The 144,179-nt window shown below is 43.8% G+C and overlaps 1 protein-coding gene and 1 long non-coding RNA gene across 5 annotated transcripts; one reads left to right on the top strand and one right to left on the bottom strand.

The window, feature by feature from the left end:
• Positions 1-61,037: 61,037 nt before the first annotated feature.
• wt1 (WT1 transcription factor) lies at positions 61,038-138,425 on the bottom strand. Of its 4 annotated transcripts, none has more exons than XM_033038769.1 (8): positions 137,641-138,425; positions 119,232-119,354; positions 107,535-107,637; positions 86,683-86,779; positions 83,655-83,805; positions 72,868-72,957; positions 70,771-70,863; positions 61,038-62,289 (listed from the first exon to the last, which is right to left on the bottom strand). In XM_033038769.1, the coding sequence occupies exons 1-8, from the start codon at positions 138,035-138,037 to the stop codon at positions 62,168-62,170; spliced, it is 1,176 nt and encodes a 391-aa protein (XP_032894660.1). In that variant the 5' UTR covers positions 138,038-138,425; the 3' UTR covers positions 61,038-62,167. The 4 variants fall into 4 exon arrangements, with proteins under 4 accessions (XP_032894660.1, XP_032894661.1, XP_032894662.1 ...); XM_033038770.1 differs by having other exon boundaries at positions 70,780-70,863; positions 137,641-138,376; XM_033038771.1 differs by lacking the exon at positions 61,038-62,289 and adding an exon at positions 68,126-70,540 and having other exon boundaries at positions 137,641-138,376.
• A 176-nt stretch (positions 138,426-138,601) lies between these two features.
• Positions 138,602-141,200, top strand: LOC116984436. The gene is made up of 2 exons (XR_004415016.1): positions 138,602-138,703; positions 141,151-141,200. It is a non-coding gene; the product is annotated as an uncharacterized LOC116984436 (long non-coding RNA).
• The last annotated feature ends 2,979 nt before the right edge of the window (positions 141,201-144,179 follow it).

The raw sequence follows: 144,179 nt of genomic DNA, 5'->3' as shown, positions 1-144,179 counted from the left end.
GCCATTTAAATATGTTTGACCATTTTTTTGGACAAGTGGAAAATATTGCATCCATTGTTTTAGCAGCAAGCTCCCAAAGCTGTGGTACTGAGTCAAAGACCTGTTTAAATCAGGGCCCAGGTGACAGAAGGCCAGATCAGTGATGATGGGTGTAGGCAGTGGGGGTAGTGCACTGCACATGAAGATGGAGACATTGGATCCAGAGCCCCCCCCCCCCCCCCATTCATTCTGATCTCCACCATGGGAATCAGGTCACACCTTGCTGTGATGTTCCATCGTCATTCCGTGCTGCCAGAGAACTCATTCAGTAGCAAGACATTATTCACCTTTTTGAGGACTGCACTGCACGCCTCTTGTTTAGTATCCATATTTAGAGTGGTAAAGAAAGCGTATGGTATGTTTGCCTTCATGGGTATCTCTTTTTCTCCCCCCTCCCTCTTTCGCTGTCTCTCATTCTATCTCTCTTCTGTTGGTACAGTCAGGGTGGTGTGTGACTAGATACAGTCAGAATAGCGTGTGATTGTGAGTGCAGTTAGAATGGTGTGTGAGACTTGGATGGAAACCTACAGGGTGTCATTTCCACCATTCCCACATTTGACAGCGCATCAGAACACCTTCATTGGTGGTAAGCGCTCCGTAACACCTTGCCGCTGTGAAAATTGCTAAATAAATCCAAACCTTCCTCACATTTGGTTGATCATTTAAACATATAACAGTCGCCATCTAGAAATTTCAAGCCTGCGGTCTTAGCTCAGTTCATTACCGTCCACCTCCAAGTATCAGTTGCGCTGCATTGGGTGATTTTACCTGAATCCCCACATTTAATTATCAGTGTACATTTAATCCTGTTGATCAACTACACTCTGAATAAGGCGTAGAATGGCTCAAATTACTGCAGCAGGTGAGAAATTTCCAATCCAGGTTCCACTGGTCACATTCACCTGTTAATCCACCCAGAAATGCTTTGCATTCTGCACTTCCTCCTCGAGGCCCATTTAATCTTTTATCAGTCAACTTGTCTTCCACAGCTGATAATTATAAGTGACTGTGTACTCCCCGTCCCCCCACAACTAATACGGCCTCATAATGTCAGACAGCACAGAAACAGGAGCTTTAACCTACCTCATCCATGCCAAATGAATTGGCAAACTGGTCACATGTCATTAGACTGCAAACCCTTCCTATCCATATATCTGTCCATAAATAAAGGTTGGCGGCATGGTGGCACAGTGGTAGACTTGCAGCCCTACAGGGAGCAGGGAGGTTCTACTGCAGTTGTACAGGGTCTTGGTGAGACCACACCTGGAGTATTGCGTACAGTTTTGCTCTCCTAATCTGAGGAAAGACATTCTTGCCATAGAGGGAGAACAGAGAAGGTTCACCAGACTGATTCCTGGGATGTCAGGACTTTCATATGAAGAAAGACAGGATAGACTCGGCTTGTACTCTCTAGAATTTAGAAGATTGAGGGGGGATCTTATAGAAACGTACAAAATTCTTAAGGGGTTGGACAGGCTAGACGCAGGAAGATTGTTCCCGATGTTGGGGAAGTCCAGAACAAGGGGGTCACAGTTTAAGGATAAGGGGGAAATCTTTTAGGACCGAGATGAGAAAAACATTTTTCACACAGAGAGTGGTGAATCTCAGGAATTCTCTGCCACAGAAGGTAGTTGAGGCCAGTTCATTGGCTATATTTAAGAGCGAGTTAGATGTGGCCCTTGTGGCTAAAGGGATCAGGGGTTATGGAGAGAAGGCAGGTACAGGATACTGAGTTGGATGATCAGCCATGATCATATTGAATGGCGGTGCAGGCTCGAAGGGCCGAATGGCCTACTCCTGCACCTATTTTCTATGTTTCTATGTTAATGCTAAAGATCCTGACTACAGGTGCAGAGTTTGTACGTTCTTCCCATGACCTGTGTGGGTTTGCTCTGGTTTCCTCCCACACTACAAAGACGTGCAAGGTTGAGGGCTAATTGGCTTTGGTAAAAATTGTAAATTGGCCCTAGTGTGTGTAGGGTAGTGTTAATGTGCGGGGATCGCCGGTCGTTGTGGACTCGGTGGGGTGAAGGGGCCTGTTTCTGCGCTGTAACTCTACACTAATTACAACTAAAATAAGGAACACTGAATTTATATTTGAGGTAAAAAATCCAACCTTTCCATATTTTGTTTTAATTGAAGTGGACACAGAAATAATGTACAGGCACAACAAAGGGAGATCAGGGCCAAATCATTGACTTGAGATATTAACTCTAGTTTCTCCCTCCTCAGGTGCTGCCTGATTAGTTCAACATTCCATTCCTGACAACCAATTTAAATAAGGCAGGCGCAAGGAACTGGACTTTAGACATTAGACATTAGAGATACAGTTCGGAAACTGGCTCTTCGGCCCATGGAGCCTGCACCGACCAGCAATCCCCGTACATTAATGCCCCTGTCCCACTTGGGAAACCTGAACGGAAACCTCTGGAGACTTTGCTCCCCACCCAAGGTTTCCGTGCAGTTCCCGGGGGTTGCAGGTGGTTGCCGGAGGTTGCAGGTGGTGGAAGCAGGTAGGGACACTGACAAAAACCTCCGGGAACCGCACGGAAACCTTGGGTGGGGCGCAAAGTCTCCGTTCCGGGAGGATTCCGTTCAGGTTTCCTAAGTGGGACAGGGGCATTAACACTATCTTACACACTATCTTAGGGATAATCTTCAATTTTTACCAAAGCTACTTAACCTACAGACCTGTACATCTTTAGAGTGTGAGAGGAGACCGGAACACCGTGAGAAAACCCACGAGGTCACAGGAAGAACGTGCAAACTCCATACAGACAGCACCCGTAGTCAGGATCGAACCCGGGTCTCTGGCGCTTGTAAGGCAGCAACTCTAACGATGAGCCATTGTGCCACCCCAAAGTGGAGATAGAGTAGAATGTGGCAGTACCGTCAACATTGCTGAAGGAGTATAGTAAGGGGCTGAGAACACAGCCTTGTGAATTATCATGGAGGATATTTTGTCACCTTCAATTAGCTGTCAGCTGAAGTACCACTGATCAAGAGCCCAGAAGTGAAACACCTATTTTTGATCAGGAGGGGCATAGTGGGCCAAAAGGCCACATTCTGTGCCATAAATTACTGATTAAACCTCTCAGATCCTGTTTTCCGGTTTATAATTGGGGATAGTTAGCGCATGGTGCCGCAGCAGTAGAGTTGCTGCCTTAAAGCGCCGGAGACCCGGGTTTGATCCTGACTACAGGTGCCGTCTGTACGGAGTTTGTACGTTCTCCCCGTGACCGCCTGGGTTTTCTCCGGGTTTCCTCCCACACTCCAAAGACGTTTAGGTTTGCCGGTTAATTGACTTTGGTAAAAAACTGTAAATTGTCCCTAGTGTGTTGTGTGTGCTAGTGTAATGGGGATCGCTGGTCGGCCCAGACTCGGTGGACCGAACGGCCTGTTTCCGCCACTGTATCTCTAAACAAAACAAAACTAAACGGAGATCGGCATCCAATCCAATCTTAACTGTGGCTGAGGCTCTGCCTCTGTTAAATACTGTAGGCGGGAGGAAGAGCTCTCCCTGGCTGACATGTCATATTTATTAGCCTGGGGGTCAGGTTTTACTGGATTGCGTCCGAAGCTCATGTATTAGTGTACTCTCCTGCGAACAGTACGACAGTTGTAATGCTCACTCAAAGGTAATGACCTGCTTCTTCTTGCGTTTTTGAAGGTGCTCCACTCTGCAAACTGTATTATATATCAATTACCACATCTCACAGAAGCAACCACATGGCTAACCTTGTTAATGTTGCATCATTTACTTTACATTCGATGTTTCTGAGTACAGCTTTTACCAACGGTTTGGGGGCATGGGCAGGGCTTGGAGCCTAATTATTGGTTATGAACAGACAGCGTTTGTGTTCGTAAGGATTAAATTAAGGCCTGAACCCCTTCCTTATCCTGCATCGGAAGGAACTACAGACACTGGTTTAAACACAAAATGCTGAGGTAAACTCAGCGGGACAGGCAGCATCTCTGGAGAGAAGGAATGGGTGAAATTTCGGGACGAGACCCTTCCTTGTCCAGTTACCCTTGGAGAGTGGTCTCAGGGAACAGTGCACTGAGAGAGCAGGGTGAGGTGATATTAACACTGGAACATCCTTAATCAGACTTTAACGTACCATTAAACTATTAAACAGTGTGTGACGCATTCCTTTTCACATCAACCAATTTGCTCATCCTTTCACATATGAATAATAAAGCAGCGATTTTTAAACCCCTCACAAGCCCTCCCCTCATCCCAGGTAGACAAAAGTGCTGGAGAAACTCAGCGGATGCAGCAGCATCTACGGAGTGAAGGAAATAGGCAACGTTTCGGCACGAAACGTTGCCTATTTCCTTCGCTCCATAGATGCTGCTGCACCCGCTGAGTTTCTCCAGCACTTTTGTCTTCCTTCGATTTTCCAGCATCTGCAGTTCCTTCTTAAACACTCCCCTCATCCCATGTCCCTCCTGCCCCTCACCATTCATGCAGCCCAGCCCCATCCAATGTGACAAAGTAACCTTTTACAGAAAAATTGGACAAATTGCAAGTGTTCGATGGGGACTTCAATCTAAAGGCAGTTCAGAACCTGCAACATTATTTTTTTTTCTCGCATCCTCAGCACTAATCCTTCCCACCTTCAATCTATAAATTTAACATGAACTGTGCTAGCTCGACAATCATGACAGTCCTTTACGTGTAATATCCATTGCCCAAAACTGAGAGCAGCCAAATAACATCTTCCCTACTCCCTCCTCAATTACTCTAACCTGATACCAGGTACATTATTCTAGATAGGAATAAAGTGCTGAAGTATCTCAGTGGGTCAGGCAGCATCTCTAGAGAAAAAGGATAGGTGATGTTTCGGGTCGGGACCCCTCATCAAAGTCCTGACCCGAAACGTCTCCTATCTTTTTTCTTCAGAGATGCTGCCTGACCCGCTGAGTTACTCCAGCACTTTGTGTCTATCTTCGATATAAACCGGCCGATGAGCAAAGTGCAGGAAAGAGACTGAGATCCTTGCATCATGGCACCAGAATAAAAACTCCGGGTCCATGTCACCAGCAACCTAACCTGGTCCCTTCACACTGACGCAGGGATCAAGAAAGAACACCGACGTATTTACTTTCTTTGACGTCTGAGAAGATTCAGCATGTTCACGAGGATTCTCTTCAATTTCTGAGTTGCAACCATGGACGGGATGTATCTCAGGCTGGTGTGGACATAGTACTGCACTGCTCTTGCCTGCCTGAACTTGCAGAGAGTGGTGAACGCAGCCAAGGCCATCCCTGGCTTGTCACTGCCTTCCATTCAGCCCTTCTTCACGGTTTGTTGCAAAAGGAAGGCTGGAAGTATCATCAAGGATACCTTCCATCCTTTCTCTCTTCCACCTTCTGGGAGAAGATACAGGAGCCTGAAGGACCAGTCTTCCACAGAGAAGCAAAGGTACTTCCCCACTGCTACCAGACTCCTGAATCAATCACCTCTTTCATACATCCTTCCTGGAGATACTATACTAACAGGTACATTCACTCAAAACTTATTGTACCGTAGTATTTTATTTTTGCACCTCTTCAAATTGCACTACAATCTTGCACCATTATGCAGACTTTCTTAATAATAATAATAATAATAATACTAATAATAATACTAATAAAAATAATAATAATAATAATAATAATATATTTTATTGTCATTGCACATAGGTGCAACAAGATTTGGTATGCAGCTTCCATCCGATGTCATAACTTAAACAACTAAAATTTAGATACCCAGAGAAACATGATTTATAAAAAAGAACAGTAAAACAGTAAAGGTACACAAAATTACTGGGGAAACTCAGCGGGTGCAGCAGCATCTATGGAGCGAAGGAAATAGGCGACATTTTGGGCCGAAACCCTTCTTCAGACTGATGGGGGGTGGGGGGTGGGGGGGGGGGGGGGGGGAGAAGGAAGGAAAAGGGATCTCCTCAAAGTAAAACAGTAAAACTGTCTTAGTTTAGTTTAGAGATACAATGCGGAGTGAGGCCCTTCGGCCCAGCGAGTCCGTACCGACCAGCTAACCCCACACATTAACACTACTCCGAACACAAGGGACAATTTACATTTACATTTATACCAAGCCAATTTAGATCTCGGAGAAAACCCACGCAGGCCACTGAGAGAACGTACAAACTCTGAACAAGCAAACACCCGTAGTCAGGATCGAACCCGGGTCCCGATTATATTGTGTCATTGTATTTATTATCATATTTATCATTGCTATGCATAGTGTTCATTCTATGAGCTTCACATGAACAAGCAACTTCATGAACCACAACCTATACCCCTCAGCCAACAATTGAGATCACTGAGGCCTTGTAAAATTTGGTCTTGTAAAATTTACAGTAGCCAATTAATCTACCACTTCTTACAATCTATTTTCTCTCAAAAGCCCATCAATTGCACCCAGTTCTCTTCCTCTCTCCTGCACTCTGGGCAATTTACAGAAGCCATTTACCAAACTTTGGGATGTGGGAGGAAATCGATGCATCCGGGGTAAACTCCTGCAGTCACAGTGAGAACATGCAGACTTCACATGGGCAGCACCCAAGATCGAGATTGAACCCATATCACAATGGCACAGTGTCGTCCAATGACTAAGTGTAAGAAAGAACTGCAGATGCTGGTTTAAATTCGAAGGTAGACACAAAATGCTGGAGTAACTCAGCGGGTGAGGCAGCATCTCTGGAGAGAAGGAATGTGTGACGTTTCGGGTCGAGATCCTTCTTCAGGCTGATGTCAGGGGAGGGGGCGGGACAAAGATAGAATGTTGGCAGAGACATTAAGTCTATTGGGAGAACTGGGAAGGGGAAGGGGATGGAGAGAGAAAGCAAGGGCTATCTGAAGTTAGAGAAGTCAGTGTTCGTACCACTGGGGTGTAAGCTACCCAAGCGAAATATGAGGTGCTGTTCCTCCAATTTGCACTGGGCTTCACTCTGACAATGGAGGAGGCCCAGGACAGAAAGGTCAGATTGGGAATGTGAGGGGGAGTTGAAGTGCTGAGCCACCGGGAGATCAGGTAGGTTAAGAATGACTCGTACACTGCCATAAAAGGCACGCGGCCCTGTTTGGGGTATTCTGCTTTGCGATGCACATTAAGCCATGAGCTATTGTAAACATATATTAGTTTTCCTCAGAGAAAAGGAGTCAACATAATTGCAAATGTCCTAAAAATAATCATCACTGAATTATTTTTTAATTTTACTTATTTTCCATATCAGCTTGTTCTTCGGAAAAATCCATCCCTAATAACTGACTTACAATCCTCGGATTGCTGGCTTTAATTACTGCTCTCACATTTCATCCTAATGTTGTAAATTGTGTTTACTTGTGCCAAATTGCATTCATCTTTGTGTTTAATAGCCTCTGTGTATATTTTCAAATTGAGTGTTTTGCTCCTTAACTGCATTAGTGTAATTAAATTATTTTTCTTTTAATTGAAGTGCTTAATGTATCCACGGTACCTTTTCTTTCTGTTCATTTTTTAATGAGGTCAGATGGGAGAAGGTGGTGGTGTCCAATCAGAACCAGTGTGGAGATCAGCATTATCACAATTTAACACGTACAGGAGGTTAGTTTAATTGGGCATCGTGGCCAGCACGGACATTGTGGGCTGAAGGGTCTGCTCCTGTGCTGTGCTGCTCTATGTCCCATCGTGAAGGGTTTGGAAAAGGGTGGGAAAACTCTTTTGAGGAAGCAGATGTTGAGGGAATACTGAGGAGGATGGAGGGAGGGCATAAAGTGTCTAGATGTCAAGTTAAGAAACATTTAGACTGGTACATGGATAGGACAGGTTTAGTGGGATATGGGCCAAACGCAGGCATGTGGGACTAGTGTAAATGGGACATGTTGACCCGTGTGGGCAGGTTGGGCCAAAGGGCTTGTTTCCACGCTGTATGGCTCAATGACTCTAAGTCCGTTGAAAGGAAGCACATTGAATCTGCTTAAGATTGGGCGAAAGTGGGGAAAGGCCGAATGGAGATTTACGGAAATTGTTTCCAGGCATTCCAGCATGAAATTCCAGATCTGGACTCCAGCAACATGCTGACATAAACCACATCATTCCCAAAAAATACACTCTATTTCCCCTGAAAGATAGAAGGTCACAGACCTAATGTGAATAAACAGGTTTATTGTACTGCAAGAATATGGTGGGCCGAATGGCTGCAGGACTCTTTGACTCTAAGGTAGCAACGTTCTCAGTGAGGAAGTACAGAGGTTTTCTCCCCAGTGCACTGTCCAATATCTTCTGCTCCACCACAAACAAAGTTCCCCATGTCAATATCCCATTACTTGCTCTGCACAGATCTGCTGCCATCTGCAGGAAAGAACTGGAGATGCTGGTTTACACCAAAGATAGACACAAAATGCTGGAGTAATTCAGTGGGACAGGCAGCATCTCTGGAGAGAAGGAATGGGTGACGCTTTGGGTTTGAAGAAGGGCCTCGACCCGAAACGTCATCCATAAATAATCTCCAGAGATGCTGCCTGTCTTGCAGAGTTACTCTAGCATTTTGGCTATCTTCGGCTGCCATGTTCTTGATTCACACAGAGATTTCAACATAGAATTAAAACAGTACAGCATAGGAAGAGGCCCTTCGGCCCTCAATGTCCATGCCGGACATGATGCCAAGTGCCCGTGATCCCTCTCACTCAATTCTCTGAATATCCATGTGGCTATCTGAAAGCCATTTAAATCCCACTATTGCATATGCCTCCACCACCATCCCTGGCAGATCATCTTTAAACATTACCCCTCTCACCTTAAAGCTATTTCCAGTTCAAACATTGCCTGTAATAAGCGATGCATCATAAAAGCTTTGTTGTGCTGAAGAAAAATACTACCACATAAAGGTATTTTTCTGCTGATTATCACGGTTTTTATCTGAATGTATTAGAAAGCAATTGGGGGAGTGGGAGAGACTTAAATGATAATGCAAAGTTCTGCCTTGTAAGATTAGAGAATTAAGAAAAAGATATTTTAAAAATTCAAGTTCAAAGGTGAAATATTTAGATATTCAAACACTTATCCAATGAAGAGAAAGAAATGTGATCAATGGCTCGATTTGGCAGGTCAAAGGTCGTGGCACAAATGACAGGCACACAAAAGAATTTGTAAGATGAGTTAACAGAGCATCCTGCAAGAGTTAGCAAGCTGTGCAAAAGCGATTGTGTGTGAAACCTATTGAGCAATATGTGGGGGCAGCGGGAAACAAGCAGGTTGCAAATGGAGGGAATACAAATTGCACAGGAGAGTGTCCAGGGCAGTGGGCCTCGCTGCATAAATCTGCACCCCCTCAGACCACAATTAAGATCACTCAGCTGCAGCCTTGTAAAATTAGTCAGACAGCACCACCTGCAGGGCATGGTGTGAAATGCAAACGTAAAACTGATTCGATAACCAGGGACAACAAAGACATAATACTGTGGGCGCATGGAACTGCAGATGCTGGTTTACCACAAAAAAAAAAGACCCCCAAAGAGCTGTAGTGACTCAGTATAGAAGCAGAAAACAGGATAGCTGTGAATTGGGGAAGTGGGCCAAGAAATGACGGATGGAATTTAACAGAGCGGCACGGTGGTGCACAGCGGTAGAGTAGCAGAATGGTGAAGAGGGCGTTTTCCATGCTTGCCTTCTTCAGTTAGCATTAAGTACAGAGGTTTTGGACAGCATCTTGCAATTGTACAAGTCGTTGGTGAGACCATATGGAGTACAGTGTACAGTTCTGGGTGCAAAAAGATGCCATTCAGCTGGAAATGGCGGAGTTAAGGTTCACAAGGATGTTATCTGGTTAGAGGGCTTGAGTTATAAGGTGAGGCTGAATAGAGTGGGTCATTCTTCCTAGAGCTCAGGAGGTTGAGGTATGACCTTTTGAAGATATATACAGTTTTGAGGGGGTGTAGATAAGATGTATTGTCACGGTCTTTTTCACAGGGTAGGGGAGAGTAACACTAGATGGCATAGATTTAAGGTGAGAGGGTAAAGATTTAATAGTAAGATTAAACGATCTTACCAGTTTGAAGTTTGATCTGTATTTTATGAGGAGTTACGATGAGGGATTACGTGAAGAAGCCCGCCAGGACGCATGCGTGTCATTCTTCAAAGCAGCGGTGTGAAATCACAGATAACTGTAATGACTAAACATAGTAAGATTAGAGAAGAGGTACCAGTTAATTATATGATCTGGGTGGGAGCGGAGGGCACGTAATCCCTCATCGTAACTCCTCATAAAATACAGATCAAACTTCAAACTGGTAAGTTCTCGTTTAATCTTACTATTTTACTTCGGAGTCACGTGAGTGACTACGTGAAGATTTTAAAGCTCTGTGATTTCATGCCGTGGAATGAGTCCATGCATCACGTCTCCCTTGACTGTTGGGAGGATTGTGTTAACATAATTTGGACATGAATTCGACATTGAAATCATAAAATTTTTAACACAAGTTTATAACCCCTTTATATGGGTTTAAATTAATTTACAGAACTTAAATTGTTTCTGCAAATGTTCCAGGTTTCATTACTGGTTTTACAAATAATTGGAATGTTTTTTCCCCTCCAGACCATCCTGCTGCCTTGAGGATTTGGTCCATTGGTACATCCAACTGTATCGCTGCCGATGTAGCTGCAGCCCTGGTGGAAAGAGATTTTTAAAATTTAATATCCACCCCAGCCTGTGTTTAGCAACTGTTTCAGCCATCTTGAGATGGTCTGGACCGTCACTCTTGGTGTGGTTGCTAGTGGTAGCAATGTTACAAAATTTTGAGATTTTAAAAATCAAGTCTGTAATTTATCCCATCAGATAAAGCATAAAAATAAGTTTAATTTGACACCTAATTCACTTTCATATCTCAAGTATTTAAAAAGTTATGGCCATTTTCATACTCGGAAATGAGCATCTTGTCCCCTATTGATTTTCTATGGACATAACAAAAAAGTTGTGATCGTGAACAGTCAAAAGCCCATAACTTTCTTAAAAATTAAGAGAACTGAATGAAATTTTCAGTTATCATAGATTGAAGCATTCTGAAACAAATATAAAATAATCTTACTTGGATGACCTGAAATTAAAGCATATAATTAGTTAGTTACCTAATTGTAGCTAATTTCAGACTTCAATTACTAGATCTAAACATCTATCCATTTCTTAATAAATGATTAACATTTTTAAATAGCCTAAATGTCCAAATAATATTCACAAATAATTCACAATAAAACATGATTTTTAAATCTCATTTACATTAATTTATAGGCCAAATGGAAGGAATTTAGTGCTCAATTGCTGTAAATAAATGTCCATTTAAATCAGCTTTCCAGTGGGTCTCTGTGGAACGCGCTGGTTTAGAACGTTCACATTGCGGTAGATTTGTGCCCCAAATGCCCAGAAAAATACTGCGCGATATAATGGGCCCAAAATGAGCTACTCGCAATATTAAACTTTGTATAAAGGGATCTTTAGAAGCCCTTTTTAATGTAAAAATATACAGCATACCTTCAGCTGTCTGCTTTATGAGACCCTGCGGTTGCTGGCGGTCGCGGGTTTAGAGGTTGATTTTTAAACTACTATAACTATTATTCAAGGCCTTTAAACCTAATAATAGCTTTTGCGACGGGGTCTTCCAGCGATTTTTCGTTAATAATTAACTAGGCTGAACATCTTCGATTTGAACAGCCTAGAGAAAATCGCGTTTTAAACCCGCCCCCTCTAAACGGCGCCAAAATCGCGCACACCCGCAGCGGCAGATTTTCAAAGACGCTTCAGGTAGGCTTTGCAACATACCTACTAGTGGCTGATAAAAAATGTGCCTTTTCATTGCCTCTTAGGATATTCGTTTTCTCCATGTGTAGCGACAGATGTTTTATTATACACAGACGGTCATCTGTTGGGTATGACCTAATTGTATATAGAGGCCTGCTGATCCCTTTTTCTGTTCTGCTTACTATCTCATAAATATGAAACGTAATATTTTCCGTTGAAAAGTCATGTTGTCCAGTCTTGTTTTGCAGTGACTGTATCCTCTGTGCCGTGACCAATACCATTAGCATGACCGTTTTAATGTCAGTCTGTGTAAAGACAGAACTGTTGCTGGAGACCACTCCTGAGCATCTTCAGGATTATACTCACATCCCATATATGGGAGTATCTGGTACTCCTCATAGGCTTTGTACCAGTGGGTCAGTACCAACAGTGTAATGGTCTGTCCCCTGCCATAGGTAAGTCGATAGGGCACTTCTGGCGCAGTTGATGGCACTGTAACTGAGCCCCTCATCGTAGTGGAGGCCTGCCAGATATTCCAGAACAGATGGGATGTTCATGTCTCTGATTCCATGTTTGATACCACTGGGAACCATGGTTGTGTAGGCCAATCGGGTACTACCAATTCCAGATGCAGAGTCTGTTGTATTTCCTTAATACCCGACTGATGAGGCAGGAAAGGAGGGAATGTGTAAATAAACAATTTCCCCTCCCCTCCAATGCAGCGAAAATGCATCTGTCGCCGCTGCCCCAGGGTCTGGTTCCTGTGTAACATAACTTGATTACTGGGACCTGGTGTCTGCCACTGAATTTAGTCTTTCTGGTAGATAAGTGGTTGATATCCAAATATCTTTCTGGAGACACCATTGCCAATTTGTATGGCCAGATTTTCACATGATGTCGATTTGTTTCCACCCTGTGGTTAATGTATGCTACCACGGTGGTATTGATATTGGTGGCTCCGCACCAATTGTACTGGCATCAGTTTGTAGTACCATGGAAAAGGTTACTGACAATGCTTGGATAGGAACAAGGCTAGAGTTATCTATCCACCATTTTAGTTCCATTTTAGCCTGATTGGTAGTTTCACAGATCTGTTAAAGTGACCTGCATAATTTAGAGTGCTTGTTTTTGCTCTCTGTATGTTTTGGTAATGTAGAGGTCCAAATTGTGTGGCTGGAAAGGCAGCCATCATTATGCCAATTACTTTGGCTACCAATTTGATGGATGGTTTGCTGATGTCAGTGAGGTTTTTATAAGCCTCTATTAAATCTGTAGCCTTTCCCTTAGGCAGAGTCACCGACATGTGAACTGAGTCAATGGTGAAACCCCAGGTAGTCCATAGTAGTGGAAGACGTTAGTTTAGATTTAACTGGATGAAATCCCAGTTCCCCAAATAACTTTTTTGTGGCTGTTACAGTTTGTTTGGCCAATTCCAAAGTTTTTGCACATAATGAGTATGTCATCTAAATATGCCATGACCATGTGTATACGTTTCCGTAGAAACACTTGGGCTGGTTTCAAAAAAAATTGTGAACAGCCTGGGCTGATGATAACCCATTTGGAAGTGCTTTATACTGCTAGAGTTGTCCCATCCAGTTGAATTTAAGTAACATCTGTGGTCACCTCGTATAGGCACTGAATAGTAAGCATCTTTTAAAATGATGCTGGCCATTGAAGTAACCTTTGGGAATTAATTGATAAGCAGTAACAAAGGTATCTATTTTGTTAGATCTATGATGATGCGATGACCATCATCTTTTTGTTTATATCTCGGACACGAATTTTAATGGTTCGTGTTGAGTTTTCTCAATTACACCTTTTATGTAAAGCCGCTTCAGTTCAGCTTGTGCTTTTGATTTCTTTCATCAGAAAGCACGAACATTCGGTTCAGTATATGTTGAACTGGAGGGCTGTACCTGTGTATAAACTCTATTGTATATCCCTGGATACTGCTTAAGATGTAGATATCGGTTGTTATCATCTCCGTGCCCACTGTTTGTAGGGAACCAGACCCACCTACCTCCATAGTTAGCAGTGGCAGGTTTACCATTTTGTAGGTTCTTCGCTTGTTGTAGCGCTGGGGTCTGGATTTACGGTTGGTTTGCGTTGGAGGTCCCGCATCTTCCGAGAAGGCCGGTCTGGGCCATGGCCTAAAAGACTCATGTTTTTGAGTACCGGTCCTTCGAGCTTTCACCAGTTTTGCTGGTGGGTGCGTGGGGGTGCTAGGTTCCAGTAGGTTCTCTTGTTCCTGCACCCCTTGCACACTTTCTTCTGCGGACCCCTCTTCCAGGTCAGCCCAGAACTGACCCGCAGTGTTCCCCTCTGATGAGGTAGAAGCACTGTGCAGCCCTTAAAGAGGTACTGCTGTGGGTTATCATAGGGCCCACAGTGACCCGACTCCATGTCCCGGAGTCTGTCACGTTGGAGCAAAGCTCCATACGCCGCTTCTTCCCGCTCCAGCGCTCTCGGGCGCTGGCCGCCGGCGGTGATTCAAAGTCGGACTCCTCCGAGTCCACGACCTTGTTTGTTTTGTGTCTAGCCTTTCCGCCCGGCCGCGTGGATCTGGCCGGTGCGGAGGCGACATTGGGCACAGCTGATCCCACTATGGGTGATCCAAGTGCCGATGGCTGCTGCTGGCTGCCCGCTGCTCCACGGTCCTCCTTCTCCAGCTTTGTCCTTACTGTCCTTCCGTGGAGTGGATCTGGCCGGTGTGGAGGACATCTGGCACAGCTGATTCCATCTAGCCCACCAGCTTTGTCGCAGCCCGTTGTTTCTGCACCTGCAATCAGCATGGAAATGCAAAAAAGACAGCAGCTCTTACCTGCAGGTCCAAGTTTAAATTGTTGCTACGGGTGAGCGTCGTTCTACCCCGTCTGCTGCCGTTAATGACTGGTCAAGTCAACGGCCCCATTTGAATGGTCTCCCGCCCGGCCGTGGTGTTCTGGCCGGCGCGGGACCAAAAGTCGGCACTGCTCTCCTTATAACGGGAGATAAACGTGCCTTTGGCTGCTGCTGCCGGCTGCCTGCGACTCCGCTGTCTTCCCCAGCCAGCTTCACTAGCAGCACTGTGGACACTACTTTGTCCAGCTTCCCCACCTGTACAGACCCAGCGCGGGGAAAACATTAGTTTTGCTCCCTCTCCCGCCCGGCCCGGTGCGGGAGCGAGTCGGGAGCGAAAGTCGGGTACAGTTATTCCCATTACGGGTGCCGATTCCGGCCGCAACTGTTGTCCCCTGTTGCGCTTACTCCACCTGGCTTAGCCACGGCAGGAGCGCAATCTCCTTTTGTCCCCTAATTTTAAAAAAGGGGACAGAGCACAAATACAACCCACTGTCTTTGTGGGTTGTTGGCTCCCATTTCCTCCACCCGTTTGGGGTGAAGTTTGGCACTCGCTCCCGTTATGGGAGATAGTGGTGCCGACGTCCGTTGCTGGTTGCCTGTTGCTTTTCAGCGGCAGCTCGGCAGCCTTCCTGCAATGAAGAAAAAGGTAAGGAAATCTCTTACCTGTGTTGCTGGTTCTCAACCTGCCGTTTCGGGAGGAACGTCCTTCCTCCCGCTGTGATTTCCGCAGCTCCACGGACCCATGTAGCGTCCTCGGGGCTGTTGTCCGAGTTTGTCGGACTGACGGCTCCGGAGTCGGAGCTGAAGACGCACGGACTCCCGCTAAGGGAGACTGTCGTGCCACTGGCCGTTGCTGGCTGCCTGCTGCTTGCAGACTCCTCCCCCGCCAGCTTTCAACAGCCTTCTGTAGAAAAAAAGGTAAGTATGGAACGTAGTTCCCTTACCTTACTGTTGCAGGTTCGAAATCCTGCCGTTCGGGAGGAACGTCCTTCCTCCCGACAATGACGAGTTGCAATGCGTGTAGCGCAATGGCACGCATGCGCCTGGCGGGGTTCTTCACGTAGTCACTCACGTGACTCCAAAGTAAAACAGAGAGTTAAGAGGAACTTCTTCACAAAGTTGGGTGAAGTGGGTATAGGGATCGGGCTACCAGAATAAGCAGGAAAGGTGGGTTGGATCGCAATGTTAAAAATACTTTAAAATGTATTTTTTAAATACATTTGGACAGGTACAAGGATAGGTATGGACCATTTGCAGCCAATGAGGTTAGCTCAAGTAGACATCTTTGTCAGCAGGGGTGAGTTGGGTCAAAGGGCCTGCTACCGTGCTGTATAACTCAGTGGCACAGCGGTAGATTTGCTGCCTTACAGCGGCAGAAACATGGGTTCAATCCTGATCATGGGTGCTGTCTGTACGGAGTTTATATGTTTAAGAAAGAATTGCATATACTGGTAAAATCGAAGGTAGACACAAAATGCTGGAGAAACTCAGCGGGTGAGGCAGCATCTATGGAGAAAAGGAATTGTCAACGTTTCGGGTCGAGACCCTTCTTCAACTGTGTGTGTTTATATGGAGTTTGTATGAAGTTTATACGTTCTCCCCGTGATCTACGTAGGTTTTCTCCAGGAGCTCCGGTTTCCTCCCACACTCCAAAGACTTACAGGTTGGTAGACTAATTGGCTTGGTAAAATTGTAAATTGTCCCTGGTGTGTGTAGCATAGTGTTAGTGTACGGGGATCGCTGGTCGACGCAGTCTCAGTAGGCCGAAGGGCCTGTTTCAGCGCGGTACTTCGAAATTAAAACTAAACGCTGTGACTGACTAAACTTTAACTGGTTTCTTCAACAGATGATGTAATTAGTTTGGTGCTGAAAAACTAACTCCTTTCCCTTAACCTTTACACCTTCCACCTACAGGCAGATCCTCTTCCTCATGTGAAAACTTGTCTTGCTCACTAAAGGGCCTGTCCCACGAGCATGCGACTCCATGCGGCAAGCGCGACTTAAAGTGGTCGCTTGAGCCGTACGGCCTCGCGGGGTCATTCCCGTATGGAGTTGTGCGGAGCTTGTCCTGACATAGCGCGGGGCTCCGAAAAACTGACATTGTTTTAAAATTTCGCGCGGCAATGGCCTACCGGCCCGCAGCCGCCTCGGCACCTTACGCACCACCTCGACGGGGCGTGCGCAGCGCCTCGAGGCAGTACGCAGCGTCTTGATGCCGTACGCAGTGTCTTGACTCCGTACGTCATGTGCGAACTTCCCGCGGACTTCGCTCGAACTTCACGTCACTCACTCGACCTCCGCGCGGCCCCCGCTTCCGGTTTGGTCGCGCTCGCCACATGCAGGTCGCATGCTCGTGGGACCGGCCCTTAAGTAGCAATGTTACAAAATTTTGAGATTTAAAAATTCAAGTCTGTAATTTATCCCATCAGATAAAGCATAAAAAGAAGTTTAATTTGACACCTAATTCACTTTCATATCTCAAGTATTTAAAAAGTTATGGCCATTTTCATACTCGGAAATTAGCATCTTGTTCCCTATAGGGTGATTTCACCAAAGGTCACTGGAGCGTAGATCCCCACTCACGTGACCGCAAAATTTAACTGGAGGACATATGTCACTTCCGGTACATGTTAGTGAATGGGAAAACACGCACTTTCACACCCGTTAAAAACATGGAAAACGGCCGATTATTGAGCTTGAATTTTCTGTGCTAGTCGGGGTGACCGTGAAGCACAGCGACCTAAATTTTCCGTCCAAAAAAAAGATAGAAAGTAAGGTAAATTCAAGAGGGAGTTGAAGGTGCAAAAAGAGCGGAAGTGCTTAGCGGACATTTGCCGTAGAGATTTAAAGATCCAAAATATCGGGAATTATCGCGTTTGCTCACTGCATTTCATCAAAAGTGGCATTATTGACTTTTTATCTTTATTCATTTGTTATATGAAAAGTTTTAAAAGTGAAAAGTCTGTCGTTAAAATTGCTAAATCGAGGAGAATGCCCTGCTATTGATTTGCACTAATTATGCTGATATCTCGGTTTGGTGGCGTGTCTGATTGAAAGTCCAGGAACCTGAGTTTGGAGTTGCCTGGCCGCCTGTTACCGAGCCCTGGGGCGGTGTCATCTCCCTGTCATCTCTACACCTCTAATGTGTGTGTGACCAGCCTTGCTCGCCCGACTCCCCCGCTGGGAATTCTGCGTGTGTGGAATAAACCCTAGACTGTGTCAGTGAGGGGTTGTTTACATTGGCATTGGGGACGGAGGGAAGATGCCAGACAGACAGTCCCACTGCAGAGTACATACAGCCCTGTAGTCTGAGTCCGGCCACCGCCGCGGCTCTCACTCAACTCACGCTGAAAGATCTCGCCAGCCCTTTGGCTCGCTTCCACCGCCCTCGCTGCAACAACCAACTCACTCTGGGCGTTTTTGTCCAGTGCTCTGGTATCACCCGCCCGGCAGCCTCACATACAGAGCGACAACTGACATTCTTCACCATCCCTCAGGTTCCTGGACTTTCAATCAGACACGCCACCCAACCGAGATATCAGCATAATTAGTGCAAATCAATAGCAGGAAATTCTCCTCGATTTAGCAATTTTAACGACAGATTTTTCACTTTTAAAACTTTTCATATAACAAATGAATAAAGATAAAAAGTCAATAATGCCACTTTTGATGAAATGCAGCGAGCAAACGCGATAATTCCCGATATTTTGGATCTTTAAATCTCCACGGCAAATGTCTACTAAGCACTTCCGCTCATTTTGCACCTTCAACTCCCTCTTGAATTTACCTTACTTTCTATCTTTTTTTTGGACTGAAAATTTATGTCGCTGTGCTTCACGGTCACCCCGACTAGCACAGAAAATTTCAGCTCAATAATCGGCCGTTTTCCATGTTTTTAACGGGTGTGAAAATGCGTGTTTTCCCATTCACTAACATGTACCGGAAGTGACATATGTCCTCCAGTTAAATTTTGCGGTCACGTGGGTGCGGATCTACGCTCCAGTGACCTTTGGTGAAATCACCCTATTGATTTTCTATGGACATAACAAAAAAGCTGTGATCATGTGCAGTCAAAAGCCCATAACCTTCTTAAAAATTAAGAGAACTGAATGAAATTTTCAGTTATCGTAGATTGAACCATTCTGAAACAAATATAAAATAATCTTACTTGGATGACCTGAAATTAAAGCATATAATTAGTTAGTTACCCAAGTGTAGCTAATTTCAAACTTCAATTACTAGATCTAAACATCTATCCATTTCTTAATAAATGATTAACATTTTTAAATAGCCTAAGTGTCCAAATTATATTCATAAATAATTCACAATAAAACATGATTTTAAAATCTCATTTACATTAATTTATAGGCCAAATGGAAGGAATTTAGTGTTCAATTGCTGCAAATTAAAGTCCATTTTAAATCAGCTTTCTAATGGGTTCCTGTGAACGCGCTGGTTTAGAACGTTCACATTGCGGTAGATTTGTGCCCCCAAATGCCCAGAAAAATACTGCGGGATATAATGGGCCCAAAATGAGCTACTCGCAACATTAAACTTTGTATAAAGGGATCTTAAGAAGCCCTTTTTAATGTAAAAATAAGCAGCCTACCTTCAATTGTTTGCTCTATGAGACCCTGACAGCTGCCCGTGGTCGCGGGTTTAGAGATTGATTTTTAAACTATTATAACTATTATACAAGGCCTTTAAAACTAATAATAGCTTTTGCGACGGGGTCTTCCAGCGATTTTTCGTTAATAATTATCTAGGCTGAACATCTTCGATTGGAACAGCCTAGAGAAAATCGCGTTTTAAACCCGCCCCCCTCTAAACGGCGCCAAAATCGCGCACACCCGCAGCGACAGATTTTCAGCGACGCTTCAGGTAGGCTTTGCAACATACCTACCTTAAGTCCCAGCCGAAACTACCTACACTTTATGCTCAGTCCGTTTGTTAAAGGTTGCTTTATGTTAATGTTTACCCCAACTATTGGTATATATTTTTTTTAAAAGAACTCCAAACAAATAATTAGGCCCAAGTTCAAATGTAACATCAGCAGCCACCATACTCTGATAAGATGATTAATGTGATATCACAATCTGAGCTGGCTGTTCCCATTTTTCTCACAAGATCCATTACTTTGCCCCCGACATTCTCACAGGAGGCAGGACCTCAGTCTTTCAAGGCGCAATGATGGAATATAGAAGCGGTGGGGTCTGAAACCTAGTGTCATCAATCTGAAGCCTGGGTTAACCAGGGGTCCTCAGCTGCCAATCCCAGGGCACATTCCTCAGAGGCAGCCATTGGTAACCCCAGAGCTGTGGAGAGAGGCAGCTCGCTGCTGTGTTTCTCTGCCCTGATTCGAGCTTCCTTCAGCTTTACTGTAGAGATACAGCATGGAAACAGGCCCTTCGGCCCACCAAGTCCACACTGACCATCGATCACTCGTTCACACTAGTTGACAAAGTTCTATGTTATCCGATGTATTCATGAGAGAATTAGATATAGCTCTTAGGGCTAACGAAATCGAGGAATTATGGGGAGAAAGTAGGAACGGGGTACTGATTTTGGATGACCAGCCATGATCATATTGAATGGTGGTGCTGACTCGAAGGGCCAAATGGCCTACTCCTGCACCTATTTTCTATGTTTCTATCCCATTTTCAAATCCACTCCCTGCACGCTAGGGGCAATTTTACAGAGGTCAATAAACCTACAAACCTGGCATGTAGCACAAAGAGAAAAACACCGGAGTGCAGAATATAGAATCTAGCAGCATTGTAGCATCATAGTAACAGAGAAAAAAATCCAATGTCTCAAATGAGGTAGGCTGGAACGTCAGCATTTTTACTTTAGTTTAGAGATACAGCGCAGAAACAGACCCTTCGGCCCACCGAGTCCATGCCAACCAGCGATCACCCCGAACACTAGCACTATCTCACAAACTAGGGACAATTTATAATTTTTACCGAAGCCAATTAATTTACAAACCTGTACGTCTTTGGAGTGTGGGAGAAATGCACCTGGAGCAAACCCACGCAGTCACGGGGGGAACGTACAAACTCCATACAGACAGCACCCATCGTCAGGATCGACGTCGGTCCCTGGTGCTGTCAGGCAGCAACGATACCGCCACGCCACCGTGCCGCGCTGCCTCTAAATGTTTCATGAATATAGAGTCATGGAGTTAGAGGATTGGGACTACAACCTAGCTTATGGAAGGACCATTTAAGAAGCTTGATCACAGAGAGGAAGAAGCTGTTTCTGAGTCTGGTGGTGCGCGCTTTCCAGCTCCTGTATCTTCTACCCAATGGGAGTGGGAGAAGACGGTGTGACTGGGCGGTGTCTTTCGTTATGTTTGCCGCTTTTCTCAGGCAGGAAGAAGTGTGGATGGAATCGATGGTAGTGAGTGTGGTCTGGGTGATGGACTGGGCTCCAATAAAATTCTGCCATTTCTTGTGGTCTTGGGCAGAACTGTTCCTGACACAACAGAAAATGAATTTGCACTCAATTCTTTGCTTTAAGATGGCATGACTCGTGAAGATAAACCCCAATTTGACCAGGACCATTGGGAAGCATCTGAGAAGTTATGCCCCTGTCCCACTTACGAAACCTGAACGGAAACCTCTGGAGACTTTGCGCCCCACCCAAGGTTTCCGTGCGGTTCCCGGAGGTTTTTGTCAGTCTCCCTACCTGCTACCACTACCTGCAACCTCCGGCAACCACCTGCAACCTCCGGGAACTGCACGGAAACCTTGGGTGGGGCGCAAAGTCTCCAGAAGTTTCCGTTCAGGTTTCCTAAGTGGGACAGGGGCATAAGTAGTTTGGTTTGTTCTTCTTCCCTTGGGAGTTTCTGCAATTCCAGGATTGAGCACTAGAGGGGGGAATTGTCTGCAGAGACGACTTCCCACAGCAGCGCACAGGCAGTCCCGTTAGCTCATATTTGTCTCATCTCAGGGGGTCACTGACAGGTTAGACAAGTGTCATCTTCTGGCAGAATTCCAGGGGAGTAGGTATGAATGCTGAAGTAGGGATTAAGCTGCTGTCGGACAGTAAAAGTATTTCCAAAGAGAAGCTTTTCAATGTAAAATTAAATGTGATAAAATAGTGCAACTAGTTTCGTTTTTTTAATTCAGGAATACAGTGCGGAAACAGGCCCTTCGGCCCACCGAGTCCGCGACCACCAGCGATCCCCGTGCACTAGCACTATCCTACACACAAGGGACAGTTTACAATTTTTACCAAAGCCAATTAACCCACAAACCCGCACGTCTTAGAAATGTGGGAAGGAACCGGAGCTCCCGGAGAAAACCCAGGCGGTCACAGGGAGAACGTGCAAACTCCGTACAGACAGCACCCATAGTCAGGATCAAACCTGGGTCTCTGGCGCTGTCGGGCAGCAACTCTAACCGCTGTGCCGCCTTGCAGTTGATCTGTCAGTGACCCAGGTTCGATTCTGGTCTCTGGTGTGCGGTATGCGTTTTTTCCGTGAGACTGTGTGAGATTCCTCCAGTTACTTCCCAGGCCCAAAGATGTGCGGGTCGGTGGTTTAATTGATACTACCACTGACCTACACACTAGGGGTAATTCCTAATGGTCAATTAACTTCCCAAAAGACCTTCATAACCCCTGTCTCCCTGATAGACCAACCATCTGCCTCCCTCAGAATATGGACTCATGGAGTCATCCATCTTAGAAACAGGCACTTCGGCCCATCATGTTCATCAAGCATCCAGTTATAGCAATCTCCTTTATTCACCTCACATTCCCATCAACTGCTCCCAGATTCTACCAATTATCTCTACATTACAGTGCTCAGTTAGCCTACCGATCTTTGAGATGTGCAAGGAAACCAGAGGAAAAACACCTCGTGGTCACAGGGAAAACGTGCAAACTCCACGCAGACAGCACAGGTCAGGATTGAACCCATGTCGCTGGAGCTATGAGGCAGGGGCTCTACAAACTGCACCACTATGTCGTCTCAGGTATAATCTGTTTAAGAAGTTGTCTTTGAATCAGCAGTGGCTCAGAATGTCGGAATTCAAGATCAGTGCATGGAGTACAAAACCTGACCTGAGACTATCAGTGTAGTTGATGACTCCTGCCTCCCCCCTATTCCAGTGGTCCACACCTCTGACCACAGACAAGTGCCTCCTTCCACATTGTGCTCCATTTTGTTTTCCAATTCCTTATGCCCCTGTCCCACTTAGGAAACCTGAACTGAAACCTCTGGAGACTTTGTGCCCCACCCAAGGTTTCCGTGCAGTTCCCGGAGGTTTTTTTCAGTCTCCCTACCTGCTTCCACTACCTGCAACCTCCGGCAACCACCTGCAACCTCCGCAAAGTCTCAAGAGGTTTCCGTTCAGGTTTCGTAAGTGGGACAGGGACATTATCCTGTCCTTTCATTCCCCTCACTGCCACTCTACTGCTCAGCTTTGCGTCACCTGCAACCCTGGATACGTCATAATCTATAGTTTCTCCACAGTCATTCACAGAGATTGTGAGCCCCAGTAGACTCCACTCCAACACGAAAACAACACACTGATGCACTGGGTCTCTTGCTCAGAGTGGGTGAATTGAGGGCCATAGGACATAGATTTAAGGTGAAGGGGAAAAGATTTCAGAGGTAACATTTTCACACAGAGGGTGGTGGGTGTGTGGAACAAGCTGCCAGAGGAGGTAGTTGAGGCAGGGACTATCCCACCATTTAAGAAACAGTTATACAGGTACATGGAAAGGAATGGTATGGAGGGATATGGGCCAAACGCGGACAGATGGGACATAGAAACTTACAAAATTCTTAAGGGGTTGGACAGGCTAGATGCAGGAAGATTGTTCCCGATGTTGGGGAAGTCCAGAACAAGGGGTCACAGTTTAAGGATAAGGGGGAAATCTTTTAGGACCGAGATGAGAAAAACATTTTTCACACAGAGAGTGGTGAATCTCTGGAATTCTCTGCCACAGAAGGTAGTTGAAGCCAGTTCATTGGCTATATTTAAGAGGGAGTTAGATGTGGCCCTTATGGCTAAAGGGATCAGGGGGTATGGAGAGAAGACAGGTACAGGATACTGAGTTGAATGATCAGCCATGATCATATTGAATGGCGGTGCAGGCTCGAAGGGCCGAATGGCCTATTCCTGCACCTATTTTCTATGTTTCTAGTGTAGCTGGGACATGTTGGCCGGTGTGGGCAAGTTGGGCCGAAGGGCCTGTTACCACATTGTATCACTCTATGACTATCATCCCAGCTCTCATTTCAATCCTTACCAAACCTCCATCCTCGCAAATAAGTTACCCTCGAATCTCTGTGACCTTATCAGGTGCCTTTCGATAGTCCAAATGCATCATAGTTCCTGGTTCTGCCTTATCTTCACTATTTACAACATCATCAAGTTTGCTTCGCAAGACTTGTTAGTCACAAATACCTCAGCAGTTTTTTGTTGTTGTTGTGGGCGTTATTGCAAACCCCAGCATTTACTGTCTGGTGATGTCTCGTAAATTAACCGCCATACAGACAATTTCCTTTTGGCATTAAAAAATGGGAATTCTCGCTAGCCCTTCATGTAGCCACTCTGTTAGCACATCCTCAGTAACAGATTCCAGCAATTCTCTGGAAACAGATGTCAACTCACTGCCTGGCAGACTGCTGATTTCATTCTTAGCCATCTCTTGATCAATGGCGTGTCTTTGCTTTTTTCCAATCCACAGGGACCATTCCCAAATCTGGGATGTTTTGGAAGATCATTACTAATACATCCACTATCTCTAAAATTAGCAAGGGAGCAGGTCAGATTCGGGGCAGACGTCAACTTTGGGTCTCCTTAATTTCTCCACTTCTTTTTTAGCATTACAGATAAACCCTGAGCAACACACTATGTAAATCATGGTATTTGATAGACCACAGATATTAATATCATGTCGTGTAGGAAGGAACTGCAGATGCTGGTTTAAACCAAAGGCAGACACAAAAAAGCTGACATAGCACAGCGAGCCAGGCAGCATTTCTGGAGAAAAGGAATAGGTGACGTTTCTGATCGAGACCCATCTTCACACTGAGAGTCAGGGCCAAGGGAAACGAGAGATATTCAACACTCGGTTGATTCCAGCTTTGTCGAATTTACATTTACTAGATTTACAAAGAGAAATTAATAAATTAAATTAATTTTTCACACAAAGGGTGGTGGGTGTATGGAACGAGCAGCCGGAGGAGGTATTTGAGGCAGGGACTATCGCAACGTTTAAGAAGAGAGGTAAATGGATGGGATATGTTTAGAGGGATAGGGGTCAAACACAGGCAAGTGAGACTAGTGTAGATGGGACATGCTGGCTGGTGTGGGCAAGTTTGGCCAAAAGGCCTGTTTCCACACTGTATGACACTACAAACGGGCTGAGTTGGGGCAAAGGGACTCTAACACAGGCAATCGAGGAGTCATGTGAATCAGTCTCCATGGGACCCCAGTGAGGGATAGTGAACAGGCCTGTTACCCAATGAGAGTCAGTGTGTGTAGCTCTACTCCATAGAGGCTCAGTGTGTCTGAGCCCCACACCCTGGGGACAGGCAATGTCTGTGGAACTCAAGTGTAGGAAGGAACTGCAGATGCTGGTTTAAACTGAAGATAGACACAAAAAGCTGGAGTAACTCAGTGGGACAGGCAGCATCTCTGGAGAGAAGGAATGGGTGACGTTTTGGGTTGGTTCTTTGAAGAACGGTCTCGACCCAAAACATTCCTTCTCTCCAGAGATAACTCCAGCTTTTTCAGTCTATCTGTGGAATGCACCCCAGATAGAGTCGATGTGTGATTTTATTGCAACGTTACATGTAGGCAATAATATTCCCAGCAGGTTATAACAGACCTATGTTTGTGAAAGATTCTACTCTGACAAGTGCAGTGTTGAGGGGGGAGTACAGTGCTTGGAATCTGTTGTACAGATTGTAGTTGTGGAATGCAAGGTGTGTGTGTGTGTGTATACATGGTGCATTCATGTGTGTGTGTGTGTGCATACATGCTTGTGTGTATATACGCGTTGTGTATGTGCGTATTTGTACATGTGTGTGTGTATATGTGCATGTGTGTTTGTGTGTGCATGCATGTGTAGGTGCATGTGTGTGTGTCTGCCCACTGCAATAAAAGACACTTGGACAAGTAAATGGATAGGAAATGATTAGAGGACTAGTTTAGACCAGACATCTGGTCCCTTTATTCCCTTTATCCTGTATCTGTGGATGGCTAGATTGTAATCATGTATTGTCTTTCTGCTGACTGGTTGGCATGCAGCAAAAGCATTTCACCGTACCTCGGTACACATGGCAATAAACAAAACTTAACGAACTAACTAACTAACTGGTCGGCATGGGCGAGTTAGGCCGAAGACCCTGCTTCCACGCTGTATGACTATGACTTTGACAAGATACGGATTCAACATGTACTGCATCAAAGCTTTATCACAGGAATGTTATGCAAGTATTTAACATGAAGCCCTGATGATTTTAACAAATGTATATATCAGACCTTCAAGGGGAAAATCTGGCCAATATGGAGGCAGATGGGGAATTTGTAATGATAATCGTAGCTGAGATGGGCATTTAGTTCACTGAAGCGATCCATCTTGAAAAAGACAAGTTCCATTTACATTTTAGTGTTAGCACCAGTAAAACCTCTCCAAAGGTTTTGCTGAAATGCTTATACGAAAAGCTACTTTGGATGCCAGGCCCCCTAATGGAGATTGTAGAGCAGCTGATATTAGCTCAAAGAAGTAAACAACATTTTAAAGCATGAGAGGGGTGATGAGGTGAAAAGGTTGACGCAGGCAGCTGACGGTACAATCTCCAAAATACCTAACCTCACCCTGATGAAATGTCCCATTGTTCTTTAATTGATTCCAAGACTGTTTTTACCCTCCCCACTAATCGATCCGGAGATCTATTTGTCTATTAATCACTCGCTGCGCAAGGAAGAACTTCCTATTATCAATCCCAAAATGAGCCTTTACAAGTTTGAACCTGTGTGCCCCCCCTCCATCTCCCCCTCCCAGCTTCCTCTAGTAATCGCACGTGAAGGAAAATAAATGGCATTTGATTCACAACCGTGGTAAACACTGCCTTCAGTTTTGACATTTGTTTGGGGCACTTAATGGAAACTTAGAAATTATTACTTGACTCAGACCAACCTCGCTCAACATTTTGTGTGTCCGGTCAGGACTAGAGGGCAGAAAGCAGGCATTTAATGAAAGCTGAGACTACCCAGTCTGCATTAGCAATCTGCTCGCTGCTTGGATGCTCCATCAAGATGTTTGTTTTCACTGTCAGGGTGCTTTATTGACGGGGAAGTCCAGTATCTCCTTCCCCCACCATCAAACGTTGCTCGTGAATTGCGTTTGGTCCTTCAGCTGGGGTTAAATTTTGCTGCCTCAACCATTCAGAACAACATAAGCAACATCCCCGTGCAAAACACATACCTCCAGATTCCGGGACAGTTTCTTCCCAGCTGTTATCAGGCAATCGAACCATCCTACCACAACTAGAGAGCGGTCCTGAACTACTACCTACCTCATTGGAGACCCTCAGACTAACACGATCAGCCTTTACTGGCTTTATCTTGCATTAATTTTGTGTTATCTTTCCGCTGACTGGTCAGCACACATCAAAAGCTTTTCACTGTACCTTGGTACACGTGACAATAAAGTAAACTAACTAAATGGCTCTGGCGTTAAACTCTGGACAAAGATTGCTTCTAATACTTAATAAAGGTCACATCAGCAAGGAAGGTCACATCTGCCTTTCCTTACAGATTTTTCCATTAACCCACATTCAATCAAATATGATCACACTCCAAAGACATACAGGTTGGTAGGTTAATTGGCTTGGTGTAAATGTAAAACTTGTCCCTAGTGGGTATCGGATAATGTTAGTGTGCGGGGATCGCTGGTCGGCACGGACCTGGTGGGCCGAAGGGCCTGATTCCACGCTGTATCTCTAAACTAAAATAATAAGACTTCATAAGTTTGACTTTCATGATACAGCACGGAAACAGGCCCTACAGCCTACCGAGTCCGCATCCACCAACGACCACCCAGTACACTAACCTACACACGCTAGGGATAATTTTACAATTTACTGAAGCCAATTAGCCTATAATCCTGTACGTCCTTGGAGTATGGGAGGAAACTGGAGCGCCCGGGAAAAACCACGCGGTCATGGGGAGAACGTACAAACACCGTACAGACAGCACCCATAGTTAGGATCAAACCTGGGTCTCTGGCGCTATGAGGCAGCAACTGTACCATTGGACCACTGTGCCACCGCTAATGAAGCAATGAGAGTAGCAAAAGAGAATCATTATACAATTAACGAGGTTGCATCAGATTAACAATCAAATTGAATGTCCATTTAGGTACACGTCGCTTGGTTGCCATGCATCCCAAAGAGCTTTATTTAGCGTGGTACACACTCTCCAGCAAGTCCCAGAACACTCATAAAAGTTATTGGCCTAAAATATTAAATCAGCTTCTCTCTCCAGGGTTGCTGCCTGACCGGCTGAGTATTTCTACCTGTTTCAGTTTTATTTCAGACAGTCTGCATCTGCGGTATTCATAGACTCATAGCCATAAAAGCATGGAAACAGGCCCTTTGTCCTGAACAGTCTGAAGAAACATCATCCATTCCTTCTCTCCAGAGATGCTGCCTGTCCCGCTGAGTTACTCCAGTTTTTTGTGTCTATCTTCGGTTTAAACCAGCACCTGCTGTTCCTTCCTGCACCCTTTGTTCATTTCGACCAAGGTGGCCCATCTAAGCTAGTCCCACCTGCCCACATTTGGCCCAGATCCCTCTAAACCTTTCCTATCCATGCACCTGTCCAAATGTCATTTAAATGCTGTTATAATACCTGCCTCAACTTCCTCCCATGGCAGCACATTCCATTTAAACACCGCCCTCCGAGTGAAAATGTTGCCCCTGATGTTCCTATTAAATCTTTCTCCTCTCACCTTAAACCTATGTCCCTCTGTTCTTGACTCCCCTTTGCAGGGAAACAGTCTCTGTACATTCACCCTATCTATTCTCTGCCACAGAAGGTAGTTGAGGCCAGTTCATTGGCTATATTTAAGAGGGAGTTAGATGTGGCCCTTGTGGCTAAAGGGATCAGGGGGTATGGAGAGAAGGCAGGTACAGGATACTGAGTGGGATGACCAGCCATGATCATATTGAATGGCGGTGCAGGCTCGAAGGGCCGAATGGCCTACTCCTGCACCTATTTTCTATGTTTCTATGTTTCTATTCCCCGCATGATTTTATATTCTAATTTTGCTTTTAAAATACAGTTATTTTTAATGTGTTTGAAAAAAACATTCAAACTCTAGTTTTCAAACAATTCTGTTAGATAATATTGCAGAGAATGGATTGGAACTGTGCTCACATTTACTCTAAATCCTCAGCCTAAGCTTAACAAAGTTATCGTGCAGTTTATGCTTTGATGAAAGATCAAAAGAACTTACAAGAGCATGGAGGGAGAAAACATGGGGATAATTTAAGTGAAGACACAACTGTGTCCTTACATTTAAAGATGGGATGATAGAGGGAGAGAGAAAGAGGGGGGGGGGAGAGAAATGGAAAATGCTGATGCAACGGTGGCACGGTGGTGCAGCAGTAGAGTTGCTGCCTCACCACGGCCAGAGACCCGGGTTCCATCCTAACTACGAGTGCTGTCTGTACGGAGTTTGTACGTTCTCCCAGTGACCTGCGTGGGTTTTCTCTGAGTGCTCAGGTTTCCTCCCACCCTCCGAAGACATTTTGTTTGTAGGTAAAATTGTAAATAGTCACAACTATGTGTAGGATTGTGTTAGTGTGCGGCGATCGCTGGTCAGCGCAGACTTGATGGGCCGAAGGGCCTGTTGCCGTGCTGTATCTCTAAACTAAACTAAACTGAAAATCCTGCCTGGCCTGGTAAACATTACCAGCATTTCATTTTACTTTAGATTTCCAGCAACTGCAGTATTTTCTAATTCTCAGTAGCCTTTTATTAGGGGATAGGGTAAGACAATGGACTGAAGGGCCTCCTTCCAATCCATCATGGGTATATGATATATCACCTTTAATGCCATGCTGCCTCACGTATGAGTTGTGGGTCATCTGCATAAGAGTTGCCTTGAGCCACTTGTCCACACATGTTAGTAATACATTAGGGCAAATGAAGAGGTTGAATTGCCTTAAAAGAGAATAAAGTGGATGTGTTTAGGGAGGGAATTCCAGCGTTTAGGGATAAGGCAGCTGAAGATACGGCTCTAGCTAGCATCAGGCAAAGAAAACCAGGGATGCTTGAGATGCCAAAACTGAAGGAACAGAGTGTTCTTGGAGGACGGGGAGATCCCAGATGTATTATCATAGAACATTCATAATCCATCTTGGTACAAGCCAGCTAACCGAGCACCTTCACACTGTGTGAATGCTGGAAACATTGACAACTGTGCCATCAACAGCACAAGTTTGTATCACTGTTCCATACTGTGGACGAAGTTGCTTGTATGTGGATTTGTTTAGCATGGGGTAGCAGCGGTTATGATGCAGCCACCACACAGGTTTCACAGAAGAAGAACTTGATACAGTGGCAAAAGAGACTGCCCGGAGACCAGTCACACATCAGTAGATAGACACCCACACACTCTCACACTTGCACACTCACACTTGCACACTCACACACACACACACACACACACAGGTGTACACACATACTCACTCTCACACAAACTCTCTCTCACTTTCTCTCTCTCTCACCATCACACACGCACACACCTGCAGTCAAAGCATGCACGTACACCAAACATACTCTCACATAGACACACACGCACACGCAATGCAGACATACAAAAACACACCACACATGGACAAACGCAGTCCACCAACATAAATATCCCCCATGTGCACACACAAACTCACACCAACACACACACAACCCATAGTTCCTCCAATATAAATATCCCAATCCCTTTTTGAAATCTTCTGTTGTATCCGAATCCCCATCAATCTTCGGCAGTGAATCTAAGCACTTGTGGAGGATGAAGATTTTCCTCCTTCAGTCTCTAGTTCCCTTTGTCAATCACCTCAGATCTGAGGCCTTTTGGTTATCAATCAGCCATTGGCAGCAATTTTTCATCATTCATTCTCAAACGTTTCATGGTTCCAATAACATCTCTGCCAAATCTCCTCCGAGAATTCTCGAAGAAACGCAACTCATTATAACTAATCCCTCATCCCATGCACCTCTCCAGTAAATCCTGGCACCCTCCTCAATGACTGATCTGGTGCCCAAAACAGGACTCACTATTGCTGCTTGGACTATATAAGCAATCTGATACAATTTCCTTCTCTTATTCCTAATTAACCTCAGAGTGTAATTTCTCCCACATATCTAACACTTTTATAACATGCTGTTTAAAAAAAAGTAACAAAACACTCAATTTTCATTGAATATCCCTTTGGTTGCCTCTCTGTCACTGGCAATAGACAATAGACAATAGGTGCAGGAGTAGGCCATTTGGCCCTTCAAGCCAGCACCGCCATTCAATGTGATACTGGCAACAATATCCCGGTGATCAATTTTTTTTTTTTTTTAATATTTTATTTATTAGAAGTGAGTACAATGCATTGGTACAAATACGATGTTAACATATTACATTCTCTGTACAACTTCCCTTTTTTTTTTTTTAAAGAGAGGTGAGAAAGGAGAGAAGAAAAAGAGGTTGTGAAAAGTGAAGAATAGATTAGTGAGCGTGGGTGATAAACCAATAAAGAAAAAGTGAAAGAGAAGGAATAAGTGAAGAAGGAAAGCAGGAGGGAGATTATTCCATTGCCACAGTGAGATGGGGTTTTTTTTTAATATTCTAAATCATCTTTCACCCATACCTGAAACTGTTGGTTTTCATGATACTATGTCACCACATGAATCCAAGAAATCAATAAATGGGGACCAACTCCTTAAAAATCTGTCTTGTTTGTCTATTATGAGGAGTCTCATTTCTTCCAAATGTGCTGTGTCCAGCATATTACTGATCCACATTTTAAATGTTGGTATATTAGCATTTTACCAAAATTTAAGTATAGGTTTTTTTGCTGTTATTAACCCATAGTTGAAAAATGAGTTTTGGTGTGTATTTAATTTGTTCCCATCTCCACTTACTCCAAATATAATCATTTCAGTGTTAGGATCCATTTTTGTCTTAAATAGCTTTGAGAATATATCAAATATATCACACCAAAATTTATAAAGTTTTGAACAAGAGACAAATGAGTGCCTAATATTGGCATTTTGAGAAAGACATTTATCACAAATGGGAGAAATATTTGGATAAAATTTATTCAACCTAGTTTTGGAATAACCTAGTTTTGTGATCAATTTTAATTCCTAGAAACCCAGGAGAATTGGCAATGCTATTACTGCACTAAATCGCTCTTCTCAAGCTTGTAGCAAAATCTGGACTCCCTCTAACTACCACACCCTCACCACCCCAACTCTCTCAGCTACCCTGAAAATATTGGCATGCGTCCAGAAGACCATTAATTTCCCAGAGAAGGGTTGAACTCCCTTCCATCACAGATCGGGGCTGAACAGGACAGTTATTACATAGAACATAGAACAGTACAGTACAGGAACAACCCCTTCAGCTCACAATGCCTGAACCAAACATGCTGCTAAACGAATCTCTCCTGCCCCCACCTGTTCCATATCCCTCCATTCCCTGCTATTGCATTCATATACCAGCTAGTTGAAAACGTACAAGTAAATCATCTAACACAAAAAGCCTCATGAGATTAAAGACCCACCACATCCCAGCAATCCAGAGACTGAGCAGCCATCAAAAGATAAACAGTAAACAAGAAATAGTGCACAGATTTTCTTTCAGAAAGAAACATCAACCAAAATGCTCCAAAATCAAATTAAATGCATCGGAAAATTAACCCTAGTCTTTAGTAAAATATGATCGTTATAGTCTCAATAATCATCCCTGCAAACTATTTCAAGCATGCCTCCCCTCTATTGATGTGCATCGAATTTAGCAATAACTGAGCAAGACTCAAAACAATCAGCATCCTTCCATAAATAAAATCCAGGTTGCACGACACAAATTCACTAGAAAGTGCTTTCTTTTTCATCTACCTGAATGGTCAGCACTTCACTGAAAGCTTTGAAAATGGGAGATCAGCTCAATGAAGTCAATGGGTGGCGATCTGTTCAATGGAAGAGGGAGAATATTACTGTTACAGGACCAAGAAGCAAAATGTGGATTTGTGCCAAGAACAATCTCTCTGGGAAAATATTCAAGGTTTGATTCATTTCGTCCCACACGTTAAAAACCGTGAGAATCTTTAGAAGCTTAAAAAAAATCAGAGATGCACAAACTGGAAAGCTTATGTTTGTAAAATGCAAAATTATAACCTCCAAGATGCTGTTAGGGGGAACTTCAAGTCAAGTCAAGTTTATTGGTTCTTGGTTCTTGGTTTCTTGGTCCTCCAAAATATTCCAAATGGAATTTAAACTGGAGGTGGATTGCCATATGCACAAGTGTGGCAAGGTATAGATCCAATGCAAATCTTGCTTGGAGCAGCAGCACAGGTACATAGACTCGGACAACACACCAAAACATAAAGATAGACACAAAATGCTGGAGTAACTCTGCGGGACAGGCAGCATCTCTGGCGAGAAGGAATGGGTGATGTTTCGGGTCAAGACCCTTCTTCAGTCTGAAGCATCACCCATTCCTTCTCTCCAGAGATGCTGCCTGCCTTGCTGAGTTACTCCAGCATTTGTGTCTATTGTTGGTGTATAACCAGCACCTGCAGTTCCTTTTTACACACAAAAACATAAATTCTACATCAATTCTGCAAGACAGTCAATGAAAAACTGCAATAAACAAACCATCAGTGTAAAACACATTACGAAAATGCCACAGAAGGCCGTGGAAGCCAATTCAATCGATATTTTTAAGATAGACACAAATAGCTGGAGTAACTCAGCGGGACAGGTAGCATCTCTGGAGAGAAAGAATGGGTGACGTTTCGGGTCAAGACCCTTCTTCAGTCTCACCTATTCCTTCTCTCCAGAGATGCTGCTGGTCACACTGAGTTACTCAAGCTTTTTGTGTCTTCCTTCGATTTAAACCACCATCTGCAGTTCTTTCCTCCAGATATTTTTAAGATGGTGATTGATAGATTCTTGATTAGTACAGGTGTCAGGGGTTATGGGGAGAAGGCAGGAGAATGGGGTTGAGAGGGAAAGATAGATCAGCCATGATTGAATGGCAGAGTAGACTTGATGGGCCGAATGGCCTAATTCTGCTTGTACAACCTATGAACGTATGAACTTACGGAATGAAAAATGAGCCCATGGTAATGCAAGAATTAATGTATAGTGTTCCGCTATCGAGGTAGAATTAGGGTGGTGCAGATTGGTTCTAGAATATGATAGTTGTAGGAAAGTAGCTGTTCCTCAACCTGGTGGTGAAGGATTTCAGGCTTTTGTACCTCCTGCCTGACAGTAGCAGTGAGGAGAGGGTTTGGCCCAGTGATGGTGATCTTTGATGATAGGTGCCACCTTCTTGAGGCAGCATCTCATGCAGGTGCTTTCGATAGTGGGGAGGGTTGTGCCCGTGATAGACTGGACTGAGGTCAATTATTTCAATGGTTCTTTATTGTCACGTGTGCACAGCATAGTGAGATTCTTTTGCACAACCCCCAAATGCACAGTCACCATATTTTAGCGCAGTTTGTAGTCTAAAGGGCCTGTCCCACTTTCACGACCTTTACAGGCGACTGCTGGCACCCGTGATAGGTCGCCGAAATTTTCAACATGTTGAACATTCAACATTGACAATAAAGACTCTGGAGACCTGTGGAGAGGTCTCCTACGGGGTCGTGAGTGGTCACCGTGACATGTCACCAGGGGTCGCCTGTATGGTCGTGAGAGGTCTCCTATGGTCGTGAGAGGTCTCTAAAGAGTCGTAGCTGATTTTTCAACATGTTGAAAATTTCGGCGACCTATCACGGGTGCGTAAGTGGGACAGGCCCTTAAGTCTTGTAATGTAAGTCCGAAGTCTGGTCGCTTGGAGGTACTGGGGCGCCCCATATCCAGGTATGGCCAGCTCCAGCGACCCGGCATCCCTCTCTTCGCCCAATCGCCTCTGTGTCTCAGGGACTGGGCGGGGATCGCTGGTCGGTGCAGACTCGGTGGGCCGAAGGGCCTGTTTCTGTGCTGTATCTCTAAATTAAACTAAAATGAATAAAGTTAGTGTGAGGGGGTGGAGGGAGACCTGTGGGAGGCAGATAAGCCAGAGGCATGTTGAACGGAATAGTTTGTGTCATTCTGTATAGAAAGTGGTAATTTCCACAAATTAGCAAGTAAACATTAAGTTGTGAATTGGTTGCACATTTTTAATCATTAACCATTACTGAAGAATTTAAACATAAACTCTGAAATGTGATATATTGGTTTTTATCTATATTTTCTAAACATGACATCCCTGTGTATTTTGTCTGTAACTTCAGACTTTTTAAAGATATAACCGGCATATTTTTTCTCAACATGTAGGATATTAACCAATATTTGATGTTTTTTGTGATTTTTGGAGATTTTTTCTCCCCTAATGTTGCGTATCGGGGGTTTACAAATGAACAGTTGAGGTAGAAACTGCCCCGTCCATGATAGATACTGACCTCCACACCATCGAAGGCATCTATACGAGGTGCTGCCACAAAAAAACAGCCAATGTCATCAAAACCTCACACCACCCTGGCCACGATCTCTTATCACTCCAACCATCTGGAAGAAAGGTACAGCATCTGAAAATCATCGCCACCAGGTTCAAGAATAACGTATTCCCAACAACCATCAGACTTTGCGGGCCTGTATCTTGGCACCCCCGAAGCCGTGACCTGCAGTCACGGGCGGTGCTGACTCGAAGGGCCGAATGGCCTACTACTGCACCTATTGTCTATTGATCCAGCAAAATTGATAATACGGCAAGACTCTGGAACCAAGGGTGCCAGAAAATCTGTGGTTGACCTGTATTGCCAATGTGTATTGTGTTTGCAGGCCTGTTGTGTTGCTTTAAGGGCATGTAAAAATGGCTACAGATCTTGATCAGATCGATGCTGTTTTCACTGGTGGAAAAACTGAGGTTAAGTCTCTGTCAATTCAGAGTCGAGATGTGAAGATTTTCTACCTAGTGGGTTGCAAATGATTAGAATTCTCTGCCTCAGAGTGTCGCGGATGCTCAATCACTGGGTAGATTCGAGCGGGAGGTTGATAGATTCGTGGGCTATGAATCGAGCGGTGTGGGGGTTGGGCTGAAAAGTGGGTTTAAGCAGGTGGTGAACAGGAAGTTTACTCAATGGGGGGGATAGAGCTTGAGGGGCAGTGACATTGACTCTCGCTCCTCACACAAGGTGGCCTGCAAAAACACAGAGCACGGCCCAACACAGCTTTGGCATGCAGACCTTCAGTAAGTCCAACAAGGCATCCAGAAGAAACATTGTTGTTCTTTGTTGGATTCTAGCCACACAAAAAAACAGTCTTTCCAAGACCTGCACCTGAATTACACAATGATTGCAGTGTTTAGTTGATAATTTACATGGATCTTGGTCAGGGTCATCCAACTCAATGTATTCACTGCAACAGAAGACATTGCTGTGGGTGGGTGGCCTTCTGCAGGGACACTGGGGCAAACAGTGGTAAGGGTCTGGCCAGCGGCAAATCTGGAATAAAAATAGAAAATGCTGGAAATACTCAGCGGGTCAGGCACCTGAAATAAATGCCTGACATGTTCAATAGCTCCTTTATGATCTGTTCCTTTAATCCTGTGTCTCAGTTTGCTGAATTTGTGACTTTTAATTGAATATCTCACCTGCAACATTTTGTTAAAGATGATGGTGGAGTGTGGTGGTGGCTCTTTGTCTGCTCTTGCCATCTTTTTTGACTTTCACTTAAATTGAGCCATTCACCTGGCCAAGGGTTAGAAGTAAAAATAGAAACATATATCTACCATATGAGAAGGTAGGGACATGCACAGATTTATTCTTGCTAAAGAGGACTAAAGATTTGCGGTCTAACGAAGGGTCCCTACCCCAAACGTTGTTTGACCATTCCCTCCTCAGATGCTGCCCCACATATGGAGTTATTCCAACGATTTGTTTTTTGCTTAGGATTCCAGCAGCTGCAGTATCTCGTGCTTGCATTCATATTGCACCTTCACAACTCCAATGTGCATAGCAATCACTAATCAGTTAATCAGTTATTTCCTGAGTAGCCAACAATGAACCATCGTGGACTCCACCTTTCCTTGATCACCTTTACTTTTTGCATATCTTTCATTCATTTGTTTTATATCATTGGCTGTATCTCTCGTTTCCCTTTCCCCTGACTCTCATTCTGAAGAAGGGTCTCAACCCGAAAGGTCACCTATTCCTTTTCACCAGAGATGCTGCCAGACCCGCAGAGTTACTCCAGCATTTTGTGTCTATTTAAGTATTTCAAGATTCAAGATTGAAGATTCAAGAGAGTTTATTGTCATGTGTCCCAGATAAGACAATGACATTCTTGGTTTGCTTCAACACAACAGAATATAGTAGGCATAAATAAATACAGAATAGAACAGAACAGATCAGTGTGACCATATACCAATGAATATATATATATATACACACATAAATAAATAGATAAAGGGCAATGGGCTATTAATGATCAGAGTTTTGTTTGAGTTGAGTTTAATAGCCTGATGGCTGTGGGGAAGTAACTATTCCTGAACCTGGATGTTGCAGATTTCAGGCTCCTGTACCGTCTACCTGAAGGCAGCGGGGAGATGAGTGAGTGGCCAGGATGGTGTGGGTCCTTGATGATGCTGCCAGCCTTTTTGAGGCAGCGACTGCGATAGATCCCCTCGATGGTAGGGAAGTCAGAGCCGATGATGGACTGGGCAGTGTTTACAACCTTTTTGCAATCTTTTCCGCTCCTGGGCGCTCAAGTTGCCGAACCAAGCCACGATGCAACCGGTCAGCATGCTCTCTACTGTGCACCTGTAGAAGTTCGCGAGAGTCCTCCTTGACATACCAACATTGAAGTTGAGTCACTGAGGGACTAGAGACGGAAATTAGCTACTGATTGGCTACAATCTCGCATATTTACACGCAAATGTTCATTAATATGCACTGTCCCTATAAACAAATTATTATTATTATTGTTACTGTTAAGAAATGAGCCCGCCAATTCTGCACAAGGGTTTAAATCTCCAGCTGCACGAGAGTCAAGAAAGTGGAATCTAGTCATCAAAGGTCTGGAAGAGGACAAATGTAAAGATTTATTTTACCCGAAATCAGCTGGGATTTTACTGTTTTTCAGTATTGCCTCCTACTCTTTACTGGACTCTTGGTGTGTGTTTGCTCAAGTGAGCGGGAATTGAGAAAGTTAACTCTCAAAACATTGCAAAATCCACTCAGCAGATGTTATGTAAGAAAATCCAATTTGACAAACCTTTCAACAAATGCTTCACTTTTCCTTTTTCTTGTGAGAACTTGAAAATGAACAAAATATTCCTGTCACAAAGACTATTGAGGGCAATTTCTGAAAGGAAAAAATAAATTAAATTGTAAAATAAAACCAACAGTAAATTCAAATGTACATTTTCATCCTGAGAGTGGTTAGAAGTTTGTTCCCACAGGACAGTAGATGACTATATAGCATTACTTTAAAAAAAGAGGCGAGATAGTTACAGGAGGGTGAAGGGAATTGAAAGCTATGCCAACATAATTGGGAGGGCGCTGGTGTAGTATAACTATCATAAGTTCATAAATTCATGTAATAGGAGCAGAATTAGGCCATTCGGGCCATCAAGTCTAGTATTCTACCATGTCTACCATGTCTACAAGTCTTCCATTCAACCATGGATGATCTATCTCTCCCTCCCACCCCATTCTCCTGCCTTTTCCCCATAATCCCGGACACCCGTACTAATCAAGAATTTATCCATCTCTGCCTTAAAAATATCCATTGACTTAGCCTCCACAGCCTTCTGCCGCAATTAATTCCACAGATTAACCACTCTCTGACTAAAAATCAACATGCTCCACCCATTCCTTCTATCCAGAGATGCTGCCTGTCCCGCTGAGTTACTCCAGCATTTTGTGTTTATCTTTAGTCTCTGTCTTAAATGGATGGCCGCTTAATTTTAAACAGAGAGCCCAAAATCTAGATTCTCCAATAAGATGACACATCCTATTCACGCCCAGCCCAGCAAGACTATTTTTCAGTCATGTTCCTTCTGACTCTCCTAAAATCTAGCTGATACAAGCCAAGCCTGTCCAATCTTTCCTCATGAGAAAACCAGCCCTTTCCAGATATAAATCCAGTGAGCCATCTGTGAACGGATCAAGAGAGAGAGTCAAGAATGTGTAGGAAGGAACTGCAGATGCTGGTTTACACTGTTAATAGACACAAAATGCTGGAGTAACTCAGCGGGCCAGGCAGCATTTCTGGAGAAAAGGAATAGGTGACGTCTCGGGTCGAGACCCTTCTTCAGACAGGGGAGAGGGAAACTAGAGGTATGAAAAGGTTCAGGACAAATCAGAGCCGGCGCCGATGACCACGGAGAGGTGGAGCCCACAATGGTTTATTGTTGGCTGTGGGAGAGGTGATAGCGAAGGGATATATTGATGCAAACAGTGGAACTAGCAGGATGACTACAGGTGGGCAGAGAAGGAGAGTTACTTTAAATTAGAGAAATCAATATTCATACCGCTGGGTTGTAATCAAGAGTGCTTGCCACATGCATTGGGAATGGAATAATGAATGTCTTACTTGCTGCAACCTTACAGGCACATTCAAATAATTACACAATACAAATAATACTATAAATCATCAGTAATATTCGGTAACCAAACCATAATAGTGCAAACCAAAGCATGTAGTGCAAGCTAAACAAAATCTATAGTAGATCCTTGTATGGTTATGGGCAGAGTTGTGCAGTGTGGTTCAAGAGCCAGATAGTTGTTGGGAAGAAGCTGTTCTTGAACCTCGAGGTAATGGTTCTCAGGCTGCTCACGATGTAGGCAATGAGATGAGAGCGTGGCCAGGGTGGTGTGAGACTGATAATATTGGTTTCCTTTTTGAGGAGTAGAGACTGCCCAAGCCTCTCGATGGTACCTACACCCGAATGCTCAGGAAAGTTCAAAACGTCAGTTGGAGGGACCACATCACCAATGCCCAGCTATATGGGGAGAATCCACCTCTGACCGAGAAGATCAGGTGGAGAAGGACGAGGCTCGATGGTCACTGCCACCGCCACCCAGAAATACCAGCGAACAAGGTTGTGCTGTGGGAACCCGCCCATGACAGACGTGACCCGGGACGGCCAATTAAGACGATGCTGAAGACATTGATGGAAGACACATGTGTAGAGACAAAAGAGGAGTTTGCCAGATGCCTAAGGACAGAGAGGTGTGATGCGTCTGTCACTGTGCCCATCGGAAAACCAGCACCAGTGCCAAAGTAACTCAGCGGGTCAGGCAGCATCTCCAGAGAAAAAGGATGAGTGCTGTTTCAGGTTGGAACCCTTCTTCAGACACAAAGTAGAGGGGAGAGGGACTGGAAGTAGGAAGAGGCCAGAACAATATCAGGACCAGCAACACATGACCAATGGAGCCCATAATGGTCCATTGTTGGCCCTTTGATAGGGTGCAATTCAAGGTTCAAGGTTTCAAGGTCAGTTTATTGTAAATGTACCAATTAAGGTACAGTGAAATTTGAGTTACCATACAGCCATACTAAGTGAAAAGCAACAAGACACACAGCCACATAAAAGTTAACATAAACATCCATCACAGTGGATTCCACCTTCTTCACTGAGATGGAAGGCATTAAAGTTCGAGCTTCTTCCTCTTGTTCTCCTGCGGTTGGGGCAGTTAAACCATCTGCAGTCGGGGCGATCAAAGCCCCCGCAGCCGACGGTCGAAGCCCCCCTTCGGGGGGATCGACACTCCCGCGTCAGGCCGGTTGAAACTCTCTCCATGCCATGGAGCTCCCGAATCGGCCTCTTCTTACCAGAGACCGCGAGCTTCATGATGTTAAAGTCCACAGGCCCCGCGGATGGAGCTTCAATCCACGGCAAAGGGATCGCAAGCTCCGCGATGTTAAAGTCCCGCAGACTCCTGCGACTTGGAGCGCTTGTCGGTCTCCAGGGGGGCCCGCCAACTCCACGATGTTAGTCCACAGTGGGGACGGAGATACAATACGGAAAAAAATCGCTTCTCCGTCAAGGTAAGAGATTGAAAAAAAGTTTCCTCCAACTGCCACCCCCTCCCCCCCCCCCCCCCCCCCCTCACCCCCACCCCCCACATAAAACAAACCAAGGGACACTAAAACATACTTTTAACACATACTGTACTAAAAATAATAAAGGACAGACAGACTGTTGGCGAGGCAGCCACTGCTGGTGGTGCCACCAGGTGGGTACAATGTCTTCCACTTTCCGCAGTCTCCTTTGTTCTTGGGCTTTCGAGTTTCTGAACCAGGTCATGAAACAACCAGTTAGTATGTTCTCTACCTTATACCAGTTGACGTTCGGTAGAGTATTCAGTGACATGCCAAATCTCCTCAATCGTCTGATAAAGTAGGAGGAGTACATTCTTGCCAATATGTTTATCAATACATATTCCTGTTTTCGCGACTCCAGATGTGATCTTGCCGATGCATTTTATTAGCTGCAGCATAACCTCTCTACATTTGTATTCAATTTGCCCAGCAAAAAATGATAATATTCTGTGTGAGGAGAGACAGCAGATGATGGTTTACACCGAAGATGGACTCAAAACGCTGGAGTAACTCAATGGGTCAGGCTGAATTTTAACTTCCCTTCCCACTCCCATACTGTCCTTTCTGTCCGAGACCTCCTCCATTGTCAGAGTGTGGCCCAACACAAATTGGAGGAACAGCATCTCATATTTCGCTTGGGCAATTTACAACCCAGCGGCATGAATTTTGATTTCTCTAACTTCAAGTAACTCTTGCATTCCTGCTCTCTCTCCGTCCCTCCCCCACCCTAGTCCGCTTGCTAATTTCACCATTATCACCTCGTCTCCAGCCAACAATGGACCATTGTGGGCTCCACCTTTTCCGAGTCGTCGATACAGGCTCTGCATTGTTCTGTGCCTTCCCATACCTCCAATGTTCCCTTCCCTGACCCTCAGTCTGATGAAGGATCTCGACTTGAAACGTCACCTTTTCGTTTCTCCTGAGATGCTGCCTGACCTGCTGAGTTACTCCAACATTTTGTGTCTATCTTCAATGATAATATTCTGTTGAAATGTTCTAATCATTTACCATACACGGATACTAGTCTTCTGCAAGCCATGCATTCAGGCACCCAAATCCCTCTGAAATCTGTTTGTTTTTTTGTTATTTCCAATCAACCCCACAACTCCACACAATTTCCCACATTGAAGATGAATTTTGGTAAAATGTTCGTTGACGCGCGTTGGAGAGCGTGGCTAAGAAAAACATTTTTAAAAAGAAGAGAAAGAGTAGTGAGAAATCAGATGTGGCAGGAATGCAGGATTGAAAATGTGGAAGTCATTAAATAAATAGTCAGGACCTAGATATGCTAAATAGGGTGGAAGAAGATGATGATGGTATCCCCTTGACAGGAACTTGGCTTTAGACTGGGACCTAAGTACTCCTGGCAATTTGATTTCCAAAAGAGAGTCAGGGAAGGAGAAGGAAATTGAAGTGGTTTTATTAGAGGCGGCACAGTGATGCAGCTAGTTGAGCCGCAGTCTCACATTGTCAGGGACCCCAGTTCAATCCTGACCTCGGGTGTTGCCGTTCTCCTTGTGACCGCATCAGTTTCTGATGGGGGGGGGGGGCTCCAGTTTCCACCAATATCCCAAAGATATTGCCTCTTAATAAGTTAGTTAACCACTGTAAGTTGCCCCTAGTATGGGGGTGAGTGATAGCATCTAGGGAATACAGAGATTGGGGAGTGAATTATGAAAATTTGGGGTGAATTATGTAGGATTTGTGTAAATGGGTATTGGGGATTGCTAATATACCAACATTTAAAATGTGGATCAGTAATATGCTGGACACAGCACATTAGGAAGAAATGAGACTCCTCCTAATAGACAAACATGACCAATTCTTAATGAGTTGGTCCCAATTTATCGATTTATTGGATTCATGTGGTGACATAGTATCATGAAAACTAAAAGTTTCAGGTATGGGTGAAAGATGATTTAGACTATAAAAAATTCATCTCCTTGTGGCGAATGAATAATCTCCCTCCTGCTTTCCTTCTTCACATTCCTTTTTTTCACTTTTTCTTTATCTGTTTTTCTCTCACGTTCACTAGACTATTCTTCACTTTTCACAACCTCTTTTTCCTCTCTCTTTTCTCACTTCTCTCTTTACAAAAAAAAAAAAAAAAGGAAGTTGTACAGAGAATGTAATATGTTAACATAATTTTTGTACCAATGCATTGTACTTACTTCTAATAAATATAATTTAAAAAAAAAAAAGCCACTGTAAGTTGCCCCTAGTATGGAGGTGAGTGGTAGCATCTGGGGAATACAGAGATTAGGGAGTGAATGATGAGAATCTGGGGTGAATTGTGTAGGATTTGTGGAAATGGGTATTGGGGATTGGTACGCACTTTGTGGGTTGAAGAGCAGGTTTCCCTGCTATGACTTCAACAAAATTTCAACAAAAGAGAACGATAGTTTTATAGAAACTTCCAGATTGTAAGGAAAAGCCATCTAGTTGACTAATGTCCTTCACGGGAGCAAATCTTCGTTCCTTGTGCTGTCTAGCCTTAATTGAAACACAACCTGGTTCTTTTTATAGTTATTCTCAGGATGTGGTTGTCACTGCCAGTTCCAATTACCTTTGAGGAAGTGTTGGTGAGCGGCTGTTGTCCTGGTGAAGGTAATCCCATGATGCCGATGGGGAGAGTGCGTGAGGATTTTGATCCAGAAGCAACGATAGAATATCTTTCTAAGTCAGTATAGGCCGTGCCTTGGAAGGGAACCTACAGGTGGTGGGTGTTCCCCTGCGCCTGTGGTTCTTTTCTTTCTTGTTGGTCGAGGTCGTGGTTTAGGAGGTGTGGCCGAAGTAACCTCGGTGAGTAGCTGTTGTTAATGTTGTTCATAACACAAAGACAGACACAAAGTGCTGGAGTAACTCTGCGGGTCAGGCAGCATCTCTGAAGAAAAAGGATTGGGGACGTTTCGAGTCGGGACCCACCTTCAGACATACAGCTCATAAAGACAGACATAGCACATACTGCACCATGAGTGGAGGGGTGATTCATATTGTGGGAGGAGTCCCAATCAATCAATGTCTTTTGTCCCAGACTATGGAACATAAAAAACTGCAGATGCTGAAAATCTGAAACAAATACCGAGAAACCTTTATTGTCCAGTATCACATCTCTTCAGTTCTTGAAGATGCTCTCACCCAGACCTTTGCAGAATATTGCAACACATTCTTGCCTCATGAAAATACTTTAAGGAGTCCAGAAATGAGTCATTTATCCAGGAATACCAAGTTTCTGCTTGTCGCTACCATCTTTTCCTGGCTGGTCTTGTTACGTTTGTCATTAGCGATGACCTCCCAGTCATCCTCAAGCTATTTGATGGTGGGGTGGGGTGGGGGGGTGGGGGGGGGGGGGGGGGGGGGGGGGGGGGGGGGGGGGGTGGGGGGGGGGGGGGGGGAGGAAGAGCTTGTGATCTCTAGAACCGCATAAAGTTACTGCAGAGATTATTATTTCCTGCAATTATGTGTTTTCCCTGCTCATGCCTGAAAGTTATCCTAAGTGTTGCTGCATGCAGAGATGTGCTGAGTTTCATTATTCAAGATAAGATCTACAAACAGAAGTGCCCTGGCAGACCCATTGCTCTGGCCATCTCCTGCCCCACTGAACTCATCCCTACATACCTTGGTTCCATCCTATCCCCCATTGTCCAGTCTCTTCCCACATACGATGCTTTGTCCTGGCCCCTCCACACTTCCAGCTTTCTTTCCCCACCCCTGCAATCATGACCTTATCGGATACTGACGGATTCTTGGTTAGTGAGGGTGTCAGGGTTATGGGGCAAAAGTCAGGAGAATGGGGTTGCAAGGGAAAGATAGATCAGCCACGATTGAATAGCGGAGTAGACTTGGTGGGCCGAATGGCCTAATTCTGCTCCTATAACATGAACTTTATGAACATATCAGTCTAAAGAAGGGTCCTGACCCAAAATGACACCTATTCGTGTTCTCCAGGGATGCTGCCTGACCCATTGTTGCTCCAGCACTTTGTGTTTTTCCTTCATTATTCAAGGGGTAGTTCATGGGACTGAATATTTTGTATTCATCGACAAACATCCCCAGATATGGCGTTATGATACAGCCAAGGTTGGTGATAAGAGAGCGGGTGATCTTTGGCCCTTGGGCCTTGAGCCTCAGGTACTCCAGCAACGATGTCCTGGGTCTATTGCTTGATAGAGTTGTCATTGACACCTTCCATCACTCTGCTGATGAATGAGAGTTTACCAATAAAGTAATTCATCTGAGTGAATTTGATCTTTCTGCAGACAGGACACATCTGGGTAATATTTCCTAGGTTAGGACAGTTGCCAGTTGCTGTAGATTTATGCAGCAGCTTGGCTTGAATCACCGCTTCACAGCTGGGACGTTATCATGTCCCATTGCCTCCGCTGCCTTTCGCACTCTCAGCCATTTAATGAAACGCTGAGTGATTAAGTAGCTGAAGGTTGATTCCTGCGATGGTGGAGACCGCAGGCAGAAGCCAAGATGGGTCAAACACTTGGCAATTCCAGCTGCAGATTGCTGGAAATGCTTCAATCTTGTCTCTGAGGTTCACAAGCTGAGTTTTGCAACATCGAGGGAGGAGATGTCCTTCCTCCCTGAGGTGATAATAAGCAGGGATGGACCAGGGATGGAATTCCAGTGGGAAAAGGGGTGACACAAACAGTCCCATTCCACTAAACTAACAATGTTAGTGATATGATCATAATGGCGAGAAAATTAAGTTACTTCCACCACTGTTGACGGAGGTCACCAATGGCCACGCTTGGACAGGCTGACCCTACAATGCTGCCAGGACAATGGGCCGATGTGGTCCGGTCAAGAACTACGTACTTACAACAACTGGGACTTGAAAATGGCACCAAACTGTCTCAGTGTACTACTGTCATACACTTGTTCTGTATCTGAGATACTTATCTAAGATGTATCTAAGTGTTTAGGTGTAATGATACTTGTACTGGACTGTACACAAAAAATGAATTTCACCGTACCTTGGTACATATGACAAATAAATTCCATACCATGTTGGGTTTAGTTGAGTTGAGTTTAGTATATTGCCACATGTAAAGAGGTACAGTGAAAAGCTTTTGTTGCATGTTAACTAGTCACCATAAAGACAATACATGATTACCATCAAGCCATCCAAAGGGAATAACATGAATAAAGTTTAGTGCAAGATAAAGTCCAGTAAAATCCAATCAAATATAGTCCGAGGTGTCCGATAGTCCACTGTATCTCCTTTATGATCAGATGGAGCAGAATTGCAGTGATCTGATCCATCTTGTGGAGTCACATAGTTCTGCACATTGCATGGAGACGCAAGAGACTGCAGACATTGGAATCATGAACATAAATCAAACCATAGGAGGAACTCTGCGGGCCAGGCAGCATCTATGGAGGGAGAAACAAGGAACTGCAGATGCTGGACTCTAGTGTAGAACACAAAGTGCTGGAATAACTGAGGCAGCAACTCTGGACGACATGTATAGACGATGTTTCGGGTCAGGACCCTTCCTCTGTGGAGGGAAACTGACAGATGACATTTCAGAAGAAGGATCCCAAACCAAAATGTCGACCTTTCGTTTCCCTCCACAGATGCTACTTGGCAGTGGTGTAGCGGTACAGCGGAAGCCTTACAGCACCAGAGACTAGATTCAATCCTGACCACGGGTGATGTCTGTATGGAGTTTGCACATTTTCCCTGTGACCGCGTGGGTTTTCTCCAGGTGCTCTGGTTTCCTCCCACCTTCCGAAGACGTGCAGGTTTGTAGGGTACCTGGCTTATGCAAATTGTCCCTGGTGTGTAGGACAGAACTAAAGTCCAGGAACCACTGGTTGGCGTGGACTCAGTGGGGGAAAAGCCTGTTGTATCTCTAAACTAACCTCAACTAAAACAAAAGAAAGAGGAGTCAAAAGAAAAGTTGGTAAGCAGATGTATTTTCATGTTTTCCTCTTTCAGTGATTTAATATAAATTCCTACTACATTCAGGGTTGCAACAGGTGGTTTTGGCCCATCAAGCCCTTGATGATTCCACAATGTTTCACGGTATGATGTGTGTTCCCTACTACAACCCTTCCCCAAGCAGAATACAATGTGTGCAACGCTATTACAAGGTTATTTACATTTTTGGCTTGAAGTAACATTGGTCAAATGCTGTTGTGTTTCTTATGTTTCAAATGTTAGAATCTTTAATACTTTAAATGATTTTTTTTAAACTTGTTCTCGACTTAGTCATTTTTGAATCATTTGAAATGCCAGGATCAACTTGTGCAAGGTCCTGTTTTCACTGTAGGGCCTTACTATTTTAAATTGGGCAAGACCCCCCCTACCTCCACCCCCCCACTCTTTCCCCTTCCCCCTCTCCCCTTCCATCCATATCCCTCCCTGTGGCTTTACATTTCTCTTTTTCCTTATCTGACGTACTTTGATTATTTTTTCACTTCTACCTTTTGTCACTTGCACCATCCATCTGCCGATCTTCGACCTCCCCCGCCCCCACCCCCACCCCCACCCACCAGCCTCCCCCTCAACTGTACCCACCTATCGCTCACCAGGCTTTGTCCCACCTCCACCTTTCCTTTCCGGCGTTGGTTGGTCAGTGTGGGAACGGGAAGGGGAGTTAAAAAGGGCCAGCAACCAGGAGGTCCAGCAGGCCTAGGCAGACAGAACACAACGCGGAGAATCCTAATTCCTCTGGGATGTGAAAGAAAAATGAAAAAGTGCTGGAAGGTTGAGGGAGAGGGAGCCAAGAAAGAAAAATAACCTGGGACCCAGCCAGCAGCTTTGATTGAGAAAATGCAATAAACACAACGACCGTCGTGGTAGAAATTCTTTGCCTTCTCCTAGGCCTCTTCTCACTCAGCGATCCAGCCTTGTGTGATTAATGCATGCAATTAATAGTCGCCTTTTTTTATATTAGGAACGCTCTATCTTGTTTTGAAACACAGCCGGCAGTTTGTCCTGATCACCACTTCAGTCGCCCAAACAGACATGAAGACCCATCACTCTCTGCACTTACCCGCAATCCCAGAGTGTGTGTTTGGGTGAAGTCCTCGTAGGAGACCCTTTCATCAAAGTGCTGTGTACCGCTATTGAGCTTCGCCCTTGTCAACCATCTGACCTTGTGGAGAGGACATTTTCAGTACATGCCCAGTTTAAGATGTTCTTATTGCAGCTCAGCTAGATGAATGAGTGGAATATTTCACATATACGTTGAAAACATAACAATTAACCCATTAAATCTTATCTGAGTGTCCATTAAGAAATCTTACCTGAGTGTCACAAAGGACGGCACAGTGGTGAAGCAGGAGAGTTGCTGCCTCACAGCGCCAGAGACCCGGGTTCGTTCCTGACTACAGGCCCTGTCTGTACGGTGTTTGTACCTTCTACCTGTGACCACGAGGGTTTCAACTGAGTGATCCAGTTTCCTCCCACACTCCAAAGACGTACAGTTTTGTAGGTTAATTAGCTTCGGTAAATTGGCCCTAGTGTGTAGGATGGTGCTAGTGTGTGGGTGATTGCTGGTCGGCACAGACTCGGTGGGCTGAATTCACGCTGATTCCACACTGTAAGTCAAAGAAGGAGACGTAAGGAACTGCAGATGCTTGAATCTTGAGTGAAACACAAAGTGCTGGAGGAACCCAGCAGGTCAGGTAGCATCTGTGGAGGGAATGTAAATGTGTGTTTTCGGATCAGGACCCTTTTCAGAAGTCAGTTAAATTGACTTCCATCAGACAAAATATTAAACCTTAGATTAAAACATAGAATAGTACAGCACAGGAACAGGCCCTTCGACCCACAATGTCTGTGCTGAACAAGATACCAAGTTTAAACTAATCTCCTCTGCCGGTATGTAACCTATGTCCCTCCATTCCCTGTATAACCATGTGCCCATCTAAAAGCCTCTCAAACCACTATTGTATTGCCTCCACCACCACCCCTGCCAGCATGTTCCAGGCACCCACCATTCTCTGTGTAAAAATAATTGCTTCACATATCTCCTTTAAACATTGCGTCTTTTACCATAAAGCAATGCCCACAAGGTTCTTAATCTCCTTCCTGTACTCCATCTTATCGTGATTTGATAACCAGCACACAATGGAGGTTTCTAAGTTGAATCGGATTTATACATAGCTGCACAGTCGTGTGTGTACAAGGGGTAAAGAAGATGATGAGCTTGGATGGGAAAATGGTGTTAATGGCAGAGCTGTAGTCTACACACTAGGGACAATTTACAATTTTACCAAAGCCAATTAACCGATAGGCCTGTAAAGTCTTTGGGATGTGGGAGGAAACCGGAGCACCTGGAGTAAACCCACGCGGTCACAGAGAGAACATATAGACAGCATCCGTCATCAAGATCGAACATGGGTCTTTGGCATTGTAAGGGAGCAACTCTACTGCTGCGCCACCGTGTCGAACCGCTGCGCCACTTGGGTGAGATGCTGTTTGACCCATTGAGTTCTTCCAGTAGTCTGTTTGCTGCTCATGAGGTAACCACATTGATTCACCTGTCTGGGTTTATAGGAACCCTGCAACATCTAGCAGCACCTTATTTTTAAATATCTCTCATTGCTTTTGCACCCTTCAACCCTTTCTACGAATAATTCTCCCCAGTCCAGCAACATTCTGAGATCACAATTCTACCTTACTGTAGTATTGCCAATCTCCTCACAATACAATACAATACAATTGTACTTTATTAGCCAAGTATGTTTTGCAACATATGAGGAATTTCCTTTGCCAAGTCAGAACACGCAAAATACATCTTAACATAAACATCCACCACAGTGACTCCTCCACATTCCTCACTGTGATGGAAGGCGAAAACAAGATCAATCTCTTCCCTTCTTTGTTCTCCCGCGGTCGGGAGCCTCCATTGATGGGACGATCCTGACTCCTGTAGCTGGCGGCGTTTGGGCCCTCCGAGTCTGGGCAATCAACTCCCGCATCGGTGGGATGTCAGCTCCCTCACGCCTGGCGATCGGAGCCAGCGTCGGGGCTTGTCGAACCTCTGCGTCGTCGGAGCTCCCAGCTCGGCCTCTCCGAGACTGCGAGCTCTCGATGTAAAGTTTGCAATCCGTGGAGGGTCCAAATGCCGCCGGCTACGAGAGTCAAGATCGTCCCGTCAATGGACTATTGTATTGTGAGGAGATTAGCAATCCCAGGGCATGGCTGTGCGCTGTAAGGTATACGGAAGAGGGGTGATCTTGTAGAATTATAAGGAGGAAAAATACGTGAATGGACACAGTTCCCCCCCCCCCCCCCCCCCCCCCCCCCCCCCCCCCAGAGTTGGGGATTCAAGAACAAGAAGGCATGGGTTTAAAATGCGAGGAAATAAAATTGAAAGGGATCTGAGGGGCACTTTTCCTTAAACGTAGGATGGTGGGTATATGTAAGAGCTACCAGAGGAATTGGTTAAGGCAGGTACAATAACAACATTTAAAAAGATTTGGACAGGTACACGAATAGGAAAGGTTTAGAGAGATATGGGTCAAATATGGGCAAATTGGATGAGCTTGGAGGTCACTTGACATGGACAAAATGGGCCTAAGGGCCTGTTTCCATGCTCTATGATTCAATGCGGAAGCAAATGTGGTTTTCTTCAAGAGAACACTATAGAATTTATTTTTAATTCAATGAAAGAGCAAATGGAGCTTTGGCTCAGCAAGGATAACTAAAAAGCAAAACGCTGCAGATGATTGAATTCTGAAATAAAGACAGAGAATGGTGGAACACTTCAATCAAAGGTCATCAGTCTAAAACATTAACTCTGTTTCTCTCTTCACAGATGCTGCTTGACCTGCTGAGTGTTTCTATAATTTTCTGTTCATAAGTTTCGCAGAACTAATTTACTCCCGAGAAGGGGCAAAGAAAATATGAACCTGATCTATGAAACAATGCAACAACAGTCGGGGAGACGTGTAGCTTCATGAAAAGGAAAGTGATGGTTTAAACCCAAAAGAAATGATGAAGGCAGGAAAACTGAGTCAGAAAGAAATGATGAGAAAAATGGCCGTGCTCAGAATGATTTAGTTTAGAGATACAGGGTGGAAAAACCCTTTGGCCCACAGAGCCTGTGCTGACCATTGATCACCCGCACACCAATTCTGTGTTATACTACATTAGCATCCTACACCCTAGGGGCAATTCACAGAAGCAAATTAACCTATAAACCTGCACATCTATGGAATGTGGGAGGAAAGAGGAGCACCCAGAGGAAGCCCACACCGTAACAGGGGGAACATACAAACTCCGCAAAGACAGCACCCGTAGTCAGGGTGGAGCCCGGGTCTCAGGTGCTGTGAGGTGGCAACTCTACCGCTACACCACTGTGCCACCATTTACACATCCACTAAAAGAAAGATAAATAAATATGAGCAACTTGGGCAATAACAAATGGTAGAGCAGCTCTTTAAGCACACATGCGCTCTCAACGCTTCTGTAAGCTGGTCTCTCTATCGTTTTGTTTACAACAAGCCTGGCATTTGACCTCGAATGAGGTTTATTAACATCTTGGTTCCCTGAACTCATCAAGGGAAAGTTCTATCAGCCCTTCACTGATTAACGAGCTCTCTCAAAAGACATGGCTTCCTTTGAATGAATGCAGATGGCCCGGTGAAAAATGAGCCTCACCCACAGGCATCACTTTTTATCAGGCCCGGAGTTCACAAGTGGCTAAACTCTTATCGTTCTTCCATAAAGCGAAAGTCTCCTATTTCAACAGCGTATCACATAGTGTACCAATGAATCCTCAACACTGCTACAGGCCAGATACATATTACAGGGGGGTTTGTTAATGTAGCAGGCGAGTCTGAGCATGGTACGAGGTTTTCAGAGGAGTTTAACTAAATCCACAGGGCTGCTAGGAGCACGGGCTAAGTGGAGCTTAATCTTGCACCAAGCACTTTGATGTATGAACAGCAAAGTAGGAATACTTTAGTTTTTAAGAACACTTTCCCATATCAGTCTGTTCTGGCCAAACCTCTCCTTTCAATGAGAAAAATGGATTAAGATATTCTGATGCAACACCAGGATTTTGAAAGATTCTAGCTTGGAAATACATTTGTGGAATGCGATATACAGTTAATAGAAAGCATGGTCACAATGCAAGCAATAGCCTGCAACCTGTTTGTATTGTATCGTAGATTTATGCCACTGATATCAATTGACATTTCACTGTTTTTTAAATCTGTTCTTCACTCACGCTCACTAGTTTATCCTTCACTTTCTGCAACCTCTTTTTCCTTTTTCTCTTCTTACTTTTCTCTTTAAAAAAAAAAAGGAAGTTGTACAGAGAATGTAATATGTTAACATAATTTTTGTACCATTATATTGTACTTCTAATAAATAAACTTTAATTTTTTTAATTTTTTTAAAGTGGAGATGGACAATTGAAATCACAGGAAACATGTCTACGAAGACTTCGTGAGATGTTTATATAGACTGTAGCTTTTGACATCATGGATTTTCAGAACTAGCAGAACGGTGCTATCTGCGCGGAGTTTGTACGTTCTCCCCATGACCGCGTGGGTGGTAGCTTACAACTTAACGCTATGAATATTGAATTCTTCAATTTTAGGTAGCTAACCAACATCACCCCACCACCCCATTTTCCCTCCTGTCCTCCCTGTGCCCCTCCTGGATGCTCACACATTTCTCCTCCCCACTTCCCTTCCATCTACATCGCACGCTCAGGCTTCAGATTTTGCTCCACTGTTTTTCTTATCTCACAGGCTTTTGTCTACTTCCCATATCTGGCCATTGTCCACCCACTTGCCAATCACCCCCCCCCCCCCCCCCCCCCCCCCCCCCCTCCCGCCACCTCATCTGTATCCACCTATCATGTAAGATAGACTCACAATGCTGGAGTAACTCAGCAGGACAGGCAGCATCTCTGGAGGGAAAGAAAGAACGGGTGACTTTTCCAGTCAAGACCCTTCCACCTATCATTTGCCAGACTTCGACCCGCTCCCACCTCTCTTCCAGCATTCTTCCCCACAATTACAATCAATCTGACGAAGGGTCCTGGTCTAAAACATTGCCTGTCCACGTTCTCCACGGAGGCTGCCTGACCTACTGAGTTTCTCCAGTACTTTGTGTAAACTAAACTACTTGAGAAGGGTCCCGATCACAACAGACAATAGGTGCAGGAGTAGGCCATTCGGCCCTTCGAGCCAGCACCACCATTCAATGTGATCATGGCTGATCATCCCCAATCAGTACCCCGTTCCTGCCTTCTCCCCATATCCCCAGACTCTGCCATCTTTAAGAGCCTATCTAGCTCTCTCTTGAAAGTATCCAGAGAACCGGCCTCCACCGCCCTCTGAGGCAGAGAATTCCACAGGCTCACAACTCTGTGTGAAAAAATGTTTCCTCATCTCCGTTCTAAATGGATTACCCCTTATTCTTAAACTGTGGCCCATGGTTCTCGACTCCCCCAACATCGGGAACATATTTCCTGCCTCTAGCGTGTCCAAACCCTTAATAATCGTAAGTTTCAATAAGATTCCCTCTCATCCTTCTAAATTCTAGAGTATACAAGCCCAGTCACTCCATTCTCTCAGCATATGACAGTCCCGCCATCCCGGGAATTAACCTTGTAAACCTACGCTGCACTCCCTCAATAGCAAGCATGTCCTTCCTCAAATTAGGGGATCAAAACTGCACACAATACTCCAGGTGTGGTCTCACTAGGGCCCTATACAACTGCAGAAGGACCTCTTTGCTCCTATACTCAACTCCTCTTGTTATAACGGCCATTCACTTTCTTCACTGCCTGCTGTACCTGCATGCTTAATTTCATTGACTAATGAACAAGGACCCCCAGATCCGGTTGTACATCCCCTTTTCCCAACATGACACCATTTAGATAATAATCTTCCTTCCTGTTTTTGCTACCAAAGTGGATAACCTCACATTTATCCACATTAAACTGCATCTGCCATGCATCTGCTCACTAACCCACCCTGTCCAAGTCACTCTGCATTCTCATAGCATCCTCCTCACAGTTCACACTGCCACCCAGCTCTGCAAATTTGCTAATGTTACTTTGAATCCCTTCATCTAAATCTTCATCTCACTTATTCATTTTCTCCAGAGATGCTGCCTGACCCGTTGAATTACTTCAGCATTTTATCCATACTTGTTCAAGTGGGCAGCACTGTGGCGCAGCGGTAGAGTTGCTGCCTTACAGCGCCAGAGACTCGAGTTCGATCCTGACTATGTGTGCTGTCTGTATGGAGTTTGTACGTTCTCCCAGTGACCTGCGTGGGTTTTCTCAGGGTGCTCCGGTTTCCTCCCACACTCCAAAGACGTACAGGTTTGTAGGTTCATTGGCTTCACTAAAAAAATTGTAAATTGTCCATAATGTGTGTAGGATAGTGTTGGTGTGCGGGGATCACTGGTCAGCGCAGACTCGATGGGCTGAAGGGCTTCTTTCGGTGCTGTATCTCTTTTTTAAATTTTATTTAACCTTTATTTAACCAGAAGTCTCTAAATTGAACTAAAGTGCCTGGGGTGGGGTCTTGAACCCACGGCTTCTGACTCATAAGCAGAAGCAGAAGTGGAAAGTGACCTACATTAGCCAACAACAGTGTTATGTTTCAGCCTGTGAGCTGTGTTTAACCCAACCTCGTGGCTGCGTTAGTCAGTTAAGAAATGTTAGTTAAGCAATAAGACTCTTCGACAGGGAGAAATATGTTTCCAGGAAAGAAATGAGGCAGACCAATCAAGTAGGAGAAATGTGCCACAGTCAATGAAATATTATATCCAGTGGGACTGTGAGACAACTGATGCGATGATCAGCCATTCAAAGAATTGTTTATTATTTTTAGCCTCTCTTCTAACATTAAGACCGATACATCTTTAAAACAGGTAAAGAGGAGCTGAGGTTGACAACATTTCTTACATTTCCATAAGGCATGGAGAGAGGCCATTCCGCCCATCTTGTCAGTGCCGGCTCTCAGAACATCCGCTCAATTATTTACGACATCGAATAGTGAAAGGCCTGGATAGAGTGGATGTGGAGATGTTGTTTCCTCTAATGGGAGAGTCTAGGACCAGAGGCCATAGCCTTAGAATTAAAGGATGTCACTTTAGGTAGGAGATGAGGAGGAATTTCTTTACAAGTTCACAAGTTATAGGAGTAGAATTAGGCCATTCGGCCCATCGAGTCTACTCTGCCATTCAATCATGGCTGATCTCTGCCTCCTAGTCCCATTTTCCTGCCTTCTCCCCGTAACTCTTGACACCTGTTCTAATCAAGAATTTGTCTATCTCCGCCTTAAAAATATCCACTGACTTGGCCTCCACAGCCTCTGTGGCACTGAGTTCCTGATTAACTATCCTTTGACTAAAGAAAGTCAGAGGTTGGTGGATCTGCGGAATTCATTGCAACAGACAGCTGTGAAGGCCACCAATGGATATTTTTAAGGCAGAGATTGATAGATTCTTGATTAGTACGGGTGTTAGGGGTTATGGGGAGAAGGCAGGAGAATGAGGTTGAGAGGGAAAGATAGATCAGCCATGATTGAATGGCTGTGGTGACTTGATGGGCCGAATGGCGTAATTCTGCTCCAACCACGTATGAACTTATGAACTTTTGTACTTACTATTTATGTTAATGGCCAGGAGGAGCGCGGATGTAAAGTGACCAAGTTTGCCAACGATTTAAAACTTGGCTGAAGGGCGTCTTGCGATGGGATTATTGTGGCTGTGCAACGAGGTATGGATGGAGTGAGAGGGGGGGAAAATGACACTATAGTGTTAAATGTGATAACTGTTTTATGATAATTAGTCATGTATGTTGAGAAATGGTTCAAAAGGCAGATTACGATCTCAACAGAAAGACATTACAAGTGAGTGAAGTTCAGAAGGATCTAGGTGGCCTTGTGCATTAATCACAAAAAGGTTATCTGGCAGAGGTAGCAGGTAGTTGAGAAGGCCAATGACCAATTGACCTTTTATTGCATAGAGAAATTGGTGCTCAGATATAGGAAAGATTTGTTACAATTTTACTGGGTGTTGGTGAAGCGTAACCTGGAGTACTGTGCACAGCTTTGATCCACAAGAAACTATAGAGTAGCATTGGAGGCAGTTCAAAAAAGATTTGCCAGGCTAATTCCTGGGATGAGAGAATTGTTAAATCAAGAGCTTTAAGGTGAGAGGGGTACAGTTGAAGGGAGATGTAACACAGAAACGTTTAAGAAACATTTGAACAGGCACATGGATAAGACTAGTTCAGAGAGATATGGGCCAAATGCTGGCATGTGGGTCTAGTGTTGATAGGACATGTTGGTCAGTGTGACAAAGTTGGGCCGAAGGGCCTGTTTCCACACTGTATGACTCTATTTATGACTCTAATTGTGGGGGTGCCTGGAAAGGATGTCATGGTTGGTGGGAGAAGCAGATATAATAGTGGCGGATATGAAGTTTTAAAATAGGCACATGGGTATGTAAGGAATGGTGGGATCTGGATCATTTGCAGGCAGAGGAGGTTAGTTTATTAGTTTAGAGTGATGCAGTGTGGAATTTTATCATCAAGCCCACCGACCCACCATACAGGTTTGTAGCTAATTGGTTTGATATAATTGTAATTTGTCCGTAGTGTGTTTGGGATAGTGTTAATGTGTGTTGGGATCACTGGTCGACTCGTGAGTCGGTGGGCCGAAGGGCCTGTTTCCACAATTTATCTCTGAACTAAACCAAACTGAAAGATATGCTTGGGAATAAGAGAAAATCAAGAGATTAGGGAGGGACGGGGTTAATTTCAGATACTTGTTGGGAATTTTATCATCAAGGTAATAAATCCTATTGGACTCTAGTTTGCCTGAGTTGAGGCAACGCCAGTGAAAGTCATCGGAGAGATTGAAACATTGAGACATTTCTTTATAAATGGAAACTGACAAGGTTAGAGGCAGAGGGAGAGGAGAGCCAAGATGGTGGGATTTCTCTCCAGGAAACCTCATTGGAAGGAGAAGTGGAAAAGAGGATTCAAAAAAGTTACGACTTTGGCCGTGGCCCAGTGGAGTTCAGGAGCCAGAACCTGGTGCATTATTTCAATAAAATTGCATTTAGCAGTCTTAATGGTGAAGTTACGACCGAGGATAAAGTTGGCTTAAGTGATCAAGGACACAGGCAGAAGCTTTGGAAGTGTGAGCAGAGTAGTATGCCAAGATGAGGAGAGAATATCGGGTTATGACATTTACCAGAATCACGTCAGACTTTTCTCTGGTGGAAATTGAGAGGATTGACCTGCATTACCACAGTTCACTTCACCACCTTGTGGCCATTCCAAGATACTTTTTCAAATGTCCTCACAGTTGTAACAAAGGAAATGCAGCAGGTCATAAATGGATAGCAGGTTCCCACAAACAGCAACGTAGTAATGATCAAATTCACCAGAGAAAAGACTTTGCCTTCCATCACAGTGAGGAGGAGATTCACTGTGATGGATGTTTGTGTAAATTGAATTGTTTGTATGTCTTGTAGGAACTGTCTCTGTTTGTATTGCTGTGGAAACTAAGTTTCGTTTGAGCCTCACTGAGGTTCAAATGACATGTAATAAATATTCAATATTGAAATAAATTGTTAGTTGAGGGAATATATATTGACTGGGACAATGTATCTGCTTCATTGCAGTATTGTGGCCTCTTCACCATAAAACCGAGAGGGCAGGTCTTTGGGTCTTTGGCTTAATGCAAGAAAGACAACTTCTACACAGTGGTGCAGCAGCAGAGTTGCTGCCTTCAAACACCAGAGACCTGGGTTTGATCCTGACTATGGGTGCTGTCTGTGTGGAGTTTGTACATTCTCTCCATGGCAGCGTGGGTTTTCCCCGAGTATTGCCGTTTCCTCCCATTCTCCTAAGATGTACAGGTTTGTAGGTTAATTTGGCTCCGGTGAAAAGTGTAAATTATCTCTATTGTGTAGGATAGTGCGAGTGTACGGGGTGATTGCTGATTGGGGTGGATTGGGTGAGCCGAAGTGCCTGTGTCCTCACTGGATCTCTAAACTAAACTAAGACAGCCTTACTTAAGGAAACAATGTTTACAGATGCTCTGCCAGACTCTCTTATCTTTATCCCTGGATACATCTTGTCCCATTGGGCAGGATATACCAACCAGAGGAGACAAAAGCCGTGGTTAGAAAAGAAGGGCTAGCAGGAGGCAGGTGGATAAATGTTGGGCTGAATGGCCTGATTTGTGCTTTGGCCTCCGTGTTCTGTCCCGTGTTTTTTCACCATCAATTTCCGACTGTTCAAATATTTGCCCATTCAGCATTTTACAAAATTGGCCTGATATCAAAGTATGTCAAGTTAATGGCCTGGGACAATGAACAGAAAACCACCTGCAACTCCATTTGCTCCCAACACAAGCTCTCCCCTTGTCTGCAGGGAGTGACAAAGCCTCACCACAGGGGCTCTGCTTTTGACTTTGCTGCCAAATGGATTTGCGAGCAAGAAGTCAATCTTTGCCCACTGCCTGTGAATAAATCACCTGCAATTCTGTGCTAAATTAAATAAAATCCATCTTCACACACAACAAATCTATCTCACTTTTCTCATCAACTGAAGGAGTCAAACAATCTTGCTTTGAAAGGTTCCCTGTGATATCTACTACAGCCCGAGACAAAATTCATTGTTTTGAACAGTGCAGGTGTAGAAACGTCCCTGAAATAATCACCGATGGATTGCAAGTTTATAGTTGCCATTCTAAAGTCAAAACACGGCAACAATCAGAGGCATCTTGGAATGGGGCGGCACAATGGCACAGCCAATTTGTACGGTAATTGACTTTTGTACATTGACCCTAGTGTGTAGAACTGGTCGGCATGGACCTGCAGACTAGGTGGGCCGGAGGGCCTGTTTCCCTGTAGTATTTCTAAAACTAGAAAACTAAAACTGAATTCTATGCAAAACAAAGAATTTCACTGTATCTAGGTACATCTGACAATAAAATACCTTTGAATCATTGAACCATAAGATGTGTCTGAAATTCTCACCCCAGACAGATGTGCAGGCTATGTTGTTGAATATGTTCAAAGCGAAAATTGACTATTGCTTGAACTAAGAGGGAGTGAAGGATATGGATAAGTGCTATTGAGGCCAAGGTTCAATCAGTCACTATGTGAATCAATGGCTGAGCAGGATTGAAGCGTGAGTTGGACTAGTCATAGAGTCATAGAGTGATACAGTGTGGAAACAGGCCCTTCAGCCCAACATGCCCACACCGGCCAACATGTCCCAGCTACCCTAGTCCCACCTGCCTGCGTTTGGTCCATATCCCTAGATAAAGAAGGACTACTCCTTTTTTTTCTAATGTTCTTATGTTCTACGCCAAGTTCCACTTCCAGATTTTGCAAAGGTCCCGGCGAGCTGCGGCCATACCCCGACAGGAGGCCCGGATCGCCCGACACGGAACCGGGAGAGGGAATCCGCCGAGTCAGGCCCCTGTTCGCCCCCGAAGGCCGGGAACCGGAGAGGAGGTGGAGGGAATTGGCAACGGCGGCGGACACTGGGTATAGGGCCGGTAACATGGAACCAGGGATCCTACCTGCTGCGCCTTCAAGATCAACTGGGGGAGTAGTCCCTGGAAGGTTAAAGAGGGACAACGGATTGCAGGACGACCGGCTGGAGGCGACGGCTGCAACGGGCCTTTATGGCCAGCTGTAGTTGGAACTTGAAAATGGCGCCAAAACCTGGCGACTCTTGTGTATAGACTCAGTGGGCTGTTTCTATGTATTATGTACTTATTGTACTTACAGTATGTATGGCAGTAATCTTATTGATCTGTATGCAAAAAAAGAATGTTACTCTACCTTGGAACACGTGATAATAAAGGAACCCTTGAACCACTGAGATTGAGGAAGAGCCACCATGTTAGTTTCCATGACATTATACTCATGTATCCCTTTCAATGGTTGTCATTCATTCAGTGGCATGATAACAGATCAGTAGTGTTTATGGAAACATGCTGTGAACAGATTCTCTGCCTTACTTCTGACATTATTTATATTTATTGGTTATAAAGCATTTTGGGGGCACTCCATGGAAGTGAAAGGCTCTATATAAACGCAAGTCTTAATTTCTTAAATATTATACACATCGCAATTTCACACCTACCTTTTGAGCAGCCAATTTGGATTAGGCCAACCATTTATTTATGAAGCAGCACTCCTAACATAAACAAGACACTTCCTAGTGTTTGATAATTAATGTCCAACTTTCCTGCAAGATGAAGTAGTTAAATGCCTTGTTGCGGCTGATTTTGCTCCTGTGCATTGAGCAGATCACAGCCAAGGCCACGGGTGGTGAGAATGGATCAGAGTGAGTAATGATCAGAAGTGGAGTGAAGCAGTGAAACAGAATTATATTCAAATGACAACAGAGGTTTTAAAATTGGCCGGTGACTGCGATACCAAACAGGTGCTGAATTTCCATCAAATTTTCATTGAAAGATACAGCATAGATACAAGCCATTCGGCCCACCCAATCCTGGCCGACCACCGATCTAGTTCTGAGTTATCCCACTTTCTCATTCCACTCGCTACTCAGTAAGGGCAATTTGCAGAGCGCCAATTAATCTACAAACTTGCTCATGTTTGGGAGATAAAGGGAGCACCCGGATTAAACCCTCGCGGTCACAGGGAGAACGTGTAAACTCCACACAGGCAGCACTCACGGTCAGTATCGGACCTGGGTCTCTGACATTATGAGGCAGCAGCTCCACCAGCTGCACCACTGGGCCGCTCTGTATGAAAACATTGACTTCATCAGTTCATAAATTATAGGAGCAGAATTAGGCCATTCGGCCCATCAAGTCTACTCCCCCATTCAATCATGGCTGGTCTATGTTTCCCTCTCAACCTCATTCTCCTGCCTTCTCCCCACAACCCCTGACACCCGTACTAATCAAGATTTGACATGAGAGTGTGGGGAGGGCGCTTGTGTGGGGTGGATGCTCGGGTGAGAGGTTGGGTTATGAAACCACTGATATATTTCCAGTCTTATCGCAGATTAAAACAAGCAAACCAAGCCTGTGACGTACCTAATTCTCCTGTTTATTCTCTACTTTTAATAACCCTCCTATTTTAGGCACAGCAATACATTATCAGATATATACATAATAATTTCCAGCTGGTAATAGTAAATAGATGAACAAAGAAATTTGGATGTGGTACAATCTATTACACTACAACATTTCTCTTCATATATACTTGAAGATTTTGAAAGTCATTAAGTTACTTGTTTTCAAGAGGAATGGTTAATGGTAGTTTGTGGCCCAGCCTCCTTTTTACTATGTTTGTTAACGTAACGACTAACCAGCCACATAGCCAGCATGGCCTCTCAATATATAGTTTACAACATCAGAGCAGTCCTTATACAACATGGCTCACCAACCTCTCTTCTCCCTTCATGTATCTACCTCCAATGGACAAAACAGTGTGATTTCCCCAGCTAAAATATTCCTGTACTCGATGGATTAAACGCCCATCCACACACCCGCTAGTTTTGACTTGCATCCAGTGGCTGCAAGTTACATTTGGGTTTCCGAGTTAAAAGGGAAACAAAATACAAAATCAATGCTAACAGCTCCCTATATTTACATTATTTCCACAGGAGTTGAGTGACTTGGTGCTGTAGAAGCAGACAGCACCATTATACAATGAGCACCACCTTAGCTCTATATATAGTGTCTTGCTACTGGTTTCCACAAAGGATGGCCACACATCTTGTTCTGCCCACTGGTTGGCGACTCTCCAAGATTGACATGACGCTTTTTGGAGTCTCCCGCACACAACCTCGGAGTTACATTCTACAGGGCGGCACAGAAAGTGAATGCTGTCTGAATGTTCTTGGCAGGTGTTTGTGTGTCAGAGTCCACAGTACCGGAGAAGGGACGGAAGGTGACTAAGTAGGGCTCTTGGGAGGCTGGGTGTCAAATAGTGAAACCTCCGGGAACACGTCCAAGCGGAGTTGGCAACCGTGACCGTGAGCAAGAGGCGCTGGCCCACCCGCGCAGGTGAGGTGAGGCGGGCAACAGGGGTGTGGGCATCGATTCTGTCGCATTGGCTGCTGGACGTTGAGAACAGACGGGCGAAGAGGAGGAGAGCAGACTTCTGCAGCAGTGCGCCGCCCCCTTTCTGCGCGATGCAGTCCCGTTCATCGCTCAGAGAGCCAGCTGGAGCTTGGTCAGGTTTCTCTGGTGCATGTTATGGTGGCGAACCAGTTCATCGGATCTCGCAAACTTCTTCTGGCAGTTTGGCCACCTACAGCTAAAGGGCTTTTCACCTGTTAAAACAGCAGCTCCAATGAACTTTGAATATTTGTGTCAACAAAGAAAAGATACCATCGCCAATTATTACACCATTTATTAAGGATTAGATTCATTAGCGTTTAGCTCAACTCTAGTAGGTTTTTTTTTTCTCTAATTCAGTTGTGCAGGACTTTTAGAAGTGGGTTAATTTATGGGATGCCTATTCTCAGTTTGTCCTCTTCCCCCTCTGTAAGTGTCAATTCCTACAAGGGAAGAAAGATTTGTCACACTAAAATCCCGTAAGCCTTAGAAGAGAGGAGAGTAGGGCAGAAGGTTGAGAAAGACCATAATGCTGAGGAAAAAAACAGTTCACAAGGTCAATACTGTCCTTATTGTCATAATTATGGCGTCTACTGAGAATGGCAACATGTATAAAAATAATTGTCATAATAGCACATGAAACAGTACAGCATAGAAACAGGCCCTTCGGCCCACAGTATCCATGCCGATCTGATGAAAGCTCAGTTTCCCTTTCCACAGTTGCTGCCTGACCTACATTTTCTAGTCTTATTTTCTTATTTCCAGCATTCTCTCTGCTTCCTAAAATAAGAGAATGACAAAAAGATAATGTGTGGTACCAAAATAGTTCTTGTCCAGCTCAATTTACAATCTAGTCTCACCAGGAACTCCTCCCAGTCCCTTCCATCTCCTCAGTGAAGGTTTGACAACTCAGAAGAAACTGCTTTAACCAAAGTATGGTGAGAATGGGGAGCTCGATTGCAAATGGAGTGATTGAAGTGAATGGTAGGGATGCATCTATGGGGACTCAGGACAATGGAAGAATGAGGGAGAATGGAATACAGGGTTACACTAATAGACAACAAAAATGGGAAGAGGCTGAAATGGAGCATAAATGACAGAATGGATGGTTGGGTGGAAAGGCCTATTCTCATAACATAAAAATCCCCATATAAACCTTCGTAATTTGTGTAGAGTCTTTGATGTAAGAAAAACTTTCCCAAGATTAATGATTTGGAAGACGGAATTAGGAGCAACACTAGCAAGTTTGCAGTTGATACAAAGCTGGGTGGAAGTGTGAACTGCGAAGAGGATGTTAGGAGATTGCAGGGTGACCTGAACAGGTTGAGTGAGTGGGCAGATGCGTGGCAGATGCAGTATAATATAGATAAATGTGAGGTTATCCACTTTGGTGGCAAAAACAAGGGGGCAGATTATTATCTCAATGGGGTTAGGTTAGGTAAGGGGGACGTACAGCGAGACCTGGGCGTCCTTGTACATGGGTCACTGAAAGTTGGCGTGCAGGTACAGCAGGCAGTGAAGAAAGCTAATGGAATGTTGGCCTTCATAACACAAGGATTTCAGTATAGGAGTAAAGAGGTTCTTCTGCAGTTGTATAGGGCTCTGGTCAGACCACATCTGGAGTATTGCATACAGTTTTGGTCTCCTAATTTGAGGAAGGACATCCTTGTGATTGAGGCAGTGTAGTGTATGTTCACAAGATTGATCCCTGGGATGGCGGGACTGTCATATGAGGAAAGATTGAAAAGACTATGCTTGTATTCACTGGAGTTTAGAAGGATGAGGGGGATCTTATAGAAACATATAAAATTATAAAAGGACTGGTCAAGCTAGATGCAGGAAAAATGTTCCCAATGTTGGGCGAGTCCAGAACCAGGGGCCACAGTCTTAGAATAAAGGGGAGGCCATTTAAGACTGAGGTGAGAAAAAACTTTTCACCCAGAGAGTTGTGAATTTGTGGAATTCCCTGGCGCAGAGGGCAGTGGAGGCCAAATCACTAGATGAATTTAAGAGAGAGTTAGATAGAGCTCTAGGGGCTAGTGGAATCCAGGGATATAGGGAGAAGGCAGGCATGGGTTATTGATTGGGGACGATCAGCCATGATCACAATGAATGGCAGTGCTGGCTCGAAGGGTTGAATGGCACCTCCTGCACCTATTTTCTATGTTTCTATGTTTCTATGATCCTTCATGAGGGGCACCAAACCACTATTAGGAAAGTGGACCAAATGCTCAACCAAATAAGTAGTTTTTAAGGGAAAAAAATCTACAGAGGCAGAAAGGGTTAGAATGAGAATTTCAGAGCTGAGGACATTGGCAGTGGACGGCAGAGTTGACAACATGGAGTGATTACATTTGGGAAGATCGGAAGGCCAGCAGGAGAGAGCAGCAGAAGATGACAGAGGTAGACGGGGGGGGGTGAGGTGAGAATATAGAGGGGGTTGAATAAAAGGACATCACCAGCTCAGAAAGGGAGAGCAGGATGTTGGATGAGCTGCAATTTATGGAAAGGAGAATGAGAAGAACAAGCTGGAAGTACCAGAATGTTGCCTGGATGAGAGGGCTGGCTACAAGGAGAGGTTGGACAAACTGGGAATGTTTTCTCTGGAACTGCAGAGGTTGACGGGAGACCTGTTAGGAGTATGTTAAATTATGAGAGGCATTAAATGATGACAGCCAAAACCTTTCCTCCAAGGTGGAAATTTTAAAGACTAGAGGGCGTAGATTTAAGGTGAGAGGGGCAGAGTTTAAAGGAGATATTAAGGGAAAGTTTTTAAACACAGAGGGTGATGTGTGACTGGAACATACTGCCAGGGTGGTGGAGGCAGATACAACAGTGGCATTTAAGATGCTTTTAGATAAGTACATGGATATGCAGATAATGGAGGGATATGGATGGCATGCAGGCAGATTAGACTAGTACCATGTTTGGCATGGACATTGTGAGCCGAAGGGTCTGTTCCTGTGCTGTACCTTTCTATGTTCCATGAGTAAAGTTTAGAAGTTACAGAGGCACGGATCAAGTGTTTTAAACAGTACAACCAAAGCTAAACAGTCTGATTGCACGTACGCACAGTATTTTAAAGACATGGATTCTCTCACCCACTCATTCTGCCTTCCAGTCATAACAAAATGATCTAAGGGGAGTCTGATCTGGTAACTCAGACGTCGAGTTCCACGAATCATGATCCCTCCTTCTCTGAACTCATTCCAATACAGTTTTGAAGATGAACTGCCTGGATCCCGACAGCCATTCCAGATTCAGCCCACCAACAAGGAAAGGGGAATTTGATTCAATTCACTGGAACAGTGGCAAAGCCTTGGAGAAGGTGCTGGTTACATTTATTGCAGTGGTACCAGCGATAGGGGCCTCATCTGGACGGACAGGACAGGGTCCTTCTCAGAGCAGAGGTTGGCAGAGGTTGGTGGGAGATACAGTGTATATAAATGGTAAAGGGCTTTCATAGACTAAGAAAGTGGAATCTGAATCAAGTGGGAAATTACCTAAGAGCAGACATTTAAGGCGTCGATTTAAGGTACGTTGGAGAGAAACAGCGACTTAAGTGAGGGAACGGGATTAGAAAGAGACGCAGCTTGGATTTGATAAGACATACGTCCTCCTACTTTGCTGTATAAAAATATGAATTGGAAAGAGAGTTGGGGAGCTTTACCAAATGGCTAGCACAGACTTGAGGAACTGAATGGCCTCTTGTCTGGCAATTCCCTCTGTCACTCAACCAAGTGTGACTCTGTGTCTGTTCAGTTCAGTTTCGTTGATTGTCACGTGAACCGAGGTGCAGTGAAAAGCTTTTATTGCGTACTATCCAGTCAGCAGAAAGACAATACATGATCACATGTCTGTGCCCCCACCCCCCACATGGGAATGGGAATGGTTGTCTGAGGAGAACTCTGGATTTTAGAGGGAGCGGGTTCCTGGTTTCCGAACTAATTCTGCTCCTATAACTTATGAACATGAACTATTTGAGCCATGGGTGAAGAATGCACCCAATCCTTTCCCAATGTTCACTCCCTTTTGATCTTCACCCTTACAAGAAGAAGGGATTATTGAGGAGACAATAATGGGAACATATGGAAGGATTAAAGCTAGTTAAGTGACAGTTATCCAGGGCAGCGACATGAACCTAAACAGACAAATAGCTTGTGATAGTGCTTCCAAAGGTCGTCTCGTTATATCTGAAAAAATTAAAATCATTTCCATAAATAAGAAGCGTTACAGGCAGGTGGCATCTTAAACATAACAAAATCTTGTTTTTGTCTAAACCAGACATCTGAAAATTGAAATATTGCGAATGTTAAAATAGAAATCTGAAATAGCTGAGATCGGACATCTTGGTCAGCGTGGACATGTCGGGCCGAAGGGCCTGTTTCCATGCTGTATGACTCTGACTCTAAAAACAGAAAATGCTGGAAGCATTCAGCAGCATCTGTGGAGAGAGAAACAAGAGTCAGCGTTTCAAGTCGAACATCTTACACCAGAACTCTTCCTAGTTCTGATGAATGGTCTTTGACCTGAAATATTCACTCTCTTTCTCTTTCCACAGATGCTGCCTGACCCACGGAGTGTTTACCAGCATTTGCTGTTTTTCAAACCAGACTCCCACCTTCTTCAGTCACAGCATTATCCTGCTTTGAGTAATCATGGATTGACACAAAACCTTTGAGACTTTGGCATTGCAGGCACCCAGAGCTTTAATGGAGAGAAGTCCTTAAAAGTTGCAGTCATAGTTTTTGGACTTTGGAAGATTGACGGCTGATCTAGTTGAAATATTGTAGATTCAAAGTGAGAAAGACAATGATAGATGTCCAGATCTACTTAGAACAGAGATGAGGAGAAATATCTTTAGCCAGAGGGTGGTGAATCTGTGGAATTCATTGCCACAGATGGCTGTGGAGACATTGGGGATTTTTAAAGTGGAGATTGATAGATTCTTGATTACAATGGCCGTGAAAGGTTATGGGGAGAAGGCAGGAGAATGGGGTTGAGAGGGAAATATAAATCGGCTATGATTGCATAGCATAGGAGATTTGATGGGCTGAATGGCCTAATTCTGCTCATATGTCTTATGATCTTATGGTGGGAGAACCTCGAGCAAGGGGACATGGTTACAAGATGAAGGATGGTCATTTAAAACTGAGGTGTCACAATTTCCTCCCACAAAGGGATCTCTGAAACTCTTTCCTTCTGAGAGTTGCCAGCATTTGATTATTGGGGTATTTAAAGTGGAAGTGGATATATCTTTGAAAGAACAGGGAGTTAAGGGCTAGAAAAGAACATAGAACATAAAATAGAACAATACAGCACAGCCCTTCAGCCCACAGTATCTGTGCAGAATATGATGCCAAATTAATCTAATGTCTTCTGGTTGCATCTGATCCATATATCTCCATTCCCTGCATATTAATGTGCTTATCTAAAAACATTTGAGGCCTAGGTTAGATTATGATCATATTAAATGGAGAGATAGTCTTGGTGGCTGCCTTATCTTGCTCCTATTTTCTTGTGAAAATAATGCATTCATGAGTATATATGGCATGTTATCATGTTATTTTAAAATTCCATTTGTTTCTTTACTGAAGAGGGGAGGTGCATGTACTGGAGAATGGAACAGCAATGGTACCAAGACATGGTGAGAGCACTCTGATGGATCAGGAGCAACATAATGAGCTACAGCTACAAACTATACACCAAGGTCTGGACTAAGCCGTAGCCCAAGAACAGCACCTTCTTCTAGACAAATAGGTACTTGCACTCATAGAGTGAATATTAAGCCATGATAGGATGTGGGGGAACATTTTAGATTTAGATTTTTGATTTTAGACAGTGCGGAAACTGGCCCTTCGGCCCATCAAGTCCATGCCGACCAGCGATCACCACATTCACTAACACTACCCTACACATTAGTGACAATTTATAATTTTTACCAAAGCCAATTAAGCTACAGACCTGTACGTCTTTGGGGTGTTGGATGAAACCCGAGCACCCGGAAAAAACCCACGCGGTCACAGGGAGAAAGTACAAACTCTGTACAGACAACAGCCATAGTCAGGATCGAACCCTGGTCTCAGGCGCTGGAAGGCAGCAGCTCTACCACTACGCCACTGTGCCACCCCAGACAGCATTTGAGAGGATGTGTTTCTTTTTTGGATACTCTATAGAGTAACATCTTCAAATAAGGAATTCCTGGAGATGACGCTATTGTTCCATCAGCTTTTTGCATGGATATTGCATTTTAAATGGATTGAACCTCCATTAAAATGGAGGGAGGGGAATTGAATACATATCTGAAGCTTTCCTATGAGCAATCCCCATAGATTTTCTTTTTCACTGTGTGTTGCAGAAGGCTGAGGTGGTAATGGGGAGGTACAATGTTAAACTAATCAACTGGCCAAAAAAACAGGCAACAAGGTACAAAATGGCCTTTATGCAATGCTTTTTATTTGCAGATAAAAAGTTGCCAGTAGGCACATAATAGTTCTAGAGAACCACTGGCTGCTGTACATCAATCTTGTTTTTAACTTTTTTGAGGTGCCAGCACAAGCCAGCACAAAAAAAACACTGATTTTATATCCTCTACAAAAAAAAAACTGCTGAAGGAATTCATGGGTTAGACAGCATCTGTAGAGAAAAATGGGCGATGATATCCCGGGTCGGGCCTCTTCGTCAGACTGGTGCTACTTGTACATGTGCTGACTGTCCACAGTTGTTTTTGTTCAAGATTCCAGCATAAGCAATCTTTTGTGGCTCCTTTTAGTTTTATTACCTGCCTTATACTGACTTCGATGGAAGGTACAATTGGGCACAGTGCGAAATTGGTTTAGTTTAGGGATACAGTATGGAAACAGGCCCTTCAGTCCACTGAGTTCTCGCTGACCATCGATCACCCGTTCTAGTTCTATGTTTTCCCACTTTCTCATCCCCTATCTGCACAGCAGGGGCAACTTTACAAAAGCCTAATGAACCTACTAACAGGTACATCTTTGAGATGTGGGAGGAAACCAGAGCACCCAGAGAAAACCCATGCAGTCACAGGGAGATCGTGCAAACTCCACACTGACAGCACCTAAGGTCAGGATTGAAGCGGGGTCTCTGGCGCTGCGACACTGTGCTGCCCTGGTATATCTTTTGCAAATGGGAAGGCTTACTTGAAACTAACACCCTCCGAGACTCTACCCTCTCTATATTAGGCCAACTGTTAGAAGATCAGAATCAGGCTGCCCATAAACCACATAACTTTAAAAGTCCTGCTATGTATTGAATTTAGGTTTTACGTATTAGACAGAAGCTGAATCATTTACACACGTTTATAGAAAAATGCTGTCAAGAAAAATTAAGTGATATTTACCAAATTAAAGAGATTTAATATTCTACAATAATTAATGAGGTGAAAGGCTTGAGCATAATATAACCCTTTGAGAACTATGTTACTTCAGTGTAAAAATAGCCAGAAGTACAATTTACTCCTAAAAGTTTTGAAAATCCAAGAGAGATTAAAAAAAAATTAAAAATAACTTTTGGTTGCTCAGGTGAATTCTTGAGAGGTTGGAGATGGTGAGGAGGGTTCTTTGAGACTGAGGTGACTCTGAGAGGAGGTGCCTCACTTCAGAAGTACCTGCCATGGTCACTTGGACAGCCTGGCTTAGATGGTCAGCTGTACTGTGGGAGACTCGAGGATGGCCTTTCTAATGGAGTACTGCCTTTCGGGCTCAGATTCATTTAACACTGCTCCCAGGAACCTGGCAAGCAAGAAAGGGTCGGGTGCTTCCTCTGGGAGGAAGTTTACCATTGTTTAGTGCAGGTAGGCCTTAGATGGTTTAACTAGCACCTTACTTGTACAGTCCCATAGACCTCCCAACCCTTGTTCATGCTATGCATTTCATCCCCTGACCTTTGCTTGGCAGGATACATCCTCATGGATGGAGAGTACCGCTCCATATCATCAGGCGGGCCTCTATTACTTAAAAAGTTGTCACTCATAAAGGTGCTGGTGGATTTGATAAATAGGTAAGATCAAATATTATTATTATTATAATATTTTAAAAAATACTTTTGATTTTACAGATCACCAAGAGTATTGAACTTTGGACTGGGATTGTATGAATCCTCACCAACCTCGATTAGAGGCAATGTTTTATTTAGGCTAAGAATTTGGCTTCCAAATAGTGCATCCAAGCTAGTGGCAGGATTCTCTATTACTGTAAGTGCCGTGTTGAGGAGGTGGGTGGGAGGAGTGAATGGGGCTGGGTGGATTGAAGGTGGTGAGGCGTTGGGCAGTGGGGAAAAGGTGGTAAACAAAACCAGAACTAGCGCGCCTGGTTCACCCCCTGCTACAGTCACCCATCCATGTTGGCCCTTCATGGAGTGGCATTGATGGTGGTCATGGAGAAGATGCAGCCCCAACCATCCTGCCCTCCCAGTTCAAGGAGGCTGCGTTGCGACCAGCAGCTCCTGTGGGGAAAATAGAGGGAATCAATCGGTGGCTGAACGCAAAAGCAACCTCACTTAAGAATCATCCTTTTTTTTTTTTTTAATAAGGTTATACATTTTAGGTCCAAAAAAGAACATTCAGTGCTCAAAGGGTTCAGGTATTACAAAAGTGACAGATGAATAATAGCTGTTAAAACATTAAAGTCTGCGACTAAGAAAGTAAAATATGTCAAAAAAAATTGTTTACGCACTTGTTTTACCTGTATGAGTTCGAGTGTGAGTCTTTAAGTGGTCAGAACGGGAGAATTTACGCTGACAGGTTTTGCACTGGAATGGTTTTACCCCTACGGAAAGACAGAAAACAAACTGGTTATCACACTTATACACTGATCCACAGTGCAGGTGGTCTCACCGAATGTACAAACATTGCCAATATCAGGCACAATTCCTATCAGGGAAAAGACATGATTATTAACTTGCTCTAACGAGGAAAGAAAAGCAAAGTCCTGGACTACATTGTCCTCTGGTGTAGTGGGTGTTAACTCTCTGCATGATTCCGAGGGACTTAAACCCCTGTCCCACGGTACGAGTTCACATGTTGAAAGATCTTCACGAGTCTTCCCATGCTTACCTGCCGTTAGCGAGTCTTCCCGAGGACTTGCCGTTAGCGTTACGAGCCGGTAAGAGACGTCCCCGAGCTTCGACCTACCCGCTACGTACATTCTCCGTGCTTACCACGAGTTTGATTTTTTTTTAACTCGGGAGAGCTCTTGGAATGAACTCGTACCGTGGGACAGGGCTATTAGTCAGATATTACAGAAGAAAATGGATAGCAAAAAAGTAGAGATGGTGGAAATCTTGGTATTAATATTGGGTTATTATTGTCACATGTACCGAGATACAGTGAAAAAACTGTGAAGTGTGTTATCTTGGCTGATGGTACCGTACACAAATATATCGGGTAGTGTAAAAGAGAAAATAAGCAGAATGCAGAGAGCAGGTCATTTAATAAACATGGTGGTGAAGAGTCAGACAAGTGGCCTTTCAACCAATTGCTACAGACATTCCAGCATGGAGTGGCAGAGCAAACAGTGGAGGACATTGACACCATTGTCAGGCCAGACCGACCCCTACAACTCCGACCCAGTGCCACTGCTAGGGCAACAATCCTCTCAGGCCAAGATGAGACTCTGCATTAATAAGAACTTTGAAACTTGAAAGATAAAGATGGAGTTGGAAACCTGGTGTCTCTTGTGCATTGCCTCGGTGTAATCTACTATCCTTACATTCTTGTACTTAGGTATGATTGTTTACTGAATTGTGTGGCAATAAAGTACCATTGAGCCATTGATATAGAGATACAACAACAAAGAAAGAGCACATAACAAAAGTTGCAAAAGCCAAATCTGAAATAAAAACAGAAAGTAGAAACAAGGAACTGCAAATGCTGGTTTATACCAAAGATAGACGCTGAGTACTGGAGTAACTTAGCAGGTCAGGCGGCAACTCTGGAGAAAAAGGATAGGTGATGTTTCGGGTCGGGACCCTTCTTCGGACTATCTGCACTATATCCTGCAAAAAGAATGTTCTCCAGAGATGCTGCCTGACCTGCTGAGCTACTCCAGCACTTTGTGTCATTATTTTGAAAACCAGCCTCTGCAGTTCCTTGTTACTACACTATATTCTACATTCAGCTTCCTTTCTCTTTGCACTAATGTACAGTTTGATTGCAACACGTATAGACTGATTCGACTGGATAGCACATAAAACAACGTTTTTCACTGTATCTCGGTTCATATGACAATAATAAATCAACACCAATGCCCATGTATCAGCATAGGCCAGTTCTGATGTCAGGTCCAGCGCCTGAAACATTAACCCCAATTTCTTTCATCATATATTCTTAGTTTAGTTGAGTTTAGAGATACAGCGCGGAAACAGGCCCTTCCGCCCACCGAGTCGGCGCCGACCAGCGATCCCCACACACTAACACTATCCTACACACACTAGGGACAATTTACAAATTTACAAATTTACCAAACAAATTAATCAACAAACCTGTATGTCTTTGGAGTTTGAAAGGAAACCGGAGCACCCAGAGAAAACCCACGCAGGTCACGGGGAAAACTTACAAACTCCATACTGACTGACATGCTGAGATTTTCCAGCATTCCCTTAAGGAATTAATGAGAAGTTGATAGCAACGTAGTAAATTGCAGAGATAAAGGGAATTAAGCAAAGGGGGGATAGGTCCTATTGGGTTGTTTCCTGGGAGCCAACATGGAGCTGATGTTACTAAAATGTTGGAGAATCAATGCATAACGTCTGCAGTGCCAACGCACTCTTACCAGTGTGTCTTCGCTGGTGTCTCTTCAGCTGATCCGAACGGGAGAACCTTCGTCCGCAGTCCTTGAAATCACACTGGTATGGCTTCTCACCTTATCAGAAATGAATAAAGAGCGGTTAGACCTCACGTTTGTTCCCTGAATTACATGATCAAAGGATGTCTAAGTTTACAATAGGATTTAGATCAGTTAGCAAGGTGGGCCAAGGAAAGGCAAATGGAATTTAATTCTGACAAGTGTAAGGTGTGTTATTATCGTATGTCAAATAAGGGCATAGACTTAAGGTGAGGGGAGGGATCTCAGGGGCAAACTTTTCACTCGGAGGGTAGTTCTTATCTGGAACAAGCTGCCACAGGAAGTTATAGAAGTGGATACAGTTACAACTTTCAAAATTGATTTGGGCAAATATAGGCCGCACGCAGGACTTGGGTAACTTACAACCCAAAGGTATGAACATTGAATTTTCCAATTTTATGAACCACTAAATTCCCCCGTTCCACTCCATTTTCTCCCCACACTGCCCTTTCCTCCCCATGAGTTTTAATCCAATGTCAATGTTTTATAATGTCCTGAAGTCACGAGAGTTAAGAAACAACCATAACAGAGTACATCTCAAGCCACCTTGCCTTGTTTAGTTGAGTTGAGTTTAATTTAGTTTAGTTTAGTTTAGTTTAGTCTAGTTTAGGTTAGATTAGAGATGTCGCGTGGAAACAGGCCCACACCGATCAGTGATCACCCATACCCTATTTCTATCCTACACCCAAGGGACAATTTACAGAAGCCAATTAACCTACAAACCCTCACCACGTCTTTGAAGTGTGGGAGGAAACTAGAGCAGCCGGAGAAAAACTTATGAGGTCACAGAGAGAACATACAACTTCCATACAGACAGAAACCATAGTCAGGATCGAACCCAGTTCTCTGGCACTGTAAGGCAGCAACTCTACCGTTGTGCCACTGTGCTGTCCTAATGCCGCCCTTGCATTTTTACTTTTTTTCCATCTGCTTATTAAGAGAATTTACAGCCCGTGAAGTGGTCTACGCCAATGTGGATTCTCAACTAAGGCCTCCTTCCAATGATCGCATCATCCTATTAACCTTGTCTCATCCACCTTCTCCTTGATGCTATCGGCATTGGTCAGATCACTTACTCCTGGTGTCCTCCTGGTGGCGTGTAAAGAGTTAAATGGTTGCATTTGTTTGATTGCAAAATACGCAAAAATTGTAGCCTCTTGTGACCGGGGAAAATAGCGGTGGTTTGGGAAGCGCGAGCTACATGGCAGTGTCGATTCAGCTTAATTGATTTCGTGTCCTCTACTGAAACTGCCACTGGTGTTGAAAACAATCAATTAAACTCTGACCAGAGAAACTCTTCCAGGAATTGCAGTTGTTTGCAGGAAATAATCTCCGGGGAACGAGTTAGTCTTTGACATATTAAAACAAATTCTGTCGGTACTATGCGGCAACAAAAAATAAAATACTTTGTTAAAAGGAAAGTTAATGCTTAAGAAAAGTTCCTGCAATTAAACCGGTCTGAATTAATACGTATCTTTGATTCTCCAGCATTTTAGTAAAGCCATATGTTTTAGATATCAGAATGAAGTAAAAGGTTATGGATTGAATTAAAACTTGGAGGATAATGTATGTTCTTTTTTTTTAAAGTATTATTTAAGTGTTCATGTTTTAAAACATCTGGCTTGGGCTGTGTCAGATGTTATGCTTGGCTATGGTGCGCAATATCTCAAGACAACCTGACGTGCTTATTGCTTGTCTTCAGCCCCTGACAACATCGCCTTCAAGCTTCAGCTTTTTCTGATGTGTTTTTGCAGCGATTAAATGTCAATTGTAGGTCAATCGCACTAAAGCAGGATCCAAGAAAAAAAAGCTTTCCGCATACCCTGGTGGGATGACTTTTAACATGGCAACCAGGCAGTACACTTTAAATAATCTTTCAGCAAAAATAAATTAATGGCGAGTGGCTTGTTGGTTGAGATGTCTCGAGGGATATGGAGCTATAGTGGGTGGAAGGACTATAATGTAGTTTGGTTGTGATCTAGCTGAGTAGCTCAATGGGCTTATTGGCCTTTCCCTGTTGCTAAATTCAGAAACTTTCCATTTTCCTATTGGCACTTTGCGCGCTGATTTATATTTTGGTGCGGACCCAATGCAAAAGGGTATGAAATAAGTTGACATTTTAAGAAACAGATGTGTGTTGGCCTCGTCCAAAAGAAGAGGAAATAGGCGCATCCAAACGTTGCCATCATCTGCAAACACTCCAATTCACAAGAGCTACTTCAAAGCGAATGTCCATGGGATCTTCCTGGAGGATTTATTTCTATCTTGTTTAGTCCCTCTGCATCTCTCATCTGATAATCCTGTGGAATTTTAACTAAAACTGCAGTCCGTCTCTGCAATCCCAAGGAAGGATTTTGCGTCGATGATGAATGCACCCCCTTCTCCGTTTCACCTAGTGATCAGTCACGATCGTCCTTAGTCTATTCAATGCGAGTGCTTCTTCCTTCATAAAGAAGGCAGAGAGTGGGTTTGGGAGTTCAGGTTTAGAGGAACTGCTATTGAGAGTTGCAAAGAAGTCGGGGTGGGGCAGTCAGAATGGTATCCGCCCCTTTATTGTGGGAGGAGAGCAGTGACTGGACTCCTTACAGTGGCATCAGGTGGAATCATTGACCCACAATTGGTCATCTTGCTACTTGCTTAGTTTTTTAGTTTAGTTTAGAGATACAGCGCGGAAACAGGCCCTTCGGCCCAACGAGTCCATGCCTACCAGCGATCACCCCGTACACTAACACTATCCCACACACAGTAGGGACAATTTACAATTTTACTGAAGCTAATTAACCTGCAAACCTGTACGTCTTTGGATTGTGGGAGGAAACCAGAGCACCCTCGGAAATCCCATGCAGATCACCAGGTTAATGTACAAACTCCGTACAGACAGCACCCATGGTCAGGATCGAACCCGGTTCTCTGGTGCTGTAAGGCAACAACTCTTCCGCTGCACCACCGTGCCGCCCCAAGTCATAATCTTTATGACTACAATGTGTTCTCTGTGATTGAGTTAGAAATAGGATCTGATCTTGGTCTCATCTTCGCTTCCTACCAGTGCCAACATAGAACATAGAACAGTGAAGCACAGGAAGAGGCCCTTCGGTCCACAATATCTGCGCTGAACATGATGCGAAGTTAAACCAGTCTTCTCTGCCTTCACTTGACCCATATCCCTCCATTCCTTGCAAATGCATGTACCTAAAGCCTCTTATATGCCTCTATCACATCTGCCTCTACAGCACCCCCCCCCCCTCCCATAGCAGCGTGTCCCAGGCACCCACTGCTCTCTGTGTGACAAACATGCCCTGCACATCTACTTTAAACTTTGCCTCACCTTAAAGCTATGCTCTCCAGTCTTTGACACTTCCACTCTGGGAAACAGGTTCTGACTGTCTACCCTATCTTGGCATCCCTTCATTTTATATACTTAGCCTCTGACACTCCAGAGAAAACAATCCAAATTTGTCCATCCTCTCCTTATAACTAATGCCTTCTAATCCAGTCGGCATTCTTGTAAACCTCTTCTGCACCATCTCTGAAGCCTCCACATCCTTCCTGTAATGGGGCAACCGAAACTGCACACAATACTCTAAATGCCGCCTAACCAAATTCCTATAAAGCTGCACCATGACTTCCTGACTCTTATACTCAATTGCTGAAAGCAAGCATATTATGCCTCTTTCTTAATGTTTAAAATCTATCTCAGTCTTAAATATATTTAATGACTTACTGCAGCTTCCACAGTCCGGGTTAGGCATTTATAAAGGTTCGCAATTCTTTGAGAGAAAAGCTTCTTGCTCATCTCAGACTTAAATAACCAACCCCCTATCCTGAAACTATGCCCCACCCCCTCCCCTGGATCTAAACTCCCTCGTGGGGAGAATCATCCTCCAGTTTCTACCCCATGAACTTTCCCCTGAATCATACAAGTTGCAATAAGATCATCTCTCATTCTTCTAAACTCTCACGAGAATGAACACAATCTACTTAATCTTCTGTTGTAAACTAATCCCATCATCCCTGGAATCAATCTCGTAAACTTTTTTACCCCGCAAATTCATCCTCAATGAGGTGACCAAAAACTGTTCCCAGTATCCCAGATGTGGTCTTAAAAAATCCTGATTATGGCAAGTCCAATTCAGGACCAGTTACCTTCCTATAATCACCAGGTTCTTGATCTGACCTGCAAACTCTAATCCGAGCTCGCTATCAGTGCCCTACTGACCACCTCTTGCAGTACCATGATTTGTCATTGTGGTTTGCACTAATGCCTTGTTATCTCATTGTATTTTCAATGTCTTTTATAGTTTACACATAATTAATGTCTGAGTGTGCATCTGAGTCTATGGTCCTGTGTTATTGCTGCAAGCAAGATTTCCTTTGTACCTGTATATCACTGGACTAGTTTTCTCAGAGATACAGCATGAAAACTGGCCCTTCGGCCCACCGATACCATATCGACCATCAATCACCCATTCACACTATGTTCTACATTATACCGCTTTCACATCCACTCCCTACCTTCTGAGGGCAATTTGACAGAGGCCGATTAACGTACAAACCAGCACGTCTTTGGGATGTGGGAGGAAACCAGAGCACCCAGAGGAAATCCACGCCGTCACAGGGAGAATGTGAAAACTCTACATAGGAAACAACTGAGGTCAGAATCAAACCCGGGTCTCTGGCGCTATGAGGCAGCAGCTCCACAATGTCCCAACTTGCGTAAATGACAATAAACAGGAGTTGACTTGAAGTCATTACTTTATGTATTTCATCTTGATTGCAATGAAATACATTATTTATTTTTGCCATTACATGCAGTATCTGGATTGTAGTGTTGGAGTGAAGCTGCTATTGGCATTGAGTGACTTGAGGAATAATAATGTGGAGTGTGTTTCCTTCAGTAGCAATCTAAGAACCTTATTAGCATTCCCAGATGCGGCAAAAGGTTTGTGTAAAAGCCTCCATGGGGAAGTATAACATCTCTGGGATATGTAGACCAATCTGGAAAATCTGAGCACTCAGAGTCAAGAAGAAACCTATGGGATAATAATGGAACCTCAAGACCATGCAAGACTTGAACTTCCAGCATTAGCTTTATTAGTCAACTCAGAATCCATGAAACTAAGTCAACTTCAATCCCCTTCGACCTGCCCAGGAAGCGAAGTGATGTTCTTTATCAGGCTTCAGACTTTATTTCAGACTTTAGAGATATGGCGTGGAAACAGGCACTTCGGCCCACCAAGTCCATGCCGACCAGCAGTCACCCCCTACACTAGCACTAACTCGCATACTAGGGACAACTTACAATTCACAGAAGCCAAACCTGTACACCTTTGGAGTGTGGGAGGAAACCAGAGCACCTGGGGAAAACTCATGCGGTCACAGGGAGAATGTGCAAACTCCTTACAGACAGCACTCATAATCACGATTGAACTCGGATCTCTGGCACTGTGAGGCAGCAACCCAAGGCTGTGCCAGTCCTTATCCAATACAGCAGAGAGCCACAGTCATAGAGGGCCCTTTGTCCATGCCGACCAAGTAGGCATATAGGGCTGGTTCCATTCACTTGCATTTGGCCCCACAGCCCTTTAACCCCCCCCCCCCCCCACAGACCACCACGTACCCAGGGCAGAGGCCAGTCCGTAACCCAAACCCCACAACATGTGCAGTTTCCCTTTGGAAGATTACATGTGTTTCCTGCCCTTCCATTCTGGGGTTTTAATATGGACGCATAGAAGCTGAAAAAATGTGAGTCAGATGCAGGTCACCCTGTGCTGCAAAGCAAGGAAATCTGACCTTGTGGAAATGAGCGCAATGGATCAGATGTGGACTCATTCCACTGCTGCTGAAGGGGAATTTTTTCATCGGTCTGGTGTTTTCATTCAACTGTTATTCATGCTTTAACATTGTCCCAGAACTATACACATTCTTTCACTATTTGCTGGATACGTTTGCAGTTTTGTGGCTCATCACGTACTTATCTCCTCTGCAGTGACCTTGAAGCAATGCCTGTGTACGGCTTCAGAGTCAAGGCTGAGGCCTTGGGGTTAAAAAAAGGAAGAACAATTGTCAATCTGTGTGTGACAATGGTTCCACTCATGTGACTAATATAGAAGTATGGTTCTGTTCCCTTGCCAATGCCCCTGGAAGGACATCAAATTTCCTTTGGAACTGCTTAAGATGCATTTTTTTCCCCCTAGATTTTCATCGTAAACTTCCATCCAGCAGTTAAATTCCGATGGATTTCCTGAAAGCAAACAGCGGTGCCAATACTTCGACACAAAATCATAGAATTATAGAAACAAGAGGGACATTTGTCCCTTGTGACTGTTCTCATTGTGTGGGGGGGAAATCAACTGTGATCACTTGATTCTACTCTTTTTCTTCAGCTCCCTAATTTTAATATATTTCTCTTTCAAACGCTAAGCTGCTTTTGAAAGGAAAGATGGATCTTGATTCGATCTATGTTTCATTAATTTTATTAAAATAAGTCTTCTAATCTCTCTCTTGTATCTGAAGTTAATGTGCTCCCTCCTTGACAATCTCATTGACCAATAAAAGTGTTTTTTTGTAGGCAAAAAGGTGCCAGTGTGCACAATTAACAAACGTATAGTATGTAGCTAAAAATTAAATTAGTAACGTTTTAACTTTTTAAAGATCTTACAATTAAAAAAAAGCACTGACTTATAATATTTTTCCCAATTTGGTTTGTCAACATTTTTTCATTAAAGATTGTAAAAGGCAATGCCTAGAAATAAAATTCTTCACTGTGTCGCTTTTAAATATCTCAGCATATTCTGTCAGCAATCTTAATGAGATTTAGCGATAACTCAGGAATAATGCCAACAACCCAAGGATTCACACATTCTTCAAAAGGTGGAACCGTAATAAACCGCAAGAACTTTAACCCTGGAGCAAGCACAGTCACACATCACTTCAACTATTCTATCTGTATGATTACTTTGTGTTTCAAAAAAAAGAGAGAAAAATGAAAACATTTTGTTTTGAGAGAAAGGAGGGCCAACCGTCCTTCACAGTTAAAATTAAAAATAAACATTGGCTTGAGAATGGTCAAAAGTCACCAATAACTCAGGAGTGGAATGCAATTCTGACAGCCTCAAGAGGAAATGCCAGCAACGTGTGGAAAAACATTCCCATAAAATCATCACTTTCTGGAACTGGTCGGGACCAAATCTTCTTAGTGAATGATGAAACATTGCACTGATTACACAATAGCAGATAGACAGGAGGGACGGGCCATCCACAGTGTTAGAACACATAGAAGCTAAGGAGTAATTCTTCACAAGTCAATCCGTCCTCTTTAAATTCTCAATAAAACCACTTCCAAATTTTTTACAGACTATTTCCAGTTGGGATACCGTTGTTTAAGAATAATTCCGATGTCTCCCTTTGATTTCGTGTTGATCACCTTAAATTTGTAATTTCAACTCGGCAACAAGAGTATGCGATAGCTCTTTGCCCTGAACTTGAATCCCAGCCTCAACACTATTGCTTGGACATATTGGAATATACCTGCAGAGGCTCCAGTTTCCAATGCTGCCTTAGATATTTTGTCTTAGAATATTGTTATCACTATACTTTATTATTTAATTTCTTGGCCGATAACTTATTGGTAACTAAGGTTTCAGATCTCTTACATTGGGACGGTGAATTGCTCTTACAGCCAACCCAATAAGATCGGAATATAAAAGTAGGTTTGTGTGCAGAATAATTGGTTATTTCTTATTTCTTAATCGTCTTTGAAGCATTCCCACGGTATGAGATTCATTTTCAATCATCAAATGAGAATTGCTTTAATGAATATTGATGTATGTTTCAACTGATCTATGTCCTGTTGGCAACACCAAATTCTGATTCATGACCTCAGAATAAAACAGTTACAAGAGTCACAGAAGGTTATAATCATAGTTTCTCTTGGAGCAGAATAAATACAAATTCCAATTTGCTTATGCATCTAGCTTATGCATGCTAATTCATACATGTAACTAACATTTGCAAACTAAGGAAAATTACATTTAAACTGTTTTTTGCTTGGTTGGAACGTATTTGAGCCATTTGGACGGCACGGTGGTATAGCGGTAGAGTTGCTGCCTTACAGGTTCGATCCTGACTACGGGTGCTTATCTGAATGGAATTTATACGTTCTCTCCCTGACCGCGTGGGTTTTGCCCAGGAGCTCCGGTTTCCTCCCACACACCAAACCGTACAGGCTTGTAGCTTAATTGGATCTGGTAAAAATTGCAAATAGTCCCTAGTGTGTAGTGTGTGCTAGTGTAACGGGATTCGCTGGTCGGTGTGGACTCTGTGGGCCGAAGGGCCTGTTTCTGCACTGTGTCTATAAACAGAACTAATTTTATCTCACATCATGAATCATGTTTTTTTAACTAAGGCTGAATTTGATGAAATTGTAAATGTGTTCTTTATAAATGTGTTTATGGTTTTACTATGTAGATTGCACAGAAAACTTGCCCTGTTATGCAAGTTCAAAGCACAAGAGTTACACGCTGAAGTAACCTGCCCTGGAGTTATTTTTTTAAATCGATAAATGTCGTATCTGTAGCTTGTCAGCAAGCTTATTCCGTTCGAGTTTCCCACTGGAATTCTTATTTCCTGTTTCTGACAATGTTCCCCTATTCTTGCCAGTATTTATTATCGTGCCTCTCGTTGGGAAAATGTTGCTCAACTTGACAAGATGATCTTTCTCTTTTTTGTACGATCACGATATTAGATTTAAATTGCGGCTCAAGTCAAGAGGGTGCTCCGCCATTCAAATAAAAATCTGTGATATTGGTTTACAATCTTCCTGAACCGAGTACATAAAGGACAAATCTTGGCTAGCCTTACAATACAATAAATTAGACTTCCTTTGGGGGGTTAGGAGTTAGGGATTTTATAATTGGCAGGCATTTAAACCATTAATGGCCACTTGGCTAAATTTCAAATAGGAAATTTGGATTTCAAGGTAATATGTCCTAAATCCTCCATCTGGTGGAAACAGTCCTGGATAAATACCTCCATTCAGGAGGCAACTATAACTCACTGCTTCCCATCTCTGTAACTTATACAGATATTTATTGCACCACCCCTCACAATTTCTCCCTGGAAAGGATTGAATTATAAATGAGATGGTGGCCTAGGAGAGTAGATGGAGTTGTCTTTGATGTCACCCTGTCCTCAAGATGCTGCATTCAACAAAATCTGATTCTTATTTTCACGAGTGCCTCCCCAAACAGCCGTTATAAAATGCATCCACTGTTTTGAGTGTAGGAGAGGGGGGAGTGGAAGAGAATGCTGAGTGGTGAGCCAAGAACTGTTTTAAGGGATCCCTACTGTTTTGAGCTTGTAACATAAACTGCTAAAATGTGTAGATGTTATTGATTTAGGAAGGAGCATGGAAATTTTTAAATGAACCAGGGAAAGTATATAAATAGATGGAAGATCAGATTAAATGGACTAATGCACTTTAGACTTTCGAGATACAGTGCGGAAACAAGCACTTCAGCCCACTGAGTCCGCGCCAAGCAGTGATCATCCCATACACTAGTACTATACTAAACATTAGGGCACATTTTTTTTTTACCGAAGCCAATTAACCTAATTAACCTACAAACCTGTACGGCTTTGAGTATGGGAGGAAACCGGAGAAAACCCACGTTGTCACAGGGAGAACATACAAACTCTGTACAGGCAGCAGCCGAGGTTTTGATCGAACCCTACTTTCTGGCGCTGTAAGGCAGTAAATCTACCACTGCGCCACTATGGCGCCCTGTGCACATGGCACAAAAAAATGAATGAGTAGTGGTTTCTATTTTGAAGATCAATTAATTGCTTCACTAGGAGCTAGCATCACTTCAATGGGCCAAATAACCTCCTTCGGAGCTGCAATAATTCTGATTCTAACCACCATGTGAATGATGTTGATACAAAGAGTATGCTGAAAGAGATGGCGTGAGTTGAAAGAACTAGCATTCAATTTGTTCAATGCTCAATATGCAACAGAATAAATAGGAAAGGAAATTTACACTCTCATGAAACAAATAAAATCTCACGTCTTTCAACCCAAAATGAAAAGTATGCATTTATACATTAATTTTCATGACCCCCAGAGCCAAAATAAATGGATGTAAATCATAAACACACCTGTTATTTTGCACAACCCAATGCTATCTTCTTTTCGGGGTAGGGAATCTATGTTATCCCACTTTCTCATCCATTCCATACACATTACATGCAATTTACAGAGGTCAATTAACCTATAAACCTGCACACATTTGGAAAGTGGAAGGAAACCAGAGCAGCTGGGGAAAACCTGGCGGTCACAGAGAGCACGTGCAAACTCCACACAGACAGCATCTAAGGTCAACATTGAACCCAGATTTCTGGTGCTGTGAGGCAGCAGCTCTAACTGCTGCGCCCCTGTGACTTAGGTGTTGAGCTGCTAGACTGCAGAAGGCGATAGAAGAATGGTAGAGACATTAGATTCACATATGCAATCCCTGCCATAATTTTAACATCAATCTGAATAGTGCATAACCAAGCTCCATCTATTTGTTTTCCATCACAAAGTTTGGGGACTTTCTGAGTCCAGCCAAATGTTGGGGGTGAATTTGGTACATGAGGCCAGTCATCCATTCAATGTGCTTTCATGGCTGCTTGGTTACAGGGGACACCTCGATGAGCTAAAGCCATGTTGTGTTTACCTGTGTGCTTCCTGCTGTGCATCTGCAAGTGGGAGAGTTTGAAGTAACGCTTGTTGCACCCGGGGTACGGACACATGAAGGGACGCTTCTCGTTGGCTTCTGTGTTCGCTCTGACGATGGTGGGAGCCACACCTGGGATTCTCCGAACATCCTGAAACAATGAACATGCACCAGATTACATCGGTGATACAAGACCTTCCAACTCCGACTTGTCTTGTGTAGGAAGGAACTGCAGATGCAGGTTTATACTGAAGATAGCCACAAAGCACTGGCGTAACTCAGCGGGTCAGGCAGCATCTCTGGAGAAAAAGGATGGGTGACTTTTCCGGTTGAAACCCTTCTTCAGATTGAAAGTAGAAGAGGGGGGGGGGGGGGGGGAGGGGGGGAACATTTTCTCCAGAGATGCTGCCTGACCCGTTGAGTTTTGTGCACTTCATGTCTATCCAATTTGTCCTCAACCCATAAGTTAGACACAAAATGTTGGAGTAACGCAGCGGGACAGGAATCATCACTGGAGAGAAGGAATGGTGACTTTTCGGGTTGAGACCCTTCTTCAGACAGTCTCCACCCAAAATGTCACCAACTGCATCATCTGTTCCTTCCTACACATTTTGTTCTTAACCTGTTCTTGGTATTGAAAGCAATAATGATATACTATTCCCACAAACCCTTCTGGACCAACCAAATCCCTGGAAGACTATGACTCCAAGACAGAGTGGCGCACAGAGCTTGGAAATATGCCAATTCCAACAACGGAGAGGTCATCACAGAGCCCACAGTGAAATCACCGGGATTTGACCTCCAATGGCTAACCCTGAACAGAATCCGCACCCTCCATGCAAGAACAGCCCATCACCTGCATAAGTGGGGGATGACAGACAGCGCTGCTTGCGACTGCGGACATCCAGACCAGACCAGACCATCCCACACATCGTGAATGACTGCCCACTGAGGCTTTTCCCTGGTGGCATCAAAGCCCATCCACCCAGTAACTGATGCTGTCCTGGCCTGGATGTCTACCCATGACCTACAACTTTAGGCTGATGAAGAAGGGTCTCGACCTGAAACGTCACCCATTCCTCCACCCCACAGGTGCTGCCTGTCCCACTGAGTTACTCCAGCATTTTGTGTTTATCTCTTTCCATCCGGTTTTGTTCCCCCCATTCCTCCTCACCCCGCGCATAGGAAGGATGTCATAAACTGGAAGTGGTGCAAAAATGATTCATGGGTCTGCAAGGTATGAGTTAAAAGAGAGGCTGGAGATGCTGAGATGTTTGGACTGCATGTAAATCAAGGATAATGGAGACTGACTTTGGTGCTTTCCCTCACAGTGGGAAACTTTTGATTCTGCTGTGTGGGGATGTTTTATGTTGAACTCTATCGTGTGTTGTGTTCTTTATTTTATTGTATGGCTGTATGGTGATCACATTTCACTGTGCCAATTGGCACATGTGACAAATAAATGTATCTTGTATCATGTATCATGTTGCAAAGCAGGTTAAGGCCAATGATGAGATCCACCATGACCTTACTGGAGGGCTGATCAGTCTAGCACAGCATCCTGCTCCTGCTTCTTATGACTCTAGGCAAAGTGGAAGCCATGTCAACTGCCTGTGTCCTGCACATTGATCATCTCTTTTGGATCAATGGGAACCCATAAAAGAGGAGGGAGAAATAACTAAAATCATAGAATTGCAATAATTGAACTAAATTAGGGTGGCAAGTTGGCGTAGATGTAGAGTTGCTGCCTTACAGCGCCAGAGACCCGGGTTCGATCCTGACTATGGATGCTTGTATGTACGGAGTTTGTACGTTTCCCCCGTGACCTGCGTGGGTTTTCTCCGAGATCTTCGGTTTCCTCCCACGCTCCAAAGACGTAAAGGTTTCTAGGTTACACAAAAATGCTGGAGAAACTCAGCGGGTGCAGCAGCATCTATGGAGCGAAGGAAATGGGTAACGTTTCGGGCCGAAACCCTTAAGAAGGGTTTCGGGTTTCGGCCCAGAACGTTACCCATTTCCTTCACTCCATAGATGCTGCTGCACCCGCTGAGTTTCTCCAGCATTTTTGTGTACCTTCGATTTTCCAGCATCTGCAGTTCCTTCTTGAACACAAGGTTTCTAGGTTAATTGGCTTGTTATAAATGTAAAAAAACTGTCCCTAGTGTGTGTAGGATAGCGTTAGTGTGCAGCGATCGCTGGTCGGTGTGCACTCGGTGGGCCGAAGGGCCTGTTTCCACTAAACTAAACTAAACTAAACTAATAAGGGCAGGTAAAAGAGTTTCCATTCTCTTTCCATTGGCAGCACCACTTAAACAAGAATGCAATGTTACGACTAATTGTTACCTGCTGTGCACAACCTCCCTGTCTCTATTATACATTGCCTGATCCTTAGAGCACGACACACCATCTGTTTGGGAGAGTGTAGAAGGCAACTCCACAGTGTCAGTGGGGTCAAACCGTTTGCTTTTCCAGTTTCCATGGACGAAAACCATGGCCCAGATAGAAGTGTGTTATATAGGCAGGGTGTTAATCAAGGCCTCCCTGTCAGAGAGGAAACCATAAATAACCTGTTATATCAGTGGGTGTGATATATCAGAGAGAGAGGTTTCACTGAGAAGATAGTGCAGTGATTAATATTCAGAATGAAGTGCAACAAGTGTAGATAAAATCAGTACTGATTGAAACTATTCTGCCAATTTCTCAAAAATATCCAGCTGAAAGGGGTGAGAGTTGTAAATCTTCAGACAACTGCCATCTTGACTCATTTTCAGACGGATGATAGAATGAGTGTGGAGTCCACATTTTTTTTTTTTAATCTGCTGATACAAAACAGGATCTCTTGTCTGCTGCTCTTGAAGCATTGGGAAAGCCTCAAATTAGAACCATCTGCGTACCACAAGTGGTCTTGTAGTTCAACCCACTTTCACACTGCCTGCAATCAGCCTTCTCAAGGTCAAGTGCGAAGGGTTGGCTTTCTCATAAGACAGCGGCAGAGACAAGTGGGGGAATTAAAGCCGGCGTCACTCACCTGAAGGCCTCTGTAGACCCCGTGCGTGTGTATTCTGTACTGGGTGCTGCAGCTGTACAACATCGGGGCATTGTCGGTCTCGTATCCCGCTGTATGGCTGAAAGCAGATGATTGGTTAGTCAGGACAAAATAACACACTCTACTCTCCCTGGTCACATTTCCTCCCAAAATTCCCTTTTAAAAGAGTGTCGACAATTATTCCCTTCGCAATGGAAAATAAGACGTCAAGTTGGACATTTATAAAGTTATTTTCAACACTTTAGGATGTCACACGTCTCCTTACGGAGATGGACACGGCGCTTTTTTGAAAAGGCTTCACTGATGTACTGCAGAGAAATGTACGGCAGAAGCCAAGGCAACTATTGCATGGTCACAAGAGCTGTAGCTGATCACTTACCTGGTCATCTGCGTTGGTGAAGTTGGTTACAGGACAAACATTGACCAAGACACCACGGAGAACACGCTTCTTCCTCTACGAAGGTTTCATGGAGTGTTTCACCTTAATGCACCACTCCAGTTTTTACAGGTTTTCACAGATTTTAGTGCAGCATGGTGGCGCAGCGGTAACGTTGTTACCTTACAGCGCTACAGACCCGGGTTCGAATCTGAATACGGGTGCTGCCTGTACGGAGTTTGTGACCGTGTTCTCCCTGTGACCGTGTGGGTTTTCTCCAGGTGCTCCGGTTTCCTCCCACATTTCAAAAACGTCCAGGTTTGTAGGTTAATTGACTTCAGTAAAATTTTAAATTGTCTCTAGTGTGTATGATAGTGCTCGTGTATGGAGTGAACACTGGTCGGTGCGGACTCTGTGGGCCGGATGGGCCATTTCCGCGTTGTATCTCTAAAATCTAAAGAATCCTCAAAGCATTTCTGGGTTCCATAGAACATAGAACATAAAACATACAACATACAACATAGAACAGTACAGCACAGGAACAAGCCTTTCGACCCACAATGTCTGTGCCGAACGCGATGCCAATTTAAACTTATCCCATCTACCTGTACATGGTCTAAACCTCTTCATTGTTTATTCATGTGCCTGTCTAAATACCTTTTGAAAATGTCTACTGTATTGCTTCCACTACTTACCTTGGCAGCATATTCCAGGCATCTACCATTCTCTATGTAAATAACTTGCCTCATATGTAGCTTCAAATATTCCCTCTCTTACCTTATAAACTTTGCCCAAACGTATTTGACATTTCCATCACAGGAAAAAGATTCTGACTGTCTACCATATCTATGCCTCTCATAATTGTATATACTTCCACCAGGTCACCTCCTGCCCTGTCCCGCCCCCCGCCCCCCTGCACCCCTCCTCCCCAACCCCCACCAGCCTTTGACACTCCAGAGAAAAGAATCCAAGTGTGTCCAACCTCTCCTTTTGTCTAATACCCTCAAATCCAGTCACCATTCTGGAGAATATTTTTTACTCTCTCCAAAGCCTCCATATCGGTCCTATATCGTGGTGTCCAAAACTGCACATAATGCCCTAAATGTGGCCAAAACAACGTTTTATGCAGCAGCAACATGACTGCCCGGCTCCTATATTCAACATCCCGACTGTTGAAGGCAAGTATGCCATATGCATTCTTCACCATCCTATCTACGTCACTTACCACCTTCAGGAAGCTATGGACTGCACCCCAAGATCCCACTGTACATCAATGTTCCTAAAAGTCCCACTATTTACTGTGCATCTTCATCTCACATGTCACCTCCAAACTGCAATACCGCACATATACCACACTTAGGTGATAACATTACCAGGATATAGATGTTAGAATTGTGGGCAGTGAAATGGCACTCTCTCTACCATTTCTGTGTCCACCATTCTAATTGGTCTACTGTATATGCAGTTATCCTTTAATTTAGTTTAAATTATAGATAGATTAGATTAGAGATTATTTAGACAGGCACATGAATAAACAATGATTTAGATTTAGAGATACAGCGTGGAAACAAGCCCTTCGGCCCACCAAGACTGCATAGACCAGCGATAACACATACGCCAGTTCTATCCTACACACTAGGGACACTTTGCAGAAGCCAATTAACCTGCAATCCCACACATCTTTCGAATGTGGGCGGAAACTAGAGCACCTGGAGTAAACCCACACGGTTACAGGGAGAACGTACAAACTCCATACAGACAGCACCTGTAGTCAGGATCGAACCCGGGTTACTGGCGCTGTAAGGCAGCAACTCTACAGCTGCGCCACTGTGCCGCCCTAAATACCTTTACACGGAGACCCCCATAGAAATTTCCATACACCCCCACCATCCTCCAGCAGGCTTTTTGCTCGCATGGATATGCAGGGAATGGACAAATATGGATCATGTGAAGACAGAAGTGGCGGCACGGTGGGGCAGCGATAGAGCCTGATTCTGTGCTGTACTGTTCTATGTTCCATGTTCGGACTTACACGGTTTGCTGTAAGTGCCAGCCAGAGAATGACCAGATTAACAAGAGCTGGACAAACCTTTGGCAGAGCTTCTTACATGGGTCATTACACGGGGGATGAAAAACCCGGCAAAACGCGGTTTAATTTCACAGTGAGCTGGCAGAATCTGACACCCGAAAGCCAGCGATTCCCGAGCCAGCAGTTTGTAATCTCTGTGCAACCTCCCATTTCAGCAGTATCATTCACAGGGCAAGCAGCACATATCACCCTCTAAATCCACCACTGTCAAAATCACTCCAGACTCCACTTCAACCTTAAAAATTGAGCATGAGTTATATTCAGCTATTGATTCTAATCCCTAAGGTTTTTTAAATATGACTTGAATGATGGGCTGCCAAAGAGCTTCAGTCGTCTATTTATGCATGTAATATAATCTGTCTGGACTAATTTTCTTTCTTTGAAAGCAGTAAGCTGACCATGACACGTTTATTATTCACTCTTTTGAGTATATGCATGTGCCCAATCAGTGTTAAGGTTCACTTGATAGATTCACTTGCCTAAGCGTGCAGAGTCACAGAAGCATAAAAAACATGCAGCCAAGGAAAAGGTCATTCAGCCCATCAGACCCGGTGATAGTCCAAAAGAGACTAACTACACTGGAGGCAGTGGCGGCCTAGTCAATGGATATTTTTAAGGCGGAGGTAGAAAGATTCTTGATTAGTACGGGTGTCAGGGGTTACCGGGGAGAAGGCAGGAGAATGGGGTTAAGAAGGAAGGATAGATCAGCCATGATTGAATGGCGGAGTAGACGTGAAGGGGCCAAATGGCCTAATTCAGCTCCTATCACTTATGAAGTTCAAGTTCAAGTGAGTTTATTGTCATGTGTCCCTGTATAGGACAATGAAATTCTTGCTTTGCTTAAGCACACAGAAAATAATAGGCATTTACTACAAAACAGATAAAAGTGTCCATATACCATGATATAAATATATACACACATGAATAAATAAACTGGTAAAGTGCAAATAACAGAAAGTGGTTATTAATAATCAGCGTTTTGTCCGAGCCAGGTTTAATAGCCTGATGGCTGTGGGGAAGTAGCTATTCCTGAACCTGGTTGTTGCAGTCTTCAGGCTCCTGTACCTTCTACCTGAAGGTAGCAGGGAGATGAGTGTGTGGCCAGAACTTAGACTAATTCCTGAGATAAAACCATTGTTCAATCATGAGCAGAAAAATATGTGGGATCTATATTCTGTGGAGTTCAGAAGAATGAGGGGTGATCTTGTTGAGAGATACAAGATCCTAATCGGACATGACAGGTTGAGATGATCCCGGTGAGGGATAGGTGAATAAGGGGACAAAGTTACAAGACAAATGGAAAGTCATTTAACTCAACAATACGTTAAAAAAATATATTTTCGTAGAAGATGGTGAATCTTTGGAATTCGCCGCACAGAGCATTATGGAGGCTGGAGGCTTGGGAGGTTTTTAAGGGAAAAGTACATAACCTTTTGGAAGGTTAGGGTCTATGAGGAACGGACACAAAGGGGGGAGTCGGGGCCTGGAACATGCGAGCCATGATCAAAGTAAATGGCAGGGCAGGCCAAGTTTCCAAGCTTTCTCCTGCTTCTTTACTCTTCTAGCTTTTAAGAGGCATTTGGATAAACGCACGGATATGTGGGGAATGGAAAGATAAGGATCATACACAGACTGAGGAAATTAATTTAACTTAGTATTATGCTCAGCGTGAACATTGTGGGCCGAAGGGCCTGTTCCTATGCTGCACTGCTCTCTATTCTATGTTTTATAAGAACAGGGCAATGTCTTGATTGTTATATCTTCTTCAAGGTGTTCTAATCTCTCCTCAGCTTCTCCTCTTCCCAAATCTAAAGTCTTCGCCAGCTCCACAACTCACTGAACCCATCTCACATAATTTAATGGTATTAATTTATAGAACGTAACAGAATCTGTTCAGCAATAACAAAGGAAAGTGCTTTGTTTAAGCCAGTGTAATTTGGATGAGATGATGGAATAGCTATCAAATCAAAAATAGGAAGAGAAGTAGAGATAGAGAGAAAGTAGGGCTTAAAGAAAGAAAAATGAAAATGAAAATATGCATCTGAAAGTAAATTCTGACCTATATAATCAAGTGAGGAAAGAATAAAGATTAACTGTCCATTTATAAATACTTTCTGGGCCAGACAGGTTGATTAGCAGTCATTAACAGTCACGTTGTTAATTTAATGCTCATTCTATTAATTAGTTTAGTTAGTTTAGAGATACACCGTGCCGCCCATAATTATCAGACTTAACTTTTGTAGAAACATAGAAAATAGATGCAGGAGGAGGCCAATTGGCCCTTCGAGACAGCTCCGCCATTCATTGTGATCATGGCTGATCATCCACAATCAGTAACCCGTGCCTGCCTTCTCCCCATATCCTTTGATTCCACTAGCCCCTAGAGCTCGATCTAACTCTCTTTTAAATTCATCCCGTGAATTGGCCTCCACTGCCTTCTGCGGCAGGGAATTCCACAAATTCACAACTCTCTGGGTGAAAAAGTTTTTTCCCATCTCAGTTTTAAATGGCCTCCCCTTTATTCTTAGACTGTGGCCCCTGGTTCTGGACTCCTCCATCATTGGGAACACTTTTCCTGCATCTAGCTTGTCCAATCCTTTTATAATTTTATACGTTTCCATAAGATTCCCTCTCATCCTTCTGAATTCCAGTGAATACAAGCCCAGTCTTTCCAATCTTTCCTCATATGACAGCCCCGCCATCCCGGGGATTAACCTCGTGAACCTACACTGCCTCAATAGCTAGGATGTCCTTCCTCAAATTAGGAGTCTCATTACTGAGGATTTTTTTTCAAATGTAGTAAAAAAACAAGACTGTGGGAATGTTGTGGTTGAGACTGTGCTTCTGCAAGGCCATCACAGACCAACATAAACTGACTGAAGGAGGGTTGCGACCTGAAATGTCGCTTACCCATTCCCTCCACAGTTGCTGCCTGACCCACTGAGTTCCTCCGGCACTTCATGTTCTGTTAACAATAAATTGACCAGTAAGTTTCTGTTCTTTGTAGTTCATGTGGTATTTCTTAATTACAATGTTGCTGGCAGATTTTCATCCAAACATCTATGAAGTTTCAAGCCAAATACATTTAATGCTGAAATGTAAATGGACATATTTTTATGGAATGAAAGAGAATTTATAAATTATATCTTGACGGTCAGGATACTTAGAAGGTCAAAGGGTTTCTTGGGAAGAATATAGAAATCCACAAAAATAGTAGGATTAGATCCGTTAAAGCAGACAAAATCTTCAGTAATCTTCTTAAGATAACACGCAGAGAATAAGTTGGATAATATCTACATTATTTTGGAAGAACAAAAAAAAACTTCATATCAACACTTTAATTCGAGCACAACCCTCAAAGTGCTGGAGTAACTCAGCAGGCAAGGCAGCATCTCACGACGTGTTGAGTTACTCCAGCACTGTGTGTTCTATCCAAGATTCAAGCATTTGCAGTTGCTTGTGTCTACATTCATCTTAGCAAACAGCCAAAAGAAAGTTAGACCATGAAAGAAATTAAGATCCCATCAAAAATATTGCCAAAGTGTCAACCAATTCAGTGTAGACGGGAGCAAATATAAATAACTTTAAATATAATAACTTTAGTTCAACCAGTTAATGAAGTATTTTAGAAATCTGGTCACGGTCTATTGCAGAAAATAAGAATGTGGAAGAGAAGGAGGCTACGTGGCCCCACAAGATGGTTCCATTCTTCATTTTGGTTCTGACTCACTGGTGTCCATATCCATACCTGCTTTATCTCCATATCCGACCAAACCCTCAGGTATCTGGAAGCTATCAAGCTCAGATTTAAAATTAATAGTTGACCCAGAATCAACCCGTTTGAACCACCTCTCACGAGTAGAAGGTCCCGGAGAGCCACACGTGCGGCGGGAGTGTTCCGGGAAGTCGCGCGGGCCCAATCCACCCGCCGTACAACCGTGCCACTGACCGGAACGTGTCCCGGTAGGCCCGACTCGCCCCCACAGGCCACCCAGGGACAGCGGAGAAGTCGGGCGACGAGGCCTGCCTGGGCTGAGGGAGCCTCGGCGGCAGCAGCGATGAGAGCCTCGGCGGCAATGTGAGCCTCGACGTAGGTGGGGGTGGGGCTTTGACGGCAGAGGGTGCGTCGGCGGCAACAGGAGCCTCGGCGGTGACAGGAGTCTCGGCATGGTGGTGGGGTCTCGGAGCTGGTGGGGCCAATCGGCAGTTGATGAACATGAGGGGGTGGAGGGCAAGACTATGGGGACCCGGCGTGGGGGGACCACCATGAAGAACAATGGGGACCCGGCATATGGAGACCATGGTAAGGGACGGGGGAAAAACAAAGGGAAACCCAGTTGGGGGGCACTCTAGTTTTACAATCCTCTGCCCAGGGGATAAAGGGGCTGTCCCACTTGGGCGACCTAATTGGCGAGTTTAGAAGAGTTCAGGAGAGTTTGAAAAAATGTTATGTTGAAGACTTCCTTCGACTATGTAGAAGACCTCCTTCAACCTCCTTCGATTATGTTGCAGACTAGCTTCGACTAGCTACGACTAACTTCGGGAAAATTGGACACCGAATAGTGGAAAGTGAAGACGAGTTCCTTCGATCTCCTTCGACCTCCCTTCGATCTCCCTTCGACTATGATGAAGACTATCTACGACTATGATGAAGATTACCTAGACTAATATGCCGACCTACTACGACCTACTTCAACTAAACCTATGAGTAAAAAAAGTATCGATTTTTTCCATGGCGACCTTTTTTTACTCGCGGGCATTTTTTAACATGTTGGTTGAAGCATGAAGGAGAGTTACAAAGACCTCCTACGACCTCGTGTCGACCATTCTGCGAGTATGAGTCGAGGGCAAACTCGCCAGAACTTGCGGATTAGGTCGCCTGCGTGCGTTCGTTCGTTTGTTTGTTCCGGTTAAGGCACTGTGCACACAGCAGCCAGCCAACAGTCGCTTGTCTTTTTATTTTTTTCACTTTTAATGTCAAGTTTCTGTTTCCTTGTTGTGTGTAGTGACTGTTGGCAGACCAATTTCCCTCTGGGGATGAATAAAGTTTTATCGTATCGTATCGTAGAAGAATTTCTTATATAACTCCTGAACGGCCAGGATCTAATATTCCCGAGTCCCTACTTGCTCATGCAGCGGGAAAAGTAGCCAAAAGGCAAAATAATTGCAGTTGCTGGAAAACTAAAATAAATGCAGAGAATACTGTAAACTTAGGTCTGACAGGTCAGGCAGCTTCTGCGCAGAAAGAAACAGAGTTTAGGTTTCACCAGAACTGAAAGATGTTACAATAAGACTAGCATTATGGAACAAGTAGTATAAACAAAGAAATGCAGATGCTGGATTATACCAAAGATAGACACAGAGTGCTGGCATAACTCAGCAAGTCAGGCAGCATCTCTGGAGAAAAACAAAGGGTGATGTTTTGGGTCAGGACCCTTCTTCAGACTGACAGTCAGAAGAAGGGTCCTGACAGGAAACATCACCCGTCATTTTTCTCCAGTGATGCTGCCTGACCTGCTGAGTTACGACAGCACTTTGTGTCTATCCCTGACATTGTGTAACACCTTTCTCCCTCGCCCACAGAGAGCATGCGGTACTCACCAGATATTTTCTTTTAAATACGGTCAGTTGAGGGATAAGTATCACCAGGGCACCAACATTTTAAAGATCTCAGTGTGAGGGGATTGTTCAATAACAGTACAGCACAGGAAAAGGCCCTTTGGCCCACGATATATCTGCTTAAAGTAACCTCCTCTGCCTGCATGTGATCCATATGCCTCCAAACCCTGCATATCCATGTGCATCCTACATAAAAGCCTCTTAAATTACACTATCATATCTGCTTCCACCACCATCCCTGCCAGTGCATTCAAGGTAAAAAATCTGCCCCACATCTCTCTTTTAAACTTTGCTTCTTTCTACTTAAAGCTATGCCCTCCAACCTTTGATATTTTGCACCCTAGGGAACAAGTTCTGACTGTCCAGTCTGCCAATGCCTCTCATAATTTGATATCTTGTAGCTAATACTCTAATCCCCGGAGACATTCTGGTAAACCTCTTCTACACTTTCTCTGGGAGTGTTTCATAGGCTTGTCACTGTGACCATGGTCCCACTGGTAAGGTAGTCTAGAACTAAGAGACAGTCTAGAAAAGAGGTTGACCACATTAAAATGAGATGAGGAGGAAGTTCTTCACTTATGCAAATGTCTTTGTAATTCTCTGGCACAGAGAGCTGTGGACAAATCCCTATTGAGTTTATTCAAGGCTGAGGAAGATTTGTTTGATTACAGGAAAATCCATGGTTAAGAGAGTCAGGACAGCAATTGTAGGCCATTATCAATGTGTATGATCTTATTGCAAGGTAGTACAGGCATGAAGGGATTCCAGATTCAAGGACAGATTCCTCCCAGCTGTTAGTTGACAACTGAACATTCTATCAACAACTAGAGAATCGTCCCGAGCTACTATCAACCTCATTGGAGACCCATTGGACTATCTTTAATCGGACTTTACTGGACTTTATCTTGGACTAAATGTATTCCCTTCATCATGTATCTGTACACTGTGGATCGCATGACTGTGAACACATTGCTGCCTTACAGCGTCAGAGACCAGGGTTCGATCCTGACTACAGATGCTGTCGTACTGAATTTGTATGTTCTTCCCATGACCTGCATGGGTTTTCTCCGGGATCTCTGGTTTCCTTCCACACTCCAAAGACGTACAGGTTTGTAGGTTAATTGGCTTGGTATAAATGTAAATTGTCCCTAGCGTGTGCAGAATAGCATTAGTGTGCGGGGATCGCTGGCCAGCGCAAACTTGGTGGGCCGTTTCCGCGCTGTATCTCTGAAAGTAAAAACTAAAACTAAAAGCTTTTCACTGTACCTCGGTACATGTGACAATAAGCTAAAAAAAAACGAACTAAAATAACTGAAAGAAAGAACCGAATGGTCTGCTCCAATGCTGTTGAACCCTAAGATTATTATATTAAGTATTGTCTTCAGTTCTGGGCACCATGTTATAGGAAAGATGTTGAAGGGTACAGAGAGGATTTATGAGGATGTTGCCAGGATTAGAGGGTCTGAGCTATAGGGAGAGATTGATTAGGCTGGGACTCTATTCCTTGGAGCACAGGATGATGAGGGGTGATCTTATAGAGGTGTATAAAATCATGAGAGGAATAGATTGGGTAGATGCACAGTCTCTTGCCCAGAGTAGGTGAATCAAGGACCAGTGGACATAAGTTTAAGGTGAAGGGGAAAAGATTTAATAGGAATCTGAGTGGTGACTTTTTCACAAAGGGCAGTTTGGAATGAGCTGCCAGAGGAGGTAGTTGAGGCTGGGATTATCTCAACGTTTAAGAAACAGTTATACAGGTACATGGATAGGACAGGTTTGGAGGGATATGGGCCAAACGCGGGCAGGTGGGACTAGTGCAGCTGGGACATGTTGGCCGGTGTGGGCAAGTTGGGCTGAAGGGCCTGTTTCCACACTGTATGACTCTGTGACTCTACTGCATGTTAGTCTTCAAACTCATGCCTTGATGACCGTCTCGCCACTCGCCCATCGCCTGTGGTGAGGCTGTAGAGTCACCATCAGATGTCCAACATCTCCCACTAGATGAGGGTGATTCTGCCCTGATGGATCATCAGCCAAAACGTGTTGACATCCAGTGGGCATGCTCCCACAGTCCAGACAACGGGGACTGATTTATCCCATGGGCCAGCCAAAAATAATAGTTTCCAATGCTCATTAACTGTAATTACAATCAATGTGCTTTTGAAGTACTTTCTCCAACGTTGGCTAGTACATCGCAAGCTTGTCTTTGGTGAGGCTTACTTGATTACTGCACGACTGGGAAAGAAAAGTTAATAGGCATCAATCCTTCAGATAAAATGTCTCTGGTAACTGTTGATAGTGGTGGAGTGCTGGACATTTTAACCAACAGTTTGATAAGCCAGCTAAATACCTTGGCTTCACTTCTTAGTGATGAGGCTATGTCTAGAATTAAATTTCAGCAGGATCCTCATTTCTACCAAGAAGAAGCCATTGTTGGGCTTAATTTTCAAACTTTCCTGTCAAAATGTAACTCACAAAAGATTAAATTCTTTAAAGGGAGTGGGGAGAAAGCAGCTAGCTGCTTATGTTTGGAGATACTTGGAGCACATTTAACTTGGTGTTGCAATACATGAATGCAATATCATGTCCAATTTCTCACAGTTCCCCAGGGGTAAGCTCTTCCTTTGTTTTATATCTTGGAACTCTGTCAAGGTTGATGTGCTTCTTTCTTACAGAAACAGACATAACAGCGTCTACCATTACATTAAGAACTTGAGTAAGAACCCAGTAGCTTTGAAAAATAGAGCTTTTTTTTTTCCACTGACATCTGCCTGGAAGGCAGCTGGAGTTAATGCAGCCACACTGTCAGTGCGTGTGTCTGGGCGTGCGTCTGCCCCTCTTCCTGCTGATGAGGGAGTTATATCTGGGCAAACAATTGTAGCATGGAGTTTACGAGTTCTCCAGAACTAGCACTGATCGGCCCGCTGAGCGCGTATCTTATATTCACGGTTAAAATGTTACCGTGAAAACTAAGCAAGAGCATTTATTTGGTTTCTCAGCACAACTTTTTCCACTCAAAGGGTAGTTCATAGCGGGAATGGGCTGCCAGAGCTGGCTGTAGAAATGGATATCATTATTACTTTTAAAAGACATTTGGACAGATATATGGACAGGAAGAGTTTAGAAGTATCTATGATTGCAACTCTACGGCTTAATTTCTTTGGAGCATCGAAGGCTGAGGGTGACTTTATTAAGATGTACAAGATCACGAGGGGCATGGATAATTTGAACGCTCAATGTATTTTTCCCCAGAGTGGAGGATTCTAAAGCTAGAGGGCATAGGGTGAAGGAGAGAGGCGACAGATTGAAGACAGATCTCAGCACAATTTTTTCACTCATAGGGTAGTCCATATCTGGAATGAGCTGCAAGATATAGCAATAGAAGAGGATACAATTATTATGACTTTTGAAAAGCATTTGGACAGATATATGGACAGGAAGGGCTTAGAGGGCTATGGGCCAAACGTAGGCAAATGGGACTAGCCCAGAATGACAACTTGGATGGCATTGACAAGGTGGGCTGAATGGCCAGTTTCCGTGCTGTATAGCTCCATGACTATGTCTCTAATCATAACCTCTAGGGCATTAAATACTTACATTTCTATTGCATCAATCACAACCATGACATATCAACATGCTATACAGCTTTTGAAGTGTAGTTACTGTTGTAATGGGTGGCACAGTGGTACACCAGTAGAGTAGCTGTCTTACAGTGCCAGAGACTTGGGTTCAGTCTTGTTTACAGGTGCTGTCTGTACGGAGTTTGCATGTTCTCCCTGTGACCGCGTGGGTTTTCTCTGGGCCCTCCATCTTCCTCCCACATTCCAAAGTCAAACAGGTTTGTAGGTTAATTGGCTTCTGTAAATTGTCCCTAGAGTGTAGGATAGAACTGGGGTACAGGTGATTGCTGGTTGTCGTGGACTCAGTGGGTCTAACGGCCTGTTTCCATGCTGTATCTCTAAACTAGACTAAACTAACATGGGAAACACAGCAACCAATTTGCACACAGGAGACATCCACAAACTGCAATGTAATAATGACCAAATGATTTGTTATTCACGATGCTAGCTGGGAGTTAAAAATATATTAGGACATAAGCCAGCTTGCACTTCCCCTTGGTGCTGCACAACTCATCTGAGAGACAGATGGTTTTAACAATCTATGGGAAGGGTAATGCCATCCTCAGCACATCTGGACCAGGTCTTGAACCCACAACACATTCAATTCAGAGTATACTGTAAGTGCTACCAATTGAGACAAGGCTGATTGTATAGAATGAAGGTAAAATTAGACTGACAAAGCAAAAACAGATACATGTAAGCAAGACAGGTAGCAAGAATACACAGTATGTTCCAACATCATCATCTGTTTGCGAGAGAGAAGAATGTGAAGACCCAGCCATTAGTAGATTTTCCAAGTTTATATTGACTCATGTGATCCAAGTCTATAGCATCCTGAAATTGCAACACAAGAAGATAGAGTGGTATAGGAGGTGTATGGTATGCTTGCCTTCATCGAACAAGTGATTGGGTACAAGAATCAGGAACTCGTGTTGCAGCTTTACAGGACTTGAGTTAGGCCGCATTTATAATATTGTGTAGAGTTATGATCACAAAACTTTTGATTTCCCTAAGAGAGACACCAATTGCTGGAGTAACTCAGTGGGTCAGGCCTGAGGTGATTGCTCCTCTTGGAGGTGCCATCGGCTTGATGGGCCGAATAGCCACCTTCTGCATTCCAATACTTCCATGATTCTGTGAGTGTAAGTGGCATTCACTTACTTACAGTTCAGTTTAGCTTAGAGCAAAACACAAAGTACCCCAAACATCGCCTAGTTACTCTCTCCACAGACACTGGCTGACCCGCTGAGTTCCTCCAGCATTTTATGTTATGCTCAAGAATCCAGCATCTGCAGTTTTTGATATCTTCAACTTGGCTTAGAACCTGGCAACACTGTACTCCAATGCTGTAGTTTGCTGACAAGCCGATTTTTGTTTTTAAATCAACGATTCTGCAGAAAATAGAGGATTGATGTTTTGAGACAGAAAAATCTGACCTGTTGGGGAGATCCATGCTAGGAAGTGTGTGTGTGCGTGAGAGAGTGTGTGTGTGAGTGTGTGTGAGAGTGTGTGTGCCTGTATAGTAAATGTGTTTGTGTGTGTTTGTGTCCATCTGTGTATGTGCATTTGTGTGTGTGCATTTGTGTGGGTATGTTTGTGTGTGTGCATGCACATGTGTGTGTATATGTGTGGCTGTATGTGCCTTTGTGTGGGTATGTCTCTGTGTGTGCATGCACATGTGTGTGTGTGTGTCTGTGTGGGCATGTGTGCATGTGCGTCTGTGTGGGCATGTGTGTGTGTGCGTATATGTGGGTGTGTGTGTGTGCGTGTGTGTGTGTGTGTGTGTGCGTGTGCGTGTGCGCGTGTGTGTATGTGCGCGTGTGTGTATGTGCGTGTGTATGCATGTGCGTGTGTGTGTGTGTGTGTGTGTGTGTGTGTGTGTGTGTGTGTGTGTGCGTATGTGTGTGTGTGCGTGTGTGTGTGCGTGTGCATGCGAATGGGGGGTACGGGAGGTAGGGGAAGAGTGGAGGGGGCATCATATAAAAATGGTGGAATGTAGCAGAGGTATAACAAATGAAGTAACCCTGGGCAATGTAAGTGATGTCTGCGTGGAGAAAGAAAAAAAAACCGTGCTGATAGTTGTAAACTCCTGAACCGCAAACTCCAAGGTGGCCACTGATGGATGGCCAAACTCCGCCTGGCCTGACAAAGCAAGAGAAATGCGACAGAGGTGTGATGAATGGAAGCGGTACCTGCTATTTTCATAGCCGAGGACTCTACCCCTTCTATCATTAGTTAAAAAGAAAGTTTCAGTTTTAACCAGCGGGACACAGAAGATCAGTCGGAATGCATGGGACCCCCACCAGCGCAGTTTACCTTTAATGATCTAGTGCTACTACAGACCCCACCTTGCATACATCAGCATCTTTCGACAGCGCCATCCATTATCATGACTGCCTTTTCTTTTATTCTGCCACAAACTTGCCTCCATATCAGGCTTGCAAATTATTAAACTGTCCTGGAGTTTCTCGCCATCAGCAGCTGCCTCCCGTGCTGGTCGGTGCCACAATCTCTGCAATTCCACAAATTCTTCCCGTAATGCTCCTGTAATTAATTCCTTCAGGAACCCGAGTTGGTGCTTTATTGGGAGGTGCTTGGCCGACACAATTGCTGCAGGAGCTTTACCCCTCACTTTCTCTTAACCTGACACTCCATTTATTACTGTCTCCCCCCACGGTCCTGACGGGGTTACTTTCTTTGTGTTGTTCTCTCTCTAATCCGATGCTCTTACTCATCACATCTCTGCCGCATTGTTTTCGCAGGGTTACTAGAGAACCTCAGTGGTTCAATAGACTGCAGCCTATAGCAGCACCGATCACCAGGGTGTGAGCTACAGGGAGAGGTTGAGTGGGCTGGGTCTCTATTCCACGGAGCGCAGGAAGATGAGGGGAGATCTTATAGAGGTATACAAAATCATGAGAGGAATAGATCGGGTAGATGCACAGAGTCTTTTGCCCAGAGTAGGGGAATCGAGGACCAGAGGACATAGGTTCAAGGTGAAGGGGAAAAGATTTAATAGGAATCCGAGGGGTAACTTTTTCACACAAAGGGTGGTGGGTGTATGGAACAAGCTGCCAGAGGAGGTAGTTGAGGCTGAGACGATCCCATCGTTTAAGAAACAGTTGGACAGGTACATGGATAGGACAGGTTTGGAGGGATATGGACCAAGCATAAGCAAGCGGGACTAGTGTAGCTAGGACATTGTTGGCCGGTGTGGGCAAGTTGGACTGAAGGGCCTGTTTCCACCTTACAGCACCAGAGACCCGGTTTCAATCCTGACTACAAATGCTGTCTGTACGGAGCTTAGACGTTCTCCATGTGACCACGTGGGCTTTCTCCAGGATCTCTGGTTTCCTACCACACTCCATAGACGATAGGTTTGTAGGTGAATTAGTTTTGGTAAAAATTGTAAACGGTCTCTGATGTATAGGATAGTGTTACTGTATGGGGATCGTTGGTCAGCACAGTGAAAGGCCTCTTTCTGCACTGTATCTCTAAAACTTAAAAATAAACTAAGTACAGCATAGGAACAAGCTCTTCAGCCCACAATGTTTGTGCCAAACATGGCCAAGATAAACTGCTCTCTGCCTGCACATGATCCATATCCTTCCATATCTAAAAGTCTCTTAAATGCCACTATCGTATAAGCCTCCACCATCACCCATGCAGCACATTCCAGCAAACCACCTGTGTAAAAACTTACCCCGCACATCTCCCTTAAACCTTGTCCTCTCACCTTAAAGCAATGCCCTCTAACCTTTGACATATCCACCCTGTGAGAAAGGTTCTATCTGTCTACCCTATCTAGGCAGCTCATAATTTTATATACCTTTATCATTTTCATCTCAACCTCCGGCGCTCCAGAGAAAACAATCCAAATTTGTCCAATCTCTCCTTGTAGCTAATTCCCCATAATTCAGGCAGAATTCTGGTTACCATTATGGACGTTAGTTCCAATTAAGGGCCTGTCCCACTTTCACGACCTAATTCACAACCTTTTTTACTCGTGGACATTTTTCACCATGCTAGAAAAAACGCCCCGACCTACTTTATGCCACGAGTACCTACGACTAGCATCGTACTACTATCTACCTACTAGTACCTACTACGATCTACCTATGACCTCCGGTGACATCCTACGACCTTGTGACGACCATGCTGCGAGTATGAGTCAAGGGCAAACTCAACAGAGGTCGTGAATTAGGTTGTGAAAGTGGGACAGGCCCTTAAGGAGTTTATAAATACTAAATGTACTGTACCTGCTACTGTCAGTTCAGTCTCATGGATAAGGCCATTCAGACCTACAACCATATTCTATTATGCAATTAGATGAAGGTTGAGTGGTATCCAAGTCCATTTCTCCACTCTAGTGAAGACTTTCGGTGAATAAAAGTCCACTAATATCAGTGAAGCCATTGACAAAGGAAGGGCTTCCTGTCATCCCTCCTACATGGTCTAGTGTATTTGCAAGATTAATCCCTCATGTTCTGTATTCCTCCTCCCAACCAGAGAATAGAATACCTCACTATCTGCTCTGCATTATCCAGTTCCTCCGTTTAATGAAGGATTTCAGGGCAAATCCAGTTTATTGCCAAATACACAAGTACGGTGAGGTACAATTTGCCTGCCATCATTTTGTTTTAAAACACAAAGTGCTGGAGGAACTCAACGGTTCAGGCAGCATCTGTGGAGGGAATGAACAGGAAACATTTCAGGTCGGTCTGAAGAAGGTTCCTGACCCGAAACATTGAATTTCCATTCCCTCCACAGATGCTGCCTGGTTCGTTGAGTTTCCCCAGTGCTTTGTAATTTGCTCAAGATTCCAACATCTGCAGTTTCTTGTGACATCATTTTGTCTCACTTTTCTTATATGTTTCTATTTCTAAAGTCTGGCCGACTGAACACATCACACATCCTGCTATCACCAACACTTTATGCAGAAGTATTATCCTTTCCTAACAGTTCAGCCCTGACTGCTACTCACATTGCCATTTGACCTCGTCCTATCAGGGATATTCCCTTTGTTCTACCACCCATCTTCACTATCTTTTCTCCTTGTTTTTTCTTTATTTTCCCTAGTTTTGATGTTTCTTGTTTCCATAGATGCTGCCTAGACTACTGAGCAATGATTGATTGAATTGATCGATTGAAAGATACAGCATAGAAACAGGTTCTGCAGCCCACTGAGTCCACGCTAACTACCGATCACCCATTCACAATCGGTCTGTTTTCTCCCACTTTTGCATCCACTCCCTTCACACAAGGTGCAATTTCCAGAGGCTAATGAACCAACAAACCTTGCACATCTGCAACTCTTAGTAACTTCCTGGTGACTTCAGTTAATGCTTTCTAGATCCTAACGATTCTTATGAAAATACTTGGGGCGCATTTAATTTTTGAATGAAGCCCTAAGTGCAAAGTACTGTGCAAAATCCCCAAGTGCATTAGTTCTTCCATACATAGTTGTGACCCACTCTGCCTCCATGCTTTGCGATACAGCAGTGTAAGCCTGTTCCCTGTAGAAAGCCACTTATTCAGCTACTCTAGCAATAAAACGATTGCGACAAGTACATTAGACAGACAGGCAATGAAATGCCCCGTCTTTAAAATTAGGTCCAATTGTGAAATGAATGCTTAATCCTCCAATGTAACACAAGCTCCAATAATAGTTCTACCTTTCAATAACTTATCCCTAACCCTGATCCTACTCTTGTAACAGTTTATTAAAAATAACAAGTTGGAAGCTCGGCATATTTTTAGAGTCGGAAAGAGGATTGGAAAAACTCTGTGATACTTTCTGAATGAGAACAATAGTTTCTGTCAAGAAAAGAAAGTTGATTAATGCCGAGAGTTGTTACGATCCAAATTTTCACTACCGAAAACAAACACACTCAATGTTTTTCCTTGGTGCTAGATTTTCCACCCGACGCACAAAACATTATCACTTTTTCTTTCAGCCAGGAAAACAAAAGCAGTGAGACAATTTTCTTATTTTAATTTACATTGTGATTCCCAGAACTGTTTCTCTCTTGGCTACAATCCACGGCTAACGTTTGAAAAAAAAAAAGTTTTCCCTTGCTGCCCAGGTATTCCTGTCTGTATCCTGTGGGGAAGGTCACTCCAGTCGCCACTTGGATGAGATGTTGCGTTCAATGTTACATTGTGAGTCATATTATAGATTGTGTGGGAGATTGTGCACACTTTTCACCAATATCAGCTCCAAAAACATCCCTGTCATCAACCTACCACACACCATCCATCTTGATAAACTTCTTTCCTTCCTTATTACATCATTATCTCCTTCCCTTGACGTTGATGGGAGCTTGTACTCAAAGTATTTTTGGACATGTTAATTTCACTGGTTTTTTTTGTTACACTGAAATGTACAAAATTCTTAAAGGGCTTGACTTTCATGGGAGATGATTCCCCCGGGGGTTGGAGCCGAAGCATGGTTTCAGAGTGTGGGCAGGAGTAGGCCATTCGGCCCTTCGAGCCAGCACCGTCATTCAATAACCTAAATCACCCTAAATCAGTACCCCATTCCTGCTTTCTCCCCATATCCCTTGATTCCGTTAGCCCTAAGGCCTATATCTAACTCTAAAGGGAATGAATATTTCCTTAGTCAATTTACAGAGTAGGAATGCCAAGGAGCTTTAAGATACCCTACATTCCGGCTTCTAAATGCGGGTCAACATTAGCCCAGTGCGTAAATAACAAGCCCAGACTTTCACAGACATTGCACCTCTGCCATTACAAACAGCACACAACAGCACAAAGACTATGTTCACCCTGTGTAATATCCTCCTCAGTCTACTCCATCTTGAGATAGATAGGTAAATTCCACCAGGATCTCAAGGTCATCTAGTTCTTGAGGTTACAGTGCATCGTGGAATTGCTTGTTATTTTGCATGATTGTACAATATGATATATTCAATAATAAAACTAAACTAAACTAATTGCCTACGGGTGCTGGCTGTATGGAGTTTGCACGCTCTCCATGAGACCACGTGGGTTTTCTCCAAGTGTTCCGGTTTCCTCCCACATCCCAAAGACAGTCACGTTTGTACATCAATTGGCTTCCGTAAATTGATGTACAACCAGTGTATGGGGTGACCGCTGGTCGGCATGGACCCGTTGGGGTAAAGGGCCTGTTTCCACGCTGTATCTCTATAACTAAAACAAAACTAAATCTATTGGTACAACCTGCAAAATTGGTGCATATATCTGGAGAAGATTTTTATTGATTTCTCCTCTTGAGGGATTAGAATGGCAATGCCGCCATATTTTGTCCATCCCTATTGCCCTTGAATTGAGAAGTCACTACAATTCAACTCTTGGTGGATCTGGAGCCACATGCAGGCAGACTGGTTAAAGAAGGCAAAATTCCTTCCCAAATAGGTTTTTAGCAACAATCCAATAGTTTTTTGGTTAATGTTAGAGATTTTGTTAGTAAATTCCAGGTGCATTTAATGTTTTTTGATTTGACGGGAATTGAACTTGTGTACCTGAATTAATGGCCGGGGTATCTGGACACTGATACAGTCACAACCATTATAATACTGTAGACACAAGGAGCTGCAGATGCTGGTTTACACAAAAGGCCACAAAGTGCTAGAGTAACAGTGGGTCAGGCAGCATCTCTATCTCTCGAGAAAATGGAGAGGGGACATTTTGTGTTGGGACCCTTCTTTGCACCCCGATCCGAAACATCACCAATCCATGTTCTCCAGAGTTGCTGCCTGACTCACTGAGTTATTCCAGCACGTTGTAACCAATGTGATACCATGACAGCCCTATATAAACTCATACAAACCACAGAGGGTGCAACAATCATTCTCCCCCGGGCAAGTTGCGTACAAGATTGTATGAGAGCTCAGGATTATCATGTCTAAATGGCAAAACGAATCCTTCGAACCTCAATGGCCTTGAGTAGGTTGGTACCGCACCTACCTTGGAAAAAGATAATTAATAATTCAAATATCAACATGTGAACTATTGTGAGTAATGAGTGGATGTTGTATTGATGGAGTTGCTGTTAAACCATGTCCCCATCTGTTCCTTCAGCTGGAGTTGACCGTACAATGAAGAAGAGTAGGGAAATTGACCAGGGAAATATTCATTCCCTTTAGAGTTAGATATAGGCATTAGGGCTAACGGAATCAAGGGATATGGGGAGAAAGCAGGAATGGGGTACTGATTTAGGGTGATTATAAGCATAAGCATAATACCCAGTATTATGCTTATTATTTACCTTTGATCAACATCACTGGTACACGCTGCTGTTTATGAGAACTTACTGTATTCAAGTTGTTTGTCATGTTTCTTTATGTGCAGGGGGTGTCTGAACTTCAAATGTTATGCCTGAGCTGTCAAAGTTTGGGGTTGAGAAAGGAGCTAGAGAAATGTAAATCCTTCATTTGTAACAGCCCAACACAAGAAATACATGAGAGCCAATCACACAAACATTCAAGTGTCAAACTAAACATTGTGCATAAATCCTTGGACTGCGTATCTGGGGATGAGTAGATAATAACAAGTAGTGAGTCATCTTTGAGTGCATCGATCACTAAACCGAAAGATATAATGTGTCGTATGTTCTTTAATCCTTTTTCTGCCGCATTCTGTTCTAATACAGCCTCTTCCTCCATGTTATCAGGTTTCTGAATGGTCCTGATATAAAGAGCGTGTAGAAAGGAACTGCAGATGCTGGTATATACCGAAGATAGATACAAAGTGCTGGAGGAACTCAGCGGGTCAGGCAGCATCTCTGGAGAAAAAGGATGGGTGACGATTCAGGTCGTGACCCTTCTTCAGACCTACTGTCTGATTCACCTCTACCCCACATAGACATTGGGCTTTGTCTATGGAACTGGGGCACTACAATGATGAGAGTTATATTCTGCACTCTGTATCTTCTCCTTTGCTCTCCTTATTGTACTTCAGTTTGACCTGATTGTATATATGTATGGTATTATCTGATCTGATTGGGTAGCATGCAATCCAAAACCTTACACTGTACCTCGATACACATGGCAATAATGAACCTGAACCTCAACCTAAACCTGTAGCTCCAGGAAATGCACAAAAAAAAGACTTTCTCTTCCAGCTGGAAGTAATGAAAAGATGTTACCTGTTGTAGGGGGATCTTAACAGCAGGGCCTGGTTCCCTGCACAACTGTCTGTTGAGTTGTGGCAGCCGTACACTGGTGGAGGCACTGGATACTGCTGCTCGCCTGTGGAATAAGTGACAGGGGCAAGTTACTCACAGCCTTGTCAGGCAGCCATAATGAATGAGCTGCTGTGAAATGATTTAACAGACATTGTTAAAGCAGCATAGATGTGATCCAGATATTACATGGCACTGTGCTTAACTCCAATGGGTACAAATGGGATTTAGCAAATGCATAACATTTTTGTCTTAATTGCCATTACCTTAAGCTGCATCACAAACTCAATTCACCCAGTCTGACCAATATATCCCACTTAACACTCATAGATTCAGTCAACGTGGCATGAATTACCTGCATATACTCTGACAGCGAATATGATCTAAACCAGTCACTGGCTATCAAGTGGAAATGAAGCAAGATTAATGACAAGTGTGAATAAGATTCATGCCTTTACATCTTGAGATCAGGAGGGCTATGTGAAGGAAGCTGGGTCTTGAGAGAAACTTCTGGCTCGAATTCTCTCCAGCTCTTCTCTCTTTCCCAAAGCATGAGTACCTTTGAACAGACTGTTGGGAACCAGAAATCAGAAATTCCCTCAAACCACGAACTACTTTATTCTTTCAACCAGCGCTTATGCTTTGTCCTTCTCAGTGTGCCCTTCTATATGCACAGAAATAATTAATTTTCTTTAAATATTCCACATCAAATCACCCAATGGAAGTTTTTTTACTTAAAAACATTTTTTTTTAATTAGTACAGATAATTACAGTAGTACAAGCCAGATATATCTTATTACATTTATTGTACCCCTTCATTTTTTAAGCTTTAAGGAAAGATAGAAATAAAGAAAGTAAAGAAAGTGAGAGAAAGAAAGTTGTGTTAAAGAGTGATGAATGGAAGTATTTAAGGTGAGTCCAAATAGTCAACCATTAATGTGTAGGAAAGAACTGCAGATGCTGGTTTAAAACAAAGGTAGATCACAAAATACTGGAGTAACTCAGCGGGACAGGCAGCATCTCTGGAGAGAAGGAATGGGTGACGTTTCGGGTCGAGACCCTTCTTCAGACCATTAATTTAGTCACCCATTAACAGTATCCAGTGACAAGAGACTGCAAATGCTGGGATCCTGAGCAAAAAAAAAACAAGCGAGTGGCTAAACACAGCAGGCCAGGCAGCATCTGTGGAGAACAATGAACTGACGTTTCAGGTCAGAACTCTTCTTCAGAATCAGAAATGGACTCAAAACGTCGTCTGTCCATTTCCCTCCACAGATGCTGCTTGATCCATTGAGCACCTTCAGCCCTTTATTGTTTTGCTAACTATTAATAGCATGATGGCCAACTGGAAATTCACTACAATTTCAAGTGATGCAAAAATAAGCTTTAATTATTAAATATTAGGGTTAGACATTAATATATTAACACACCATTTCAGTCCTGCTTCTCACGGGGATTAATTGTCTTTCTGAAATTGAGTGTCAAGATGTGATCAAGTGTAGCTCCCTGATCAATTCAGTTTCCCTTGTTGTAACATTACTTAGAAAGATTAGACTAATTTTAATCCGGAGTCACGTGAGTGACTACGTGAAGAAGCCCGCCAGGACGCATGCGTTACATTGCGCTACACGCATTGCAACTCGTCATTGTCGGGAGGAAGGACGTTCCTCCCAAATGGCAGGATTTTTGAACCTGCAACAGTAGGTAAGGGAACGTCGTTTTCTTTACTTACCTTTTTTCTACAGGAAGGCTGTTGAAAGCTGGCGGGGGAGGAGTGTGCAAGCAGCAGGCAGCCAGCAACGGCCGGTGGCACGACAGTCTCCCTTAGCGGGAGTTCGTGCGACTTTAGCTCCGGGGAGAAAACACCGACAAGGAAGTACTCCGGAGCCGTCAGTCCGACAAACTCGGACAACAGCCCCAAGGACCTACGCTACATGGGTCCGTGGGGCTGCGGAAATCACAGCGGGAGGCAGGACGTTCCTCCCGAACGGCAGGTTAACAACCAGCAACAACAGGTAAGATAAATTTTCCTTACCTTTTTTCTTGATTGCAGAAAGGCTGCCGAGCTGCCGCTGAACAGTCGGCAACGGACGTCGGCACCACTATCTCCCATAACGGGAGCGAGTGCCAAACTTCACCCCAAACGGGTGGAGGAAATCGGAACCAACAACCCACAAAGACAGTGGGTTGTATTTGTGTTCTGTCCCCTTTTTAAAATTAGGGGACAAAAGGAGAAAAGCACCGGCAGCAGCAACCAAAGGCAAGGAATAGCTGTGCCCGACTTTCTCTCCCGACTCGCTCCCGCACCGGGCCGGGCGGGAGAGGGAGCAAAACTAATGTTTCCCCGCGCTGGGTCTGTACAGGAGGGGAAGCTGGACAAAGGAGTGTCCACAAGTGCTGCTAGTGAAGCTGGCTGGGGAAGACAGCGGAGTCGCAGGCAGCCGGCAGCAGCTGAAGGCACGTTTCTCTCCCGTAATAGGAAGAGCAGTGCCGACTTTTGGTCCCACGCCGGCCAGAACATCACGGCCGGGCGTGAGACCATTCAAATGGGGCCGTAGACTTTTGACCAGTCAATAACGGCAGCAGATGGGATGGAACGACCCTCACCCGTAGCAATGATTTTAACTTGGACCAGCAGGTAAGAGCTGCGGTCTTTTTTGTATTTCCATGCTGATTGCAGGTGCAGAAACAACGGGCTGCGACAAAGCTGGTAGGCTAGATGGAATCAGCTGTGCCAGATGTCCTCCACACCGGCCAGATCCACTCCACGGAAGGACAGTAAGGACAAAGCTGGAGAAGGAGGACCGTGGAGCAGCGGGCAGCCAGCAGCAGCCAGCGGCACTTGGATCACCCGTAGTGGGATCAGCTGTGCCCGATGTCGCCTCCGCACCGGCCAGATCCACGCGGCCGGGCGGAAAGGCTAGACACAAAACAAACAAAGTCGTGGACTCAGAGGAGTCCGACTTTGAATAACCGCCGGCGGCCAGCGCCCGAGAGCGCTGGAGCGGGAAGAAGCGGTGTATGGAGCTTTGCTCCAACGTGACAGACTCCGGGAGATGGAGTCGGGTCACTGTGGGCCCTATGATAAACCCACAGCAGTACCTCTTTCAGGGCTGCACAGTGCTTCTACCTCATCAGAGGGGAGCACTGCGGGTCAGTCTGGGCTGACCTGGAAGAGGGGTCCGCAGAAGAAAAGACAAGTGTGCAGGTGGTGCAGGAACAAGAGAACCTACTGGAACCCAGCACCCCCACGCACCCACCAGCAGAACTGGTGAAAGCTCGAAGGACCGGTACCCACAAACATGAGTCTTTTAGGCCATGGCCCAGGCCGGCCTTCTTGGAAGATGCGGGACCTCCAACGCCAACCAAACCAAAAATCCAGACCCCAGCGCTACAACAACAGCGAAGAACCTACAAAAAGTAAACCTGCCACTGGTAACTATAGAGGTAGGTGGGTCTGGTTCCCTACAATATACAGTGGGCACGGAGATTGGGTGGAGATTACACTCTTTTCTGAATGCATGAAGTATGATTAAGCAGTATCCAGGGATATACAACAGAGTTTATACACAAGTACAGCCCTCCAGTTCAACATATACTGAACCGAATGTTCGTGCTTTCTGATAAAGGGAAATCAAAAGCGCAAGCTGAACTGAAGCGGCTTCACATAAAAGGTGTAATTGAGAAAACTCAACACGAACCATTAGAATTCGTGTCCAATATATTTATCAAAACAAACAAGATGATGGTCATCGCATCATCATAGATCTGACAAAATAGATACCTTTGTTACTGCTTAACAATTAATTCCCTAAGGTTACTTCAAGGGCCAGCACCGATTTAAAAGATGCTTACCATTCAGTGCCTATACGAGGTGACCACAGATGTTACTCAAAATTTAACTGGATGGGACAACTCTGACAGTATAAAGTACTGCCAAATGGGTTATCATCAGCCCAGGCTGTTCACAATTTTTTTTTAAACCAGCCCAAGCGTTTCTACGGAAACGTATACACATGGTCATGGCATATTTAGATGACATACTCATTATGGGCAAAACTTTGGAATTGGCCAAACAAACTGTAACAGCCACACAAAAGTTATTTGGGGAACTGGAATTTCATCCAGTTAAATCTAAACTAACGTCTTCCACTACTATGGACTACCTGGGGTTTCACCATTGACTCAGTTCACATGTCGGTGACTCTGCCTAAGGGAAAGGCTAGAGATTTAATAGAGGCTTGCAATAACCTCACTGACATCAGCAAACCATTCATCAGATTGGTAGCTAAAGTAATTGGCATAATGATGGCTGCCTTTCCAGCCACACAATTTGGAAGCACTCTAAACTATGCAGGTCACTTTGACAGATCTGTGAAACTACCAATCAAGCTAAAATGGAACTAAAATGGTAGATAGACAACATCTGGCCTTGTTCCTATCCAAGCATTGTCAGTAACCTTTCCATGGTACTACAAACTGATGCCAGTGCACTTGGGTGCGGAGCCACCAATACCATACCACCGTGGTAGCATACATTAACCACAGGGTGGAAACAAATCGACATCATGTGACAATCTGGCTATACAAATCGGCAATGGTGTATCCAGAGAGATATTTGGATATCAGCCACTTACCTACCAGGAAGACTAAATTCAGTGGCAAACACCAGGTCACACAAATTTGATGAAAAACACCAAATGGATGTTGAATAAAATAGTATTTGCTGATATCACAGCAAAACATGGAACACCAGATATCGATTTATTCGCATCCAGACCTACCACCAGTTATCAAGTTATTTTACGCATTCCCGCCTTTTCCTGCTTCTCAGTCGGGCATTAAGGAAATACAACAAGACTCTGCATCTGGTATTGATAGTACCCGATTGGCCTACACAACCATGGTTCCCAGTGGTATCAAACATGGAATCAGAGACATGAACATCCAATCTGTTCTGGAATATCTGGCAGGCCTCCACTATGATGAGGGGCTCAGTTACAGTGCCATCAACTGCGCCAGAAGTGCCCTATCGACTTACCTATGGCAGGGGACAGACCATTACACTGTTGGGACTCACCCACTGGTACAAAACCTATGAGGGGAACCAAATACTCCCTAATATGGGATGTGAGAATAATCCTGAAGATGCTCAGGAATTGGTCTCCAGCAACAGTTCTGTCCCTACACAGACTGATATTAAACAGTCATGCTAATGGTATTGGTCAGGGCACAGAGGATACAGTCACTGCAAAAACTAGACTGGACAACATGACTTCCTCAACAGAAAATATTAAGTTTCATATTTATGAGATAGTAAGCAGAACAGAAAAGGGATCAGCAGGCCTCGATATACAATTAGGTCATACCCAACAGATGACCGTCTGTGTATAACAAGACATCTGTCGTTATACATGAAGAAAATGAATATCCTAAGAGGCAATGAAAAGGCACTTTTGGTCAGCCACTAGCAACCACACCAAGAGTGACGGTCCAGACCATCTCAAGATGGCTGAAACAGTTGCTAACACAGGCTGGGGTGGATACTAAATTTAAAAAATTTCTTTCCACCAGGGCTGTAGCTACATCGGCAGCATACAGTTGGATGTACCAATGGACCAAATCCTCAAGGCAGCAGGATGGTCTGGAGGGGAAACATTCCAATTATTTTGTAATAAACCAGTAATGAAACCTGGAACGTTTGCAGAAACAATTTAAGTTCTGTAAATTAATTTAAGCCCATAAAAAGGGGTTATAAACTTGTGTTAAACATTTTTATGATTTCAATGTCGAATTCATGTCCAAATTATGTTAACACAATTCCTCCCACAGTCAAGGCAGACGTGATGCATGGACTCGTTCCACGGCATGAAATCACAGAGCTTTAAAATCTTCACGTAGTCACTCACGTGACTCCGAAGTAAAATAGTAAGATTAAACGAGAACTTACCAGTTTGAAGTTTGATCTGTATTTTATGAGGAGTTACGATGAGGGATTACGTGCCCTCCGCTCCCACCCTGATCATATACTTAACTGGTACCTCTTCTCTAATCTTACTATGTTTAGTCATTACAGTTATCTGTGATTTCACATCGCTGCGTTGAAGAATGACACGCATGCGTCCTGGCGGGCTTCTTCACGTAATCCCTCATCGTAACTCCTCATAAAATACAGATCAAACTTCAAACTGATAAGTTCTCGTTTAATCTTACTATTAATTATCATATTCACACAAAACAAGCATTAGTTGAAACGTTTATCTGTTTTGATTCTACTGCTAATGTAACAAGCTTTCAATGCAAGCAAGTTACTTGTCCGTGATAAACCGTAATTAAAATGTTAAAGTTACATAAGAAGCACATTCCGATCAGCTGAGGTGAAAGATAAGAGAAGGCAATAAGACAGGGCTGCATGGTCTCTCAAAGTTGGTCTGTAGTGAATGAAATCATGGTGTGTGTGACTCTACTCTTTCTCCCCATTCCCCCATTTGCCTAATAAAGTCTATTGAAGTCAGATTTAAAATAGACAATTGGCTCAGCACCAAATGCGTGGCACAGTGGTGCCAGAGACCTGACTACGGGTGCTGTGTGTACGGAGTTTGCACGTTCTCCTCGTGACCACGTGGATTTTCCCCGGGAGCTCTGGTTTCTTCCCACATTCCAAACACGTGCAGGTTTGTAGATTAATTGGCTTTGGTAAATTGTCCCTAGTGTGCAGGATAATGTTGGCATGTGGGTGATTGCTGGTCGGTGTGGACTCAGTGGGCTGAAGGGCCAGTTTCCATGCTGTATCTCTAAAACTAAAATTGAAATTAAAAACTAGTTGCAAACATCTAACGTGCTGTACAAAGGCCTGAATCCTACAAGCTGTTGTCTCCTAGAGGAACAGTTGATTTTCAGCCTTTCAGACTGAAAGAAGGCATGCACTGTGAACTGTAGAAATTGATAGAAGAAAATAATCCAGATCAAAACCAGTTCCCAGGAGGCAATATACTCATTGTCTTTGCTCAAAAGGATCGTCACTCAAATCTTGCAGCAGTTAGATCCAGTGCTATTGAATCCAATGGTGGTTATAAAACACAGAACTTAATGGCAAAAGAAAAATAAATAGCTTTATAATTATTTTGCTTTGGTTTCAAATTATTTCTATGTGTTTATATATATATATATTTTTTTTTTTTTTTTTTAAACTCTTTCTTTATGACTGTCTCCTTTGATTTTAGTAGGTTTTAGATGTCTGAGGGGTGGATGTGAAGGCAGATACAATAATGGTGTTTAAGAGTCTTTTATATGGGCACAGGGAAGTGCAAGGCATAAAGGGATATTGATCACGTACAGGCAGGTGAGATCAGTTTCAGCTGGACATCGTGTTCAGAACAAACATTGTGGGCCGAAAGGCCTGTCCTGTCCTGTTCTAGGTTCAATGAGACAATTCAAAACTGTTGGACTCAGTGGCTGGTCTGACAGAAGGTTTCTAGGCTTGCTGTCTTGGTCTCAGCAATACCCCTCTAATACCACTCTACACCGTGCCACCCATAGACCAGTTACCACATTTGGGGCAGCACAGTGGTGCAGCGGTGCCTGGTGGTGCAATGTGGGTTTTCTCCGGTTGCTCCGATTTCCTCCTGCACTCAAAAAACGTGCAGCTTTGTAGGTGATTTGGCTTTGGTGAAGATTGTTAATTGTCCCTAGTGTGTGCGTAAAATAGTATTAGTGTACGGGGTGATCTCTGGTCGGCATGGACTTGATGGGCCGAAGAGCCTGTTTCCACGCTGTACCTCTAAACTAAATGAAACTAAACATGAACCATTTGGCCAGATTTCCCAGTATGAAATCGGACCCCTGACCACATAACTGCTGATGTGCCGGGTCCTTGCAGGAGGCATTTTAGGAAGTGGCACTGATGCAAGAAGATCTTACACACTGTTTCCCTAACTTTATGTCTGATAGGCCCACCTAGAATTTTTAGACATTGCCCTCTATAGACCTGGACACGCCACCGCCTAAGCTAATTTCTCCCCATCAACCCTACAGAGAGGTGGGTGCTGTTGTGCAACACAAACACCAAGAGAGATCAGTTGGGCTGATTGGCCATGATTCATGTCACCAGATCTGTTATTTCATGCTTGTTAAACTTGTGCAAGCATTTCAAATTAATTGATCTGCTTTTGAGTTGTTGTAACTTTGCTTAATGGAGATCATGAAAACTTTCTGTTCTTCTATAACAAAATGAATTGCAACTTCGGATAAACTGTTGCATGTTTGAGAGGACATTGCAATGAGAAGTCCTTTTTCAGATAATTCACAGACAGGCAGCTGCTTATTTAAGAGAAGGTCAGCATCTCCATGCTTTTACAATGGTTGTAATAAATAAAACAAGCTTTTATTAATTGTATTCATTTTATTAACGATGGCCTCATCGTTCATTACATTAACTGAGGAAATCTCTGTCCCTGCAAAATCAATTGACAATAGCACAGCAGTAAATAGAAATGGAGACACAAGAGAATGCAGATGCTGGAACCTTGAGCAAAATATAAAGTGTTGGAGGAACTCAGCAGGTCCGTCAGTGTCTGTGGAGGGAATGGAAACATAACCTTTTAGTCAGAAGAAGCGTTCTGACCCAAAATGTTACCTATCCAGCATATAGTTAGCACGTTCTCTCTGTGACCACGTGGGGTTTCTCCGGGTGCTCCGGTTTCCTCCAACACTCCAAAGACGTGCAGGTTTGTAGGTTCAGTAAAATTGTAAAATTGTCCCTCGTGTGTAGGATAGTGTTAGTGTACGGGGTGATTGCTGGTTGGTGCGGACTCGGTGGGCCGAAGGGCCTGTTTCACGCTGTATCTCTAAAGTCTAAAGTCTCTCCATTGCCTCCACAGATGCTGTTTGACCTGCTGACATCCTCCAGCACATCTGTGTTTTTTTGGTCAGTATATAGAAATGTTTCTTTAGCTTGCTAAACTATTTAAAAATCTGAACCAATAAATGTTTCCAATGTCATGAGACATAATCTATGGTTATATCATGTTATATTGCTACAATCTATTTAAATATATACAGTGCAATATTGTCATAGGCCAGTGGTATCTATGATGTATTGCACTAATCTGAAATTATGTACATCATGTGCTGGAGAACTGTAACAAGTCACTGCAGTACATTCATCAGGGGTAGTTTGAGGGCAGCATATTTATAAACGGTAATGTTGTTTCGGTCTTTTCTGGCAATGAACAAATGTAAACTTTTTTTTCTAGTGAATTAGCAAGCAGACTACAGCTGCCATTAAATTAGAGCCTGAATTTGCACTGTTGTAACCAGTGTAAGGATGGGGCCTCTGGTTCGCTGCCGGGGGTGGTGCCAGGGAACATGGTGGCCTGGCAGTAAACCTCTCCATTTTCCCTTTCCTTTGAGGTATTAGAGACTGCAGATGCTGGAATCTGAAGCAAAAAAATCGAGCCGCTGGAGGGACTCATTGGGTCGGCATTTCCCCCCCCCCCCCCACGGATGCTGCCTGACGCACTGCGTTCCTCCAGCACTTTTATTTTTGTTCCTTTCGATTGAAGTTAGTGGAATGCAAAACTGTGAGGGATGTGGTGATCGGACGATGTGGAGAGCCATCCATTTCAGGCACTTTGGAGGAACAGCTCCTTATATTTCGTTTGGGTAGTTCACAACCCAGCAGCATGAACTTTGAATTCTCTAATTTTAGGTGACTTTTAAAAAACACTGATGCTCAGATGTCGAAAAGTCGTAAAACACATCCAGCATTGTAATTAGTATTTAAATGCACAAAATTAAATTATGGTATTCTACACCAGGCTTTTTTTGCGCCAGATTCCAGTAGGCAATTCACCAATATTCCTCTCATTTTTTCACCATCCAGGCTTTCAACCTGGTCGACTTACACCTGCGCTAAAATAGAATTTCAGGCAGGTTCATTGAGCTTTTGCCTATCAGTTTCTCATGGAGTCCTTGATAATCACAATTTATTACCTCAATAAATTCTGTGGGGTGGCACAGTGGCGCAGCGGTAGAGTTGCTGCCTTACAGCGCCAGAGACACGGGTTCAATACTGACTAAGCTGTCTGTACGGAGTTTGTACGTTCTCCCTGTGACCACATGGGTCTTCTCCGGGTGTTCCAGTTTCCTTCCACACGTGTAGGATATTGGTCATAAGTTTATAAGGGATGTGTAGAATTAGGCCATTCGACCCATCAAGTCTACTCTGCCATTCAATCATGACTGATCTCTCTCTCTCCTTCCTAACCCCATTCTCCTGTCATCTCCCCATAACCTCAATCAAGAATCTATCTATCTCTGCCTTAAAATTATCCACTGACTTGGTCTCCACAGCCTTTTGTAGCAAAGAATTCCACAGATTCACCACCCTCTCAATAAATTTCACATCATCTCCTTCCTAAAAGAACATCCTTTAATTCTGAGGCTATGACCTCTAGTCCTAGACTCTCCCACCAGTGGAAACATCCTCTCAACATCCACTCTATCCAAGCCTTTCACTATTATGTCTGTTTCAATGAGGTCCCCCCTCATTCTTCTAAACTCCAACGAATACAGCCCCAGTGTTGACAAATGCTCATCATAGGTTAACCTACTCATTCCAGGGATCATCCTTGTAAACCTTCTCTAGACCCTCTCCAGACCCAGCACATCCTTCCTCAGATATGGTGCCCAAAATTGCTCACAATATTCCAAATGTGGCCTTACCTGCGCCTTATAGAGCCTCAACATTACATCCTTGTTTTTGTATACAAGCCCTCTTGAAATAAATCCAAGCATTGAGTTTGCTTTGTTTACTACTGATAGTATACGGATAGTGCTAGAGTATGGGGATCGCTGATCAGTACAGACTCGGTAGGCCAAAGGGCCTGTTCCCTCATTGTATCTCTAAAGTCTAACGTCTAAAAGAACATAAATGTTCCCTCACACATTTAAAATAAATCCGTCAAACATTGTCACCTGCTATAGACTGAATGTCGATGGTCAACATTTTTTTTCAAGTTCCATCAAACATGTCCATTGGTGCCCACTATACCATGTAAACCCAGTGTTACTGCTCTCTCAACATCACAATACTAAACCCACTTAAATGCCACAAAACAAACACCCCCACCTTCTCAGTGGCAATGAGAGATTGATATCAAATGCAGCATTGAAATTAATGCTCTCATCCCATTCGAAGATAAACATATTAGTCTGTTTAGTTAAATTAATAAAATTAATTTGCTTCTGACGTTTTTACAGTTTAAATGTTTATTCAGTCTTGCCAATAATCTGAAGAAGGGTCCCGACGGACCTGAAACATCACCTATCCATGTTCTCCACAGATGCTGCCTGACCCGCTGAGTTACTCCAGCACTTTGTGTCTATCTTTGGCCAGTAAATATAGATACATAAATCAGTCACATAGATACATAAATCTGACAAACATATTTCAGACTTTTCAAAAATATTGCTTAGGAACCTGTAAAAATATTTCAAACTATTGCAAGGCCCAGAATGAACCAGATATTTAATAGAGTTCCTAGCTGGTTTTGCACAAAAGGCAACAATCTTTCAGCCATTGGAATTGATGGAAAGGAGAAAAAAAGATTTAATATTTTAGCAAAAGATCCTTTGATGAGTGGAGTACAAAAGTGTTACCTATACTGCTCTGCTGGGTGATGGGATCCTCGTGCTTGAAGGTGTGATTCGGGAACTGAGGAGTGTGATGGCTCGGGGTGTGACCGTAACCTGGAGTCGTATCGAAAGCCACAGCGCTATAACCTGAAACAAACACAAAAGAAATTTAGTGAGGAATTGATAACATCTGAATTATGATTTTATGCCACCACTAATAGAATTCACACAGTAACTTCCATTTCCCAAACTTTCATTGACCAACCAAGTTTATTTCTAGTGCAGGCAAAGTTGATTGATTTGATTAGTTCATAGATAGAGCATGGCAACAGGCCCTTCGTCTCACAAAGACTGTGCCACCAGTGATCACCCGTACACTGTGTTCTATCCTACACACAAGGGACTATTTTCAGAAATCAATTAACCTACAAACCTGCCCGTCTTTGGAATGTGGGAGGAAACCGGAGCACCTGGAGAAAACCCATGCGACCGGTCACAAGGAGATCGTACAAACTCTGGTTAAACAGCACCTGTGGTCAGGATTGAACCAGGTCTCTGACACTAAGGCAGCAATTGCACCGCAGCATCTGCATGCCGCCCCTAGCCAATTGGTTTGGTAAAAGCAATAACTAATTTTCACACAATCAAATCCAAGACAATCAAATTAATGAAAAGCATTTGATTTTAAAGACTTTGGTTGTGGTGAAGACATTGGCTGTTCACTTCTTCCGATAGAATCATAAAATTGGTTCCATCCAACTACTGTGTCAGAAGGGACCGGAGGTAAATATCAACCCTGTAAATGCAAAACAATTACTCGTAGTTGGTGGCAGGAGACAGGATCATGGAAGTGTAATAGTACAAGGCAGAGAGGGGGGCACAGAATCAATAATCAGGCTCACATTCTTCCTATTGGAGTTAAGGGAATTTAAAATCATGAAGTCACCCATCCTTTGAGCCACACTGTGTCGACTCTATCCCCGAGTCCCTTCAAAAAGAGCAAGGGAAGCCTGATGGCTTAAACTTTAAATGCAAGATTTCTTTAAATACAAGGAGCTTGACAGGTAAGGCCGATGAACTCATGCATGAATAGCAACTTGGGACTGGGATACTATAACTATTGCGAAAACGTGACTGAGGGACACGACCGATGGCTCAATATTCCAGGAAGCAAATGCTGCAGGAGGGATAGAGGTGGAGGGTTGTTTTCTCTGGCGCATCGGAGGATGGGCAAACTTCCATCGCTCTCTCTGAAATGTCAGGGATTGAGAGGCATAGATGGGGTGGACAGTCAGGACATTTTCCCCAGGGTGGAAATATTATGGACTAATGGTGAGAGGGGGGAAATCTGAAGGGGATGTGCAGGGCAAGATTATTACGCAATGATGGGTTCATGGAATGAGCTGGTAGGGGTGGTGGTGAAGGCAGATATAATAGTGGCATTTTAGAGGCTTTTAGCTGGGCACTTGGATACGCAAGGAATGGAAGGCTATGGATCATGTACAGGCAGAGAAGATTAACGGCATGATAGCTGGCATGGACATTGTGGGCTAAAGGGCAATTGGTTTATGTTCAATGTTCTAAGAGAGGAGACCACTCTGTCTCTGCCTCGCTTCTCAGTACTGGACAGAAATTGTCACAGCCTTTAATTCAGGAAACTATTCAATCTGTACAATCAATTAATTTGAAAATTAAATTCTTCCCTGCAAAACAGTTACCGTTGCAATTCAAAGCAAATTGTTTCAGAAAGGCTGTTTCTGACGGTCATGGGAAGGAGCTGCGCAAATTGATTAGTTGAGTCATCAGATGCTCTCGACACCACCAGTCAACCTGTACCACTTCCCCACAATCCAGGTTTCTTCCTTCTGTAAGGATCTATCCAATTCCTTTTCAAAAACTGTGGGATTGAACCTGCTTCCCCTATCCTCTCACACAGTGAATTTCCAACCTAGACATATTGCGGAGTGAAAACACGTGCCTTGTATTTCCATTCATCAGACATCAGGCTCCCTTGTTCTTGACCCAGTGAAAGCATTTTTTATCTGAACCCCTTGATGATTTCGAGCACCTCTATTAAATTACTCCTCAACCTTTGCTGTTCTTAGAACAATGGCATCTTCTCCAGTCCATCCCTGTAAGTGAAGGCCCTTCCCTCCGAGTGCCATTCTACATGTGTTCTGCAACAGCTCTCAATCGTTACTGCAATGTTCAGAATTGCCTGTGAACCCGTGTTTTCCAGAGGTTCAACAAAACCAGTTCTGAATGTGCGTACAAAAACACATGACTTTCTTACGTAAGCCATATTGTTTAGCATTTGCATGAAAAAAGTTTTCCACTGTGGTGGGATGGCACGGTGGCGCAGCGGTAGAGTTGCTGCCGTACAGCGCTAGAGACCCGGGTTCGATCCTGACTATGGGTGCTGTCTGTACGGAGTTTGTACGTTCTCCCTATGACCACATGGGTTTTCTCCAGGTGCTCCAGTTTCCTCCCACACTCCAAAGATGTGCAAGTTTGTAAGCTAATTGGTTTAAGTAAAATTGTAAATTGTCCCTAGTGTGTAGGATAGTGCTAGTGGTCGCTGGTCGGCACGGACTCAGTGGGCCGAAGGGCCTGTTTCCGCACTGTATGTCTAAAGGCTAAAGTCTAAAATCTAAAGAGGGAACCATGTTTGCATGCTGCTTGTTAATTCTCCACGCTGGTTGAACTGATCCACCATCCAAAGAGAAACAATGGAGTTTCAAAAGAGGAAGCTGAGGAAGGTGAGGGAGCAATGGTCAACGTAGTCTGATGCTGGGCCTAGGACCAATGCTGTTGACATAATTGTGGGACATTGCTAAATATGGAACATGTGAGTCATTGAAAGGAAACCTCAACCAGCAAAAAACAAGGATAAAAGGTGGAAGGAAGCTAAAACAAAACAGAACATGAATGAGGTATAAGGAAAGGCAAAGGTTTCTTCAGAATAGAGTTGTTTCTGTCCAGTTACAGAATTTCTGCTCTAAAATAAGCTTAAATGTAACGAAAGTGTCGATGGAAAGATAAGGACCAAACACGAATTGTGATACAACTAGAAGTTCAACAAAACTAGAGATCTCCAAAGAAGGATGGGGAATTAGACACAGAAATTAATGGTAGAAAGGACATTTTTATACAGTTGCGCCCATTGCTGATAAAGCCAGCATTTACTACCTAATGCTAATCACCCCTGAGAAAGGGGTGGTGAATGGTGAACTATTACCTATAGTATTACAATAGTAGTAATTCTATTGTTGGAAGTCCTTCCTTGAACAGGAATATATTTCCTATTCAAAATAATGACTTGGAGAGTTGCTGCCTTACAACGCCAGAGACCCGGGTTCGATCTTGACTACGAGTGCTTGTCAGTACGGAGTTTGTACGTTCTCCCCGTGTCCTGCGTGGGTTTTCTCCGGGATCTCTGGTTTCCTCCCACATTCCAAAGACCTACAGGTTTGTAGGTTAATTGGCTTGGTATAATTGTAAATTGTGTCTACTGTAGGTAGTATAGTATTAGTGTATGGGAATCACTGGTCGGCGCAGACTCAGTGGGCTGAAGGGCCTGTTTCGCTAAACTAAACCAAACTACAACCAACACAAGTTTAACATCCACCACAGTGAGTTCACCAAACACCTCTGTTGACTGCTATGGTTTGTCTGAGAAAGTTATTATTTTCCCATGTTAGGCGAAAGAGGAAAATATTGCAAAGTAAAAAGAAGGGTTAGTGTGCAAGCTATAGTTCGTGTGACTTTTAAATCATGAAATACATGACATCTTAGATTATAACATGGGGACATAGGAAGTTTCCTCTATAATTGGTTGTGCAACATTAGTTATATGTTGGCTATAACACATATGCTGATAAAACATTAGAATTCATAAGTTCAGAAATAAAAACAACAAAAACATTGAAGCATCGTTGCTTGGGAGAGAATGGCAATGAAAAGAGATGACTGCAATTAACTCAGATAATGAAGCCAAGATGTGAGTTCAAGTGGTCAAAGCATTAGTTAGAGATTAGTGAACGGTGGCGATAATGATCTTTCTCATTTCTATTGTAACTAAAATGACGCCACATTTCCCTTTCCTCCTAGAACTTATTCCAGGTCGTTTCTTTGCTATTGACATCGCCAAGGTTCCTGAGCTGTAAAGAAAACGCTGTCCTGAATGAGGAAAACAGTAGGTCTGGCTGCATGGTGGCCATCTGCTGTGATAAGAAACAATTGCTGGGGCGCATTAGGCGTAATGAAGATTCCCACTGCCAAACCTGGCCCCCTGGATGCTTGTTAATGGAAACTGGAGGAGTGGACAGTCACAGCTACAAGAGGAAGACAAACACTTGAATAATTGGTGAGGTTTCCTTTTTGGCTTTGAGGCAGAACTGACATCTTCCAGAGAAATCGTTGACAATGAAGAATTGAGAGCAATAAACTATTTTGTCGATTGCAAGGGAGGAAGGAAGGTTGGAATTGAAACAAATTAATCAATGGGCTTTCATTTATGTAAAATCTTCAGAATGTATCAAAATACTTTACAGCCAAAAAAAGTACTTTTGGTGTCCTCCCTGTTGTCGTGTAAGGGAGGAAACCACTGCCATAACTAGATCAAAGAAATAATAGGCACCCGAAGATGTGATAGACATCGTTGATAATAAGTAAACCATGGAGAACAAAATTTCACTGCAAACTAGCATGTGTTTTTGACAAACTGGTACGATCTTCTTAATCATCAAATCATACAACCCTACATCAGTCTGAAGAAGGGTCTCGACCCGAAATATCACCCATTCCTTCTCTCCAGAGATGCTGCCTGTCCCGCTGAGTTACTCCAGCATGTTGTGTCTATCTTCCATACAATCTTACACTTGCACTTACTAAAGTTTGATATATTTTCTAATTAACGCCCATTCTCTAAATTCAGCAGTATTTCATGGCCATATTTGTCCATAATAACTGCATCTCCCAATTTCATGTCACCATTGACCTGTACAGGATGATAGTTCAACCCGGTAGATTTCTACCATCTGACTTTTCAGACACTTCATTTTCACTTGTAATTATATGGAATAGAAATCTCGTTCCATTTCTCCCACCAGCTTCTCAAGGACTTTGTTTGTCTGAAGTAGAAATATTCTTTAATTTTTTTTCCAGATATCCAACCCGCTACATGGGACAGCTGCCATGGACAGTGAAGAAACTGAAAACACCAAGTGGGGAATGAATGGAATTTTTGTGAAGTTCCTCTGTCTCTATCAGTCATTAAGAACAGAGAAGACATCAGACAAATGGAAAATAGCTCAAATAAAACCAGTGCCAGATGGTGATCCTAAAAAGAACTAATTGTCCCAATGCAATATAATGGAACTCTTAACTCACTTTCTCTCTCCACAGAAGCTACCTGACCTGCTAAGCATTTCCAGTATTTTTTGCTTTCGTTATGCAATATATGAAAATTTATATTATAGCTTTTTTGGTGGTTCATGAATAAATTACATCCCTTGTTCAGTCAGAAAGCATTCGCATTGAATCTCTGGCCCAGTACCTTAGCTGGTCATATGCGGGACAATGGCATAGCAAGGATCTTTATCAAAGCAGGAAAGTAAAGACTGGTACACGTAGTCTTCCTGATCTTTGTCCACTGGCTACCAGAAGAATCGTTATGATATTGAATCAGACCTGGAATGAGCTGTTTTTAAATGTTTAAGAAGGAACTGCAGATGCTGGAAAATCGCAGGTAAAAATAGGGTCTCGACCCTAAACGTTGCCTATTTCCTTCGCTCCATAGATGCTGCCTCACTCGTTGAGTTTCTCCAGCATTTTTGTCTACCTGTTTTTGAATGATTGATTGAAAGATACAGAATGGAAACAGACCCTTTGACCAACGTGTCCATGCTGGCCATGGATCACCCGTTCACACCGGTTAAATGTTATCCTACTTTCACATCCACTCCTCACATTAGGGGCAATTTTTACAACAGCCAATTAACCTACAAACCCGTGCACCTTTGTGATATGGGGGGAAACTGGAGCACCCGGAATATACCCACGTGGTCACAGGGAGAACATGTAGACTCCACAAAGACCACACCCGAGATGAAGATCCAATCCGGGTCTCTGATGCTATGAGACGGTTGCTCTACCACTGTGCCACTCTAAGAAGTTCTGTCTCATGGCTGAGCTGCTGCTGAGAGTCAGGGCACAAAAATGAAAAACCTCACTTGATTAAAGACAGAGAGATTGTTTCAGAGTGAGTGATTATTTTCAGAAGAGGAAGAACAAGAATGAAGTAAAATGCTGCAGCATATGTCTCGGCCTCATAACATTAATGGTTAATATGACAACAAAAATCTCCAAGGCACAATCCATGCCTGAAAAACATATTGCTGTGTGACCATAAAAGCATCACTAAAGAAAGACAACACGGGGAATATTATGTATCCCAATATGATTACTTTCATTATATACCTGGTAAGGTTCCTCACAAGAGAATTAATGTGAAGCCTAATTTTCAATGTATCTAGTCAATCTATTGCACCTCTTGGGAACTTTATAAGTGTAGCCTTGACTTGTGCCAATGTTATGACAAATGAGAGGCTTCTAGTTGCTCCCTGGTATCGTTAAAATAAAGCACCAACTTGGGAAAGGAGTTTCATGTGTCTGTTTCTCACCCATGTGCAGCATTCCCTGATGTTTGAACTCTGCAAGCCTTGCAGTGTGCTAACTGAAGATTAGGTACCAAGATATGTTGCTGTAGTAAGCGAGCAGACTGAGAGAAGATGGTCGCTCATGGAACCTTAGCGGAAAATATACACATACAACGTTTGTGAGATATATACACACACACGTGCTCACAATTTTCAGTTGGCCTTTATATTTTCAGAACATAAAGCTGACCGATTTCACAGAAGATGCTTGATTAATAAAGTTTCTCAAGGATCAGCCATTTATTATTCCCTGCTCTTAAACAGAAATGACCTACAAATAATGCAAATTACCTGCCTTTAACCAAATATGTTATCAATATGTTATATTTTGCATTCATAAAAGATAAAGTTGCAAAAGTTGTTGAAAACCTTGGTACGTAAATGATTGCCAAACAATTACAGGTACTGACCTCCGTGCCATTGGAGGGATCTGTAGGAGGTGTTGCCTCAAAAAGATAGCCAATATCATCAAAGACCTACATCACCCAAGCCACACTCATTTCACTCCTACCATTGAGAAGCTAAGGTGGAAGAGTCTGAAAAATGTGACTGCCGGGTTCAGGAATAGCTTCTTTCTGACAATCATCAGGTTCTTGAGCACTGAACGCCACCAACTTCAACTATGAAAACTTTGATGCATGGTCTTTGGCTGTATTAAGGACTTTGGGGGGTTTCTTGCATTTATATTGTGGTTAGTACTTTATTGAATTGGTGTTTATTATATATTATTTGTATGTATTGTGTTTACAGGCCTGTAATGCTGCTGCAAGTAAGAATGTCATTGTTGTATTGTTGGTGCATGTGACAATTAAACACTCTTTACTATTGATCTTTTACACTCAGCGCCATGTCCCGCATACTCATGGCAACATAAATGTACACGCAATGCAAATGACAGTGTAAAAATCCAACTAACTTGCTGCAAGGTATTTAAGATAATTGACAGAAGAGCCAGAAGAGAAATGAGGGAAAGGTGTTTTTTAACATATTGATTTACTACAATCTCCAACAGTGCACTGAAAGAGAGTGGAAACTGTCTGAATAATAACTTAAAAGGGTAAATTAAATAAGTGTTTGAAAAGGGGAAAAAATGCATTTCTGTGGGAAAGGAACAGGAACGTGAGACTTATTCTTTCAAAATTCTGGCAGGATTATTACTAAACAAATAAACTGCTTTTGTGTTGTACTGTTCTCTGATTATTTGATTATATCCCTGCAATATATTTGTATGTGTGGTAAACTGGACCCCACAGTGGTACAACTGGTAGAGCTGCTGCCTCACACCACCAGTGACCCGGTTTCTATCCTGACTTCGGATGCTGTGTGTGTGGAGTTTACACGATCTCCCTGTAACCATGTGGGCTTCCACTTCTCCAGCTTGCTCCCACATCCCAAAGCGTGCAGATTTGTGGGTTAATTGTAAAATGCCCGTAGTGTGTAAGCAGTGGATGCGAAAATGGGACAACAGTCTGAAGAAGGGTTTCGGCCAGAAACGTCGCCTATTTCCTTCGCTCCATAGATGCTGCTGCACCCGCTGAGTTTATCCAGCATTTTTGTGGACCTATAGAACTAGAGTGAATGGGTGATCGATGGTTGGTGTGGAGTAGCTGGGCCAATGGGCCTATTCGCAAGCTGATTCTTTCAATCAATCAATCAATTCGAAAAATTATCCATGTTTTTGTGCTCTGTTTTTACATTAGAGTCTCCAATCCCTTTTATAATCTGTGTCACAGTTCTTGTTTAAATCTGTCCTCATGGTAAAAATAACTTGGCCTTGGAAGCACATCACAAGAAATACATCAAATGACAATAAAAGTAAAAATAAGAACTCCATCAGCAAACTTGGCCTCAGCTTTGCCAAGAGCACAAATGATACGACTTGGTGGCAGTGTTGGAAAATAAGATAAAGCTGCATGGGAGTGTTCAGTGAGAGAAATAGAATATATTAACCTGCAAGGCAGAGCTGTGTAAAAACTGAGAGCAACATTCAAAATGGAACATTTTATTATATAATAAATCAGATGAATAAAGTGGCTCTATTGCAAATCCTGAGTTACCTATTAATACCAGCATAAAATTAATTCAGGAGTGCTACTAAATAGAAGCAACGGGTCCAAATAATAAGAATATTGTTTGAAACACGCCAATCTCACCCTGATCTATAGTTTGTTCATTGAAAGTCCAAGCATTGGTTAGTTTGTGCATTGTCTACATGAGCATCTCTGGCTAGGTAGTCCTTATGCCCAGAGAACTATTAGTCCCCTAACGTTGCCTTCAATCTTCACCACGACTACTCCCCGGGAGATCAGACCAAGACTATCAGTAAATACAGAAAACAATGGCGGACTGGGACCAGGCTGCCCAATGTAATAAAATCTTTGATGTTGCCGAATTCATCATCCATTTCTAGCTGCAGTTAATTTCAGACTTCTCTGCTGTTGTCAGAAGCGCTCAGTTATGTTACAGCTCTCTGCTTCACTCCCAGAGCAGTCTGTTATTCTTTACCTCAATGGCTCATTAGGCAATGTATAAATCACTTTCCTTCACACGACAAAATCCAATTCAATCTGGTGAGAAGAGGGTATTTGGTGAGAAGAGGGAATGCTGATAAGATCACACACGGGGTTAGATTGCAATGTCATCTTGGCCCGTTGATGCGATCTGGCAAGAAAAAAGTATATTGCACGCGAGGAAAATCTTTGCAAAAGGCATAAGAAGGAAAATAATTTAGGAATGGTAGCTGACCCTCTCACTTAAACCTTCCCTGCGCTATAGCGAGTCAATTAATAATACAAATAGAATGATGCAGTGTTTGGCTGGAGGCACGGATTATTATTCCAAGGTAGTGTCATTTGCTTATTCCAATGCTCTACTGAAGAACGCCTGTGTTTCAAAGAGATGACAAGGAAAGTAACTAGAGGCATTCATTATCCTTAATCCCGCGTTATGGAAACAAGTTGATAGAGCTAAGAGTGTTATCTGCACTTAAAAAAATATGAGACATTATACTAACACTTCAAAGAGTGAAAGATCTTGGGGAAAAAATGGAAATTGCTAAATTCTTCCAGTAAATCTGGACGAACCCAATAAAGATCTCCAAATTTGGAGAGGGGACGAGGGAATTAAAAAAGCGGCTCCAGTGAACTTGGTCTTCGGGACCAGTCTGAACATTGGGTAAACTGCCATCGCGTTCAACACCAAAACAAAACTACACTCATTAATGTCCTTCCCACAAGAAAAAATGCGGGAGGAATATCCTGGCTTTGGCCTTCAGCGCTATGTTAGGAATTGACATCCTATTGAGGAAATTTGTAGGAAGGAACTGTGGATGCTTGTTTAAACCGAAGATAGGCTAAAAAAAAACTGGCATAACTCAACGGGTGAGACAACATCTCTGAAGTAAAGGAATAGGTGATGTTTTGGGTCTGAAGAAAGGTCTCGACCCGAAACGTCGCCTATTCCGTTTCTCCAGAGGTGCTGACTGACCCGCTGAGTTTACTCCAGCTTTTTATGTCTGTCTTCTTTGAGGAGATTTGTTGGCGAACTGAAGATAAGAGAAGACATGGTATTTCTACTTGTTACACTCCAAACACTTCCAAAGGATGGGAGAAGCTTCTGAAAAACGATACATCAAGCCCTAAAAAAAACCAGCCCTGAACCTCAGATATGATAGCACCGACAATGCGTAAATACTTAAATTATCAAAATCCAGGAATCATATTTCAATGACAAACCTGACCATTCAATAAATCTCCCGACCTTACAACCAGACAGTTCATCTTGATCCATCCATATCCTTCAATTTGTTTTAATTTAAACGGTGTTGAACATTCGTTGAGATAATCCCCTTAAATAATGATTTTTGCGTTTTAATCCGGGTTTTATACCGGAGTGAGGAGGCGGGAGGAAATTCACCAGCTATATTTGCTGCTGCATCGCCCCATACAATGACTAGTTCTACGCGATATTATAACAATTTGAACTATTTGTTTTAATCACATAATTCTTCCTCTATATGAATATACAATTTTGAGGTCCAGGTTTTCCCCGACTGTAAACGATTAAACAAATTATACACATCTGTACTATTGTATTGGCGCAAATTAGGATATTTTAATTGTTTTGAGATTCCTTTGCGCTTTTACTCGTCAACTCCTACACAATGCAGGTAATCATAACTGAAACTACGGCGACAGTTCCAAAAACGCGCAAGCTCCCTTTAAAAAAAACATCTCACTGGTGTGGAATTTGGAAATCTGAAGAAGGGTTCCGACCCGAAACGTCACCCATCCTTTTACTCCAGAGATGCTGCCTGACCCGCTGAGTTACTCCAGCACTTTGTGTCTATCTGAGGTTGTGATAAAAGTGGGTGCAGACTGCGGTTTGTAACTGGTTTATAATCGCGGTGGAAGCCGAAATGAGAACATGAAAATAAAATGAATTCATATAACGTCTTGACAATGTGAGTTCGGAAATGACGGAGACTTAATCGGAATCACAGAATGAAGCCGCGAATTGCGTTAAATTGGGTTGCTGTTGCAATGGTTTTAACAAAAATAAAACGCGCTGTTTCTTCGCGGTTGGTGAAATTCTGCCCATTGCAACCACTGAATTTCCTCCTATGGAATGGTGAGTTGTCATTGCTACAATACATTACTACTTAACATCAAGAAAGCAATTCAGGTGTGAGCCTATGACGAGGAATTAAGTGTAACATTGGAAGATTTTGCATTTGATGTGCAATTATTTAAAGCCTATATGTCAGTTATTTCAGTACATCATTCTATAAATAAGGGGCGATGCTCATTCACTTTTCGTTATCTTGAATAGTTTTTCCCCCCCAATTTAGTAATCGTCAATTATAATCGAAGTGTAGGAACATTATTTCGATTTTCTCCAATAGGTAATAAAGACTGCGCAAAATGTCTATTCGAGGCAGGAGTTCATTCTGAGTTTAGTTTAGTTTAGTTTAGAGATACAGCGCGGAAACAGCCCATTCGGCCCACCGAGTCCGCGCCGACAAGCGATCCCCGCACATTAACGCGGTCCCACACACTAGGGACAATTTACATTTACACCTGCACATCGTTGGAGTGTGGGAGGAAACCGGGGCACCCGGAAAAACCCACGCGGAGTTGGAAGTGGGATTAACACTCTGAATCTTCATTTCCATTTAAAGAGAATTCACCTGAAATTTAAACAATTGACGAGGTCTTTTAAAGAACCACGTTTTTATAAAAAATGCAAAACGGCAAGTTTCCTCTTCAGGTAAATGATTTACTCGAAAATTTCCTTAAAAGCAACATGGTAAGTAAAATACGCATAATATAATTCATGGGTAATCGGGTCGGGTTTAACTTAATCCAATAAAAATAATATACGATGCCCCAAAATTCAGAACAAAACGGGCCCTGTTGTTGGCATAACTCTAAAGCTGTTAATAGTATTCTCCAGTTGATTCTCCAGTTCAGACTACATCTATTCCTCGTTTTCACATGTGACTAAAGACACAGAGTGCTGGAGTAATTCTGCGGGTCAGGCTGCACCTCTGGAGAACACGGATAGGCAACATTTCAGGTCGTGACCCCTCTTCAGATATAACCGCCGGTTTCATTGAGATCCTCGCACTTATCGGATGTCCGTTTACCGCCTAACTAAATCTTGGGTACACAAAAAATGCTGGAGAAACTCAGCGGGTGCTGCAGCATCTATGGAACGAAGGAAATAGGCAACGTTTCGGGACGTTTCGGGACGAAACGTTGCCTATTTCCTTCGCTCCATAGATGCTGCTGCACCCGCTGAGTTTCTCCAGCATTTTTTGTGTACCTTCGATTTTCCAGCATCTGCAGTTCCTTCTTAAATAACTAAATCTTGTGCTCGGCGATGACACCTGCATGTTTACGCTTGCATTGTGCAAGATAATATTCCACCATGCAATCTTTTGGCTTGATAGCACCTGTAAGATTAAATTCTCAGACGTATGTGGTATTAATTGCAAAGAGAAATTATAAAACGCCGCTGTATTGACACAAGTCCGTCCCAGAAAGCGGCTGGGCGTTTTGGGGGGATTTTTAAACAATAATAAAATCAATTATTCTCAAATTAAAGCAAACCAATATTTTTTGGGTGTGTTCGAACTAAAAGTCAAGATTACAAACAATTTACAATGGGAAGGTTGTGAGTGGGTTGCCTTCTAGTTTGTTGTTCCAATAATCTTTGGTCCAAAGGGCCGGCAATCCGTAAAGTGCGCGATTAATTGTGAAAGTGCTCCGGGGTCACGCCGTATCCGCGCTCGGCACTGGTTTAAAGATCGGCGAACGAAAGCCCGCGCTGCTCAAGCCGCAGCCCCGCCAATCCGTACATGAAATTATACTGCCTTCAACGGTCTAAAGCAAACCATCTCACTGCAAAATAAATCACTAAGTGTTCAAGTGAAAGTGACGGAGAGAATTTGGCGGCGGCGTGAAACTCCACGGCCTTATTCAACGCCGAGTTAGTTTCAATTGGACTCAAGGAACTGCAGATGCTGGAATCTTGTGCAGCGCGCAAGGTGCTGGAATGACTTTCAATTATCTCGCCTGTTTTTAAACCAGCGTCGGATTACTGATCTAATTAAAAGTCATTGTGTGTGTGTATGTGTGTGTGTGGAGGGGGGAGGGGGGGGGGGGGTGTTAAGAGTCCCTTTCGTTCATAAACTCAGCCGCAGTCAACTTGGTCTGATTCACGCCCATCTGCTTCATATTTCATCGAGGATGAAAATCGCGCCTATTCCTTTCTTGCTAAAACATGCCCCATTCACTTAGATTCACTTAGATCAAATGCAAAAGTGGGGACTGTTTGCCGCACCCAACCAAGCACGTTTACTTCGAATGTGTAGGAAAGAACTGCAGATGCTGGTTTAAATCGAAGGTAGACACAAAATGCTGGAGTAACTCAGCGGGGCAGGCAACATTTCTGGAGGGAAGGAAAGGGTGACGTTTCGGATTTCTTCAGTCTGATGAAGGGTCTCGACCCGAAACGTCACCCATTCCTCCTCTCCACGTTTACATCGAAGGTGGTTTGTCAGGACTCGATCCACATTCGACATTGAATCCGTCCGCCAATTTGAGACGATATTTCAGCGCGCGGCTGTGGGGCCGAACTTGCCGCTGACCCAGCTGTAAATTCGTCAATACTGATCTCTACCCTCCCAGACCCTCCCCCACTTTCCTCGTAAGTTTATCGACAGCTCGGGCAAGGAAAGAACACAATTCTCCCACGCTTATCGAGGTGAGGAAAATATACCGATTCCCCAAACATGCGCTGAATGCAACAAAAAAACACCCAACAAATTTAGGCCAAAATTGAGTTTAAATGTCGTGAACGACTTGTTACACATTTGGGGACATCAATCCGATTGCGTGGGAAAGGAGTATAGAAGAAAAATTCTCAGTTGCTGTTGGTACGTATTACGGTTTCGGAGCTTCAACATGTTACGAAATATAAACTCAATATTCATTGAGACTCTGGAGAGGCCACAGCCCAACAGTTGACAATGTCGATGGATAACAGTCAGACTCCCTCAGCGTTCATGCGAGTTTAGTTATCAACACAACCTGCGTGGTTTGGGTCCCCATTGTAATATTCCACACCTAATGCTTGGGAAAAATCCGTCGGGATGAAGGGCTGAGATTGTATTGTTGAGTTATCACTTGGGAATAATGATTAAATAGTTATTTTACCGATTCGAAATTAATCAATAAATCAAATCAATAAAAACACATCATTTAGAAACATCTAAGTGATCACTAATGGGACTTTAACCTCATTTAGAAACGTCCTGTAACCTCATTTCTACCTATTTCCTCGCTCTACCTATTGTACTTGAATTTGTCTTGATTATATTTATGTATAGTATTTTCCGATTTGATTGGATCGCACGCAAAACAAAGCTTTTCGCTGTGCCGCGGTACACGTGACAATAATAACCCGAACCTAAACCTCAATGTGATTTGAAAATTAACACACTTCGTAGCCCTAGAGTAAACCACGGCTTAAATGTTCTTTCAGTTGTAATTTCAAGTTTCAATTGTGAAATCCTATGGAATTAAAACTTCTGTGTTTGGACATTCTCGTTTCTGAAACTTCCTGTGTATCAAATCCCTCAATAAGTATAACATTGAATAGACAACACATGTCTGTTTCGCGGCGGTGTTTTCTTTCGCTGATTCCTTTATCTTGTCTGCAGCGAGGAGGAATAATGGTCGTTTTTTTTTTTGGCAGTCCAGCATATAGGAATCACACCGCAGCAGATATCACACTGCCGCTCCGTTTTGAGAAACTAGCGGTGACCTTCAGATTTGCTCAAAGCAATAGCATTAAATTCTTTTTGGCTGCGGCTCTTCCGGTATTAGTTTTTTTTAAAATATTGTGATATCGTCCCTTACTCCCCCCCCCCCCCCCCCCCCCCCCCCCCTCGCCCACCCCCGGTTTCAGTTTGGAACAAATTATTTGATAGCAAGTTTCCCTTTAATTAAAAGGTCTTATCGGAGATGTCCAAAAAATTGTAATTGATTAGGTGTGCTGAAAAATCGTTGATCTGCCTCAGATTTCTGAGACTTTGTTATTCGGAAGAGGAACGCGCACCTGGGCGCTGAGTTCGGGGGATGTCCCGTTTGGATGCCGCTCGGAGCAGACTTGGCAGAAGGTAATCTTCGCGCCAAGGTAACATCTTTCCCACGAACGGCATTCCAGCCAGGCTGTGAACCTTGAGATGCCTTCACACACCAAATCCATTCCGCAGCTTGTACGGCGGCGGCAAGATTCGCACACCGTTCGGCCCACCTGTTTCATACTGTGTGCGGAAACCACCCCCACGACCCTCGGCAAATCAACACACAACGGCCACATCTCCAAACTCAAAAGAACAAGTTCGGAAACAAATCGCTTCTTACAATAGCCCACATTTCAAATAAAATTGTCATCATTTAAAAAAGACGTTAGCATTGCTCCATTGGTCAATTAAAAAAATTGCAGAATATAAAAAACGGAATAAACTGGAATAACTGGGATGGTCCAGTATTTTTTTATTATTATTTCAAGTTACCAGTATCTGTAGTTGGTGTTAATGTTCAACAGCAACTTAACCCCGGGCGCCTGATTCGCTTCCAGTTACTGGCACCTTACTGTATGTAACTGTATGGCGTCCTTTGATCAAACACTCTCGTTCTTCTCTTTCATTTTACATTTCGTTGTTAGAAGTCAGATTCTAAAGAAATTTGCTATTTATTTCAGCAATCCTGGGGAGTAATCTAAAGAAAGCGGTTCTATTTTTAAGACTGCGAGAGGAAATGTATCGATCGCCGTTATTACGAAAACAATGAGTTCCAAAGAAAAGCAAAATATTAATCTACAAAGGACACCAAAGACAAATTATGTAGAGGGCAAGACACTTTAAGTGTTGGAGTAACTCAGCGGGTTAATCAGCATCTTTGGAGGACATGCATTGGTGACGTTTAGGGTCGGGACCCGTCTTCAGACTTCCTCTAGAGATGCTGCCTGACCCGCTGAGTTACTCCAGCACTTTGTATACTTTTTTGTAAATCAGCATCTGCAGCTCCTTGTGTCCAAACATAATGTAGGGCTTCATTCACGTACATTTTAATACAACAGAGTTGCTACCAATTTGTGGATTGGTGGTAGTTACATATACCTCGCTCTTTTCCTTCCCGTATTACTTCCCTCGCAACAGTAATGTAACTCTTGTCTATTCAACACAGTCTCCAGTGACGATTACGTGAAGGAAAGAACTGCAGATGCTGGTTTACACCGAAGATAGACACAAAATGCCGGAGTAACTCAGCGGGAGAGGCAGCATTTCTGAAGAGAAAAAATGGGTGACTTTTCGGGTTGAGACCCTTCTTCAGAACTTGACTGTCGGTCTGAAGAAAGGTCTCGACCCGAAACGTCACCCATTCCTTCTCTCCAGAGATGCTGCCTGTCCCGCTGAGTTACACCAGCATTTTGTGACTATCTAGTGATGATTATAGTCACCATTCTCCTTCTGCGCGATCGAGACGATCCTTCGCGTTAAAACCAATTGTTTTGGGATTATCCTCGATCTAAAATCCCGCACAATTTTCCCTTTAGGTTTCCAATCACCTCGGTCCATGGCCCTTTGAAAGCAAGATTATATGACTCATTCTATATTAATCTACAACTCATTGGTCTCAATATTTCGGGAGTTGTATGTATTGTAAATAATCTGAGGGGATTCATATCTCGGCGCAACCTCGCTAGTCACTGTTTCTTACAACGAAATGCACTTCGCTTTTCTCCTATAACCCCGATCTTGTATCAAGCGTTAGTCTTTATTTTTCCACCTGTTAGATTATATTTAGTCAACCGCGATTATGCGAATTCTAAACATGAAAAACCAAAACATCATTGAATTTGAACAAAACTGACACGACGGGAACGAGAAAAGAAAATTAATGCGCAATACATTTTATTTTTTCATTATTATCCATCTAATGGTTCATTTTATCCAGAATATTGCCATATCTCCGGTGGTACCTTTATAAATCTGTTCGCTGCTTTTCACTATTAAGACCAAATGCCTCGACTTCCAAGCGAATACACACTACATAATGTTTACCATTTTTCTCTATTAGCCCACAGTTTAAACAATATTAGTCTCAGTTGGAAATCTGAAAAGAAAAGGACAGACAATGCCTGAAATACTCATCGGATCCGGAATATTATAAGTGTTTCCGGCATTTTTTATGTTTTCATTTCGTCTTTTGAACGAGAACCAAAGCGGGTTTGGGAAATTTCGGTCAACGATAAAAAATAATATGTGCACACAGTCATATACCAGCTGGAATAAAGTATTCTCTTTTTTTTTTTTTAACCGGGTTTGCTTTTATAACTTTTCCTGACATCTGCCTAATCAGAGTTGCGAGATGTCGGTACACGGTATGGAAGGAGCGCTGACACCGACTGGAGAAGCTCTGCGCCTTCCCAGTGAATCATCGTCCGCGGTCCACTCTTAACTAAAGCACAAACCTTGCTTTGGATCCCTAACCTTATCCTGAAATTTGCTTGTGTTGTTTGATCCTGAGATGGTCGCAACACAACCCGCCGCTGTCTCACTAAATAAACGGGGTTGCGGGGAGATGGTTTCATATTGATTGTGTGCCCGTCGCGAGGAACCCCACTTTTACAAGTGAAATTACTCCAACAGCGCAAAACAAGGATTCGCTCTTAATCCCGTTATCCTGTTAATTTGTCGAAAGCTACGAAATATATTTTCCCGGAGACACAAGGAGCTAAAGATGTTGGAATCGTGAACAAAACTGGCAAGGCGTAAAGAATAATAATTTCCAACAGGTTTTGAAGATGGACACAAAATGCTGGAGTAACTCAGTGGGACAGGCAGCGTCTCTGGATAGAAGCAATGCCTGTCCCGCTGAGTTACTACAGCAATTTGTATCTATCTTCGGTATAAACAAGCATCTGCAGTTCCTTCCTATATATTTTCTTTAATATCCTTATGATGGATATTCTTACGGCTGAAGAAAGGTCCCGACCCGAAACGCCGCCTATCTATTCCCCCTCACAGATGGCGCTTGACCCGTTGAGTTACTCCAGGACTTTGTGTTTATTTCGACATGAAACTTTCTATTATGTGTGTGTGGGTGTGTGAGAGAGAGAGTGTGTGTGCTCTTTCTTACCCTGATTCCTGCCCGCTGTCTGCGAGTCGACGCAGTGATTGAGGTAACCCCCGTGGCCGAACATCCTGGGCTGGCTCGGCGGCGCTTGGGTCGGTGCTGGAGCCCCGAACGGTCCGTAGCGACAAGCGCCCGCCGTGCCGGTGAACTGCCCGGAGAAGTGGACGGTAAAGGCGCTGAGGCAGTTGTCATCGTGCGGTTCCGTGGTGCCCCAGCTCGGCTCCTGCTTAATGAAGGAAGGGTGGGCGATCGGAGCGCTGTAGGACGCGCCCGGGTGAAAGTCCAACACGGGAGCCCATTGCGGAGCGCCGCTGCCCGGCATAGCGCAGCTCCCGTTACCCGGAGTCATCGTGGACACCGCAGGCAGTAACGAGTTCAAGTCTCGCACGTCCGAGCCCATGGTATCCACGGTCTCTCTAAACCAAGATGAATCAATCGTTTATTTCTTTTTTTCCCCCTCTCTCGCTTCCTCCTTCCTCTTTCTCAATGAACCAAGTTTTTAGCTACCCCCTCCCTCCAGAACACGATCTCCGCTGTCTGCTCTCCTCCGTTTTTTTAAGAGTCCCGGGTTCGACAGCAATGGAGATGTTATTGTTTCGGGGGTGTCGGTGATGGGGTGGCGAGATGTGTGGATGTCCGCAGCACCAGCCACACTATGGCCAACATGTGTCGGTGCGGATTGGAGACTCCCGGTCTGAAATACTGGGAGAGGTGGAGTCTGCAACCTCTAGCCCGAGACCTCCCCTCCGCACTGAGCGGTGGAACCCCCCCCCCCCCCCCCCACACCTCCCGTGCTGCTGTTGTCGATTAGGAAGGAGGAGAGAAATGGGAGGGGAGGAGTGGGGAAGCGGGAGGGGGGTGGATGGGAGGGAGGGGGGAGGGAGGGGGGGGGGGGGGGGCGAGGGGGGGGGGGGGGGGGTCGAGGGGGGGGGGAGGGATCAGCCCTAATATTGAATGACGATGTTGCCATTCAAGTCGAAACGCCAAGTTGAATCGGACCAAACTTGCCCCACATTGATTCTCTGAAGACCTTATTCCGCGATAACGGATCCTGGCGATCGGACGAGTAAGTCGGATTGAACGATCAACTTCAACCTATTGCTCTTCTGACTGGGAGCGACTTGGAATAAAATTGAAGCCGGGCAGTTAATAATTCTTCTGTAAGAAATTATGCTCTGGTGTCGGGATATCTGTTGGGGGTTTAAAACCTGATACTCCAAAGAATACATTGTTTTTTAAAATCTGAATAACTTCTTTTCGATTTTAATTCGACAATCACTTAATTCACCATTCTGGGTCTTTAGAAAAAAAAATGTTTTTCAATTAATTCAAACAACTTCTGCTGCCACTGTGCGGTCATGGGGCAATGGTTTATAATTTGCTCCCCACTGTGTTCGTTGTAGACGGAGTTGAGAAGAGCAGCAATTCGTGTTAAACGTGTTAACCATCATATCATTGACTAATCTTAGACGGCACACCACGGGGCTATTGACCAAGGTGCTGGTAATTTGGGAGATGAACCATTAGCTTTACCAAAAGAAAAACCCCGCCATGGAACAGGAGAGAGGCATCAGTTCCAAGTGACAGATCTGGGATCCATTAAAAGAGCGGGTAGCACATAAACGGCATTTAAACGTTAATGAAGTCTCCCCTCGCGGGCGATTACTTGTTGCCTGACATGTTTTTCTTTTAATTTTCACACGGTCCAGGAGTCCGACGGGCAGTTAAACAGCAAGCTCGTTAAATCTGCTATCTTAAATAAAAACAGTTCAGGTTAATGGAGGCTGGGGGTTGATGTACAGGTGAAATCCACACCAACGGGCGGGCTAGTAACAAAAGTTCAGGAAAACAGGTGTGAGACGCGCTGTCATGTCAGGCATTTCACGCACTTCTATTTTTTTGTTAATTTGCTAAAGATTTATAACCGACTCAGCGGTGGACGTTGTTGAAGGCTTGCCGCTGGTTCCAGTGGCCTGGGGAATATGTTGCAGAGTAATTCAATAAACGGTTTGCAGTCTGTGGCACTGCATAATACACAGAGAACTACTGAGTTGCAAATCCACCTCAACTCTAATCGTATACATTCATAAACTTCACCGCCACCGAGTTCTAAGAGTGAGGCGGCTTTACTCCAATGCATTCATTACTTTCAATTCGGACCAGTTTGTGAAAAAGAAAACAAATATCATTTACCTTCCACTTCTCTTGTAAATGATAACCTGGAATTGAGATGGAAAATTATATTTCGGAACTGTTGTGAAGCTTTCGTCGTCAGGCCGTGTCTTTGCGATTTCTTTACAGTGACACCTGGTTGGAACTGTATTGAAAAGTCCATTTTAAAACAAAATATATCCCCAGAGCTCCCATGCAAACACTGTGCTAGGATTTGGGTAAATCGAGGAAGGGCACGTGCGGGCGAAGGTATACAATGGCTCAGTCTGAAGAAGGGTTACGGCCCGTAACGTTGCCTATTTCCTTCGCTCCATAGATGCTGCCTCACCCGCTGTGTTTCTCCAGCATTTTTGTCCACCATGGCACAATAATCACAGCTAAAGTTCTAAATAGTTATGTGACTGTTGGGGAATACATCTATTAATCAATAACTATGAGGAAAGGCTACCGATGGTTTTATTTCTGCACATTGGAGACATTATGTGTTTGACATTTAATGTTACATTGGGACATCTTTTTTTAATTTTATATACGATTAAGAGGAAGAAAACTGAGCTTGTTTGGGTCACTCCCTGTTGTGGTCTGGGGGGGGGGGGGGGGGGGGGGGGGGATGGGTTATTCTGTAAGTTGAGTTTATTATAAGAGATTTTACAATTCCATGTCGACTCACATCAAAGACCCAGCTCACCCTCCCCTCTCATTTCGCTCCTATCATCGGGAAGAAGGTATATGAATCTGAAAACCATGACCAACAGGTTCAAGAATAGCTTCTCCCCAACAGCCATCAGACTGTATGAGACTACACGACACCAACTTCAATGGGGGAGCGAAAATACACAAAGTGCTGGAGTAACTCAACTCAGTAACCTGGATGGATGGGCGCGTTTCGGATCGGGGCCCTTCTTGTGTCTGCACTTACTTCTATAAGTCTTTGGTTGCACTAAGGACTTTGGGGTATTTTTTGCATGGGTTTTGTGGTTATCAATTTTTTTGTTTATTATATATTAACTGTGTGTATTATGTTTGCAAGCCCATTATGCTGCTAACAGTTTAAACAAACTAATTCTTCCATTATCGTTACATCTGACAATTAAACACTTTTGACCTGCGTTGTAATACTCGATATTGCAGAATATTATAATATTCATGTTTCATGAGTATGTATAGTGCCTGTACGTTACAGGCATACTAGCTAGTTCAACAATAGTTCAATTGTGCTTTATTTTGTCACATATGCAAGAACACAGTGGAATTCATTTTGCACATACTAGAGTACAGGCGCAATGTAGAAGTCGATTGCGAGTTTTCTTGAACTTAATACTATTGTTTTTTTGCTTACAGCTTGTTACATCGCACGATTCTTCGATAAATGGGACAGGGAACCGCTATTCGAAGGAAACCCAAGTAAAGCACAGAGGATTTGAACAGGATGGCGGACCGTCAGGTGTATGATGGATTTTACCGCAGGCAAATTGAACCGAACGCCTGTGGGGCTCACAATGTTACGTAATATAAAACAAAAGTTAAACTTCTCAAAATTGTTTTAAACAGGTTTTAAGCGTTTGTTTAAAAAAAAAACAATGACTAGTTAAGAAATAAAAACAACAGGAAGAGAAAATTCAAAGGAGGGAATTAATTTATTGGGGAAATTGGGTGGTGAAACTTTAACATTGCAACAACAAAAAAACACTAAACCATTTTAGGTTTTTTTTTTGCTTAAAAGTGAATAAAAAGGGAGATTAAGAACGATTTTTTTGCAGGTTCAGAAAATGATTTGAATTTGAAATTATTATTCGGTCAGAGAGAATGTGTGGAAAACTGAGGTGATAGATTTGCGCGTTCAGAATTATTCCAACTTTAAAAACACTTTGGGACCGCTAGTCTTGTCAGTTCAGCGAGAGGTGGAGCGCTGTCCAATGTTAGACTCGAGAGGTCAATTTTAATTTTGGCGTGGAGTGTAAATACTGAAACCATTAAAAAGGCCGTGTTCGTGGCGTCGGGTGAGAAATTTGTTGATTCAGTTGATCCCTAAATCGGCAAATTCGGTTCAAAAGGCAGCGAAGTTATTCGAAGACGCGTTTGCGATAGGCATCCCCTTCTCCCCACCTCCTCCCCCACCCCCCCCCCCCCGCCCCCCCCCCCCACCCCCGCCCCACTCCCCCTCCACACTCCCCCTCCCCACTTCCTCCAACACCCCACTCCCCCTCCCGGACCCCGTTCCGAGTGCAACATTTGCAGTGTCGCGAGGACACTTGATAAAAGCGTGGACCTAAGTTTGCAAAGGAATCTGTTCCTTCCAGGCACCCACATTCTCTGTGTAAAAAAAAACTCACCCCACTCACCTCCTTTACATTTTTCCCCTCAATAGAAATGTGTTAATTCAGCGCACGTCTTTTCGTTCAATTCATCTGGGTTCTGACATTGTAAGTCATGTTGAGAACCCCCATCCCCTCCCATTCCCCATTCTATGTGACGCATCATCGCTGCTGAGCCCCTCGGGTTTATGCACACCCTCTCGTTAGGTGACGGTCCACTGTGCCCCGCGATAAATGGAATAGATCCAATTCACTGTCCGATTTATTTAACACAACCCCCATCCTTCTTTTTGGGAACAATTACGTTTACCACAGAGTAACTTCTTAAAATTACACACTCTCCCATATTTAAGTATAACTGTCCTCTTTATAACAAAAAGAGCCAATTCGCATAGTTAAATTAATTTCAAAAGGTGGACACACAATGCTGGAGTAACTCAGCGGGTGAGGCAGCATTTCTGGAGAAAAGGAATGGGCGACGTTTCGGGTCGAGACCCTTCTTCAGATTTCTACCGCTGCTCATTCTGTGAAGAATGGTCAAGGATTTTTTTGGAGAGGGTGCATCGCTTGTTTATTTCTACAATCTCGCACAGAACTTTGAATCTAAGAAAAGCGACAACTTTGTCCATTTTGAGCACCCCGCCGTTCCAGGGCTTTAAGAGCGCGTTGATCGGGTAATTGGAAGGTGGGAGAGATAGCAATGGGTGTTGGACGTCGAATGGAATGGTTTAGTTCCATCTAGACCAGTGTAGATGCTATTTGTCGAGCCGTTGGGAACATAGGGCATAGCACACGGAAATGTGCAACACAGGAACATGCCCTGAAGAACATGTATGATGAAGGGTGCCGACTCGAAAAGTCACCCATCCTTTTTCCATAGAGATGCTGCCTGGCCCGCTGAGTTACTCCAGCATTTTGTGTGTATCTTCGGTATAAACCAGCATCTGCAGTTCCTTTCTACACAGGAACATGCCCTGCATGCTATCTATATACCGCATTCACTGCATACCCAGGTGCCTATCTAAAAGCATCTTAAATGCCGCTATCACATATGTGTCCACCACCACCCTGAACGTGCTTTCCAGGCACCCGCTCATCTTTAAATTTTTGTCCCTCTCACCTTAAAGATATGCCCTCCAGTCTTTGACATTTCTACCATGTGATGAAATGTTCTGACTGTCTACCCTATCTATATCCTTCATGCTTCAAATAGGTTTCAACGTCAAATGAAACTATTAACCGTTCCCAGGCGAAATTGGCACCGGTGTCAAAGGTTGTCTAGGGTGTTGGGGTGAGATTTGGGGGCTTTGTGCGTTCTACATAGGTTTAAGGTGAGGCAAAGCCTTGGACGGTGGTTTCGTGAACCAGGATCACCCGGGGAATGTCCGCCAACTGCAAAGTACACCCCCCTAAATGTTTAAGAAGGAACTGCAGATGCTGGAAAATCGAAGGTAGACAAAAATGCTGGAGAAACTCAGCGGGTGAGGCAGCATCTATGGAGCGAAGGAAATAGGCAACGTTTCGGGTCGAAACCCTTCTTCAATACTTGGATCAAAATCCTCGGCTTTATTTTGGTGAAGGTTCTTTCAAGTCGATCCAAGAGCATAAATGCAGTTGTCTAAAGAGCAACGTTGCGCCTTGGTAGGAACATTGGCGCAATATGAGAGGCGACTTAGAACGCGTCAAAACTTGGATAAAAGAGGAACGATGGGGGGGAGGGGGAAGGGGGTCTAATTTCGTCTTTACTCCGGCCGACACAGCCAGAATACGGCAGCCACGTTTCATACAAACGTGATTGGCGCTTGACATTGTATTGTCCGCCCGTTACCGTTCGCAGAGAACTGCCTCCATGCATTTAAATAAAAATACAGAATTCCCTAATGCTTGCGAATATTTCCTGCCGAGTAACAATGATCCGGCTTACTGTATTTGTGTTAACTGTAGGTTCCTTGCACACCCACCAAAGTTCATCAAAGCACACCGTGCTGGATGGAGAAACTCAGCGGGCCAGGCAGCGTCTGTGGAGGTAATGGACTGCAACAAACTGAGGCTGAA

The sequence above is a fragment of the Amblyraja radiata genome, chromosome 20 (genome assembly GCF_010909765.2).
Source record: "Amblyraja radiata isolate CabotCenter1 chromosome 20, sAmbRad1.1.pri, whole genome shotgun sequence".
NCBI classification, from domain to species: Eukaryota; Metazoa; Chordata; class Chondrichthyes; order Rajiformes; family Rajidae; genus Amblyraja; species Amblyraja radiata.
The sequence above is the reverse complement of the archived record's forward strand: the minus strand, read 5'-3'. Positions and strand labels throughout refer to the sequence as shown.

Bases quoted from the DNA above. Each gene is read 5' to 3' on its own strand.
- wt1 (XM_033038769.1), bottom strand. From the start codon at position 138,037: ATGGGCTCGGACGTGCGAGACTTGAACTCGTTACTGCCTGCGGTGTCC. The intron at 107,638-119,231 runs GTAACACTTTTG...CTTATTCCACAG, and splicing joins CACCCAGCAGAGCAGTATAG to GCGAGCAGCAGTATCCAGTG. The intron at 83,806-86,682 runs GTGAGTGACGCC...TCATTGTTTCAG, and splicing joins GGGTCTACAGAGGCCTTCAG to GATGTTCGGAGAATCCCAGG.